The sequence below is a fragment of the Macaca mulatta genome, chromosome 4, assembly GCF_049350105.2.
Source record: "Macaca mulatta isolate MMU2019108-1 chromosome 4, T2T-MMU8v2.0, whole genome shotgun sequence".
Classification (NCBI taxonomy): Eukaryota; Metazoa; Chordata; class Mammalia; order Primates; family Cercopithecidae; genus Macaca; species Macaca mulatta.
The window spans coordinates 151,877,405-152,017,174 of NC_133409.1; the positions used below are offsets into that span (position 1 = coordinate 151,877,405).

At 49.0% G+C, this 139,770-nt stretch overlaps 6 protein-coding genes, 2 long non-coding RNA genes, 1 other non-coding gene and 2 pseudogenes across 66 annotated transcripts; 6 read left to right on the plus strand and 5 right to left on the minus strand.

Annotated features, from left to right (window-relative positions):
* The first annotated feature begins 2,006 nt into the window (after positions 1-2,006).
* LOC144340501 (uncharacterized) lies at positions 2,007-14,644 on the plus strand. Its single transcript, XR_013416684.1, has 2 exons — positions 2,007-2,659; positions 12,218-14,644. It is a non-coding gene; the product is annotated as an uncharacterized LOC144340501 (long non-coding RNA).
* Positions 14,645-17,712: 3,068 nt separating this feature from the next.
* Positions 17,713-23,878, plus strand: POU5F1 (POU class 5 homeobox 1). 2 transcript variants are annotated; one of them, NM_001114955.1, is given in 5 exon segments: positions 17,713-18,117; positions 22,226-22,346; positions 22,605-22,735; positions 23,018-23,176; positions 23,360-23,626. In NM_001114955.1, coding segments are annotated over 5 exon segments (1,083 nt in total).
* Positions 23,879-24,015: 137 nt separating this feature from the next.
* On the minus strand, positions 24,016-32,583 carry TCF19 (transcription factor 19). 13 transcript variants are annotated; one of them, XM_077998800.1, is made up of 5 exons: positions 29,843-30,054; positions 29,198-29,337; positions 28,524-29,091; positions 26,220-26,778; positions 24,016-25,410 (listed from the first exon to the last, which is right to left on the minus strand). In XM_077998800.1, the coding sequence occupies exons 3-5, from the start codon at positions 28,759-28,761 to the stop codon at positions 25,401-25,403; spliced, it is 807 nt and encodes a 268-aa protein (XP_077854926.1). In that variant the 5' UTR covers positions 28,762-29,091; positions 29,198-29,337; positions 29,843-30,054; the 3' UTR covers positions 24,016-25,400.
* CCHCR1 (coiled-coil alpha-helical rod protein 1) lies at positions 30,174-46,052 on the plus strand. 42 transcript variants are annotated; one of them, XM_077998757.1, is made up of 19 exons: positions 30,174-30,283; positions 31,485-31,551; positions 31,630-31,843; positions 33,476-33,779; positions 36,885-37,048; positions 37,147-37,282; positions 37,442-37,552; positions 37,795-37,944; positions 39,122-39,208; positions 39,327-39,437; positions 39,543-39,649; positions 42,206-42,318; positions 42,520-42,565; positions 42,709-42,845; positions 42,939-43,127; positions 43,224-43,325; positions 45,071-45,222; positions 45,355-45,526; positions 45,776-46,052. In XM_077998757.1, the coding sequence occupies exons 2-19, from the start codon at positions 31,536-31,538 to the stop codon at positions 45,898-45,900; spliced, it is 2,436 nt and encodes an 811-aa protein (XP_077854883.1). In that variant the 5' UTR covers positions 30,174-30,283; positions 31,485-31,535; the 3' UTR covers positions 45,901-46,052.
* Positions 46,053-46,863: 811 nt separating this feature from the next.
* LOC114677647 (DNA-directed RNA polymerases I, II, and III subunit RPABC5 pseudogene) lies at positions 46,864-48,082 on the minus strand (annotated as a pseudogene).
* A 1,112-nt stretch (positions 48,083-49,194) lies between these two features.
* PSORS1C2 (psoriasis susceptibility 1 candidate 2) lies at positions 49,195-50,257 on the plus strand. Its single transcript, NM_001114954.1, is given in 2 exon segments — positions 49,195-49,249; positions 49,902-50,257. Coding segments are annotated over 2 exon segments (411 nt in total).
* Positions 50,258-59,474: 9,217 nt separating this feature from the next.
* Positions 59,475-70,605, minus strand: LOC144340502 (uncharacterized). The gene is made up of 4 exons (XR_013416685.1): positions 70,483-70,605; positions 65,924-65,975; positions 61,401-61,632; positions 59,475-59,715 (listed from the first exon to the last, which is right to left on the minus strand). It is a non-coding gene; the product is annotated as an uncharacterized LOC144340502 (long non-coding RNA).
* Positions 59,620-70,289, plus strand: CDSN (corneodesmosin). Of its 3 annotated transcripts, none has more exons than XM_077998845.1 (3): positions 59,620-60,048; positions 63,212-63,262; positions 67,829-70,289. In XM_077998845.1, the coding sequence occupies exons 2-3, from the start codon at positions 63,220-63,222 to the stop codon at positions 69,367-69,369; spliced, it is 1,584 nt and encodes a 527-aa protein (XP_077854971.1). In that variant the 5' UTR covers positions 59,620-60,048; positions 63,212-63,219; the 3' UTR covers positions 69,370-70,289.
* Positions 70,606-72,778: 2,173 nt separating the features above from the next.
* Positions 72,779-74,093, plus strand: C4H6orf15 (chromosome 4 C6orf15 homolog). The gene is given in 2 exon segments (NM_001114961.1): positions 72,779-72,865; positions 73,061-74,093. Coding segments are annotated over 2 exon segments (945 nt in total). The 5' UTR covers positions 72,779-72,798; the 3' UTR covers positions 73,939-74,093.
* Positions 74,094-101,970: 27,877 nt separating this feature from the next.
* On the minus strand, positions 101,971-102,072 carry LOC114677844 (U6 spliceosomal RNA). The gene has a single exon (XR_003729276.2). It is a non-coding gene; the product is annotated as a U6 spliceosomal RNA (small nuclear RNA).
* A 21,323-nt stretch (positions 102,073-123,395) lies between these two features.
* LOC144340621 (uncharacterized) lies at positions 123,396-130,343 on the minus strand (annotated as a pseudogene). Its single transcript, XR_013416874.1, has 3 exons — positions 130,145-130,343; positions 127,720-128,109; positions 123,396-124,555 (listed from the first exon to the last, which is right to left on the minus strand). The product of XR_013416874.1 is annotated as an uncharacterized LOC144340621 (transcript).
* Between the last annotated feature and the right edge of the window lie 9,427 nt (positions 130,344-139,770).

The following is a 139,770-nucleotide window of genomic DNA, read 5'->3' on the forward strand; positions in this document are numbered from 1 at the left end:
GAGGTGGGGGGATCACCTGAGGTCTGAAATTTGAGATCAGCAGACTGGGAGCAGTGGCTCATGCCTGTAATCCCAGCACTTTGGAAGGCCAAGGCGGGTGGATCACGAGGTCAGGAGATTGAAACCATCCTGGCTAACACGGTGAAACCTCGTCTCTACTAAAAATACCAAAAAAAAAAAAAAAAAAATTAGCGGGGCGTTGTGGTGGGCGCCTGTAGTCCCAGCTACTCAGGAGGCTGAGGCAGGAGAATGGCATGAACCCGGGAGGCGGAGCTTGCAGTGAGCCAGTATCACACCACTGCACTCCAGCCTGGGCGACAGAGTGAGACTCCGTCTCAAACAAAAAAAAAATAAGAAAAAAGAAGTTTGAGATCAGCTGCGCCAACATGGTGAAATCCCCATCTCTACTAAAAATACAAAAAATTAGCCAGGCATGGTGGTGCCTGCCTGCAGTCCTAGCTACTTGTGAGGCTGAGGCAGGAGAATCACTTGAACCCGGGAGGCAGAGGTTGCAGTGAGCCGAGATCTCACTCCAGCCTAGGCGACACAGTGAGACTCTGTCTCAAAAAAAAAATAAATAAATAACATCAGTAAGCAGCTCACTCCCTAACCCAAAAACCCTCCTCAAATAATCACAATTGTCTACTCTCATCTACCCTGCACCCCATACTCTCCCTCTCCCCACAGTGCTGAAAGAATGGTGGGGAAGAGAGGAAGAGAAATTGCCTTAGGCCTTCTCCCTCTTCTAGAGTCTCTACCTTTCCACTATTTTCTTTTTAAAACTTTTTGCTTTTTTTTTTTTAGACATTGTCTTGCTCTGCCACCCAGGCTGGAGTGCAGTGGCGCAATCTTGGCTCACTGCAACCTCCCCCTCCCAGGTTCAAGTCATTCCCTTGCCTCAGCCTCCCAAGTAGCTGGGACTACAGATGCGTGCCACCATGCCCGGCTAATATTTGTATTTTTAGTAGAGTTGGGGTTTCACCATGTTGGCCAGGCTGGTCTCTAATTCCTGACCTCAGGTGATCCGCCCACCTCGGCCTCCCAAAGTGCTGGGATTACAGGTGTGAGCCACTGCCCCGGCCAAAAAGCTTTTAAGTGAGCAGGTTTGTTATAGAAGTAAATTACTGCGGGGCGCAGTGGCTCACGCTTGTAATCCCAGCACTTTGGGAGTCCGAGGAGGACGGATCACGAGGTCAGGAGATCGAGACCATCCTGGCTAACACGGTGAAACCCCGTCTCTACTAAAAATACAAAAATTAGCCGGGCGTGGTGGTGCGTGCCTGTAGTCCCAGCTACTCGGAGGCTGAGGCAGGAGAATGGCGTGAACCCAGGAGGCGGAGCTTGCAGTGAGCCGAGATGGTGCCACTGCACTCCAGCCTGGGTGACAAAGGGAGACTCCGTCTCAAAAAAAACAAAAAAACAAAAAAACAAAAAAAAGGCTGGGCGCGGTGGCTCACGCCTGTAATCCCAGCACTTTGGGAGGCCGAGACGGGCGGATCACGAGGTCAGGAGATCGAGACCATCCTGGCTAGCACAGTGAAACCCCGTCTCTACTAAAAAATACAAAAAAACTAGCCGGGCGAGGTGGCGGGCGCCTGTAGTCCCAGTTACTCGGGAGGCTGAGGCAGGAGAATGGCGTGAACCTGGGAGGCGGAGCTTGCAGTGAGCTGAGATCTGGCCACTGTACTCCAGCCTGGGCGACAGAGCGAGACTCCGTCTCAAAAAAAAAAAAAAAAAAACAAAAAACAAAAAAACAAAAAAAAACACATTAGCTGGACGTGGTGGCACCACCTGTAATACCAGTTACTTGGGAGGCTGAGGCAGGAGAATCGCTTGAACCCAGGAGGCGGAGGTTGCAGTGACCTGAGATCGCACCACTGCATTCCAGCCTGGCCGACAGAGAGAAATAAAATAAAATAAATAAAATAAAATAAAAATGAAAATAAATAAATAAATAAATTTTAAAAATGGGCAGGAAGATGTCTGAACATAAAAACACTTGACTCCACAGCGACCAAGGAGAGACAACTTAAATCTCAAATTCTCCTTTTTTTTTTTTTGAGACGGAGTCTCACTCTGTCGCCAGGCTGGAGTGCAGTGGCTCTAGCTATATCTGCTCTCTGCAAGCTCCGCCTCCCGGGTTCAAGAGATTCTCCTGCCTCAGCCTGCCGAGTAGCTGGGATTACAGGTGCGTGCCGGGGTTTCTCCTTGTTGGCCAGGCTGGTCTCCTACTCCTGACCTCAGGTGATCTGCCCGCTTCGGCCCCCACAAAGTGCTGGGATTACAGGCCTGAGCCACCGAGTCGGATCTCAAACCCCAAATTCTTAAGTATGGGTGAGCCCAATCACCCCTCCCACTGCTGAGGAGAGACGCTTGGTCGGACTGGATTTAACCCAATGGGATTCAAGAAAAAGGTAAAGTCCCGCCTCCATAGCAGCTCCGGTCCAATGGGAGCCTCCCGGTATGTTCGCTGGGAGCTGGGCCGGACTACGCTGGCTGGGAGCACTGGCTGGAAGCACCGCCTGTGATATCCACGGGACTAGTGGCAGGGGACCTGCACCTGAGCGAGAAGCACCAATCCCGGCCGCCCGCCCTCTTGCACCCCACCTCGTCCTACTGCTGTCCTTGCTGGTGACGGTTCGTTCCGGAAGTCAAGCCAGTGAGTGCGGGACTCTGCTCCGCCCTCCATACCTGCTAAGTGACCCCCTCCCCGATAACGTCTGACCCCTGCAGCCTGGCAGCGAGAGTCCAGCCCTCCGGGGAGACTGAGGCCGGGTGCCACCACCACCACCACTGGAGTCCTGACGATGCCTTACGCGGGTGCTGAGTCGTAGGGGGACTTAATTATGTAGCACCTCCCCCCTTCCCCTGAGCCATAACCTTCCCCAAACTGTGGCCTTTATGAGGCCCCTTGGGAGCGCTTTTTGGAGCCCAGGGAGGTCTGGGGCGATGGAGCTTGCACGATAAAGTCAGGCTTAGCGGGTAGGTAGGGCTTCCTCTGAAACTGGTTGTCTCTGGTAAGTAATTGTCCCATGTCTCACACTTGAAGATTAAACTTGGCTGTAGGAGGTCCTTATGCCCATAATCCTAGGACTTTGGGAGGCCGAGCTGGGCCAAGGATTGCTTGAGTGCAGGAGTTGGAGACCAGCCTGGGGAACATGACGAAAACCTGTCAATACAGAAAATACAAAAAAATAAGCCAGGCGTGGTGGTGCACGCCTGTAGTCCCAGTTAGTCTGGAGGCTGAGGTGGGAGGATCATTTGAGCCTGGGAGGCAGAGGTTGCAGTGGGCCTCATGATTGTGCCACTGCACTTCAAGGTGGGTGACAGAGTGAGACCCTGTCTCAAAAAAAAAAAAAGAGAAAAGAGAAAAGGAGCCAATGATAGCAGCTGTGTTTGTTAAAAATATACATATATACACATATACGTGTGTGTGTGTATATATATATATATATGTTTGGAGACGGAGTCTCATTCTGTCGCCAGGCTGGAGTTCTGTGGCACAATCTCGGCTCACTACAACCTCTGCCTCCCGGGTTCTAGCGATTCTCCTGTCTCAGCTTCCTGAGTGGCTGGGATTACAGGCATGCACCACCACGCCCAGCTAAGTTTTGTATTTTTTTAGTAGAGATGGGGTTTCGCCTCGTCGCGGTTTTTAACCTGGACTTAAAAATACATTTTAACGTGGCCGGTCGTGGTGGCTCACGCCTGTACTAGACTTTGGGAGGCCGAAGCTGGAGGATCATGAGGTTAGAAGATCGAGACCATCCTGGCTAACACGGTGAAACCCCGTCTCTACTAAAAATACAAAAAATTAGCCGGGCGCGGTGGCAGGCGCCTGTAGTCCCAGCTACTGGGGAGGCTGCGGTAGGAGAATGGTGTGAACCTGAAAGGCGGAGGTTGCAGTGAGCCAAGATCGCACCACTGCACTGTAGCCTGGGCAGCAGAGTGAGACTCCGTCTCAAAACAGACAAACAACAATATATATATATATATTTTAGCGTAACTACCAGGTGTGTTTTTTGGTATGACCTCTAATCCTCTGAGATTGGTAATTTTCTCATATATGAAGAACGTGAGGCCCAAAGAGTGAAAACCTTGTCCAAGGTAGTATGTCTTAAAAGAATCATCTGAGGTGCTTGTTAAAAGTAGATTATTGGCCAGGCACGGTCACTCACGCCTATAATCCCAACACTTTTAGGAGGCCGAGGAGGGCAGATTACCTGAGGTGGGGAATTCGAGACCAGCCTGACCAATGTGGAGAAACCCTGTCTCTACTAAAAATACAAAAAAATTAGCTGGGCGTGGTGGTGCATGCCTGTAATACCAGCTACTCAGGAGGCTGAGGCAGGAGAATCGCTTGAACCCAGGAGGCAGAGGTTGCGGTGAGCTGAGATCGTTCCATTGCACTACAGCCTGGGTAACAAGACCGAAACTCCCTCTCAAAAAAACCAAACCAAACCAAACAAACAAACAAAAAATCAGATTCTTGGCTGGGCCTGGTTGCTCACGCCTGTAATCCCAGCACTTTGGGAGGCTGAAGCAGGCGGATCACCCGAGGTCAGGAATTCCAGACCAGCCTGGCCAACATGATGAAACCCTGACTCTACTAAAAATACAAAAATCAGCCGGATGTGGTGGTGCGCACCTGGAATCCCAGCACTTTCAGGGGCCGAGGCGGGCAGATCACCAGGTCAGGAGATCCAGACCATCCTGGCTAACACTGTGAAACCCCGTCTGTACTAAAAATACAAAAAATTTGCCAGGCCGTAATGTCACGCGCCTCTAGTCCCAGCTACTCAGGAGGCTAAGGTAGGAGAATCGCTTGAACCCTGGAGGCAGAGGTTGCAGTGAGCCGAGATTGCACCACCGTACTCCAGCCTGGGTGACAGAGCGTGACTCTGTCTCAAAAAAAAAAAAAAAAAAATACAGATTCTTGAATGGACGAGGTGGCTCACGCCTGTAATCCTAGCACTTTGGGAGGCCGAGGCGGGCAGAACACTTGAAGTCAGGAGTTTGAAACCAGCGTGGCCAACATGATGAAACCCCATCTCCCATCTCTACGAAAAATCCAAAACAATTAGCCAGGTGCGGTGGCCGGTGCCTGTAATCTCAAGTACTTGGGAGGCTAAGGCATGAGAATGGCTTGAACCCAGGAGAAGGAAGTTGCAGTGAGCCGAGGTGGCACCACTGCACTCCAGCCTGGGCAATAGAGCAAGACGCCGTCTCAAAAAAAAAGACCGGTACAGTGGCTCACGCCTGTAATCCCAGCACTTTGGCAGGCCGAGGTGGGCGGATCATGAGCTCAAGAGATCAAAGGCATCCTGGCCAACATGGTGAAAGCCCATCTCTACCAAATATACAAATATTAGCTGGGGGTAGTGGTGCATGTCTGTAATCCTAGCTACTTGGGAGGCTGAGGCAGGGGAATCACTTGAACCTAGGAGGCAGAGGTTGCAGTGAGCCGAGATTGCCCCACTGCACTCCAGCCTGGTGACAGAGCCAGACTCCGTCTCTTGAGCTGGGTATGGTAGAACGTCCCTGCAGTTCCAGCTACTCAAGAGGCTGAGGTGGGAAGATCACTTGATCCCAGGAGTTCCAGGCTGCAGTGAGCTATGATTGTGCCTCTGCATTCCAGCATGGGCAACATAGCAAGCAAGACCCCATCTTTTGTTTTGTTCTGTTTTTGAAATGGAATTTCACTGTCTCCCAGGCTAGAGTCACAGCAACCTCTGCCTGCCAGTTTCAAGTGATTCTCCTGCCTCAGCCTCCCAAATAGCTGAGATTACAGGCACACACCACCACGCCCAGCTAATGTTTGTATTTTTTTTATTTATTTTTTTGAGACAGAGTTTCAGTCTTGTCACCCAGGTTGGAGTGCAATGGCGCAATCTCAGCTCACTACCACCTCGCCTCCCGGGTTCAATCCAGTTAATTTTTGTGTTTTTTTGTTTTTTTTCTTCAAGACGGAATCTCACTCTGTTGCCCAGGCTGGAGTTCAGTATCCTGATCTCGGCTCACTGCCACCTCCTCCTCCCAAGTTTAAGTGATTATCCTGCATCAGCCTCCTGAGTAGCTGGGATTAGAGGTGCGTGCCACCACGCCTGGCTAAATTTTGTATCCTTAGTAGAGACGAGATTTACTGTGTTGTCCAGACTGGTCTGGAACTCGACCTCGTGATCCACTTGCCTTGGCCTCCCAAAGTGCTGAGATTATAGGCGTGAGCCACTGTGCCCGGCCAAGACCCCATTTTTGAAAAACAAAATATAGGACTGGTCACGGTGGCTCATGCCTGTTAATTCCAGCACTTTGGGAGGCCGAGGAGGGTAGATCACCCGAGGTCAAGAGTTCAAGCCCAGCCTGGCCAACATTGCGAAACCCCATCTCTACTAAAAATACAACAAGTAGCCAGGTGTGGTGGCACGTGCCTGTAATCCCAGCTACTCGGGAAGCTGAGGCAGGAGAATCACTTGAACCCGGGAAGTGGAGGTTGCAGTGAGCTGAGATCACGCCATTGCACTCCAACCTGGCGACAGAACGAGACTCTGTCTCAAAAAAAAAAAAAAAAAATAGGCTGGGCACAGTGGCTCACACCTGTAATTCCAGCACTTTTGGGAGGCTGAAGTGGGTGGATTGCCTGAACCCAGGAGTTTGAGACCACCCTGGACAATATGGCAAAACCCCACTCTACAAAAAATATAAAAATTAATTGGGTGTGGTAGCACATGCCTACAGAGGTGGGTGGATCACCTGAGGTCAGGAGTTCAAGACAGTCTGACCAACATGGAGAAACCCCCTCTCTACTAAAAATACAAAATTAGCTGGGTGTGGTGGCGCATGCCTGTAATCCCAGCTACCTGGGAGGCTGAGGCAGGAGAATCGCTTGAACCAGGGGACAGAGGTTTTGGTGAGCCAAGATTGCACCATTGCACTCCAGCCTGGGCAACGAGAGCAAAACTCTGTCTCAAAAAAAGAAAAAAATTAGGCATGCGGATCACCTGAGGTCAGGAGTCAGGAGTTCGAGACCAGCCTGGCCAACATGGTGAAACCTGCCTCTACTAAAAATACAAAATTACTCCAGCCTGAGTGACAGACCAAGACTCTGTCTAAATACATACATACATACATACATACATACATACATACATACATACATATATACGTAAATAATTTTGGACCCAACCCTTCTGAGTCAGGCTCTTAAGGGAAAAGGCCTGAGAAACAATCCAGGTGATTCTCAGGCTCCTGGGAGCTTGGAGAGCATTGCACTGTACCCTTTTACCTCTGTCAGGAGCTGGTTTTCAGGACTTCCGTGCTGAATAGAGGGAATAACCAAGGGATCAAGGGAGTTGGAGGAATCGGCTCTGAACAGGAAAAGAGATGGCCCCCAAGAGGGAAGCACAGCCATAGACAAGTGGTAGGGTGAGTCTCAGGGTTAGCCCACCACCTCTGAGTGAAAGTCAGAGCCATCTCTGAAATAAAGGAGTAGAGCAGCGTGGTAGATGGTTTGAGGCCAGGGTAAGGGTTTAATGAAAGGGATTAAGTGGTGTTTGGAGAAGGGAAGGATGGGTCTTCCCTCCAGTGGACCATCTCAGGAAGGCACTGGGAGGTGGAACTGCAGGAGGAGTACAGAAGTGCTCCAACCTTCCTGTTCCAAGTGGGTCAGGTGAAGGCAGGGTGTGATGAGGGTGGAGACAGCAGCCTTCAAGCGTCCTTGTTTAGCTTACTAAGGAGCTTGGAAACTATCCTGAGGACAAAAGGGGAATCCTTAGAGGAGGAGCAGAGAGGTATGCGGTCTGATATGTATTTCTGGATAGATCATTCTGATTATATCAAGGAGGACAGATTTTAGATGCTTAAGACTGGAGGGAGAGAGACCAGTTAGAAAGACTCTGGCTATAATCCAAGCAAACTATACTATGGGCTGGTTTGGTGGAGGTAGAGGAATGTCCAGATTCAAGAAACAGGAAGTTAAAAATCAGCAGGGCTTGGTGACTGTTTGAAACTAGGGGGTGTGAAGGGAGACAGCAGTCTAGGATAAACACCAGATATGCCAACTGTTTGGGAATATCCAATTGTGTTGTAGAAGACAGGAAAACAAACAGGCTGGAGGGGACTCAAAAGAAGTGTTGCACATAGATAACTAAATTAGTCATCTGTAGATAGTACAACATATTCGTGTGTACAGAGATTGAAAGGGACAGAAGGACTGAGTAGGCACTAAATATTCACAGTACCCTAAATACGTGAGACGTGAGGCACTCAGGATTCATGAAGTCTCAATGTGATGGGTATGCACACTGCATGACCCACAGTTCAGCTGGTGTGATCATTCCACCCAACTTGCACCCTCTCCCGTGTGTCGACCCAACCCAGCACTTGGCTCCTGCTTCTCAGAATGTGTTTTACATTTATTTAATAAACCATGTTATTTGAGTATTTAAATTTGGTCCATGAGCCTTTTTGTTCCATGACCTCTCAGATTGCTTCATGATGTTGTACCAGGAGGCTACATTGAGGTAGTTGCCCACACCTCAACCCAGTTCTGGCTTGAGTAAGCAGGCGGGTGAGAGGATGATGCCACCCAGCAGGGGTATAGGATGAGAGGCAGGTTGTTCCATGGCCAGGGCCAAGAGGAAATACTCAGTTTTGGATGTGTCAGATTTGAGGCCATATGGAACCTTAGGTGCAGATGACCAACAGGTAGGTAGTTAGTTGGATATACCGATGTGAAGAGCAGGGATGTAGAGATTTGGGAGTCATTACTATTTAAAACAATGAGTCTAGATGAGGCCCTGCAGGGAGACAAGAGGTTCCCTTCCCATTGTTCAGTCCGCATTCCCCTTACCCACTCCTTTGGTGCCCTAAAAAATAGTCACACAGCCTCACCACATAGGCACCCTGTGCAGTGTCTCCCAGGCCAGACTCCTGTTGGAAAATAACCCTTTCCCATCATTCTCTTTTCCTCAGCAACCCACTCTGCACTACAGCTTCATTGCTCTTTCCCAGTCCTGCCCTGGGCAAGCCCCTTATGAAGTCTCAGGCCATCTGGATGACCACCGTTTCTTATGGTGCTGCAAGGAGGGCAGGGGGCAGAGCCCCGCACATCCTGGGCTCAGGCCAGGGACCTAAGAGCTTGGGAGAAGCTAGTTCTCAGACTGAAGGCCAGAGCCCAGCACCTTGTCACCATCCTGAGGAGTATCATGGCACACAACAACCAGAGCCAAGGTGATTAGGCTTGGGGACTCAGGAGGAGGCAGGAAAGAGAGAAGAGCTCAATATAGGTCTGAAGATGTGCAGCTGCATTCGTTATTGTTTAGCTAAGATGCATTAAGCTCTGCGTGGGGCACTGTGCTAGGCACTCAGATACCACCCTGCTTCACTGAGATCCTGATGCTATCTCCTCCTGCCTGGGGGAATTCATCCCTGACCCAGACCTTGTTTTATGTACCCAGTGGTGCCAAAAGGACTGGGTCTTAGGTATTAGCAAGAGTAGGACAGAAGTATAAGACCCTCACCCTTTCCCCCAGTCAAGGAATAAGTATCTAAGAAATAACCCACAGTCACTGGGCACGGTAGTTCACACCTGTAATCCCAGCACTTTGGGAGGCTGAGGCTGGCAGATCACAAGGTCAGGAGATCGAGAGCATCCTGGCTAACACAGTGGAACCCCATTCTACTAAAAATACAAAAAATTAGCTGGGTGTGGCGGTGTGCACCTATAGTCCCAGCTGTTGGGGAGGCTGAGACAGGATAATGGCATGAACCCAGAGGCAGAGCTTGCAGTGAGCCGAGATAGCACCACTGCACTCCAGGCTGAGCGACAGAGCAAGACTCCGTCTCAAATAAATAAATAAATAAATAAACCACTGTCTTTGAGCTCTCAAGCCTTCCCTTCAGGTGAAAATAGTCTTTTTTTTTTTTTTTTTTTTTTTGTCTTATTGCCCAGGCTGGAGTGCAATGGCACGATCTTGGCCCACTGCAAACTTCACCTCCCAGGTTCAAGCGATTCCCCTGCCTCAGCCTCCCAAGTAGCTGGGATTACAGGCGCACACCAACATGCCTGGCTAATTTTTGTATTTTTAGTAAAGATGGGGTTTCACCATGTTGGCCAGGTTGGTCTCAAACTCCTGACTTCGTGATCTGCCCGCCTGGGCCTCCCAAAGTGCTGGGATTACAGGTGTGAGCCACCGCACCCGGCCAGGTGAAAAATCTTATCCATCTTTCTCAAATCCAGGAAATGAGAAAAACTGGCCTTTTTCTGACATTCACCTCCTGCCACCACCAGTAGTTAATAAGAACCCTGGTGACCTGAGCAAAATATATTTCTTTTTTTTTTTTTTTTTTGAGACGGAGTTTCACTCTCGTTGCCCAAGCTGGAGTGCAATGGCACGATCTCGGCTCACCGCAACCTCTGCCTCCCAGGTTCAAGCAATTCTCCTGCCTCAGCCTCCATAGTAGCTGGGATTATAGGCATGTGCCACCACGCCCAGCTAATTTTATATCTTTAATAGAGACGGGGTTTCTCCATGTTGGTCAGGCTGGTCTCGAACTCCCGACCTCAGGTGATCCACCCACCTCGGCCTCCCAAAGTGCTGGGATTACAGGCGTGAGCCACCGCGCCCGGCGAGCAAAATATATTTCTAACCAATATCATTTTTTTTCATCGAGCAAACATTTAAGCCTAGTAAGTGCTGTTCATTTTGCTGTTACCAATAATACACCTTACAATAGCAGCTACTAGTTCTTGATTTCTTATTGTTAGGTCCTACATTAACACTGGCAAGGATTATCTCATGAAATCCTTACTTGTGTGGTAGAGACTATGCTTATGTCCAGTTGCCAGATGAAGAAAGCAAGGCCTGGAGAGATTCTGTTACATTTGCCATGGGCATATAGCCAGTAGCTGGCATGTAGATCGGGGATTTAAACACAGTGCTGTGCTGGGCCTTCAGGAGGGCGGGTGGGTATGTGTGGCTGAACAGGGCATGCTGGGTACATGGGAGGGAGCCGCTTGCTGCAGGGGAGGGAGGGTGGATGCAGCGTGACTTCAGTGGGGATGCGGATGACAGAGAAGCTATGTCTTGGGGAATGAGTGAGGGTTTATCAGAGAAGGGAATTTCAGGCATTTTGGGAGGAGGTAGGAGTGGAGGTGGAGAGAGCCACCGTTTTGCCCTCTTATAACTTTGGAGTTCTGGGGTTTTGAGTTTTCAGAGTCACACACCCTCCAGACCACAGTGGTCTGTGAGTTGTTGAGGAACCAGAGCAGCTGGGGACACTGGCACTACAACTATGACAGCCAGGACTTCCTTCTTAGCACACTCGAGTCTTTCAACTCCAGCAAAGGCCAGCCAGAACCAAGCAGAGCTGCAGAAGGGGAGAAGGGAGGGAAACAATCCTTCCTGACCTCGGGCTGCATCTACCCTCTCTGGAAATACCTGAAAGCTGGGGTGGGACCACGGCCCACCGTAGGTAGTTGATAGTTGCGGACTGGTCAGTGCGGGGAAGGTGGAGGAGCTGAGGGCACTGTGGGAGGGATGGAGTGCAGGCCCCTCAGCCAGCCCTCAAAACTCCAATACCCATGTCCTCAATGAACACAGCTCTGTTGCTGACCGTCCTAGCCACTCTGCTTGCCTTTCCTTTCCCGTGCTTGGTCAGCCCTTTTCCCACTTGGTGTTCAAGTTCTGACCCAGGGCTGAGCACCCAAGGGCTCTCAGGGTGGGGCATCACCTACAGTCACCATGGAACACAGTGGAATGGTGCCTGAAGTCCTGGTGTGGAGGATGTGTGGCAGCTTGATAAGACCAGAGGCAGCCAGTTTGTCTAGGAGGTCTTTGCCACCACTTTTCCCTGTCCCACTACTCCCCTTGGTGCATGGGACTCTCTGCAAAGCCCCTGGAGAGGAGCCATCCCAACATGCTAGGCCCTTGACCTCTATCCTCCAGTGTCCAGCTAACTTAGCTGAGGGATGGCCTGCCCCAGCCCCCGAGTCCCTGGAACCCTAAGCCACTTACCCCCTGGGGCATGGCACTGCTCAGAGTCAGCAGTCCGCTGCGATCCCTTTGACGTGAGCATAGGTTCTCCTGTCTGGTGACGCACCGGGCTGATGCTGAGTCTTTGTGTAACCTCAGATGAGCAACTGGGGTTTGGAGGCATGTAGCAAAGGTAGGGAGCCCGGCTGGTCTCACAGAGACCCACATACCCTCTTGCCTTTCAGAGCCTCCCCACATGAAGCACCCCCCAGTCTGGATCTTCTGTGGGCTTCTGGCTTCCGCAGTGGTTGTTGCGGGAGCTGCAGGTGCCTTCCTCTGGAAGAAGTGGAGAAAGGGCAGGACAGCAGGTATGCTCAGAATATCAGAGCTGGAAGCAACCTTAAGCATCACTGGACATCAGTCTCTCTGGGAGGCTGGGGCTTGAGAAAAGAAATTTCAAGAAGAGCAGCCTAGGGAATATGAAGAGAGGGGAGTGGGTTAGGGGTCCTGTTTCCTCTCTAGCTGACTTATGTTGCCTTCTCCCAATATACGTATACATTCTCTCCATCTCTCTCTGTCTTTGTCTCTCTCTCTCCCTCTCCTTCCTCCCCCATCTTACCCATGAGAAGTTTTACCTCCTGAAGTATGTTTCTTTCTTCTTTTTTTTTTTTGAGATGGAGTTTCGCTGTTGTTGCCCAGGCTGGAGTGCAATGATGCGATTTCGGCTCACTGCAACCTCCGCCTCCCGGTTCAAGCAATTCTTCTGCCTCAACCTTCCAAGTAGCTGGGATTACAGGTGCCCACCATCACACCTGGCTAATTTTTGTATTTTTAGTAGAGACGGGGTTTCAGCATGTTGGCCAGCCTGGTCTCGAACTCCTGACCTTGTGATCTGCCCGCCTCGGCCTCCCAAAGTGCTGGGATTACAGGCATGAGCCACCGTGCCCAGGTATGTTTCTTATAAACACCCAAGCAATGAAAACCAAATCAAAACTGGGCTCTCAAACTCCTCCTATCTCTCTCTCTTTTTTACTTTTTCTTTTTTTTTTTTTTTCTTTGAGACGGAGTCTGGCTCTGTCGCCCGGGCTGGAGTGCAGTGGCCGGATCTCAGCTCACTGCAAGCTCCGCTCCCCGGGTTTACGCCATTCTCCTGCCTCAGCCTCCCGAGTAGCTGGGACTACAGGCGCCCGCCGCCTCGCCCGGCTAGTTTTTTGTAGTTTTTAGTAGAGACGGGGTTTCACCGTGTTCGCCAGGATGGTCTCGATCTCCTGACCTAGCGATCCGCCCGTCTCGGCCTCCCAAAGTGCTGGGATTACAGGCTTGAGCCACCGCGCCCGGCCTTACTTTTTCTTTTTTTTTTTTGAGATAGAGTCTCATCCTATTGCCCAGGCAGTGCAGTTGCTGAGTGCAGTGGCTCGATCTCAGCTCACTATAACCTCTGCTGCCCAGGTTAAAGTGATTCTTGTATCTCAGCCTCCTGAGTAGCCGGGATTACAGTCATGCACCACCACATGCAAAACAAACAAACAAACAAACAAAAATCACCATTTTTTCTTGTATTTTTAGTAGAGACAGGGTTTCACCATGTTGGCTAGGCTGGTCTCGAACTGCTGACCTGAAGTGATCCGCCCACCTCAGCCTCCCAAAGTGCTGGGATTATAGGCATGAGCCACTGCTCCTGGCTTCCTCCTATATCTCTTGATCAAACTTCAGGGGAAAACCTGCCAGATTCCCCAGGAAGGCTGCTTGGAGGTAGGTGGCGGGGTACAGGGAGGCCTGTGCCAACTTCTCATTGAACACCACTTCCAGCTTTCCTACCCCCATTTCTCTTCACAGGTATGCTGAGAGAAGTCTACATTCCCATGTGAAGTAAGTGGGGTGGGTAGATGGGAGGGCATATGAGAGTGGGGCAGCAATTTTATGTCTGAGTTGGAAGGAAATTTAGAGTTCATTTAGTCCAAATCCTCTTTACTAGGTGAGGAAACTGAGGCACAGGAGGGGGAGGTGCCATTAGCCAGGGAGTCAGAGCCAGGACTTAGAACCTGGTCCACACCTCCTAGTTTGTTCCTAACCAATCCTCCCCACTCCTCTTTCTCTCACCTCTGACTCCCTATAGGCTACAACTAGAGTTGACTCCTCTATTTGAGGTAAGAGTGTCTGGATTTGGGATAAGGTGACCTCAGTTTGCAGGTCTCATGGTGGAGATCAGAGGTTCCATCGTTGAGAAGAGGGGACTTGGTCCACACTGAGCAAAGGAATCTGTCTAAATTACTATTAAGAGAGCTCATCTCCCACGGTGGGCCAAGCCTGAACCCTCAGCCCTCCATTTCTTCCCTTTCTTTTGCCTTCAGATTGACAGGCCTAAGAAGTCAAAATAAGTGGTTTCCTAGACCTGGTCGAGAGCAAGTCTCTATTGGTCCCAACTGAGTTTTTTCAGCTGTTTTTTCAACCAAACAGCACCCCATCTTCCAGTGAGGGGAAGGGAAGACTGGGCTGACAGCGGGAAGACTGGGCTGACAGCAGCAAGGCTGCTCATCTCACCTCTCCCCATCCAGCCATGCCAGCCGCCACACCTGGTGGGGAGAGGTGGGCCTCACCTGGGTCCCCTGGCAGTGCTCTGTGAAGAGTCTTGACATTGTACTGTCATAATAAAGGTGTATGTGAAGTATCTTTTTATGGTGACTTTCTAAGACCCAGGCAATCATGGGACCAGTTCTGATGACTCAGCCTGGTTTCCAGTCTCCTCCAGGCCCAACGGTGGTCCCCAGCACTGGTCCGGGCCTGGGAGAGCTGACCTTGGCTGAAGTGAAGCCACCTACCCTTCAGGCATAACAGGACAGTGAGACGGAAGGAAAGCATGCCTCAACCTCCCATCAACCCTGAGCACCCCAGGAGGGGGCCGGCTAGAACTCTAGGCATGCAGGAGGCTGACCCCTGACCTGGCTCATATCCAGCCACAAGGCAGCCAGGGACCCAGGCACCCACCCCTTGTCTGCATCCCTCTCGGGAATGGGCCTCTTGCCCAAGCCAGAAATACACCACCCACAGTACAAATTGTAATCTAAAAACAAGAGGGTGGTGTTGAGTGGGGAAATTGTGGAAGGTGTTTTAGGAACCACTAGGAAAATGGGCAGCAGGGACTCTCTGGACTGGCTTGGGGAGAGCGCTTTTGGGGAACCTGTAGGATGGCAAGCTGAGAAACACTGGTGTGGAGATTCCAGCCAAATCCCAGGCCTGCCCCTCCCCCTCCTCTGGGAGGCCGTCTTCTTGGCAGACAGCAGAGAGATGCATGACAAAGGTGCCGTGATGGTTCTGTCCTGGGGATTGAGATGGCTGGGGAGGGGCCTCCTCCTGTTCCAAAGCTTGTTCCTCCCACCCCCACCAGGCCCCGTAATCTACCTGCCTTTTGGGCAGTTAAAGGCTGAGAAGTGAACACAGCTCCAACCCCACTGCCTTGTAGACCTTTAGGCAGATCTGTGGCAGGTATTGAAATGCACGCATACAATTAGGCTCAGAAAGTCTACACAGACAGGAGATGGGCACATGAACAAAGGCAACATGACAGAGTGGGGGAAAAGGCTTAAAAGACTCACGGATGCTACCAAGATTAAGACAGCTGGCCACAGGACACCCAACCCCTCAGAAGGCAGAGCCAATGACCCCAGCAGACAAGCCCAGGCAGGGCTAAGCCTGGAGCCTGCAATGAGAAGCCTTACTTAAATCGACAGAGGGCAGCGTGCCCAGTCCAGACCTGGCCTTCTGGCCTTCGAAGCTGCGGGGATTCCTGGCCCAGAGCCCCCTCTGGAGCCCCCAGACTTACCCCAGGCCCTCCACTGCGATCAAGTTTTGGGAGCAGACAGACAAACATCATCTCTCACAGACAGGCATTCCGTTGGCTATTCTCTTGCAAACAGAATCAAGCACTAGGCCAGCAGCATGAGCCTCAGGATACTCAGGCCAGGCCCAGAAAAACAGACCCTGAGGGGGAGCTTAGGGCAGCCTTCCTGCACCCCTCCACAAATCACTCTCCACCTCCTCTCCATCTTTCTGCCAGCCAGCCCCACTAAACAAAGCACATCCCTCAATCTGGGGGCTGGGGGAGGGATGCACAATGAAGCTGGATGCCTGAGTCCCCCAGAGGAAGGAGGAACTAGATACCTAGGTCCCTGTGGGGGGCCCTTGGTGCCCGTCTGAGGCTCAGTCTTTGAGGGGATTGTAGAGGGGGGTTGCTGCAGCTCCTTTTAGCGTCTCTGAAGGGGATTCTGTGTGAGCGGATTGGGACTGGGGGTTGGGGAGCAGGAAGTAGTCCCCAGGGGAGCCATCCAGGCCCATTCAAGGGTTGAGCACTTGTTTAGGGTTAGAGCTGCCCCCTCTGGGGACCGGGATTGTCCAGCCAAGGCCATTGTCCTGCCCCCTTCCCCCAGTCCCTCCCAGGCTTCTTTGAACCTGAAGTCAGATATTTTTTTCTCCCTACTCCTTGGTTTTCCCCACCCAGGGCCTAGGGCTGGAGGCCTGGGCCAGGGAGGTGGGGGAGGGAGAACGGGGCCTGCTGTGGTATTAGATGTCTGAGTTTTGGTTGAGAGGGGAGCAAGGAACCTGATGTGCAGGTTCTATAGTGGAGGGGGCCCCAAGCGGGTGTCAGATCTCTCTGGGCAAAGGTTGGGAAACTGAGGCCCAGTCAGTCCAAAGCCTGGTCCCTTGAGGGGAAGTAGGGGCCAACTCCTCAGTCTGTTAGATGAGGAGACTTCAGAGTATGATTCTGGAAAAGGGGTGGAAGGGATACACACGGAGGCCCAGTCTGGCAGTCTACTCTTGAAGATGGGGTGAAACTTGGCAGGCTGGGCAGATGGTGCCAGGCAGATGGGGTGGCTGGATTTGGCCAGTATCTGGATGGGAATGCCTAGGGTTCTGGATGGGTCAGGGGGAGGGCATCAGGGAGCAGCTGGCCAGTGTGCTTATGGCTGTTGATGCATTGAGGGATAGCTCCACACACACATTCAATAAATTTGAGGAGCTGAGAGGGTGACTGGCTCCCCGTGAAGGCACAGTGCCAGAGGTCTTTGGAGAGGGGGTGAAGCACCTGGGTTCCTGAAGAACATGGTGGTGTAGGAGTGATTCCAGACAGCTGGGATGTGCAGAGCCCGAGAGAGTGCCAGGGCGCAGGCTGGGAGTTGAAAGTTGGGTGTGGTGGCTCACGCCTTTAATCCTGACACTGGGAGGCAGAGGCGGGAGGATCGCTTGAGGACAGGAATTCAAGACCAGCCTGGGTAACATAGCAAGACCCCATCTCTACTAAAAATAAAAAAATCAACAGGTCGAGGTTGTCCAAGCCTGTAGTCCCAGCCACTCAGGAGGCTGGGGCAGAAGGATTGCTTCGGCCCAGTAGATCGAGGCTGCAATGAGCCAGCATTGTACCCCACTGCACTCCAGTCTGGGCAACAAAATAAGACCCTGTCTTAAAAAAAAAAAAGGTTTCGGTGGGGGTCCTGTGCCGAGGTCCTGGAGGGGCGCCCAGTTGTGTCTCCGGTTGTCCCCTTCCACAGACACCACTGCCACCACCATTAGGCAAACATCCTTCGCCTCAGTTTCTCCCCCCCACCTCCCTCTCCTCCACCCATCCAGGGGGCGGGGCCAGAGGTCAAGGCTAGTGGGTGGGACTGGGGAGGGAGAGAGGGGTTGAGTAGTCCCTTAGCAAGCCCTCATTTCACCAGGCCCCCGGCTTGGGGTGCCTTCCTTCCCCATGGCGGGACACCTGGCTTCGGATTTCGCCTTCTCGCCCCCTCCAGGAGGTGGAGGTGATGGGCCAGGGGGGCCGGAGCCGGGCTGGGTTGATCCTCGGACCTGGCTAAGCTTCCAAGGCCCTCCTGGAGGGCCAGGAATCGGGCCGGGGGTTGGGCCAGGCTCCGAGGTGTGGGGGATTCCCCCGTGCCCCCCGCCATATGAGTTCTGTGGCGGGATGGCGTACTGTGGGCCTCAGGTTGGAGTGGGGCTAGTGCCCCAAGGTGGCTTGGAGACCTCTCAGCCTGAGGGCGAAGCAGGAGCCGGGGTGGAGAGCAACTCCGATGGGGCCTCCCCAGAGCCCTGCACCGTCCCCACTGGTGCCGTGAAGCTGGAGAAGGAGAAGCTGGAGCAAAACCCGGAGGAGGCAAGTGAGCTTCAATGGGGTTGGGGTGTGGGGAGGTGGTCATGACAGGGCAGCCTGATGGGGAAGTGGTCACCTGCAGCTGCCCAGACCTGGCACCCAGGAGAGGAGCAGGCAGGGGCAGCTGTCTTGGCCTGGGAGGGGTGTGTATCGACTGTAGGTGAGGGCAGAGAGGCCTGGGAGAGTCGGAAGTTGGCCCAGGCTGGCCTTTGCTCTGGCCCAGCCCTTGTCAGGTTCTCTCACATTTCATAGGCCTGCCCAGGGTCAGGTCATTCATTACCGGCCCAGCACCAGACTCAGCTTGGGGTTGGTTTGAGCTCCTTTTCCCACCCTTAGTCCTGCTTGACCCTTATCAGACCCAAGATCTTGGCCTTAGGGTTAAGCAGAGCCTGGGGATAAAAACAGTGCTTATCCCAGGATTATTGTTTCTGAAAGTCTAGGGTGTGGCTCGTTTCTGATAGGGGCTCCTGTTTGGGCTGTGTGTGTGCACGTGTGGAGCTGGGTTTACCTGCAGTCAAGTATAGGGCTTGTCTTCCCTTGACCTGTGCCTCAGGCCAGTGACTTGCCACTGTGTTAAGGTGCACACCCTGGCACCCCTTGTAGAGAGCTGGATTTTGATTGACTTCAGCCTCGGTTCCAAAGTTGTAAACAAGAAAAATGGTGAGAGATTTCTCCAGGCCATTCCCCAAATGTAAAGCTGCTGAGGGATTGAAGGCATCCAGCCCTGCTGAGGACTATTAAAGATGTATCTTCCAGTCCTTCAAGGCGACAAGTGTAAGCAATTAGAGATTAAGTACTAAGCCTTGAGACCTCACAAAAAGGTGTGACTGGTTTCTGGAGTGACCGAGAAGCCCCAGCCTCTTTGCAGGAGGTCACTGCTGAGCCTTGAATGATAATGGCTGGCAATTGTGGTCCACTTCCTAAGTGCCTGGCTGTGTGCTCCGTTTATACATCATTACCTCATTAACCAGCACAAAATCTCCTAGGGGGAGGTATTATTATCCTATTTAACGGGTTTTAACTGCTAAATGATGAAGCAAGGATTTGGACCGGTGTTTACTTTATTCCAAGTCCCCAAAATAGAATTTGGAAAATCTAAGATAGCAGAGGGCATTTACCAGTTTGAGTTATTGGCTGAGCAGAAGTTGGGAATGAAAACAGCCTATTTGAAATTGATATGATCAAGCACCCTTTGAGGCTTCAGGACTACAAAAAGGCCTTGTTTTTTTCCTCACTAGCTGTGCTCCTCTGTCCCCCGGCAGCCTCACTGGCATGCCCCAGGGCTCAGTCCTTCAACCTCTGCTCAATCTACCCTTCCTTCCTCTCACCCACCCTCGAGGCTTAAATGCCATTTAGACACTAGATGACTACCGCGTTTTCTGTCTCCTGTGATGGCTCCCTGAACTGCTCCACCCCGATCACCCAGTTGCTCAAGGCCAAGCCCAGTCATCCTCAGTTTCTTTCACATCCTACATCCTATCCTTAGGAAATATCCTGAATCAATCACAACCTAACCCCCTACCCTCAGCCACCATCATCTCTGCTGGGATTACCGTAGTAGCTTCTTGAATTCTACTGCTTCCTCCCTACTGTCTGTGGCCAACATGTCAACTAGAGGCTGGGCACAGTGGCTCACGCTTGTAATCCCAGCACTTTGGGAGGCGAGGCGGGCAAATAACGTAAGGTCAGGAGTTCGAGTCCAGTCTGACCAACATGGAGAAACCCCCTCTCTACTAAAAATACAAAATTAGCTGGGCGTGGTGGCGCATGCCTGTAATCCCAGTTACTTGGGAAGCTGGGGCAGGAGAATCACTTAAACCTGGGAGGTGGAGGTTGTGGTGAGCCGAGATCGTGCCATTGCACTCCAGCCTGGGCAACAAGAGCGAAACTCTCAAAAAAAAAAAAAAGAAAGAAAGAAAAGATGAGACCGGGTGCGGTGGTTCACCCTGTAATCCCAGCACTTTGGGAGTCCAAGGTGGGCAGATCACTTGAGGTCAGGAGTTTGAGACCAGTCTGGCCAACACAGTGAAACTCCATATCTACTAAAAATACAAAAATTAGCCGGGCATAGTGGTGGGTGCCTGTAGTCCCAGCTACTCAGGCAGCTGAGGCAGAATAGCTTGAACCCAGAAGGCAGAGATTGCAGTGAGCCAAGATCAGGCCACCGCACTCCAGCCTGGGTGACAGAATGAGATTCCATCTTCGGGGAAAAAAAAAAGTGAGAGATCATTTCACTCGGACTAAAACAAAGTCACTACGTCCGCAACAGGATCCACCTAGCCACCAGACCAGCTTTGGGCTCTGGCAGGCCCACTTCAGGGCCTTGCCATTCTTGTCCTTTGCTCAGATAATCACCTTCTCTGTCTTTAAAAGTGTCACCGTCCTCCATAATCTCTTTCCTTCCTTTACTCTACTCCTGTAGACTGCTTTATTTATTTATTGTTATTTTTTTTTGAGACGGAGTCTCACTCTGTTCCTCAGGCTGCAGTGCAGTGTTGCGATCTTGGCTCACTGCAACCTCCACCTCCTGGGTTCAAGCAATTCTCCTGCCGTAGCCTCCTGAGTAGCTGGGATTATAGAGGAGTGCCACGATGCCTGGCTAATTTTTGTATTTTTAGTAGAGATGGGGTTTCGCCACGTTGACCAGGCTAGTCTTGAACTTCTGACCTCAAGTGATCTATCCACCTTGGCCTCCCAAAGTAAAGGGATTACAGGCTTGAGCCACTGCTCCCAGACTGCTTTACTTTTTTCCATAACTTCTTTTTAAACAGAGGCAGCGGTGGTAGGAAAAGGGGCAGCACGGGTCTCACTATGTTACCCCGGCTGCTTTCCAACTCCTGGGCTCATGCAATCTGCCCGCCTCGGCCTCCCAAAGTGCTAGGATTACAGACATGAGCCACTGTGCCTGGCCATTTTTTATTTTATTTCCTTTTTTATTTTTCAGAGCAGGAGTGGAAGTTTATTATTAAAAAGTGATAGAGCAGGAAAAAAAGGAAAGTGCACTTGGAAGAGATCCAAGTGGGTGACTTGGAGAACAAGTGCCACACAGCACTTCTGTCACTCTGGGCGTCAGGGCCCTGTCCACTTTGTATAGCCGCTGGCTTATAGAAGGTGCTCGATAAATCTCTTGAATTCAAAAATCAATTAGGATGCCTCTGTAGTGAAAAAGATACAGTAAAGATGAGGGATAATCAATTTTTTAAATGAGCAGTAAGTACACACAAAGCACTTTATTCATTCTTATGACACCTGTTGCTTTTTTGCTGTGTTTGGGTACACGCATGGCATGTCATAGTTTGTGGGGCCCTCAAAGCAAGCTGGGGAGAGTATACCGAATTTAGCTTCTGAGACATGATGCTCTTCCTTTTTAATTAACCCAGAACTTAGCAGCTTACCTATTTCTCTAATGTCAAAACGTCCTTAGACTGGGGGTGATACTTGAGTGAAAGAGAATTTTGCAAGTATTAAATGAGCTAGCTTCTTTTTTTGTTTGTTTTTCTTTGAGACAGAGTCTTGCTCTGTCACACAGGCTGGAGTGCAGTGGTGCGATCTCAGTTCACTGCAACCTCTGCCTCCCGGGTTCAAGCGATTCTCCTGCCTCGGCCTCCTGAGTAGCTGGGATTACAGGTGTATGCCACCACACCCGGCTAATTTTTGTATTTTCAGTAGAGATAGGCTTTCACCATGTTGGCCATGCTGGTCTTGAACTCCTGACCTCGTGTCTGCCCACCTCAGCCTCCCAAAGTGCTGGAATTGTAGGCGTGAGCCACCACGCCCTGCAAAGAGCTTCTAACCTTCATAACCTGACAGGTGTTCTCCTCGAGTCCAGGGTCTCTCTGTCCTTTCATGGTGCTCTGCATCCCCTGGATGTGCCAGTTTCTGGGGGAAGACCAGTCCCTTGTTACATGCATGAGTCAGTGAACAGGGAGTGGGTGAATGACATTTGTGGAAAAGTTATTTCTAGAAGTTAGGTGGGCAGCTTGGAAGGTAGAGGCACTTCTACAGACTATTCCTTGGGGCCACACGTAGGTTCTTGAATCCTGAATGGAAAGGGGAGATTGATAACTGGTGTGTTTATGTTCTTACAAGTCTTCTGCCTTTTAAAATCCAGTCCCAGGACATCAAAGCTCTGCAGAAAGAACTCGAGCAATTTGCCAAGCTCCTGAAGCAGAAGAGGATCACCCTGGGATATACACAGGCCGATGTGGGGCTCACCCTGGGGGTTCTATTTGGTGGGTTCCCCTCAGCATGTTCTGACCACATCTCCCTTCTAAGGAACATTCCTGAATCTAGGCCTTTTCCTCCCCATCAAGGGAGTGCGGGAGGCACAGGGGCAGACTCCACCCTCACCCGTGAAGAGGAGTGGAGAGAGGGAGAAGATGCTTGGGCTTTGAGCTCCCTCTGGGAAGAGTTGGGAAGCTTGGATCTCAGGGTCACAAGGGCCCTGCATGCTCCCTCACTTTGCTTCTCCTTTGACTGGCCTCCCCCAGGGAAGGTGTTCAGCCAAACGACCATCTGCCGCTTTGAGGCTCTGCAGCTTAGCTTCAAGAACATGTGTAAGCTGCGGCCCTTGCTGCAGAAGTGGGTGGAGGAAGCTGACAACAATGAAAATCTTCAGGAGGTGAGGGTGGGAGGGGGGATACATGGGGACCTTCCCTTTCTTGGCCTAATTTCCATTGCTTCCATCCCTAGCTTGTAGCTCTCCGTCTTTGGTGCAGTGGTTCTCAGTGGGATGGAGTAAAATTCCTCAGTTCTGCTGGGATAAGGTCCAGAGCCAACCCTTCCAGGATCCTGCCTTTTCACACCACCTGGCTTTGCTGACACATCTAGTCACAGACCCCCGTGATGCTGTTACTCAGCAAGTCCAAAGCTTGCCCTTGTCACCCCCTTCCCACCTGCACAGATATGCAAAGCAGAAACCCTGGTGCAGGCCCGAAAGAGAAAGCGAACCAGTATCGAGAACCGAGTGAGAGGCAGCCTGGAGAATCTGTTCCTGCAGTGCCCGAAACCCACCCTGCAGCAGATCAGCCACATCGCCCAGCAGCTTGGGCTCGAGAAGGATGTGAGTGCCATGTCTCTCTGCGGGCTCCATCTCTCTCCCCTGTCACCACCTCGCTCTCCCTAGCTCTGGCTCCTCCTCCGACTGCTCTAGGGGCTGTTGGCTTTGGACAGAATGTCCAAGCAGAGTCAGGCCCGTCTCAGCTCATTGTCCAATGTCACTCTCCTTTCTGTCATCCACCTGCAGGTGGTCCGAGTGTGGTTCTGTAACCGGCGCCAGAAGGGCAAGCGATCGAGCAGTGACTATGCACAACGAGAGGATTTTGAGGCCGCTGGGTCTCCTTTCTCAGGGGGACCAGTGTCCTTTCCTCTGGCCCCAGGGCCCCATTTTGGTACCCCAGGCTATGGGAGCCCTCACTTCACTGCACTGTACTCCTCGGTCCCTTTCCCTGAGGGGGAAGCCTTTCCCCCTGTCCCGGTCACCACTCTGGGCTCTCCCATGCATTCAAACTGAGGCGCCTGCCCTTCTAGGAATGAGGGACAGGGGGAGGGGAGGAGCTAGGGAAAGAGAACCTAGAGTTTGTGCCAGGGCTTTTGGGATTAAGTTCTTCATTCACTAAGGAAGGAATTGGGAACACAAAGGGTGAGGGCAGGGGAGTTTGGGGCAACTGGTTGGAGGGAAGGTGAAGTTCAATGATGCTCTTGATTTTAATCCCACATCATGTATCACTTTTTTCTTAAATAAAGAAGCCTGGGACACAGTAGATAGACACACTTATCTTGGTTTGTCCTTCAGTTACGGAGGTGGGGATGGGAATATCCAATGCTCATTCATACCCAAGTGAACCTGAAACCAAGGTGCCATTGAAACTCCTTAAGGTCACGCAATGTCAGAGGGAGAGGTGGGATTGCAGCCAAGTTTATTTGTACAGGGCCCTCTCATAGGCTAGTTCCCAAAAACCTGTGACACGAGCTTTTGCCCATAGAATCAGTCACCATGTAGCTGTTACCTGTTCAGAGCTGGCTTTTTGCTTTCCCCACCCTACTCAGGAATTCTTAAATGGCTTTATGCTTAGAAACCGTCTTATTTCTGTTGTACCTAAATCACCCCAACCAGAAACTTCTATTAATACTTTGTGCTTTCTTAATAACTTTGGTTTCCACTTAAGGTTTTTGCATACTCCGCCCATAAGTAACTCATTAGATACTAAAGTTTTATTCCTGGCTCTGCCACTAGTTCATTAGGGGTCTTTGCCCCAGAGTCATTTCCTCCATGTAAAAAAACCTGGGCTCATTAAATCTAGGTAGGAAAGGGTGGATGTGGCAGGTTGTAATAGAACAGGTCAAGATAAGGCTTTATTTCTACTGAAATGATGCTTTGACAATAGCTTGGCTTGGTGTAAGGCTCACAAAAGAAAATCACATGTACCATGTGTGGGTTAAGCAGTTTGATTCACACTGGACCGGGCCAGCCCAGCTGCCCTCTGCTGTGTCCAACCGTGGAGCGGAGCTGTGTCGCAGCCATCACACCGGTAAACTGCTATAGCTGGTTTACCAGGATTTCTCTTCCCCTGATGGTACGGGTGAAGCCTGTAAATAAATCTTCTGCTATCTTTGTGAACTTAACCAAATCCTGGTTACCTTATTTAAGTGGAAATAGATCTGTTTTCCCTTAAACTAGGAACCTTAATTACCTGTATTCCTACCTCCAGCTCAACCCATATATTTGCAGCTTTCCAGTAAGCAGATAGTATTTCCATCTCTCCTCCCCTTTCCCTAAGATTCTGAATTAGTTCTCCAGACCTTGCCAAGTACATTCTCCCTGGAAAGCAAGGAATATATCACAGACCCACAAGAGTAAATACCCACGAGTGAAAGAAGCTGCTTGTCCTTGACTTAGAAATAAAAGCAAAGCTCTGAAAAGCCAGGTCACTACGATTTGGTCGGAAGCAGGACTAGCCACAGAGTAGGGAAGTTTTGGGGACAGGCCCTAGGTTTTCCCAGAATGCCTTGGGTAATGCCACCAAGAACCTTAAGAACTCCCTCTTACATTTTCCATCAGTTGCAGGCATGGCTTTTGCAACTGATAGGTGCTCTGACTACAGATATTCTGGTGTCCATGGCAACATGGCCTTATAGCTTGTAATAGTGGGAACTTCCAGCTCACTGGCAATTTCCTGGAGGTGGCAATATCTTTGGCAGGAAACCATCTCTTCTGTCAGCTTGGCCACCAGGGTCTGCTCCAGGCCCTGAATGAGTCCACATCAATCCACCCTTCTTCCCTGCAGTCATTCCCTCCTGGGGAGGGAAGGGAAGCGGGGGCATTTAGCAGACCCATTTGCTCGCTGCTGTGTCTACTCATGGGCAGGTGTGTCCGATGGTGCCTTGGTGGTGGACCTTAGGTCTGGATGCCAGCCCGGCACCCTGGGCATCGGAAGTCAGCCTCCCTGGCAGCCTGGATGCTGCAGCCAACACAGGCCACATGGAACCAGACGTCACAGCCATCACACTGAACCCAGGCCACTGTCTCTTCCTGGGGCAGGCAGCAACAAGGAGCTGCACAGGGCTCCCCGCCCCCAACTGCAGGGGGAGCCATGGGGGCGCTCACTGGGTACTTCCGAGGACGGCCACGTCGATTTCTGAAGGAAGTGACACAGACACAAGGGTCACTGGAAACCTGTAGGAGAAGGCCTAGACTTTGCCACCCTATGGCTGGTCATAGGGTGAGGCCACAGAGGCACAGTGGTCTGAGGACTACGGTGAGCCTGGACTCCGTCCTTAAAAACACATAGGGTGGGCCTAAAAACCTCTAGTGTGAGCCTGGAAGTTCCCCATCCTTAGGCACTGGAAGAATGGGGTTAAAGCCATATGAATGTAAAGTAGGACATGCCCACTCCGGTTGTTTTATAAGCACTACCCCATCCCACCTCTCATTTTCTCCTGCACATATTTTTCTTTTCCTATCAGAGCTAACCCAGGTCTTGCCATTCCATCTATTCCACCTCCCGTGCCCGTCCCCCAAGCAGGGGAACCTCCTCACAGCCTAGGGATACAAGGAATCAAAAGGCAGTAAAACACTGAGAGGGCCAAGTGAGTACTCTACTTACCCAGTGGGAGTCAGTGGGGCTTTGTCTACACGGAGTTTCTTCCTGGGCTCCATAAGGACCGGTGGTGGGCTCTCAGAAGGCTGACTATCATCATCCAGTTCCGCCAACACTCGGTGAACAGATTTCCTCCGATTGCGTGGGGGTGGAGCAGAAGGGGCGTTCCCCACTTCCCCAGGTGGGGCGGGAACAGGCAGGCTCCTTGGTCCACCCCAACTAGGGGAGAAGGTGAGGGGCTGGGGCCGGAGCTTGCTGAGGCTGCCGATGGAGTTCAGGATCAGTGTGGCCTTGGGGGCAGGGGAGAGGGTGCTGAGAGGCCGCTGTGGAGCCCCCTGGGAGGGCAGCATAGGCCGGAAACCAGCCCCAGCCCGGGTTTCTCCCCTAGATCGTGGGATGGTAATGGCAGCAAAGTCCTGAGGCTTGACTCGTACTTGTTGGAACATGAAGTAGAACTCCGAGGGGCTGGTTCCTGGCGGCCCTTCAGGGCCAAAGGTCAGGAGGTCTCCATCACTCAATTCCAGCCTGTGACCTCTTGGGAGTCGGACATTATTGACCAAAGTACCTGTTGATGGTGGGGCACCAGGCAAATACGGAGGACAAGAACAGAAATGACCAGAGTCAGGAGTGTAGAAATCTGGCTCTGTCTGGTTTCTGGGGAAGAACATGAAACTGCTATCAGATTCTCCCTCACATCCTAAGCCCCTCAGCAGGTGACAGGTACCAGGCAGTACGCTCCTTGTCAGCTGGGAACAAGTCTGTGTTTCTTGTGCTTTCCTACAAAGGATCCCTGCCCTCACTCTCCTAAGGTCCAATTTTCTTCCTTTTTTTTTTTTTTTGAGGTGGAGTCTTGCTCTATTGCCCACGCTGGAGTGCAGTAGCGCAATCTCAGCTCACTGCACTCCGCCTCCCAGGTTCAAGCGATTCTCCTGCCTCAGCCTCCTGAGTAGCTGGGATTACAGGCACGTGCCACCACATCTGGTTAATTTTTTTATTTTTAGCAGAGACATGGTTTTACCATGTTGGTTAGGCTGGTCTCATACTCCTGACCTCATGATCTGCCCACCTCAGCCTCCCAAAATGCTGGGATTACAGGCGTGAGCCACCATGCCCCGCCCTAAGGTCCAATTTTCAAACATGCTCACTCTTCCCCAGCTCCAGCTCGTTCAGATTCTAGCTCTACCACTTACCAGCTATGTGACCCTGAGCAAGCTTTTTGTTTGTTTTTTTTTGTTTTGTTTTGTTTTTTTGAGACGGAGTCTCACTCTGTTGCCAAGCTGGAGTGCCGTAGCACGATATCAGCTCACTGCAACCTCCGCCTCCCTGGTTCAAGTGATTCTCCTGCCTCAGCCTCCTGAGTAGCTGGGGTTACAGGCGCATTCCACCACACCTGGCTAATTTTTGTATTTTTTTTTTCAGTAGAGATGGGGTTTTACCATGTTGGTCAGGCTGGTCTCAAACTCCTGACCTTATGATCCTCCCACCTCGGGATCCCAAAGTGCTGGGATTACAGGCACGAGCCACCGCACCCGGCCTTTTTTTTAAAATTAATGAATTTTTTGGTAGAGACAGGTTTTCACCATGTTGCCCAGGCTGGTCTCGAACTCCTGAGCTCAAGTGATCCACCTGCTTTAGCCTCCCAAAGTGGTGGATTACCGGTGTGAGCCACCATGCCCAGCCCTGGACAAGTTCCTGAATCTCTTTGTGCCTCATTTTCCTTTACTGTAAATGAGGATAATATTAGTGCCACTTACATTCAATACACTTAAAATAGTGCCTGGTTCATAACGGGAAGCACTAGATGAATGTTGGCTACCATAGTCTAATAACCACAACACTCCTACAACTGACTTTACCAAGAGGAAGAGATTTTGCCAGGGGCCAGTGGCAGAACTCAAATGTGAATCTAGGCTTTCTGAGGCTAACTCCCTCAAGTCAGGGAGAAAGACATATACCCAGATTACTAAAAACATTATTCAACATAGAACTGCCCTAACCCAGGAACAGAGTGCCTCAGCAAAGCTGGAAACTGAATCAAGTCTAAACTTGGCCTCTAAACATCCCCTCTGTGACATCTTTCTGATGATACCCCAGGTCCTGTATGAGCTAAACGGGACCAACAAGGGTCGGTCTGGCAGAGAGCTTCTGACTGTGCATACTTCTAGTGGGAAGATGAAGGTCTGGACAATTACCATCCATCCAATCTGATGGGAGTATGGGAGGCAGGCAGCAGGGTCTTGTGGAGACCTTACTCATTCCAGCCTGGAACTTCAACCACCCACGGGCAAAGCTGCCCTGCTTACTGCTCACCTTGGAGGCTGTGGTCTTCCAGGCTGACCCTCCAATCATCACCCCAGGGCTCGGCGTGCAGTTCGGCGTGGATCCCAGAGATGAGGCCAGGCTCCTGCTGGGGCCGCAGAGCCACATCACACAGGTCGGCCCTGTGGCCCAAGCGATAGGTGCAGCCAGCCCCGGCGGGGGGGTGGAAGGTGTAGAGATCACCGCCCCTGCCGCCCCCTATGCGCAGCAGTTGGAAGCAGGGCAGCATGGGCGGTGCCCCCTTTGCACCACCTCTTCCACTTTAGGGATCCATTTCCTTTCCCACTCCTGGGCCACGCACCGCTGGCTTAAGTTCGCTTACCAGTCTGATGCAAACTTGAGTTGTGCTGTGTGCAGTTTCAACTTTGAGCACACTACCTGAATAGTCCAAATTCAGAGTGCAAGCAGCCTAGGACTCAATGCAGAATCGGTTGTTAAGCCGACTTGCAAATGAAAAATTCCAGGAAGGTCTCCGTGCAATGCAAACTCAGGACCACGTCCTGTGGCACCTCACTTGAGCTGGATCCTCAGGTCGCAAAATATCTGGGGAGCCTCCAATCTGCAAGGCAAGGATACTTTAGGCAGCTCCTGTGTGTGTCGGTGTGGCGGGGCGCCGGGGGGAGGTCCTGTTATACACACGTCTACGTGCAGTACGAACACATCACCTCTGTGTAATTCGGAGAAGAGCAGCTTCTTCCTGTCAAACCTGCTTATCCTAATAGAGCACTCCCGCTTGCCTGCGCCCCGATCTTCTGGCCAATCCCTCACTCATAACTAGTTTGAACCTCCGAGGGCAATGAATCTACTGTCATCCCCCAAAAGGAAGTGCAAACGAGTTCTTAAGTACTCCAACAAATTGGACCTAAACCCCTACTTCCCGGCTTCTCTAGGTGGGATAAAAACAGGAAGGGGTAGGCCGGGCGCGGTGGCTCAAGCCTGTAATCCCAGCACTTTGGGAGGCCGAGACGGGCGGATCACGAGGTCAGGAGATCGAGACCATCCTGGCTAACACGGTGAAACCCCGTCTCTACTAAAAAATACAAAAAACTAGCCGGGCGAGGTGGCGGGCGCCTGTAGTCCCAACTACTCGGGAGGCTGAGGCAGGAGAATGGCGTGAACCCGGGAGGCGGAGCTTGCAGTGAGCTGAGATCCGGCCACTGCACTCCAGCCTGGGCGGCAGAGCGAGACTCCGTCTCAAAAAAAAAAAAAAAAAAAAAAAAAAAAAAAAAAAAACAGGAAGGGGCTCCCCGCGATCATGCAAGGCATACCCGGCCTTTTCCCTCTCGGCCCCAGCCCCGTTTCGGATCTACCAGCGGGGTGCAGTCTCCGAGTAGCCTCCTCTTCAAGCAGTGCCAGCCTGTGCCGCGGGTCCCGGGACCCCCTGGGCTCCTCGGCTGGAGCCGATACTGCTGCAGCTGTTTGACAGCCAGGAAGCCGGGGCCAGGAGGGGCGCGGCCTCGGCGCGCGGGCAGCGCCTACCCCTCCTTCGGAATTCCCGGGCCCGAACTTCGCGCCGAGCGAGCCCGCCCCCGTGCCGTTTCTGATTGGCCAGCTCATTTGCTCTCTTCCGCGCCATTGGACGGCTCCCTAAGATCTCCCGCCTTCCGCTTTTTCTGATTAGTTCACAAGTTTTCCCGGGTTCCCGCAGTGGGGAGGAGCCGCCTGGGCGCGGAGATGCGTCGACACATTCTGTGGGCCCAGATTTAGACGCCACTGCGCCTGCGTACACCTTTCCTCCTCCCTACAGTGAGGTAGGACCTTAGGGCGCCCGCCTTGCGCAGGCGCGGTCAGAGGCCGAGGCAGAGGCGGGGCCCGGAGCGAGGCGTAGGGGGTGTGGTCAAGGCGCAGTAGGGGTTCTCGCGGTGGGTAAGGGACGTTCGGGAAGAGTCGGTTGTGGGCGGGAAGGGGCTGAGCGGGGGTGCTGGGAGGGTTCAAGGGGTCCAAAGGGGAAGGGGGAACAGGGGCCAGGTGAAGGGGTAGATGAGGAGATCAGAACAGCCTTAGAGCTCAGGGGCCAACTGGGTGAACAGCCTTGGGTATCTAGGGGAGCAGTGGGGGGAGAGCAGAGCCGGCTAGCGTACAGGGGGCGAGAGCAGACTATTGAGAGATGGGGGTGAGGGTGAGGACCAGAACAATTCCTTCAGAAAAAAGTAGATTAGGATGTAAAAAGGGACCGGAGTAGGGATCCCAGATTCGGGTAAAAAATAGATTAATGAGGGTGGGAGGGTGGGGGGAAGGTCTTAAAGTGCCCACTATGTGTTAGGACTCGAGAAAGAGGAGGCGGGCGGCAGGCATGGAAGCTGAGGGGATAGTAGAGAGAAGCTGAGAGGACAGCCGCAGGAAAGATTTGGATGAGATGTCAGGACGCTGGCTTTTCTGCCTGGGGATCTAGGCTGCTTGGATTCCCAAGGTCTTGGGAAGGGTCTAGCCCTGCATGTGGCCACATTCAGCTGGGGCCAGGCCTTGGGCCAGCACTTTAATAGGGAAGGACCCAAGAGTCATGGCCTGGTGGTGTCTGGATGGGATTCCCCCAGGCCTTGCTGAGCCATGGAGAGAACTCTGGAGATGGCGCTCAAGACCCCTGCACTGTGTACCTCCTTTCTCACCTCTGGCCAGGGGCAGCAGGGACCATAGAAACTTAAGGAGGAGGGTAAAGGCACTGCCCAGAATCCTGAAAGTATGAGTAAAGCCTCAGAGCCCCTCTCGGTCTGTCTTTTTCAGTAAATTCTCTCCACTTGATAGTTAGTTGCCTGGGTTCCCTGAGGAACCAGGTTGAGACAAGCAAGTGAATTTGGGGTATCTCCTACTTCTTTGGGGAAGTAGGAAAAGAGCTGAGCATCGGGTGGACCTGGCTGTAATTCAAGGATTATGACTTTGTTATTGTAGGGGCTTTCTCTTTGGAAGGTGGCCTGAAAATTGAATTGGAGTGTCTTTGTTTCTCCTATTGTCCAGGGGAACATAGATGGCTGGAGACAGAATCTAGAGCCTTCAAATAATGTGGAGATGTTTCCACCTTCAGGTCAGTGGGACCAGACAAGGGGAGTGGTGGTTGTCTCTGCCTGGGAAACTGACCATCTTTGATTTTGTAATTCTTCAGGTTCCACTGGGCTGATTCCTCCCTCCCATTTTCAAGCTCGGCCCCTTTCAACTCTGCCGAGAATGGCTCCCACCTGGCTCTCAGACATTCCCCTGGTCCAACCCCCAGGCCATCAAGATGTCTCAGAGAGGCGACTAGACACCCAGAGACCTCAAGTGACCATGTGGAAACAGGATGTTTCCAGTGACAGGCAGGAGCCAGGGCGGAGAGGCAGGTAGGGATCCATCCTCGCTGTTTTCTCAGGCTGGCTTGCTAGTGACCCTTCTTCACTGGAATAAACTCCTTACCCTATTTCGGCCCTAGTTTCCAGAACCTACTCATTTTTATGCAAGCAATTATTAGTTCCTGCAGTGCTTAGATAATAAAGCAGTGTGCTAGGTGCTAGGGATGAGGATAACAATAATGAATAAGACAAATCCTGACTTAAATTTGTAATTAATAAGGAATCTAAAATCTTAAGAGGGGAGATAGATTGACCATCAACTGATGGTAAAGCATAGTATGAGGCAAGATGAAGAAGTGCAAACTAGAAGTAGAGACCCAGCACTGTGGCAGTGTGGGTTCATTCTGATGGAAGAAAGCCTTTACAGAGGACATGCTATGGGAGCTGGCCATGCTGTCGTATTGTCTGTAAACATTCTTATTCTTGTTGTTTCATGTGTCTTCCCAGATGTACTGGGATAGCATTCTGCCATTTTGCTCTAGAGTAGGATTACATTAGAAGCAGCAGCACAATGAAGAAGAAGGAGCACTAGACTGGGTGTCAGGAGACAGAGACTCTATTTCTAGTTTGGCTACCAGCTAGAGGACATTTGGCAAGTCAATTTCCCTAGCCTACAGATCCCTGATACTTAAAGAAAGAAAGAAAATAAAGAAAAGGCCAGGTATGGTGGCTCACACCTATACTCCTAGCACTTTGGGAGCTGAGGCAGGAGAATCACTTGAGCCCAGGAGTTCAAGACCAGCCCGGGCAACAAAGCGAGACTTCGTCTCCACAGAAAATAATTAGCTAGCTGTGGTGACATGCATTTGTAGTCCCAGCTACTCGGGAGGCTAAGGTGGTAGGATCACTTGAGCTCAGGAGTTGAAGGCTGCAGTGACCTATGATCCAGCCACTGCATTGAGGCCTGGGTGACACAGTGATACCCTGTCTCTAAAAACAACAACAACAATCTCCTGTGGTCCTGGGTGTCAGAGAGACAGCTGCCTCAGGAGCCACGTTCCAAGCTAGATTAAACTTCACATGATATTGGTAGACAATGTCTCCAAAGGCTGGCACTATGTTATTTATGTACTGTTCTCTCAGACTCCTCATAAAGTATACCTAACACTCAATAAATGCATTTTAACTAGCACCTGGCCTCACCATATTGATACTGGAAGCTCAGCTCTCTCTATGCCCATTCCTCCCTCAAACTTCTTGCCCTTAAATCAGAATTGAGAAGTCTCTGTTCTTCCAACCTTTCCACTTAAAATGTGTGGCCTAAAAATAAAAAATAAATAAGACAAAAAAACACCAAAAAACAAAAAGAATGTGTGGCCTAATGATATACACATTTGATGTTGAATCTGTCTGTATGTAGCTCTCTCTAGGGAGATCATGTTCCATCATCTCAGCCAGACTTTAGGTCCTGTGAGTCCAGGCACTGGACTTAACATGCTCAATAGGGCTTTGATGAATGATGATGATGTCAATGCAGACATCCCCATACCCCAGCTTCAGCACCCCCTTCACCTCCTCACACGGGGGCAGAGAGGTCCTCTTTTCCTTCTGGCTATGTTTACACCCTCAACTATCCTTCCAGCACTGGAGACAAGTCTCACCTGCACTAACCTGTCTTTGAAGGTCCTGGGAGCTGGAGGGGTCACAGGCCCTGAGCCAGCAGGCTGAGGTGATCGCTCGGCAGTTGCAAGAACTGCGGCGGCTGGAGGAGGAGGTCCGGCTCCTGCGGGAGACCTCACTGCAGCAGAAGATGAGGCTAGAGGCCCAGGCCATGGAGCTGGAGGCCCTGGCACAGGCAGAGAAGGCCGGCCGAGCTGAGGCTGAGGGCCTGCGTGCTGCTTTGGCTGGGGCTGAGGTCGTCCGGAAGAACTTGGAAGAGGGGAGCCAGCGCGAGCTGGAAGAGGTTCAGAGGCTGCACCAAGAGCAGGTGAATGCAGGGGTGGGAAGGATTTAAATTCATAACGGAGAGCTGGGCAGTAGCTTCCAAGCAAAGAACAGGTATTGCAGAAGAGACTCTCCATGAGTAGTGAGTAGTGGAGTGATGAGACCTTTGGTGAAAAGAAACACACATGGCCTAGAAAGATGGAGAATTTGGTTATTTTGATCTTAATTCAGGTTGCACTTTTTCCCCAAGACTCAGGTGGCCTCCCACGACTTGAAGCCCTGCTTCCTTTTCTAGTAGGAAGTAGTTTGCCTCCCTGCTTTACTCTGGGTACCAATTCATCGGGGGTATTGTGGAGGGCAGTGAGGAAGGTGGATATAAGGGGGCTATGGTGGACTGGGAGAGAGAGATTATTCAGTCCGCAAACTCAGTGCTTACTCTTTGCCATCTCAGACTCAGTGACCAAATTAGCCTGAATCCTGCCTTCATGGATGGAACTGACAGCCTCATGGGGGATACACACATCCACTTTTAATTTAATCATAATTAATTGCAATCAGGAGGAGTGCCTTGAAGGCGAAGGACTAGAGAGCACTAACTTAGTCTGGGGTTCAGGGAAGGCCACTGTAACCAATTGGACATGTCAAGGAAAGAAACCATAAGGCCGGGTGCAGTGGCTCACGCCTGTAATCCCAGCATTTTGGGAGGCCGAAGCAGGTGGATCACAAGGTCAGGAGTTCAAGACCAGCCTGGCCAACATGGTGAAACCCCGTCTCTACTAAAAATACAAAAATTCACCAGGCATGGTGATGCACACCTGTAATCCCAGCTACTCAGGAGGCTGAGGCAGGAGAATCACTTGAGCCTGGGAGGTGGAGGTTGCAGTGAGCCGAAATTATGCCATTGCACTCCAGCCTGGGCAACAGAGCAAGACTCTGTCGCAAAAAATAAAATAAAAAAGGAACTGGGAGAAAACAAGGGAGAAATTCTTTGTAACCTTGTAGTGGGCAAGGCCTTTCTACCTGTGAGTCAAAATCCAAAATCTAGAAGCCGTAAAGGAAAAGATTGATCCATTGACTTTATAACATGAACATTAGGAATGGTGGGGAAAAAAAAAAAAAAGCTCTATTTATAGCTCAGATCACAAGAAAAGGGTAATATCCCTAATATAAAATGTGTGCCTAGAAATTGGTAAGGGAAAGACCAGCAATCCAGTCAGAAAGTGGACAAAGGAGATTCATGAAAGAAACTCAGAAACAAGAAGCTAGGCCGGGCACAGTGGCTCACACCTGTAATCCCAGCACTTTGGGAGGCTGAGGTGGGCAGGATCACTTGAGGCCAGGAGTTCAAGACCAGTCTGGCCAACATGAAGAAACCCAGTCTCTACAAAAAATACAGAAATTAGCCGGGTATGGCGATGGGCGCCTGTAATGCCCCAGCTTCTTGGGAGGCTGAGGCAGGAGAATTGCTTGAACCTGGGAGACAGAGGTTACAGTGAGCTGAGATCACCACACTCCAGCCTGGGCAGCAGAGCGAGACTGAAAAAAACCAGCAAGCCACCATTTGTGCTGAATAGGAGTTGGCCAGTGAATAGGTGTGTGAGGTCCAATGGTCTCTGGAGAACACTCGGCAGGACAACTGGTGGAGGCGGGGACAGGCGGAGGCCAGAAGGCTGGAGCATAGAGATCAGGGGCGCTGAGTGTGCTGCAGAGCATGGGACCCAGGGCACAAGGCCTTGGCCACTTCAGAACTTGCTACTTTCCCTTAAGAGCAATGAGCAGGCTGGGCACGGTGGCTCATACTTGTAATCCTAGCACTTTGGGAGGCTAAGGCAGAAGGATCACTTGAGCCCAGGAGTTTGAGACCAGCCTGGGCAACAAAGTGAGCCCCCATCTCTATTTTATTAAATAAACTAGGGCTGGGCATAGTTGCTCACATGTGTAATCCCAGCACTTTGGGAAGCTGAGGTGGGTGGATCACTTGAGGTCAGGAGTTCGAGACCAGCCCTGCCAACATGGTGAAACCTCATCTCTACTAAAAGTACAAAAATTAGCTGGGCGTGGTGGCTCATGCCTGTAATCTCAGCTACTCGGGAGGGTGAGGCAGGAGAATCGCTTGAACCTGGGAGGCAGCGTTTGCAGTGAGCTGAGATTGTGCCATTGCACTTAGTCTGAGCAACAAAGTGAAACTCCATCTCCAAAATAACAAAAAGAAAACAAAATTGTTTTTTTAAGTGATAAGCAACTGTTGAAAGGTTTTAGGCAGGGAAATGACATGATTAGATTTGTATTTTATGTCTAAAAAGTTTTGTCATTTATATCCCCCAAATTAACTTTATTGTTGTATGGAGACGGGGCTAGAGGAGGCAGACCAGGAAGCAGGGTGGCCACTTTGCCCTCCTTCCCAGTCCATCCCATGACTGTTGGTGGCTCTGACACCCCTGCAACCCTTTGAGGTGCCATGAGCAAAAGACACAAAATTCCTCCTTTCCTGGAGCTTTCCTTCCGATGTGGTCTGAAAGATAGTAACACATACACATAAGCAAGATATGGTCAGTGCTAAGTGCTCGGGAGGACGTGAGCAGTTGATGGGGCACAGGAGGGTGGTGAGAGTTATTAGAGGGCCCAGCGAAGCCACCCTGAGGAGGGGCTATCACCTGGGGTCTGTGGAGCAAGGAGGGGCCGCTGTCTGGTTCTCAGCGGACTCCCTGTGGCTGGAGGGGGGAGCATTAGGAGAGCCTCTAGGGTGAACTCAGGAGGCAGGCAGAGGCTGGGTCCCCCGGCCTGCAGGTGTGGAGAGATGCCTGGGTTTTGCTGTGAATGCTGTGAGAAGCCACCGAGGGTTTGTAAAGACTAGTTAGGAGATGGTCCCTGTTGCCCAGGCAAGAGATGAGGGTAGCTTACCTTGGGTTGGTGGCAGTGGAGACGGAGACGGAGAGAGGTGAAGATATGTTTTGGGGGAGATTGAACAAGAACTCCCGATGGGTTGTGGGGCAACTGCAGAGAGTGAGTTACCAGCTCTCCATTTGCTATGCGCAGTTGGGTGATTGGTTTGGTCATTGTCTAAGGTCACAGAAAGTGGGAGTGAAGGGAACAAGGAAGGCCTCCATGTGGGGTCGAGCTCCTGCTGAGCCTCCTCTTCTTTCCACAGCTGTCCTCTTTGACACAGGCTCACCAGGAGGCTCTTTCCAGTTTGACCAGCAAGGCCGAGGGCTTGGAGCAGTCTTTGAGTAGTCTGGAAACCAGGAGAGCAGGGGAAGCCAAGGAGCTGGCCGAGGCTCAGAGGGAGGCCGAGCTGCTTCGGAAGCAGCTGAGGTAGGTGGGTGGATGCCGACGGGGGCCCAGCAGTTGGTGATGTGGTGGGTCTGCAGGGTGCCCCACTGATGGCTGTCCCATTCCCACCCCAACCCTAGCAAGACCCAGGAAGACTTGGAGGCTCAGGTGACCCTGGTTGAGAATCTAAGAAAATATGTTGGGGAACAAGTCCCTCCTGAGGTCCACAGCCAGACATGGGAACTGGAGCGACAGAAGTTTCTGGAAAACATGCAGGTGAGTGTGCAGGAGTGCATCTGTGTGGGGACTTGGGGATCAGGTTGGGGGGCAAGTGTGGCCCTTGGAGGAGCGTGTAGAGCACAGCCCTCAGGAGAGAAGGTGGTACCCGAGGCGGCATGGAGGCCCTACAGGGGGGCTGCTTCTCTCCGCCCGCAGCACTTGCAGGAGGACCGGGATGGCCTGCACGCCACCGCGGAGCTGCTACAGGTGCGGGTGCAGAGCCTCACGCACATCCTCGCCCTGCAGGAGGAGGAGCTGACCAGGAAGGTATGGCCCGACCCCCAGATCCCTCACCCTCAGCCGCATCCTACACCTACTGTCCCCCACCCTCCTCCCTGTGGGTGGGAGGGTTCGATGTGCCCCAGAACCTGCTTGGATCTCTTTCTTCCTGTGAACTCCTCTTGCTGTAGCTCATGTTGTCCGGGCAAGACAGAGGAGAAACAAAGATGCCACCTCCTTCCTCTCCTCCCCCAGGAGCCCACACTTTCCTCCCGCTCCTTCTCCCTCAGGTTCAACCTTCAGATTCGCTGGAGCCTGAGTTTACCAGGAAGTGCCAGTCCCTGCTGAACCGCTGGCGGGAGAAGGTGTTTGCCCTCATGGTGCAGCTAAAGGCCCAGGAGCTGGAACACAGCGACTCTGTTAAGCAGCTGAAGGGACAGGTCACTGCACTCTCTGTTCTCCCAGTATTCCCTCCCAGCACCTTGCTCCTTCCATAAGAGTGGCATCCATTCAACCAGAGTTTATTGAGTGGTTGCCACATGCTGGGCACACAGCCCTGAACAAAACCGAAATGTGGAGCTTGCATTCTAGAGCAGAGACACAGAACACGCACGTAAACAGATAATGTTCAGTAATTATATGTGCTGTATAGAAAGATTCAAGCTGGGTGCAGTGGCTCACGCCTATAGTGCCAACACTGGTCTCAAACTCCTGACCTCAGATGATTCGCCTGCCTCAGCCTCCCAAAGTGATGAGATTACTGGTATGAGCCACCGTGCCCAGCCAAGTAAAATGCCAGCAGTCTGGGAGACTGATGCAAGTGGATCACTTGAGGTCAGGAGTTTGATACCAGCCTGGGCAACATGCGCAATCCCGTCTCTACTAAAAATACAAAAAATTAGCCAGGCATGGTGGCTCATTCCTGTCGTCCCAGCTACTCTGGAAGCTGAGGTGGGAGGATCACCTGAGCCTGGGAGGTCGAGGCCCCAGTGAGCTGTGATCGCACCACTGCACTCTAGCCTGGGTGACAAAGCGAGATCCTGTCTCAAAAAAAAAGAAAGTAGCAAGAAAGATTGAAAAGATAATGTGACAGAGAGACTGGGGGGTGGGTCAGCCTCAGGTAGGATGGTCAGGAACAGCCTCTCTGAGGAGGTGACAGCATCTGAGGAGGGTGGCATGGTCAGTTGGTGGGTCCTGTGGGGTGGGTCAAGGGCTATTCCCATGTTCAAGTGGGCACATGGAACGTGGAACATGGAAGGAACACTGAACTCAGATTCTATTCTCAGGAACCTAAGCTTCTGTCACCCTGCATGGCATTGGATCTTTTTCTTTCTCTTTTTGAGAAGGAGTCTTGCTCTGTCACCCAGGCTGGGGTGCAGTGGCGTGATCTCGGCTCACTGCAACCTCTGTCTCCCGGGTTCAAGTGATTCTCCTGCCTCAGCCTCCCAAGTAACTGGGATTACAGGCACATGCCACCATGCTTAGCTGATTTTTGCCTCCCAGGTAACTGGGATTACAGGCACATGCCACCATGCTTAGCTGATTTTTGCCTCCCAAGTAACTGGGATTACAGGCACATGCCACCATGCTTAGCTGATTTTTGTATTTTTAGTACAGACAGGGTTTCACCATGTTGGCCAGGCTGGTCTTGAGCTCCTGACTTCAAGCGATCTGCCTCGGCCTCCCAAAGTGTTGGGATTCCAGGTGTGAGCCACCACGCCTGGCCCCTGCATGACATTCTCTGCACCTGCCACTTTGCTTCTAATGCCTCCCTCAGCTTTTAGCTCTAGAGGCCCCCGCCCAGCTTCATCTCCTCCCCCAGGTGACCTCACTCCAGGAACAAGTAACAGCCCAGAGCCAGGAGCAGGCCATTCTGCAGCGATCCCTGCAGGACAAAGCCGCAGAGGTGGAGGTGGAGCGGATGGGTTCCAGGGTTGGTGTCAGCCTAGTAGAGACTCGGGGAGGGCAAGGGAGCCCTGGTCCAGGGCTGCAGCCAGGACTTAGGGAGGGACCCTGTCCTTTGCTGCATCCTCCCCAGGGCCTGCAGTTGGAGCTGAGCCGTGCTCAGGAGGCCAGGCGCCGGTGGCAGCAGCAGACAACCTCAGCCGAGGAGCAGCTGAGGCTTGTGGTCAATGCCGTCAGCAGGTATCAGGGATGGAGGGGCTGGTGGAGTAGTGTTTCTGCCACCTTAGCTTCCTGGGCACCTTGTTGCTGAGGAGCCTCGGGCAAGAGGGGCTGGAAAGCTGGCCACTGGAGGCTACAGGGCTGGGCAAATTTAGCCCTATCAATGTTCCTGTGTTCATTTCTCTTCTGCGGCAGCCTCCTCTGCATTCACACCTGATTGCTTGTCATGAACTCCCCACTGCATGTTGGGCTGGAGGTGAGGCCTTGCTTCCTCCTGCAGTTCAGTCTAGTAATGGCTTGAGCTAAATAGAGCACCGGGGAGGATCTTCACTTGCAGCATTGTTCAAGGATGGAGAGTGTAGACACTTCATCGTCCTTTCCTTGTCTAAAATTTTACAGGCATTCTCTGTTTCACTGGAGAAAAATTTAGTCTTTTTATTTATTTATTTATTTTGAGACAGAGTCTGTGTCACCCAGGCTGGAGTGCAGTGGCGCAGTCTTGGCTCACTGCAACCTCACTTCCCTGGTTCAAGTGATTCTCCTGCCTCAGCCTCCTGAGTAGCTGGGATTACAGGCATCCACCACCACGCCCAGCTAGTTTTTGTATTTTTAGTAGAGACAGGATTTCACCATGTTGGCCAGGCTAGTCTTGAACTCCTGACCTCAGGTGAGCCACCCACCTCACCCTCCCAAAGTGCTGGAATTACGGGTGTGAGCCACCGCGCCCGGCCTAGTCTATTTATTTAAAGCTATATACTTACTTGCTTACTATTCCATCTAAAATGTAAGCCAGTTAGTTTCCTTCTAAATCAGTTGCCAGCCTTTGTGTCTCATACCAACTTCCTTTTTTTTTTTTTTTTTTTTTGAGAAGGAGTCTGGCTCTGTCGCCCAGGCTGGAGTGCAGTGGCCGGATCTCAGCTCACTGCAAGCTCCGCCCCCCGGGTTTACGCCATTCTCCTGGCTCAGCCTCCCAAGTAGCTGGGACTACAAGCGCCCGCCGCCTCGCCCGGCTAGTTTTTTGTATTTTTTAGTAGAGACGGGGTTTCACCGTGTTCGCCAGGATGGTCTCGATCTCCTGACCTAGTGATCCGCCCGTCTCGGCCTCCCAAAGTGCTGGGATTACAGGCTTGAGCCACCGCGCCCGGCCCCAACTTCCTAGTTGTTTCATTACCAACAATTGTTCTACGACCTTCGGAAAAACTTCTAAGGAAACAGCAAAGCTTCTTTGTGCTGGTGATGACTTCCCCTCAGCCTTGGACATTGAGATACCCAAGGCAGGTAGTTCTTAGCACAGTGTCTGGCTTGTAAATGTTTATCATTATCATGAGGCTCTTCTTGATGGGTTAATTTAGATAAAGATAATTTTTGGTTTAGCGAAATTAAGATGCAGGATGAGTCCTTGCCCACCACTTCCTTCTCTTGGATTTGTACCTTGGGGACTAATTCAGCTTAAAAAATTATGAAACATTTCACACTTGCATGGAATTAAACTAGTTATGATGACCTACCACCCAGGTTCAATCCATTGCGTGTGCCCCCTACCTCCAGGAGAACAGAAAGATGTGCTGCGGACAGGGTTTGACTTTGGTACCAGGCAATCACAGAAATGGTCTGTGTAATGATGCATTGCCAAAAGTCCTCCAGGCTTAAAGCAGTCTGAACTCGGATTGTTGCTGGGTTTATTAGATTGTCTCTAGGTACTTGGAGACTTTACTACGAGCTGCGGTAGGTGTTGGAAGCATCTACTTGAACAGTTTCCAGATGAAAGTGAACTTTGCCGTGCTGCTGGCGATGCAGCTGCAAGCCTTCATCATCCTGTGTTTTTCTGTGGGTGCAGACCCGGACTCTCCTGAGGAAACCCCACGCGGGCCCTAGACACTCCTTGGCCTCCTCCAGGGGCCTGTTTAAGCTGCTCAGTTTTCATGAGCCAGGTCGGTCCTACTTTTGGCACAGCCAGCTGGTAAAGCATGTGGGTCTGCCCGTCATTGGTGCTAAATCAACACTCCTGGGCTTGGAGAGGATGACTTTGTTTTGGTTTGGTTTTTTGAGATGGAGTCTCACTTTGTTGCCCAGGCTTGAGGGCAGGGGCGCAATCTTGGCTCACTGCAACCTTCACCTCCTAGGTTCAAGTGATTCTCATACCTCAGCCTCCGGAGTAGCTGGGATTACAGGCATAAGCCACCATGCCCGGCTCATTTTTATGTTTTTAGTGGAGACAGAGTTTCACCATGTTGGCCAGGCTAGTCTCCAATTCCTGACTTCAGGTGATCCACCCGCCTCGGCCTCCCAAAGTGCTGGGATTACAGGCAGAAGCCTCTGGCCAGAGAGGATAACTTTACTCTTTGATGCACAATAGTGAGCGAAACACAGGTTGTGAGAAATAAGCTTAACAGGTTGCTTTAAAAGATAGTCATTTAATGCATTCTTGGGGCAAGGTCCCTTTAGATAATTGATGGAAGCTGTGCGTTCTTCACTTGTATAACAGGACAGGATTGAGGGAGTTGTCTCTACTAGGCACAGCAAGTCCTTTGGGAATGAGGGGAGGCATGGAGGGTCAATGACCTGTGCCCTCTCCAGCTCTCAGATCTGGCTCGAGAGCACCATGGCTAAGGTGGAAGAGGCTGCCGCCCGGCTTCCCAGCCTCAACAACCGACTCAGCTATGCTGTCCGCAAGGTCCACACCATTCGGGGTGCGTAGGGCAACTGGGAGCCATGTCCCGCCCCCGCCCCACCAGCTCGGACTTTCTTCTTCCTGACCCAGCTCTGTGATCCCACATCCATTCACCTTCCTCCTTTCACCAGCCCTCGCATCTCTTTTTCCCTTACTCCCTGTCCCCCACTTTCTCCCATGCAAACTTCATCTCTTTTTCTCCCTGCCTTTTCCCTCCCAGGCCTGACTGCTCGAAAGCTTGCCCTTGCTCAGCTGCGCCAGGAGAGGTGAAGTTTGGGCACTTTGAGGTGGATGGGGCTTTAGAGCATTGGCTACTGGGACCCCCAAAACCATGAGAACTGAGGCAGGATGGGTGCTTTGGGGTCAGGCAGCTGGGTGATTTCTCCTGACTCTCTCTTCCCTGTCCCAGCTGTCCCCTACCACCACCAGTCACAGACGTAAGCCTTGAGCTGCAGCAGCTGCGGGAAGAACGGAACCGCCTGGATGCAGAACTGCAGCTGAGTGCCCGCCTCATTCAGCAGGAGGTGGGCCGGGCTCGGGAACAAGGTACACCTGGTTGCCAGGGGGGTGGCAAGGATGAGGAAAGACCCGGTGTCTAGGGTGCTAGGAGAGGCCTGACCCAGCACCCCCTCCTTTTAGGGGAGGCAGAGCGGCAGCAGCTGAGCAAGGTGGCCCAGCAGCTGGAGCAGGAGCTGCAGCAGACCCAGGAGTCCCTGGCTAGCTTGGGGCTGCAGCTGGAGGTGGCACGCCAGGGCCAGCAGGAGAGCACAGAGGAGGCTGCCAGTCTGCGGCAGGAGCTGACCCAGCAGCAGGACCTCTACAGGCAAGGTGTCGAGAGGGAAAGGGGTGCTTCCCTTGGACGGTGGCGTGGGAATTGCAAATCAAAGCTCCTGCTGATACGCCCCGTCTGCACTTTCACCCCAGCCCTGCAAGAGAAGGTGGCTGAAGTGGAAACTCGGCTGCGGGAGCAACTGTCAGACACAGAGAGGAGGCTGAACGAGGCTCGGAGGGAGCATGCCAAGGCCGGTGAGCCTTGCCAGGGTGGATAGGGCCTTCCAGGAAGAAGGAAGTGTTAAGACATAGGTTATTATTTTCCCCTCCAAGTTTTTTCAAAGCTTCATTACAGGAAGTAATGGAGGTATCCATGAATAGCACAGAAGATTTCTCACTTCATGAACACACCCATGTAGCCAGCACCAGATTAAGAAACAGCATATGACCGGGCGCGGTGGCTCACGCCTGTAATCCCAGCACTTTGAGAGGCCGAGGCAGGTGTATCACTTGAGGTCAGAAGTTTGAGACCAGCCTGGCCAACATAGTGAAACCCCATCTCTACTAAAAATACAAAAATTAGCTGGGTGTGTTAGTGGGTGCCTGTAATCCCAGCTACTTGGGAGACTGAGGCAGGAAAATGGCTTGAACTCGGGCGGCGGAGGTGGCAGTGAGCTGAGATCACACCATTGCACTCCAGCCTGGAGAGCAAAACTCAGTCTCAAAAAATAAATAAATAAAGAGCATATGACCAGCTCAGGACCCCCCTGTACCCCTTCCAGTCATACCCCTTCACAGAGGCCACCACCTTCCAGATGTCTAACACCAGCAATTACCCCCTAGCAAAAATTTCACACACCTAAACAAGTTAAAAGAATTGTGGCCGGTGCAGTGGCTCACACATGTAATCCCAGCACTTTGGGAGACCAAGGCAGGAGGATTGCTGGAGCCCAGGAGTTCAAGATCAGCCTGGGCAACACAGACTCCCATCTCTTTAAAAAAAAAAAAAAAAAAAAATTACAAAAATTAGCCAGGCATGGTGGTGGGCACCTGTAGCCTGAGCTTACTTGGGAGGCTGGTGTGGGAAGATCACATGAACCTGGGAGGTGGAGGCTGCAGTGAGCCGAGATTGTGCCACTGCACTCCAGCCTGGGCAATAGAGAAAGACCGTGTGTCTAAAAAAGAATTGTGTAATGAATATATCTTCTCTAAATATAGCAGTTAACGTTTGCCACATTTGGTCTCTTATCTATATGCATGCATATTTGTGCATCTTTTGAATCACTTTAAGTTGTAATCATTTAATGTTTTGTTTTTTTTTTTTTTTTTTTTTGAGACAGTCTCCCTCTGTCACCAGGCTGGAGTGCAGTGTCATAATCTTGGCTCACTATAACCTCCACTTCCCGGGTTCAAGTCGTTCTCCTGGCTCAGCCTCCTGAGTAGCTGGGATTACAGGTGCCCACCACCATGCCCAGCTAATTTTTGTATTTTTAGTAGAGACAGGGTTTCACCATGTTGGCCAGGATGGTCTCAATCTCTTGACCTGTGATCTACCTGCCTCGGCCTCCCAAGGTGCTGGGATTATAGGCGTGAGCCACTGCACCTGACCATTTAATGTTTTAAGTAAGTTGCAAACATAAGTTGTTCAGCTGCATCTCCCAAAGCCAGTAAATTCTCCTATGTAGCTGCAATCATCACACTTTAAGACAAGGAACACTAATTGCACAAAATCTCACTCAGTTCATATTGAGATTTCCCCTGCGGAACTCCAGGATGGTTCAGGGATGAGGAAGATACTAGGTTCAGATTCCCAGGCTCCTAGAGCGTCAGCTCCCCCCTCCGTCCCCCCCGCAACTGTACAGAAGAGACAGATCCACAGAGCAGAACAGCCCCCACAAGCCACAGGGTTGGTGACCCGGCGTTTGTTCCTGTCTTCATGGTGCCTGGCTGCCTCTGGCCTGACCCACACCTGCCTCCCCTGTGCCTTGGCCGCTCTGTAGTGGTCTCCTTGCGCCAGATTCAGCGCAGAGCCGCCCAGGAAAAGGAGCGGAGCCAGGAACTCAGGCGTCTGCAGGAGGAGGCCCGGAAGGAGGAGGGGCAGCGACTGGCCCGGCGCTTGCAGGAGCTGGAGAGGGATAAGAACCTCATGCTGGTAGGAGACGGGACGGCAGACAGGCAGACACTAGGGCCCATCCTGGGCTGGTTCCTGGGCTAGAGGTGTGGAACGAGGATGGTGAGGGAGGTTCTACCCGGGCTAGGTGGCGTTTAACCCTCTCCTTCCCAGGCCACCTTGCAGCAGGAGGGTCTCCTCTCCCGTTACAAGCAGCAGCGACTGTTGGCAGTTCTTCCTTCCCTACTGGATAAGAAGAAATCTGTGGTGTCCAGCCCCAGGCCTCCAGAGTGTTCAGCATCCGTACCTGTAGCAGCAGCAGTACCCACCAGGGAATCCATAAAAGGTCTTGGGCCAAGCACAAAGGGACAAGGGACAAATGGGCGCACTTCAGCAATCTCCCCTCCAGACTCTTGCATGATGAGTGGTGTTCTCTGTGATCCTGCGAGGCCCTTAGCCTCTTTTAGCGATGCCCAGCTTGGACCAAAGAGCCTCCTCTCTCCCAGTCCTCATTTCCTGTGTCAGCCCTGTTTCCTCTGTAACCACGAGCACCTCCCCTTGTCTGGTGCTCATCTCCTGCTATCTTCCTTCCCAGGGTCCCTCTCTGTCCTGCTCGATGACCTGCAGGGCTTGAGTGAAGCCATTTCCAAAGAGGAAGCTGTTTGTCAAGGAGACAACCTTGACAGATGCTCCAGCTCCAATCCCCAGATGAGCAGCTAAGCAGCTGAGAGCCCAGGGAAAGCCAGCCTGGGGGCTGGGAGGATCCTGGAGAAGTGGGTGGGGACAGACGAGCCCTTCCCCCTCCCGGGGTCACCCTGGGGAACACCGGCTGAGTCTAAATTCTGCTCTAAATAAAGACGACTACAGTAGGAGCCATTGTTTGGAAATGTAATCTCTGGGAATCTGGGAATTCTCCCTGCAGCCATCTCTCTCGGAGATGTGAGAAGTGGTCCCACCCATAGCTCTCTCTGGGTGATACCTTTTCAAATCCTTTTTCTAGGCAGCTTTGGAAATATTTGGGAAGCTTCTGCTTTTCTTTATTCTCAACTTTTAAAACTCTTTTCTTCTGGAAGATGATAAATGCTAGGAGTAGGGAAGACGAAACATTCACTCATTCAACAAGAATGTCAGAGCCAGGCACTGTATTAGCCTGGGGGCCACCTGGGCCCTGAGAGCCTACATCCTAGTGGGAGAGAGAGGGCAGACGACCTAAACAGATGAACAAGATCATTTCAAACAAGTGCTTGAAGAGAAAGTATAGTACAATTATGTGATAGAAACTGACTCTGGGGAGAGGCCTCTGAGCAAGGGACCTTGTGCTGAGAGGCCTGCCTGAAGTGGGCTCCTGTGGAGGCCAGGAGGGCTCTGTAGAGAATGGTCAAGGACGCTGCTTCGAGGCCAAGATGTGGCCAAGTTTGGATTTTACTCTTAAGTCAATAGAAAGCCATTGGAGTACTTTAAAAATTGGGAAGAAGGCCAGGCGTGGTGGCTCACGCCTGTAATCCTAACACTTTGGGAGACTGAGGCAGGAGGATCACAAGGTCAGGATATCGAGACCATCCTGGCTAACACGGTGAAACCCAGCCTTCACTAAAAATACAAAAAATTAGCCAGGTGTGGTGGCAGGCGCCTGTAGTCCCAGCTACTCAGAAAGCTGAGGCAGAGAATTGCTTGAACTGGGAGGCGGAAGTTGCAGTGAGCTGAGATTGCGCCACTGCACTCTAGCCTGGGTGACAGAGGAGACTGTCTGAAAAAAAAAAAAAAAAAAAAAAAAAAAACCTTGGAGGGCATAGTGGCATGCACCCATGGTCCTAGTTACTCCAGAGGCTGAGTTGGGAGGATTGTTTGAGCCCAAGAGGTTAAGGCTGCAATGAGCTGTGATCGCACCACTGCACCCCAGCCTGAGAGCAAGAACCTGTCCTCACTCCCCAAAGGGAAGATGCAACATGATTTGGTGTACATTTTTTTTCCTGAAAGACTTACTGGATGGTCCCTTCCAGAGTGAGGTACACACATCCACGCACTATGGTCAGCAATTGCTCCCGGGACCCCGACATCTCAGTTTAGTGAACTCAGGGCAAGACAGCGACTGCCCATGGTCAGCACGGCAGGTGGGTGGGTCCAGCGAGGTCACTTCCCCAGGAGGGCATAATTGAGCAGCTTCTGGATCAGGTCCACGTGGGCCAGCAGCATGCAGCAGTGGCTGTAGTGCTTCAGGCGCAGGGCGTCCCTATCAGTGTACTTGGCCTGCAGCAGCCCCAGGTAGGCCTCCCACGTGTTGCCCACAGTCTTGCTGCAGGTGAAGCAGCGCACACAACTCCTGAGCTCAAGTAGTCCTTCTGTGTCAGCCTCCCAAAGTGCTGGCATGAGCCACCACGCCTGGCCTGATATAATACATTTTTTTTTTTTTTTGATACGGAGTTTCACTTTTGTTGCTCAGGCTAGAGTGCAATGGTGTGATCTCAGCTCACCGCAACCTCTGCCTCCTGGGTTCAGTTGATTCTCCTGCCTCAGCCTCTTGGGTAGCTGGGATTACAGGTATTTGCCACCATGCCTGGCTAATATTTTTGTATTTTTAGTAGAGACGGGGTTTCTCCATGTTGGTCAGGCTGGTCTTGAACTCCCAACCTCAGGTGATCCACCCGCCTCTGCCTCCCAAAGTGCTGGAATTACAGGCATGAGCCACCATGCCAGGCCCACCTGATGTATATTTTAAGACCTCCTTTGCTGGTGGAGGACAGATTTTGTGTGAAGGGGAGGAATAAAGAGTGGGAGCAAGGGGGCCACTGAGAATGGTGTTGGAGAGGCTTGGGGGAAATGGCGGCTCAGGATGATGGGCTGGGTTTGGACAGGGCATGGAGGGCCTTGCAGGTGGATGGGCTGTGGATGGTGGAGGAGAGTAACGAAGGTTTCTGTCCTTCATGAGCCCTGGAGGGAACAGATGAGATCACACCATTGCATAGTAAGGTATCCCTTACTGTGGGGTAGCGAACCAGGCAGGGAAAAACCTGGGAGGAATCAAATTTTATTTTGGACACGTTACTTCTGAAGGGCTAACAGACTTCCAGGCAGAAAGGCCCTTGAAGGAAACATTCTAGGGGTCTCTCTGGGAGGCTTAGATCAAGGAGCTGAGACCAAAAGGAGAATGGGAGGGACGAGATGATACAATAGAGGTGGAGCCGAGGCCCTTAGAGGCGGATAGGTGGATTCCTGAGGGAGGAGGAAGGGGCTGAGGTTGCTAGAGCCTGGAAGCTTCTTCCGGAGCCATTGGCAGGACTTATGCAAACAGCTCTGGGTGGGAAGAGGGAACCAGGATATCCTCCTGTGTCTTTCCTCTTCTGCAGTCATCCTGGATGACTCCCAGATGGAATTTCTTGGATGTCATTGCTTGGAGGTCCCCTGCATGCCTGAAGAAGGACATGCTGGAGAGCAGGATGCCTGGATCCCATGGGGGAAGGGAAGTGCCCAGGAAAGAACGAAGTCCCAGGGGGAGCTTTTAGTGTGTGGGTGAGTGGGGAGGCTGGGGTAGTAGCTGACACTGTCCCAGCTGCATCCCAAGTTTGAAAGGCACCTCCTCCCCCAGCGCAGGCATCCTGCCTCCCAACCCTGTAATTACGGCGCTTCCCAACGCGTGGTTTGCTCCCATTCTTTGGCTTCCAATAGTTGCAAGGGATGAAGGTGGACATCTCTGTGATTACGGAGATGCCAAGTGAGTATTGACTGCTCCAGGGTGTGGATGGAGGGTTGTGAAAACCAGGGTGGGGTGACGCAGGGTCAGGGTCATGATAGGGAGAGGGGCAGCTGGGTCCTGGACAGGGGGACTAAAATAAGGGACGCCACCTTCAGAGGTGACACATTAGCCCAGGCCTTCCCAACGGGTTTGACCAGTTCTGTTCTGATGGTATTCCTGTGCCACTGGGCTGGCCCCTCCTCCCCTCATCCCCTATAAAGCCTCTTGGGGTTCCCAGGCACCCAGACTCAGCCCACCCCAGCTTTGGGGGCCAGTACACAGCCATGATGCTCAACTGGAAGCTCCTTGGGATCCTGGTCCTTTGCCTGCACGCCAGAGGTGAGGTGGGAACAGAGGCAGCGAGTGCAGTTTGGGGACAGATGAGGGATGGTCAGGATGGGGGAGGTGAACTGGACGCATGGGGTTGCAGACAGGAATTCAGGGGATGCAGAAGATGCGTCTGGCTCACCAGAAACGGCTTTCTGTACACAGCGGGTGGGGGACAGGAGTTCAGGGGTGCAGAAGGTGCGTTTGGCTCTCACCAGAAATGGTTTGCTGGCTCCATGTGGCAAAGTCGGTCAGGATTAATGCGTGCGGGACGAGTTTCCTCGGAGCTGTGATTTGTGTTAAGGAGCTGGGGTCTGTGTGTCCGGGGGCCAAGGTGTAGCCCACTTTGGGTTGTAGATTAGCCTGAGGACAAAGCCCGTGGGGTACCCCAACCAGGGTGGATGGAGCTTATTTGGAGAAGTCTGGTCAGTTTAAAGTGGGACAAGTGAATGGTTCAGATCCATCGGGGGTGGGTTCATGACATTTCATCATCAGTTAAGTATTTACAAACGTACAGACAGCTCTTTGAGAGGGACTTTTTTGGTCTGTTTGTGGGTCGGTTCAGGCTGTGTCCAACTAGAGAGGCTCCTCCTTCTGGGGCTGGGGCTGGGGTGGCAGAGAGAAGCCCTCACCTCCTCTTACCTTTCTCCTTCCTCCTTTACAGGCATCTCAGGCAGCGAGGACCACCCTTCTCACCCACCCGCAGAGGACCGAGAGGAGGCAAGCTCCCCAACATTGCCTCAGGGCCCCCCAGTCCCCGGTGACCCTTGGCCAGGGGCACCCCCTCTCTTTGAAGACCCTCCGCCTCCCCGCCCCAGTCGTCCCTGGAGAGACCTGCCTGAAACTGGAGTCTGGCCCCCTGAACCGCCTAGAACGGATCCTCCTCAACCTCCCCGGCCTGATGACCCTTGGCCAGCAGGACCCCAGCCCCCAGAATACCCCTGGCCTCCTGCCCCTGAGGTGGACCACCGACCTCAGGAGGAGCCAGACCTGGACCCACCCCGGGAAGAGTACAGATAATGGGCTTCCCCCAGCCGTTCTGCTCCCAGGCATCTCCAGACACCCACGCCCTCTCCACTCTGATTCCCCGTGAACTCTTCCCAATTTAGCCCGTCTCCTTAAACCTCTTCCTCATTCCCTCGGTTTTATTCTGAACCCAGAAGGTGGTGTTCTCAATATTTCCTGTCCCCTCCTGAGATCCGTACTTAGCCCTCACATTGCCCGTTTTTTCCTCTGACAGCCTAAGCCTACTCTTCTACCTCACCTCCGGGCCTCGGCCCCCCCTACCTCCCTCCCCGTCTTCCTGCCCGCGCGATCGCTGGGGCAGGGCTGCGGTACTGTGTTCCCTTCTGCCACCTGGTGGCCGGCGGCAGGAATTATCAGTAGACAGCTGTTGCTTCCATGAAACGGAAAAATAAAAATCACGTTTTCTTAATTCTGAATCTAGGCTGCTGCTTTAACTAACATTTAGTGTTTGTTTGTTTGTTTGTTTGTTTGTTTGTTTTTTGAGATGGAGTCTCTATCTGTCGCCCAGGCTGGAGTACAGTGGCGCGATTTCGGTTGCAAGCTCCGCCTCCCGTGTTCACGCCATTCTCCTGCCTCAGCCTCCCGAGTAGCTGGGACTACAGGCGCCCGCCACCAAGCCCGGCTAATTTTTTGTGTTTTTAGTAGAGGCAGGGTTTCACTGTGTTAGCCAGGATGATCTCGATCTCCTGAGCTTGTGATCCGCCCGCCTCGGCCTTCCAAAGTGCTGGGATTACAGGCATGAGCCACAGTGCCTGGCCTTTTTTTTTTTTTTAAGACAGAGTCTCACTCTATTGCCCAGGTTGGAGTGCAATGGCGCGATCTTGGCTCACTGCAACCTCCGCCTCCCAGGTTCAAGCCATTCTCCTGCCTCAGCCTTCTGAGTAGCTGGGATTACAGGTATGCACCACCATGCCTGGCTAATTTTTGTATTTTAGTAGAGACGGGGTTTCACCATGTTGGCCAGGCTGGTCTCGAACTCCTGACATCATGATCTACCGGCCTCGGCCTCCCAAAGTGCTGGGATTGCAGGCATGAGCCACCGCACCCGGCCAACACTTACGTTTTTGACTATTTGGATGCCCTCTTCACAGTCCTAAATTTACAGAGACCTGGAACTAATCTGAGTTCCTATCCTGCCCATATCCAGTACCTAAGGCTATGGGGCTCAGCAGGAGGAGGGTTGGAAATATCACTATGCAAGTCACAGTCACATTCAGGCCCACATTTCTCCCTTTCTGGGAACACTATATTGAAGAATGGGAAGGCAAGTTTCATCTCTGTTTAATGGCCTGTGGCTTGGATACCCCTCGTGGCATATGCAAACCTTCCCAGGGGTGTGTCGGCAGGACCAGCTTTAAGGGAATCATTTTCCAGATGAATATGTGCCCCTCCCTAGAAAGAATCTCCTGCCTGTCCCGGGCCTGACCAGAGTGCCCTTCCCAGAGCTGCCAAAAGTCAGTGGGAAACAAATCAACCCTTCCCCCTTTCCCATCTCATTAAGGGATGCATTTTCTTTCTTTCTTTCTTTCTTTTTTTTTTTTTTTTTGAGACATATTCTCACTGTCACCCAGGTTTGAGTGCAGTGGCCCGATCTTGACTCACTGCAACCTCCGGCTCCTAGGTTCAAGCAATTCTCCTGTCTCAGCCTCCCGAGTAGCTGGGACTACAGGTGCCTGCCACCACGTCCAGCTAATTTTTTTATTTTTTATTTTTAGTAGAGACAGGGTTTCACCATGTTGGTCAGGCTGGTCTTGAACTCCTGACCTCAGATTCCACCCGCCTTGGCCTCCCAAAGTGCTGGGATTACAGGCGTGAACCACTGCGCCCTGCCTCATTCATTCATTCTCTTACTTCCTTAGTGTGTCCACGAATGCCAGGTGCCATGGGAGAATATAAGAACATAAAGAGTAAAAATATGTAGTTTCTACTTGGAAACTTAAAATTGAGAGAGGCAGGATTTACAGTTAAGTTTAAATAACATCAAAGACAGTAAAAATGCATATGTCCTAATAATGACACGAGTAAGTGCCAATGTAATAGCCTTGGCAGTAAACGCTGTGAGTTCAGAAGAGTTACAGTGAGCTGGATTAGTCAGGGAGGCTTCCGGGAGGAGGACCCGGAGCTGGACCTGAGAGAAGAGCAGGCGGTGTGTCTGGAGGATGGTCCAGGAAGGGTGGACCTGGAACCTCATACAGGGTGCAGGTGCAGAAGATGCCCCTGGATGATGTGCTCTCATGGCCAGACCCACCAGCTGTGGGGACCAGCCCTTGCGCCTATATGCATCAGCCTTCTTGTGTGCTGTTCCCTATGTCTGGAAGGTCCTTCCTCTCCCAAACCAGCTGTATTTCTCCTCGGGAACGCCTCTGCCTACACCACTCCCTCCGGCACCCCGCCCGACCCCCGACACCCTTCACCCCAGTCACACTATGGCAATGATTTATTCATGTCTGTCTTCCCTTCCCAGGTCATGAACTTTGTGGAGCAGGGACTGTGTTCTATGCATTTCTTCTTGAACCCCTTTACCATTTTTGTGCCTATGGACTCCCAGAGTGCTAAATCACCCCCGACAGCCAAATTACCCACAACAGCCCGGCCTATGCCTCCGCTGGGACCTTTTCCAGGGACAGAGAGCTGGAAGCACTTGGAAATTTTTCTCTCCCACATCCTCACATGCCACCACCCTCCCACTCCCCCAGGCCACTCCCAGGCCTTAACCAATGGTGCACAAATACGAAGGTGTCAATACCCCAGCCCTCCATGTGTCTTAGCTTGGTTCCACTCATGTGCTTGGGTCCACTTTCCCACTCCCTTTCCACTCCTCCCCACCCTCATTACTTTTTTTTTAGGACAGGGTCTCACTCTGTCACGCAGGCTAAAGTGCAGTGGCACGATCATAATACATTGCAGTGTCGACCTCCTGGGCTCAAGTGGTCCTCCTGCCTCAGCCTTCTCAGCCTTCTCAGTCTTCTGAGTAGCTGGTACTCCAGAGGCACTCCACTCACTGGGCTAATTGTTTAGTTTCTTGTAGAAATGATGTCTTGCGGCCAGGCGCGGTGGCTCAAGCCTGTAATCCCAGCACTTTGGGAGGCCGAGACGGGCGGATCATGAGGTCAGGAGATCGAGACCATCCTGGCTAACACAGTGAAACCCCGTCTCTACCAAAAAATACAAAAAAAAATTAGCCGGACGAGGTGGCGGGTGCCTGTAGTCCCAGCTACTCGGGAGACTGAGGCAGGTGAATGGCGTAAACCCGGGAGGCGGAGCTTGCAGTGAGCTGAGATTGGGCCACTGCACTCCAGCCTGGGCCACAGAGCGAGACTCCGTCTCAAAAAAAAAAAAAAAAAAAAGAAATGATGTCTTGCTATGTTGCCCAGACTGGTCTGGAACTCCTGCACTCAAGCAATCCTCCTGCCTTGGCCTCCCAAAGCGCTGGGATTACAGGTGTGAGCCATCATGCCCGGTCCCCTCATTACTTCTATTTATGTATTTATTTATTTATTCAATTTTTGAGACAGAGTCTCCTTCTCGTTGCCCAGACTGGAATGCAGTGGTGTGATCTCAGCTCACTGCGATCTCCACCTCCTGGGTTCAAGCGATTCTCCTGCCTCAGCCTTCTGAGTAGCTGGGATTATAAGCATGTACCACTACACTTGGCTAATTTTTGTATTTTCAGTAGAGACAGGGTTTCATCATGTTGGCCAGGCTGGTCACTTCACAGAAGACAGAAACAGGCCTAGAGAGGTACAGTGACCCATGCAAGGTCACACAGGGGACAAATGGCAGAATCAGGATTTGAATTCAGGTCTGTGCTATGCTAACAACACTGATATTAACCACTACATCATCCCAGCTCTTTTTTTTTTTTTTTTTGAGACGGAGTCTTGCTCTTGTCACCCAGGCTGGAGTGTAATGGCACCATCTTGGCTCACTGCAACCTCCATCTCCTGGGTTCAAGCAATTCTCCTGCCTCAGTCTCCCAAGTGGCTGGGATTACAGGTGCCCGCCACGATGCCCGGCTAATTTTTGTAGTTTTTTAGTAGAGACAGGGTTTCGCCATGTTGGCCAGACTGGTCTTGAGCTCCTGACCTCATGATCCACCAGCTTTGGCCTCTCAAAGTGCTGGGATTACAGGTGTGAGCCACCACGCCCGGCCCATCCCAGCTCTTTATTAATCTGTGTAACCCTGACACAGAATACAGTGCCTGGGCCGTCATGCACACTTAATGTGTGTTTTGTGAAAGGCTGAATTATTTAATGAAGGGCCCAGTTAACAAAGAGTAGATCAGAATGATTGGAGTAAAGTAACCCGGAGAAGAGAGAGACATGTTGGAGAGAAAAGTCGGGGGAAAATTAGGGAAGATCTCGGTGCTAGGTGTGGGAGCTCATATCTGAAAGTCTCTCTCCTCTATTAGAACTGTGCCTGGGCCCGGACAACATAGTGAGATCCTGTCTCTGAACAAACAAAATTAGTTAGCTGAACATGGTAGGGTGCACCTGTAATCCCAGCTATTCCAGAGGCTGAGGTGGAAGATTGCTTGAGCTCAGGAGGTCAAAACCAGCCTGGGAAACACAGCAAGACCCCATCTCTAAAAAAAAAATAAAAATTAAAAAAGGGCCAGGCACAGTGGCTCACACCTGTAATCCTAGCATTTTGGGAGGCCAAGGCAGGAGGATCACTTGAGCTCAGGAGTTTGATACCAGTGTGGGCAACATAGTGTGACTTCACCTCTACAAAAAGAAATGTTTAACAATTAGCCAGGTCATGGTAGTGCATGCATGGAGTCCCAGCTAATTTTTGTAGTTTTTTTAGTAGAGACAGGGTTTCGCCATGTTGGCCAGGAAGATCACCTGGCCATGAGAGGTCAAAGCTAGAGTAAGCCATGATTGTACCACTGCACTCCAGCTGGGATGACAGAGCGAGACCCTGTCTCAGGAAAAAAAAAATTGTGCCCAGGGTGGGGAGAAACACATATATCTCTGGGTATACTGTGTCAGGGAGCTATGGCTAGAAAGGAAGAAGGAAGTCTGGACCCCTCAAACTGACCCTCAAGCCAATAAGGTGGAGTTAGTTAGGAGGAAAAAATTAATTAATTAATTTTTAAATTTTTTGAGACAGGGTCTTGCTCTGTTGCCCAGGCTGGAGTGCAGTGGTGCAATTACGGCTCACTGCAACCTTGACCTCCTGGACTCAAGGGATCCTCCCGCCTCAGCATTCTGAGTAGCTGGGACCACAGGCATGTGCCACCACATCCATTTAAGAGAAATTCTTAAAGAAGAGAGAAAGTGAGGGAAAGGAACTGAGCCCCTGATGTTGCCTAGGGGAAAAGCTGGGGCTCTTTACAGCATGCTGCCTTCTTTAATTCCACAGCACTGTGTGGGTTTCCATGCCTTTATTTCCTTGGAAACTATGAGCTTCTTGAAGACAGCAATGGTGCCTTGCCTTTCTTTGTATCCCTTACTTCTCTCCTAGCACCTGGCCTAGAAGGCACTCAATAAAACAAATGATTAGCCCCATTTCACAGATGAGGAACCAACACTGAGAGAGGTAACTCAGCTATGCAAGTCATATCACAAGTGCCAAAGTCAAGACTGGATGCAGGACTGCCTGGCTGCAAACCAATTCTTCCCAGGCTGACGTGGCAGGTAGGTGAGTGGGAAAGAGAAGGGGGAGGCATGAGGCAACTGGAGATTTTAGTACCTATTAATAGGCAGTGGATCTTGGCACTCAGACAGGTTGTCTTCTTTAGCTGGGGAGGAGACTGAGTGGGCCTGGATGGTATGGAGGTATTTGCACAGGGAAACCCATTGTGCTGGCTTCTCCATTCAGATTAGACAATGCTGGTTCCTCTCTACCTGCCTTGGCTAAGCTCACCTAGGAGTAAATGCAGCAGGGACACCGTCACATCTATGTCAACACAGTCATGGAATTAAATAACAGAATAGGATCACAGATTTACAGAACAATAGCCCAGAACCTTGGACATGACAGATAGTTATTAAATGCTTGGCCAAGAGAAAAAGAAAGAACCTAGAACTAGTATCATAGTAAAATCTAATTATACAATCTGAGTTACATTGAGAAAGCACCAGGCACAGCCCTCAGCCTTTGGGCAGCGAATGATGTCTTTGGACTAGACAGAAGAGATGGTTGTCTGCTCTGCTTTGAAGCTCTCTGGCCAGGGAAACTCCAAACCATTCATTTGTTCATCCATTTGCCCACACAATCAACATTTATTGAGCATCTGCTGTGTGGGGTGCTAGGTGATGGTGACAGTCCCAGGAAGCAGTTTCAGTCCTCCCTGCCCTCAAGGGGCTCTGTGTTTAGGAAGGACAAACATATACATTATGGCAATAAAATTTGATGAAAAGTTAAATTAGAGAGGGGCACACCCTGACGTAGGAGCCCAGGAGGGACTCCTAACTTCTCTGCCAATTTCATGTTTCAAAATCGTTTGACCTGAGACTCGCTTTGGTATAAACTTAAGCTTTCTTACTGTACATTTTTTTTCTCCTGCTAATCTTTAATTAAGTGCCCAGCAGGTGCCTGGCACTGACTCAGAAAAACTTGCTGAATTAAACCAAATGCACCTCCTGTGGGTTTTCCCCCCTAATATCCTCAGAGGCATTAACCAACTCCCTCCGGGAAATCCCCAGTCCCCACCCCGTCCCCACCTTTCCTTTTGCAGCGTAATTCAACTCGTGCGATGGGGGCAGGCAGGATAGCATGGTAGTGAGATCAACAGACTGTGACTTGGGTTCTTGTCCCTACTTTGCCGTTCGTTCTCTGTGTGACCTTGGGATGGGACTTTAGGGGGATTTCTTTAATAACCTCTAAACTCGCATGCCAAGGTAGCGGCTCTCAGGTCTTGTTCCAAGAACTGCCACCAGAGGGCAGCCTAGAGACTCCTCTCAGGTGTTTTCCTCCAGAGCTCTTTCCCTCAGTAATGTCATCCACTCCCTGGGGCCATCATCAAGGCACACAGGTGTCCCCTTAGCTGCCAAGGCAACCATTCTAAAGTGAGCCAGGCATGTGAGATGAGGCTAGACAGGGTCTGGAGCCCTCAGGAAAATTCAGGCACAGGCTGCTTGTCCAAGTGGACCTCATGATCATCATTTACACATTCTCTCCGTGATTATTTCATGAGCCGGTGGTCTACAGGAGAGGATACCACAGCCAGTCAAAGGATCAGGGCCATGCCCTCAGGGAGCTGCTTTCCAGCGGGGAAGGAGAGAGATACACAGATGCTTACAAGGTATCTGTAGTAGGATGTCACCTAGTGATGAATGGTGTGATGCAGCTTAGGCATAGCAAGGAAATAGGGATGGTCCAAACATGTGTATACGTTTTTTGTTTTTTTTTTTTTTTGAAATGGAGTTTCACTCTTGTTGCCCAGGCTAGAGTGCAGTGGTGTGATCTCGGCTCACTGCAACCTTCACCTCCCAGGTTCAAGTGATTCTCCTGCCTCAGCCTCCCAGGTAGCTGGAATTACAGGTGTTCACCACCACGCCCGGCTAATTTTTATATTTTTAGCATAGATGGGGTTTCGTCATGTTGGTCAGGCTGGGCTACGAGCGAAACTCCATCTCAAAATACTAATACTGCTACTACTAATAATTCCTGTCTCCTAAGGTCATTGAGAGAATGGAGCTCAGTCCTGCACGGGCAGACGTCGGCACCGAGCTGAATGTTACAGACTGCCAAGGAGTCGGTGCTGGTCTCTGGTGAAGATGTTCTAGTCTCAGGGCCCAAGAGAACAGAGTGGGACACGAGATGCCTCTCCAACAGGAGTCTGTGTTTGCTGGTCACCTCTGTGTGCTGGGTGATGCCCAGGTGCCAGGGAGACACTGGGCAGTAGGAGAAGCTCCCTCCTGTGAGGAACTCTCACCCAGAGGCACTCAGACAGCCCAGAACACAGGAGGGAAGATGGGCCGCCACAGTCCCATTCCCAGGCGCTCCAAGGGCCAGCTCACCCTAGAAGTCGCTGCTGGTACAAGTCTTTCCGGCCCCTCCTCTCCTGAGAGCACGTTCAGACTGCACCTCGGCCCTCTCTTTCACCCTCCTGAGGGAGGTGGGACTCTAATTCTGGGTGACCAGTAACAATAAAAACCACTAATAGCCCTAGTGGAAAGAATGACTATTTAATAGGTGCACATGATGAGCAGACAAGGAGCGCTCTCTTCCCTCGCACTCACTCCGTAGAACAGGGAGGGGAACAGTCTTGTTACTGTGAGAGCTAGACACAGCCTCTGTGGTCTCCCTCCTCGCAAGACAAGAGGGGTGGCCTCAGGCTGTGACTGAAACAGCCATGAAGGCTTCGGCCCAGGGACCGACTGCCCTGCAGCTGACTCCCTGCTGCTTTTGGGAAGTGGGGGTGAGGGGAAAAGACTCGGGGGAAGATAGCTTGGTGGGCAGAACTCCACTTGCCGAATTCTTCCTTTTTCAGGATTCATTGCCCGAAGGTGCACCTGGCTCTGGCCCCAGTCCTTACTCCCATGTGCCGGCTGCAGTGCCCTGGGCCCCTCGGAGGCTGGCAGGGCTGCTGGGAGGGTGAGGACAGGCATGGGAAGAGTGGAAAGTGGGGCCTGACCCAGCCAAGCTCCAGGAGGCCATTCCATAGAGGAGAGAGCCATGGACCAGGAGCCACGCAGGGAAGAAGGAAGGAAGGGTAGAGCCGAGCACCGCCCATACCTGGAATAATCTCAGGGAGAGGATGGTGTGGACAGACCCCAGGAAAGGGCTTCTCAGCTAGGGGCAACTCGTTATGCTGCAGTGGGGGCACCGAACAGAACCCCCTAGGGATTTTTTAAAAGTATACAGCACAGTCCTGTCCAGGGGAAACCCCAGTGTGTCCTCATCACAGCCATGTGAACTCTGCTGTTTGTTCATAAAAATGTGTTACATCCCTGGGGGAAAAAAAGGAGCTAACCCAATAGAGAGAAGAGTGGCTCAGGGGAGACAGTCACCTGTGAGGAATGAGGGCAGGACACACGGGCCCAGGCCGAGATTGCACAGGGTGTCGCATGAGTGGCTGTGTCAGAGCCAAGTGCACGTGCCCACTGCCACCTCCGCCAAGGCCATCAGTGAATCCCTCCAGCACCTACCGGGGCTTTGTACACAGGAGCTGTGCTGGAGTCGGGGGCACAGGGCAGGAAGCCAGACAGGGGGGCACCATGTCCCTGAGTAAGGTAGAAAGGGGAATCACAGCCTGGACACATTCATCTATTCCTTTATTTCTAAATATCACCAAGTGCCTGCCACAGCTATGTGCTGGGAACTCAGTGAACACACCTGTGCTTTGCCCACTGGCATGGAGCCCACGGTCCAGGGGTGATGGTTTCTGTTGCATTTCAAAGCCATTGGGGCGCTGCATAGATGGCTGGCTGCAGAGTCTATTTGAGAGGAAGGCAAGAAGTCAGGGCCATGGACCGTGGATTCCACCCTTGATCGTCTACTACAGGAAAGAAGCCACAGAAGTGAGGGGGCATTCCCAAGAGGAAGGCAAAAAAGTAGAGACTAAAACTGAGTCAAGAAGTGTAGCCAGTCCCATGGGAGCACCTGGGCTAAGGAGGGTCTGTCCCCACAGAGATGTTCGGAACGCCCAGTTGAGGATGTGCCCTCTCCTTCCATGTTCTCGGTCACCAGAGGATCCAGGTGAAGAGTGTGGATGACTCAGTCCACCCCTCCCCGCACAGGAAAAACAACTCAGAGGACATCCCCTACTGGGAGTGGGCCAGGAGCGTCGGCTTCCGCCCAGGGAGAGGAGGGTGGTGTTGTGGCTGCAGAGGTGAGTCCACAGGGAAGCGTGGGTGTCATGGAGAAAGAGAGAGGAGGAGAGGAAATGGCCTCTCGCTGGAGCTAAGCAGAGAGAACAAAGGAGGGGAGGAGCCCACAGGCCCTGGAGCCCCAGAGCAGCTCCGGGTGGTCCCCTTCCTTGTCTCCCCAGCACAAAATAAGCTGCTCTTCAGGGCTTTTTCTCTTCCTTGTTCTCACTCCGTTTTCCTTCTTCCAAGCCTAAGCCCTGGTCTACCAAGGACCCCTATGGGAAACACTTGTTCTAGAACTTCTGTCCTGACTCTCAGGCCCCCAGAGGAGGAAAGCTGTGAAGGAGGGACCTCTTGATCCAGTAACCCTTACTTAGGAATTCTTTTTTTTTTTTTTTTTTTTTTGAGACAGAGTCTCGCTCTGTCACCCAGGCTGGAGCGCGGTGGCATGAAATCAGCTCACTGCAGCCTCTGCCTCCCCGGTTCAAGCGATTCTCGTGCCTCAGCCTCCCGAGTAGCTGGGATTACAGGTGCTCGCCACCACACCTGACTAATTCTTGTATTTTTAGTAGAGATGGTTTTGCCATGTTGGCCAGGCTGGTCTCAAACTCCTGAGCTCAAGTGATCCACCTGCCTCGGCCTCCCAGAGCACTGGGATTACAGGCGTGAGTCACCATAGCTGGCCAGCTTTGAGAGTGGAAATCTCTCTAGAAAGATTCATATACATAAGGAATTTTGCACACATCCTTACAGGGCTTAGGGAACCTCTGAAGCCTGTCCGGGAACCTCCGCCACCCGTTTATAGCGCGGTGTCAGCTGCAGAGTAACAGGATCTATGTGGCCTGGAAGTCCAACAGGCCTGGGTTTGAATCTTTTTCGAACATTTTTGCTTGTTAGCAGCTGGTTTGGACAAATAATTTGAACTTAGTTTTCTCATCTGTGAAACAGGGGGAAAAAGCACTTACCCTGTAGGGCTGTTGTGAAGATTGAACAAGACAACACATGTTAAATCCCCAGGCACCGTGTCCGCCTGCAGCAGGCAGTCAGTACACGGTGGAGCTCGTGCCCCAAGCCTCCTCTTTATGGAGTCCCTCATGTTGCCCCAGCTGGCCTCGGATTCCTCCCACCTCCACCTCCTGGGTAGCTGGGACTACACCACGCCATGCTTCAGCCCGCTTTGTGATCATTCAAAGCCCTTTGGTTCCCTGCACCCTCTCACATTTACTGCAATTCCTGTAGAATCCAAATCCTTTTAACCCGGTGTTGTAGGTCATCTACAATCCCGATCCAAGCAGCCTGTCCCTTCTCCCACACCACTGTTCCTCCACATGCATGTCCCACACCAACCCACGCCATCCGCTGGTTCTAAACACACCTGAAGCACCGCAAGGCCCTGTGTCTGGCTGCCTGCTCTGTGCTTCTCTCATCATTCCTCAAGGCCTAGGGAAAGTCCTGCCACCTCCCTGAAGCCAAGTGCCTCTCCGCTTCTCCACTCTAGGCTGTGTGTCCCCAGTTGGATGGCAGCTCCTCAGGGCAAGGAACAATTCCTCTTCCTTCTCAGTGCAACTTCCAAAGCACAGCAGAGGAGCGTGCACTGGGGGCCAAGCCTGGCACAGAAAACACAGTAGCACAGGGCTGCTGGAGGGATGGAGGGGAGAGTGACCTGCCTGCTTCACAATACATGACTGGGAGCCCCACCTTTTGCCTATGGAAGGCACGTGCTTTGAGTTTGATTTTCTCAGGTGCGGGGTGTCTACGCCACCCACACTTTCTCACCTGGTCCAACGCACGGGCAGGGGCAGGGGCAGACTCTGTCGCTGTAGAACACAGCAGAACTGCCTGCACTACTGTGGACATCACCAAACTGGCAGCTTCACTGAAGGTGACCCTGGCCTGTGCGGGCACTCAGCTGATGCCCTTCTCTACCCTCCTAAGCCCCCTTAGCTTTAGGTCTTCACCGCCTGCGCTGAGAGGAAGATTAATGGTGAGCAGCAGAGTAAAATCCAGCACTGAAGACAGGGTTTCAGTAAAAAATAAAAAGCGCAGCAGATTGGAGTTTGAGGGCCCAGAGGTGGGCAGGACAGTAGAGGAACTGGGCAGCCCAGGGTGGCAGGATGGAGTAGACAGGAGTGGACAGGAGACAGTAGCTAGGAGGAGGGATGTGGCTGCACCACCAACCCACGTGGGCGGCTGGAACCTGGCAGGAGGCCGGGAGAGACTGTGCCTCCTCCAGCCTGGCTGTCTTGGCCAAGTTCTGACGGCAGCTGGGAGGAATGTGAGAACGAAAACAAGAAAAACTTTGCTACCTCTGGCTGGTCAGGGGAAGTTTGTGTTGGAAAAGAAGCCACAGGTTCTGCTGTTCCGCTGTTCCGCTGCCTTCTCCCCTCCCAACCTGGGGAATGGCCCAGCACCTTCTAGTCCATTCCTCCCTGACCTCTGTCACTCCCCTTGCTGCCCCAGAGCCCCCTGCCTGCTTGCCCAGGTCCTCCAGGGAGCCAAGCCTGAGAGTCTGGGGAGGCCCACAGGAGGAAATGATGTTTGGAAAGAGCAGCATCACCTAATTTATTTTTTATTTTTTGAGACGGAGTTTCCCTTTTGTCACCCAGGCTGGAGTGCAATGGTGCGATCTTGGCTCACTGCAACCTCCGCCTCCTGGGTTCAAGTGATTTTCCTGCCTCAGCCTCCTGAGTAGCCGGGATTACAGGTGCCTACCACCAAGCCTGGCTAATTTTTTTTTTGTATTTTTGGTAGAGACAGGGTTTCGTCATGTTGGCCAGGCTGATCTCCAACTCCTGGCCTCAAGTGATCCGCCCGCCTCGGCCTCCCATAGTGCTGGGATTACAAGCGCCACCGCGCCCGCCGAGCAGCATCACTTTAAATGGTATCTGTGTCTCACATTTGTGCCTGCAGCTCTACACAAGGCAGGAAGGGAGCAGAAGAGACTCTGCTAGCATTGGCTGGGCTGGAGACTCAGGAAAGGGAGCCTGGGGCCGTGGGGGTGAACCTGGCCTATTTGTTTCCCCCAGTGGAAGGATGAAGACAGGAGCACCTGCAGGGCTCCATTTGCTGGGCTTCCTACAGGGGGACTGCACCCCTTGTCCCATTTAACCTTTCTGATAATTTCCCATTTGCCGTTCACAAAAACCTTGCAAGCTAAGTGTTGTTTAAAATATCCCCATTTTACAGATGAGGAAATGGAAGTTCAGAAAGGTTTGAAGAGTCGCCCAAAGCCAAGAGGTTAGCTGGGACCTGAACCCACATCATCTTCATTCTGAAGCCAGTGTTTTTTGTTTTTCCCAAGGCATTAACCCCCTTCAGGGGACCCTGTCCTATCCCTTCCTCTCTCCTCGGCTCCCTCAGCCCCTCTTTCCTCCCACTCCCATTCTGAGTGTCACCAGCAAGTCAAGAGCAAGACTAGATGGTAGCCACTAGCTGCACGTGGCCAACCACATCATTACAATTAATTAAAATTAAAGCTCCAAATCTTTGGTGGTTAGACTAGCCCCATGTGGCTAGTGGCTACTGTGTCAGACAGCACAGACAGGAACATTTCCATCCTGCCGGTCTGGACTTAAAGGCCGGTCAGGAGGTAGAGGGAATGGGAGAGACCAGCCCAAGGGCTCCAGGGATGGACCTGCCGTTGTGAGGAGATGAGGTTTTGGAAGTGAGTTTGGGTGAGGGGAGCAGGGGTGTCCGAGGCCTGGCGGGGGAGAGGGCAGCTTGCTGAACTCCTAGGCACCTCCCTCCGATACTGATACTCCGGCAATACTAGGGAGCAATTAATTGGCTGGGGCAGGGCCGGGGCCAGAGCAGGAGGGAGGCCAGTGCAATGGAGGAGAAGCCACCACCCTCTCAGCAGACGGCAGGGCTCTGGTTCTCCTGGCCTCCTTTCATCCTTTGAGGACCCGGGAGCCTGCCTGACCCTCCTTGACCTGCCCAGAGTTGGCTGCTGCTTCCTACTCGCTCATCCAGCCCAGGGCCAGCAGATGGGCTATGGGGCCACCACCTTCCCAATTAGCCTTCTTAGCTTCTTGCTCACCCTTGAGGTCTGAGTTTCCAGCCATGGGGAGGGGCTGTGAGTGGCCTGTGAGTAACCAAGGCCCAGCTATGACAGAGGTCATCAGCCCAGGTCCCTCCCCTGGCTGAGCCCTGGCTCCCAGCACCCCCCCTACCCCCATCACCATGCCGTCCCCAGAGGCCCCCAGAAGGAACAGGTCAGGGATTGGTTTTGGGAATGTGGTGCCCCATTTCTGGGAAGGAGAAGGTTCCCCAGGTGATGGAACATGTAATAGGTGTATGGCTGGCCTAGTACTTGGGGAGTGGTGGGAGGGAGAGCCTGGGGGATGGGGGCAGAACTCATATTTGAAGGAGGAAAGTGGAGGTGGAGTGATGGGGTCCCAAGGAAGGAGCAGATTGGGGGCTGTGAATGGGACCTCACTGGGGTTGGGCAGGTGGGGCTGGAACAGGCACCCAAGTGTGGAAAAAAAAGCTGAAACGCCCATGTCTGTGAGTGGAGGGCAGATGGGGAGACAGGCCAAGCCAGGGTAGGCAGGAGAGTTAAGGAGCCAGGCAGCTGGGTCCCGTGGCAAGAGTGGCCGCCCCAGAGTGGGTGGCCGTAGGGCAGAGCGCCTGGTTCCGGGTTAGGCAATGAGGAGCCGGGGCCAGGCCTGTCAGGTGGCAGGATCGTTAGGGCCCCGTGGCCATGGGTACCCCACACTGCAGCCACTGCTGCTGCTGAGTAGGCAGATGCACCGGGCTGATTACCACGCTCCTCCCGGCCACACCAACTTCCCCCAGGGCACCCACCCCCTCCACCTCTCCTCCCCTCCCCACAGTGACTCCTGCCCAGGGAATGTCCAGCTCTGGCATAAAGGACCCGGGTGTCCTCGAGCTGCCGTCAGTCAGGAGGCTGTGCAGTCCGAGATGGGCTTGTCTCGGGCACCCTGGATGGGGCGTGTGGGCGGGCACGGGATGATGGCACTGCTGCTGGCTGGTCTGCTTCTGCCAGGTAGGAGGCTGGGGGCCCTGGGAACAGCAGGAAGGTGGGAGGGAGAGTCGAGGAGAGGACCCAGTGAAGGGGACGGGCAGGGGCTCTGGAATCTGCCTTTTGAGTCTGGGGGTTGCTCCTCACTGCCTTGTCACCTCAGGTAAGTTTCTTAAACTTCCTGAGCCTCAGTTTCTGAAATTCTGAAGTGGGGTTAATGACACCTATCTCTAGTCTGTGTGTCTCAAATTAAATAATGTATGTGACACATGCTTTGGAAATTCTAGAGGTTTATATAAATGGTGGTGGTGGTAATTTTTATTATGGGAGAACTACACGATAATGATTGGACATTTAATAGTGATATCATTTTTAGAGCTTTTAATATGCTAGACTCTGTTTTAAGCACATTTGGATTATATATTAGAACCTTTTTTTTTTTTTTTGTGAGATGGAGTCCCACTGTGTCTCCCAGGCTGGAGTGCAGTAGCGTAATCTCGGCTCACTGCAACTTCCACCTCCCACGTTCAAGCAACTCTCATGCCTCAGCCTCCCGAGTAGCTGGGACTACAGGCGCCCATCACCACATCTGGATAATTTTTTTTGTATTTTTAGTAGAAACAGGGTTTCACCATGTTGGTCAAGCTGGTCTAGAACTCCTGACTCAAGTGATCCACTCGCCTCGGTCTCCCGAGGTGCATGAACCACCATACCCGGCCTACATTAGCACTTTTGATCATTACAAGGATGGTATGAAAGGAGATTTGCTATTTCCACTCTACAGATGAGGACACTGAGGCATGAAGAGGTTAGGAAACTAGCTCAGGATCATGCATTAGAAAGCAGCAAAGCCAAGATTTCAACCCCAGGCCAGGTGACCCCTGGACCTGTGTTGTTGACCACCGGGTACTTACAGCACTTAAGGAATTTCTGCGACCTTCCCATGGTCTGGTAGGTGGTTGGTGTCTGAGGGAATAGAGAAAGAGAAAGGCAATGCTTGGTGAATTTTGCAGAGTACTGAAGGGAATTGGCACAGAAGGGGTTTGGTGTGGAGGTGCATGCAGAGAATTTCTTTCTGAGGAGAGAACAGGGACATCACAGAGGATGGAAGTCTGGTTGTTAGTGGAGGGGTCAGGATGAGTGGCAGCAATAAATCATAATATATAATGCTTTACACTTTCTAAAACATCTTCTGGCCGGGCACGATGGCTTGCGCCTGTAATCCCAACACTTCAGGAGGCCAAGGCAGGTGAATCACCTGAGGTCAGGAGTTCGAGACCAGCCTGGCCTATATGGTGAAACTCCATCTCTACAAAAAATACAAAAAATTAGCTGGGTGTGGTGGCGGGTGCCTGTGGTCCCAGCTACTTGGGAGGCTGAGGCAGGAGAATTGCTTGCACCCAGGAGGCAGAGGTTACAGTGAGCTGAGACCATGTTATTGCACTCCAGCCCAGGCAACAAGAGCCAAACTCCATCTAAAAAAAAAAAAAAAAAGAAAAAAAATCTTCCAGATGGATGCTCTCATTTAGTCTTCTTCATAGTTATGCTGTGAGAAGGCAAGACAAATTTGGCCCCTCTGAATGTATAAACTAAAGCTCAGAGAGGTTCAGTAACTTGCTATGTGGCTCTGTTTGTGTCACGTGGGACCTGGAGGGACCAGGGAATGCAGAAGAAATGCAGGTAAAAGAGTCATGGAGGAACCACGGGGTAAGTTGGGCCTGGGGTTTTGAGCAAAGGAAAGGAAAGATAAGGAAAGATGTGTTCCCACATCCCAAAGGGAAGTCAAGGCAGCAGAAGTCAGATGAAGGGCTGGATGGAGGCAGGTGTGCTCACAGAGGGAAGCTAATCATGGCCAGGAGTCTTTGAGGCTCTCAGGGTTTCGTCCTGGGCTGGGCCGGCGAGAGCAGGGCTGGCTCAGGGTGCGGTGTCCTGCCACACTGGTACCAGCAGGTTCTGAAGCAACAGATAGTGACCCCACATCCTGGCCCCCACCCAGCCTTACTGGCATGGCCAGTGCTGGGATGGGAAATAGGGTTTCCATTCCTGACCACAGCCTGGGCTCTCACGAAGAAGCTGGTGACCAAATCTTAGTCCTCGAGTGCCCCTTCCTTTATTTCAGCCCCTCTGCCCCCGGCTTTGTCTTTTTCCGGTGTCTCCTTCTATGTTTTTCTCCGCTTCTCAGCCCTCCATTGTTTTGCCTTTTGTCTTCTCCTTCCCTTTGGTCCCACTGTCTGGCCCAGGATTTTTCTCCTTAAGAATTTATGCCTGGACTTCTCAGAGCCACAGTTTCCCCAGTTCTCTGTCTCTTTAGGGTCCTTTCTTTTAGACCTACTTGTTCCTGCCATTTTTCCATTCCCTTTTCCTTTAAAAAATTTTTTAAATTAAAAAACAAAATACAGATGGGGTCTCACTATGTTGTCCAGGCTGCTCTTAAACTCTGGGCCTCATGCAATCCTCCCACCTCGGCCTCCCAAAGTGCTGGGATTACCAGCGTGAGCCACTGTGCCCAGCCCCCCCTTATCTTCAATGTATTCCTTTGAGGCCCCTCACTTTGGCACCTAATTTTCTATTTTTCTGGTTGGTGTTTGCCCACCCTTCCCAAACAACGAAACTGCTTTTATTCTGCCACCTCGATATCCTTTAGAGACAACAGCCAGTTCTTCCTCCTTTCTCCATCCCTAAACTCTCCCTGGGCTCCGCTTGGGAGAAACCTGAGAGGCCGATGACTGAGATAGAGGCCGATGACTGAGATAGGGCTGAAAGGTGAGGGAGGAAGCCAAGCCTCCCTGGCCCTTACTAACCACTGCTTTCCTCCACAGGGACCTTGGCTAAGAGCATTGGCACCTTCTCAGACCCCTGTAAGGACCCCACGCGTATCACCTCTCCTAATGACCCCTGCCTCACTGGGAAGGGTGGCTCCAGTGGCTTCAGTAGCTACAGTGGCTCCAGCGGTTCTGGCAGCTCCATTTCCAGTGCCAGTGGCTCTGGCGGTGGCTCCAGTGGATCCAGCGTTGCCCAGGGTGGTTCTGCAGGATCTTTTAAGCCAGGAACAGGGTATTCCCAGGTCAGCTACTCCTCCGGATCTGGCTCTAGTCTACAAGGTGCATCCAGTTCCTCCCAGCTGGGCGGCAGCGGCTCCCAGCCCGGCAGCAGCGGCTCCCAGCCCGGCAGCAGCGGCTCTCACTCAGGAAGCAGCGGCTCTAATACAGGAAGCAGTAGCTCTCACTTGGGAAGCAGCAGCTCTCATTCCAGCAGCAGCAGCACCTTTCAGTTCAGCAGCAGCAGCTCCCAAGTAGGGAGTGGCTCTGCTCTGCCAACCAGTGACAACGCTTACCGCGGAATACTAAACCCTTCCCAGCTTGGACAAAGCTCTTCCTTTTCCCAGACCAGTGGCCAAAGGGTCAGCTCCAACCAGCGTCCCTGTAGTTCAGACATCCCCGACTCTCCCTGCAGTGGAGGGCCCATCATCTCTCACTCGGGCCCCTACATCCCCAGCTCCCACTCTGTGTCAGGGGGTCAGAGGCCTGTGGTGGTGGTGGTGGAGCAGCACGGTTCTGGTGGCCCTGGAGTGGTTCAAGGTCTCCCCTGTAGCAACGGTGGCCTTCCAGGCAAGCCCTGTCCCCCAATCACCTCTGTAGACAAATCCTATGGTGGCTACGAGGTGGTGGGTGGCTCCTCTGACAGTTATCTGGTTCCAGGCATGACCTACAGTAAAGGGAAAATCTACCCTGTGGGCTACTTCACCAAAGATAACCCTGTGAAAGGCTCTCCAGGGGTCCCTTCCTTTGCAGCTGGGCCCCCCATCTCTGAGGGCAAATACTTCTCCAGCAACCCCATCATCCCCAGCCAGTCGGGAGCTTCCTCAGTCATTGCGTTCCAGCCAGTGGGGACTGGTGGGGTCCAGCTCTGTGGAGGCGGCTCCACAGGCTCCAAGGGACCCTGCTCTCCCTTCAGTTCTCGAGTCCACAGCAGTTCTAGCATTTCCAGCAGCTCCGGTTCACCCTACCATCCCTGCGGCAGCACTTCCCAGAGCCCCTGCTCCCCGCCAGGCACCGGCTCCTTCAGCAGCAGCTCCAGTTCCCAATCCAGTGGCAAAATCATCCTTCAGCCTTGTGGCAGCAAGTCCAGCTCTTCTGGTCACCCTTGCATGTCTGTCTCCTCCTTGACACTGACTGGGGACCCCGATGGCTCTCCCCATCCCGATCCCTCCGCTGGTGCCAAGCCCTGTGGCTCCGGCAGTGCTGGAAAGATCCCCTGCCGCTCCATCCGGGATATCCTAGCGCAAGTGAAGCCTCTGGGGCCCCAGCTAGCTGACCCTGAGGTTTTCCTACCCCAGGGAGAGTTACTGGACAGTCCATAAGTCTACTTTTGTGTGTGTGCATGCCTTGGGCACAAACAAGCACATACACTATATCCCATATGGGAGAAGTCCAGTGCCCAGGCACAGGGTCAGCTCAGTTTCCCTCCTCCTTCCCAAAAGAGTGGCTCTGCTTTCTCCACTACCCCAAGGTTGCAGACTCTCTCTTATCACCCCTTCCTCCTTCCTCTTCCCAAAATGGTAGATTCAAAGCTCCTCTTGATTCTCTCCTACTGTTTAAATTCCCATTCCACCGCAGTGTCCCTCAGCCAGATCACCACCCCTTACAATTCCCTCTGCTGTGTCTTTGAAATGGTCCATTGAGTAACACCCCCATCAGCCTCTCAACTGGGAAACCCCTGAAATGCTCCCAGAGCACCTCTGACGCCTGGAAAAGTTATACCTTCCTCTTCCCCTTTACCAAATAAAGCAAAGTCAAACCATCATCTGGAAACAGTGGCCACTTTTCAGTGACCTCTGGTCAACCCACCCAATATGCCACTGGGCTCTGGCTCCCAATTCCAGCCCACCCTCCATTACAGAGCTCACCACGCCCTCCTAGATCACCCTCCCCAACACACCCATTGCCTCTCGAGGCCCTTATCTCAGCTCCTTCCTGCGGCCACTTCCCTCAGTGCTCAGATGCTTCCCTGGGTGAGGGAGACACTGGGGCACCCTCAGAGGTTGGAGCAGGCTCCCTGTTGTCTCTGGATCCTGGACAGATGCTCAGTAAACTGTGGGGACTAGGTGCAGACTTTTTGCCTTCTTGGAGTCCTGGGTCTCCTCTGAGAGCCTGGCTGGTGCTCTTCCTACGCCTCTATAGGTCTCTGTCTCTCTCATTTTCCTTCAAAAGCTGGCCTGTATTTCTCTTCTACCTTCCAGCTCCTCCCACAGAGGAGGAAGACAATAAATATTTGTTGAACTGAAAGCAGAGATTGCCTGGCCTCCCAGATCCTTCCACCATTTCCGTCCTCTCTCATTGCTCCAGGAAATCCATTCTCTTCCCATTCCTCATTCACCATGGGGTCCTCCTTCTCCTTATTTAGGGCTCTCAGTGTTTCCTCTCCCTCCCCTCCCCACCCAAACTCCTTTTCTTCCACCATTAGCATGCCTCACCTTCTAGACGCCATCCTCTCTGGGAGTCATGAGTCTCGATTTCCTGGGTTTCTGGGACACCTGGAAGCTTGGGAAGGCTGGGACACAACAACTCCAACCAGATTCCTGTCAGCTGAGTAGGAGCCCAGGTGGGCGTTGTTCCTGGAGCTGGGGGTGGAGAGAGTAAAGGACTGAGAGGATGGGAGTGGGGCAGGGAGTGCAGCCAAGCAGGGTGACTCACTGGCCTAGATCAAGAGGCAGAACAGAGCTGCCAGTGGTCTCTCCGTCTTCACACTCGCTGCTCTGCTGGGGTCCAGAGTGACAGTGTGAGCGACATGGATCTCAGTTGAGGGCTGAGAGGGCAGCGTGCCCCAGTGGGGAAGAGGAGTCACCTCCACTGGAGAAGAGAGAGAAAGTGGAGTGGCGGTGGGGTCCATGTGACTTAAGTCCTGAGACAGGCAGGGAGCGGCTGAGGCAGACGGAGTTCCCGCATCCCAAGGAGGGCAGAGGGGATCGTGCTTGTCCCTGTAGGAGCCCCACCCCCACCCCAGGCCACCTCTCGGAGCCTCTGCTGGCTGCAAAGGAATTCACCCCTACCCTAGCACTTAACCCATTCCTTCCTATCAGGATGGTGCTGTCTGGTCCTGAATTTAGAACTGTTGAAAGTCCAAGTCTGGAATCAGCAGAAATGTATTACATTGACCAGAAAGGGGCTGAATCACCCTTGGTCCAGCATCTGGCCCCTGATCTGCAGCCAATGGCAGGAATTGAGGTCCTCAGATGCTTCATGGATGGGAATTGCAGGGAGGGAAGCCCTCGGATGCGGTGATTCCTCGAGTCTTCTGCTGTGCTCCAAATTAAAAGCTTGTGTAAAACTCATGCATGTCATCCAAAAAGGCCTCTGGGCTCCTCCCACTGCCAGTTCTGGAGAGAAGCTCTTTGCTCCTCCAGTGGTTAAGCCAGCAGGGGCTGGGGAGGAGGACACAGCAGTAGAATCAGCCAACAGCTCATGTTTAGACCTTGGGCAGCCGGGGAAGCCTACTCCTGGGGCCTCCGGGAAGCCATAGAGAGAACAAAGGCATTGTATTTTTATAATAAAAATAAAACGTATTTAAAAGTCAACAAACAGTCAATGAGTCTCTACATTCCCCACCCAGCTTCAACAAGGATCAAGTCCTGGCCATTTGACAGCAGCATTTAAAGGCCTGCTCTACTGTTACTGGGAAATAGCCACTTTCTCCCAGTGTTTCTTACACTATGTGGCACATCTGACCACCTGTGGCAGGCAGAATGATGTCTCCAACCCCAACACCATCAAAGATGTCCACATCCTAATACCTGGAATGTGGGAATTAGGTTACATGGCAAAGGGAAATTAAGATTCCAGATGGGATTAAGGTTGCTAGTCAGCTGACCTTAAAGACATTACCATGGATTATCCAGGTGGGTCCAGTGTAGTCACCAGGTCCCTTAGTGTGGACATGGGAGGCAGAAGAGGAGGTCTGAGTGACACAGTGTAAGAACTGGCTGATTTTGGCTTTAGAGATGGAGGAAGGGGACCATGAGCCAAAGAACACAAGTAACCTCTAGAAGGTGAAAAGGGGGGGAAAGGGATTCTCCCCTAAAGCCCCCAGAAAGAATCACAGCCCTGCTGACACCTTTATTTTAATCCACTGAGACCTGTTTTGGACCTCTGGTCTCCAAAACTGTAAAGTCATAAATCCATGTTGTTGTAAGCCATTCGGTTCATGGTAATTTGTCGCTGCAGCAGCAGGAATTAGCCAGCTTCTCATAAGGATGGCATCCAGGCCCATTTCCCTAGCTAGATCCAGAGTCCCATCTAGGAGCAGCTCCTCAGATGGGGCCACTTCCGCACCCCAGAACCTCCTGCAGGTTGGGGCCAAGGTGAAGGAGATATGAGGATGCATGAGAAAGGGGTGCTGGGAGGGAACAATCCAGATCCCAAAGAGAAACCAGTGTTTCTGTTGCTGAGAGAGGCAATTAACAGAGTGGGACCCCAGGGTGGAGGTCCTTGTGTGTAGGGAAGCAGGGCTGGGGAGGTTGGCAACCAGGGATGAGCTGTGAGCCAGGACACCTGGGCCAAGAAGGGGCAGGGAGGTCAAGGAAAGGAGCCAGGGCGGGGGACACCCAGCTTCCTCTGGGACACTCATTCAAGTGGCACCTGTTGCCACAGACCGCATTAGAAATGAGGGTGGAATGTGGAGGTTTATTGTCTCCACAACCACTAGCCCAGCCTGTTTCTGCCGTCCCCCACCCCACTACCAGGATAAAGGGCTGGCTGTCTTGGGGCTGAGGGAGATTCGGGTGCTGAGCAGGATGCGGGGCCGCGTGGCAGGGAGCTGCGCTCCCCTGGGCCTGCTTCTGGTCTGTCTTCGTCTCCCAGGTACGGAGGCCGTGATGCCCTTGGGCAGGAGAGACTGGAGGTCCCCCAGGAAACAGGAATTAAGGAAAGGGGTAAAGGCAGGAGGGTACACATTTAGGTCCCTGAGGGAAAAGGAAGAATAGGCACAGGGGAAGCAAAGGGAACCGGAATCGGGGAAGGGAAACCATTGGCTGCTTTATCTTCCCTTTCCCTCAGGCCTCTTTGCCCGGAGCATTGGTGCTGTGGAGGAGAAAGTTTCCCAAAACCTGGGGACCAACTTGCCTCAGCTTGGACAACCTTCCCTGACTGGCCCCCCTAACTCTGAACATCCTCAGCCTGCTCTGGACCCGAGGTCTAACGATTTGGCAAGGGCTCCTCTGAAGCTCAGCATGCCCCCATCAGACGGCTTCCCACCCACAGGAGGCTCTGCAGTGCAGAGGTGGCCTCTGTCTGGGAGGCTGCCTGCCGTGTACTCCTGGCCCCCTGAGGATCCTTGGCTGATGATGGCTGCTGCGGCTGCGGACCGCCTGGGGGAAGCGCTGCCTGAAGAACTCTCTTACCTCTCCAGTGCTGCGGCCCTCGCTCCAGGCAGTGGCCCTTTGCCTGGAGAGTCTTCTCCTGACGCCACAGACCTCTCACCCGAGGCTTCACACCTCCACCAGGACTCGGAGTCCAGACGACTGCCCCGTTCTAATCCACTGGGACCCGGGGGAAAAATCCTTTCCCAACGCCCTCCCTGGTCTCTCATCCACAGGGTTCTGCCTGATCACCCCTGGGGGACCCTGAATCCCAGTGTGTCCTGGGGAGGTGGAGGCCCTGGGACTGGTTGGGGAACGAGGCCCATGTCACACCCTGGGGGAATCTGGGGTATCAATAATCAACCCCCAGGTACCAGCTGGGGAAATATTAATCGGTATCCAGGAGGCAGCTGGGGGAATATTAATCGGTATCCAGGAGGCAGCTGGGGGAATATTCATCTATACCCAGGTATCAATAACCCATTTCCTCCCGGAGTTCTCCGCCCTCCTGGCTCTTCTTGGAACATCCCAGCTGGCTTCCCTAATCCTCCAAGCCCTGGGTTGCAGTGGGGCTAGAGCACATAGAGGGAAACCCAACATTGGGAGTTAGAGTCCTGCTCCCGCCCCTTGCTGTGTGGGCTCAATCCAGGCCCTGTCAGCATGTTTCCAGCCCTATCCCCACTTTTCAATGCCTCCCTTGCTCATCTCCAATAAAATAAAAGCACTTATGGAATTTGCTTCTTCTTGGTGTCTTTGTTTCTGGGCATAAGCTGAAGTGAGTCTGTTCACTCCTGTTTTCTAGCCATCTCCACGGCCCTCTAGGGGCCCCTGCAGACGCTCTTTTGCTATACCCATCCTTTGCAAAGGATCAACGCCCAAGTGCTTGAGGGTGGAGCCTCACCCTGGCCAGGTGGGAGAGTCTCAGCCAGGTGGGAGAGCTGTTCCAGAATTGTGTTGGAATCTGAAAGGGGGAGGAGGGACAGCAGGACTAATTAAGACGGCACCTGCAGCAGGGGGATGGCGGCTCCAGGGCCAGGTGGACAGGATTCCTCACAATTCACAGACACAGGAAGCCAAACGTCACAAAGTCTATGCTTCACTTGTCTTTTCTTCCCCGGAAAGTCAAGCTTCTTAGAAGTGGAGGATACATTGATCTCCTCCCTTACATGCATCACTTGGCACATTGTGTCCCAGAGAACCACAGACTTTGAACATTTGCTGAGTAAATAGCAGACCTTGATAAAGGAAAAGAGAAAAGGGAGAAAGAAAAGGGAGAAAAAACCTTGGAGCCAACAGTTCCACCTGGGGTGGCATTTGATGCTTTCATGCCCAAGCTATGACACGCTCTCAGCCTTTGGTCACTGTATTGTCTCTCCTGCCCTCCCTTTGGTTTTCCCAGGAGCTCAGCATCCTCACACAGGAGTTGGAGTGAGGGCAGCCAAGGGTCAGTCTACAAAAGCACAGAAGAATTAGCAGGTGCGGTTGGAGGTGATTTGGTTCTGGATTCGCTCTCCCCTGTGCCGCGCCTGCAGTGGTCCAGGTGTATGTACTCTCCATTCAGCCAGGTCCCTGGGAATTGAGCAGCTTGTGGGAGGGGAGAAGGGAGTAGGAAAAACACCAGAACTCAAGGGATAGGGAGCTGCCTGCCTGCTTGAGTGGGAGAGGGGCGTTTCCAGAGAAGATGCCCAGTCCCAGCGTCTGCCATAAGGCTCCATCCTACACTGAGAAGTCCTCCCTGGAACACCTTCCGCAGAGGAAGTCCTTCCGCAGAGGAAGTCCTTCCGCAGAGCCCACCTTCCACAGAGCCCACCTTCCGCAGAGCCCACCTTCCGCAGAGCCCACCTTCCGCAGAGCCCACCTTCCGCAGAGCCCACCTTCCGCATCACCAAGCACACGCCCTTCTTCATCACCTCAACCTCTTCACCTGATTCTTTTCCCATCTCGGACTTTCTTGGTTTCTCCCTGCCCTAGGGTGAGGGGTTCCGTGCCTGTTTTCAGCACGTGCCTCTTCCACCAGCCCAAGGTCATTCTCTCAAGCCTGGAGTCTCATTTCTCTCTGTTCCTCCTCCTGGTTGCCTCTTCTCCATAGTCATTCCTATTCACACATTTAAATTTGGTGTCAACAGTCCCCTGGTCTGTTCCCCAGACTCACTAGAGCATAAGCACCATGAGGACAGGGGCTTTGTCTCTTTAACTCACTGCTGCACCCCCCAGCACCAAGAACAGGGTCTGGACCAGGGCAGGCACTCAGTAGGCACTGAGGAATGCTTGATCCTCTCTCTCTGTCCCTGCCCCTCTCTTATCCTCTCTCTACTTCCACTCAATTCCTGAGCCACACGGCTACACTCGGAGTCTAATCTACACTTGTGCTGTGGCCCTCCCAGAGCCTCACTGACATTTTTCACCAACCTCATGAAGTCCTTCTCAACATTAAAATGCTCTGTGCGTTTTATCGTTTGACCTTCATTACTCTCCGTGAGGAAGGTATTATAAGATTTTTGCGGCCGGGCACGGTGGCTCACGCCTGTAATCCCAGCACTTTGGGAGGTCGAGGCAGGTAGATCACCTGAGGAGTTTGAGACCAGCCTAGTCCAACACAGGGAACATGGTAAAACCTCATCTCTACTAAAAATACAAAAATTAGCCAGACGTGGTGCCAGGTGCCTGTAGTCCCAGCTATTTGGGAGGCTGAGGCAGGAGAATCGCTTGAACCCAGGAGTTGGAGGTTGTAGTGAGCCGAGATCGTGCCACTGCACTCCGGCCTGGGTGGCAGAGTGAGGCTGTCTCAAAAAAAAAAAAAAAAAAAAAAAAAGATTTTTGCAGATGGAGGAACTGAGATTTAGAGGGATTAAGCAACTCACACAGGGTTACAAGTGACAGAGGCGGTGACTCCAACCTCATTTTTTCTCATTATCTGTCCAGGGAGTATTCAAGTACAATATGCAATTAACAGAAATAACAACAAACTTTTATTATATTTACATATAGGCCAGGTCCCGGACAAGGCGCTTCCACACACACCCTTCCAGCAAATCCTCACAACCACCCCATTGGGTGGGCACTGCTAGGCCCACTGCTCAGGGAAGACACTGAGGTGCAGAGAGGATGGGGAGCCGAGGCTCACACACAGGCAGCACTGAACCAGGGCAGTGAAGTCCATCTGACGCTTGGTGCTGGTGGCTCAGGGAAGATGGGCTGCAACATGGAGAGTCCCGGAGGGATGTGGCCAGTCCCCTCAGGGTGGTCTTTGGCTTAAGGTTAGTTGTTGCTTAAAAAGTGGTGGAACTGGGCATGGTGGCTCACGTCTGTAATTTCAGTACTTTGGGAGGCTGAGGCAGGAGGATTCCTTGAGCCCAGGAGTTCTAGAGCAGCCTGGGCAACATAGGGAGACCTCATCTCTACAAATAGTAATTTAAAAATTAGCTTGTGTACTTAAAAAAACAAATTAAGAGTAGGCCAGGTATGGTGGCTCACACCTGTAATCCCAGTACTTTGGGAGGCCAAGGCAGGCGGAGACCTGCCTGGTCAATGCGGTGAAACCCCATCTCTACTAAAAATACAAAAATTAGCCAGGCATGGTGCTGCATGCCTGTAATTCCAGCTAGAGGAGAGGTTGAGGCATGAGAATTGCTTGAACCTGGGAGATGGAGGTTGCCGTGAGCCAAGATTGTGCCACTGCACTCCAGCCTGGGCAACAGGGTGAGACTCTGTCTCAAAAAAAAAAAAAAAATCATAAGAGCAAAAAAAAAAAAAAAAAAATGTTAGCTTGGCATGGTGTTGTGCCTGTGGTCCCAGCTACTCTTGGGAAGCTGAGGTGGGAGGATCACCTTGAGCCTGGGAGGTCGAGGCTGCAGTGAGCCATGATCATTCCACCGCACGCCAGCGTGGGTGACAGGGCAAGACTCTAAAAAAAAAAAAGAAAGAAAGGCGGCTCACACCTGTAATCCCAGCACTTTGGGAGGCTGAGGAGGGTGGACCACCTGAGGTTAGGAGTTCAAGACCAGCCTGGCCAACATGTTGCAACTCCATCTCTACTAAAAATAAAAAATTAGCCAGGTGTGGTGGTGGGCGCCTGTAATCCCAGCTACTCAGGAGGCTAAGGTAGGAGAATTGCTTGAACCCGGAAGACAGAGATTGCAGTGAGCTGAGATCGCGCCATTGCACTCCAGCCTGGGTGACAAGAGGGAAACTCCATCTCAGAACAACAACAACAAAAACCCAAAAACCAAACAACAACTACAACAAAAAGAGAGGGAATGTTTTCAGTAATCTGCGATACAAGAAAGGTCCTAATGTTTGCAACAGGGACTACTGCTGGCGTACTGATTTTTACATTTTTATTAGTGGTTAATTGGTGGAAGTGGTGGCTGGAGTAGCAGGAGTCGTTCATTTCTCCTATCTTAGAAGGGCACTTAACCAGAAGTTAGGAAACCGAGGTTCCCCTTCTGCCACACAACTTTCTGTGCCAGGTCACCTTAGGCAAGTCATTGACCTCTGTGGACCTGTGTTTTCTCATCTGTAACATGGGATGAAAGCAGACGTCCAGCCTTCCTCACAGGGTTGTTAGGAAGTTTAGGTAAGATAACGATAAGGTGCCTTAGAGACTGAAAACCCTGAGCCATCGTAAGGGATAGATCCTAATGCAGTGCATTGTCCCAGTGAGGTGGTTCACACAATAATTCTTAATCCCACAGAGGAGGGCTGGTCTGGTGCAGTGGCTGTCGTTGACATCACAGTCGATTGATAAGGTTGATGTGATGCTTTGCACTGGGAATTACACTCGAAAGAATGACTCCAAGTTCAAGAGGAAGAGTTGAGTGGCTTCTCATTTAAATATTTCATCCCGCAAACAAACTGCATTCACTCAGCCATGTGTCAGTAAAAAAAGACATTTTTCATGTACACACACACTGTTGGGTGATGATGATAATAATAATAACTTCCTTTATGTATTTACCATGAATTAAATGTTACAGGGTTACTTCAATTCTTAGGATTCTATGATGTGCTTACTCTTTTTTTTGTTTGTTTCTATAGGGATCTCGTTTGCTGCCCAGGTTGTCTTGAACTCTTGGCCTCAAGTGATCCTCCTGCCTTGGTCTTCCAAAGTGCTGGGATTACAGGTGTGAGCCACCATGACCAGCCTAAGTGAATTAATGTTTGATTCTAGATAATCTCCAGCTAGACAAGCCCCACTGTGGAAAGGTGGTAGCAACAAGTTGTGAAATAATTTTGAGACCATTTAGCTCTTCTTGGCCTCAGGATGGCAGTTGTGACTGATGGAGCAGGTTTTTTTTTTTTTCTTTCTTTCTGTTTTTTTTGTTTTGAGATGGAGTCTCGCTCTGTTGCCAGGCTGGAGTGCAGTGACGTGATTTCAGCTTACTGCAACCTCCGACTCCCTGGTTCAAGAGATTCCCCTGCCTCAGCCTCCCGAGTAGATGGGATTACAGGCGTGCGCTACCACGCCCAGCTAATTTTTGTATTTTTAGTAGAGACGGGGTTTCACCATGTTGGCCAGGATGGTCTGGATCTCCTGACCTGGTGATCCACCTGCCTCAGCCTCCCAGATCCCTCGGCCTGGGATTACAGGCGTGAGCCCCTGTGCCTGGACAGAGGGTGGTTTCTTTAGCACCTCTTCCTCTGTCCCTCCTTTCTCTGAATCCTGTGCTTAAATCACTCCCTGGCTACTCAGGACCATAATCCCTCTTGCCTCACGTAGTCAAAACCCACTTCTCTTGAGTCTCTGTGTCCACTGTGACATTGTCATATGATGAATTCAGGAGAACTAACTCTGTTAGTGATTACTAGGTGCAAAGATGATGAGTCTAGGAAGACAAAATCTATCTAATATGTTAGTGGCCCCTTAAACATCTGTCACCAGCCTTCAAGCTCAGGTGCCCCTCTGTTTTCCTGGGACACCGTCTCAGTATCTAAAGGATGTTAAGGCATTTCTACTTAATGTAATTTTGTTTCTCTTATGAATTTATTAAGCAAACAGCATTTAAGCATTAAATAATATTCTTCTATTTATATACTATGTACACAACTAATATGTATACATTTATGGATTTAATAATCCAAACTGATTTAAACATTAAATATTGATTTTAGATTTAAACTCATTTAAGCATTTAATTAAAATCTTGCATTTAGCTGGGCACAGTGGCTCATACCTGTAATCCCAGCACTTTAGGAGGCCGAGGAGGATAGATCACCTGAGGTCAGGAGTTCAAGACCAGCCTGACCAACATGGTGTAACCTTGTCTTTACTAAAAATACAAAAATTAGCTGGGCGTGGTGGCAAGTGCCTATAATCCCAGCTACTCAGGAGGCTGAGGCAGGAGAATCACTTGAACCCAGGAAGCGGAGGTTGCAGTGAGCCGAAATCATGCCATTGTACTCAAGCCTGGGCGACAAGAGCAAGACTCCGTCTTAAAAAAAAAAATTGCATTTAATGTATAGGATTCTCTTAAATGTCTGAAACCCCCTAAGAAGCAAACAAATGCATTTTTTTTTTTTTCAGATGGGGTTTCGCTCTTGTTGCCCGGGCTGGAGTGCAATGGCGCAATCTCAGCTCACTGCAACCTCTGCCTGCTGGGTTCAAGCAATTCTCCTGCCTCAGCCTCCCGAGTAGCTGAGATTACAGGTGTGCACTACCAGACCCAGCTAATTTTTTATTTTTAATAGAGACAGGGTTTCACCATGTTGGTCAGGCTGGTTTCGAACTCCTGACGTCAGTTGATCCATCCGCCTTGGCCTCCCAAACTGCTGGGATTACAGATGTGAGCCACTGAACCCGGCCTACAAATGCAATTATTATTATTATTATTTTATTTTTATTTTTTGGAGACACAGTTTTCCTCTATCACCCAGGCTGTAGTGGAGTGGCACTATCGGGGCTCACTGCAGCCTCAATCTCCTGAGCTCAAGGAGTCCTCCCTCCTCAGCCTTCCAAGTAACTGGGACAACAGGCCGTGCACTGCACCTGGCTAACTTTTTAATTTTTATAGAGATGGGGTCTCACTATGTTGCTCAGAGTGATCTCGAACTCCTGGCCTCAAATGATCCTCCTACCTCAGCCTCCCAAAGTGCTGGGATTATAGGCATGAGCCACTGTGCCCAGCCTGGAACACCAATTTTTTTTTTTTTTTGAGATGGAGTCTTACTCTGTCACCCAGGCTGGAGTGCAAGGGCATGATCTTGGCTCACTGCAACCTCCGCCTCCCAGGTTCAGGTGATTCTCCTGCCTCAGCCTTCCCAGTAGCTGAGACTACAGGCGTGCGCCACCGCACCTGGCTGATTTCTTTGGTATTTTTAGTAGAGACAGGGTTTCACCATATTGGCCAGGCTAGTCTTGAACTCCTGACCTCGTGATCCGCCCACCTCGGCCTTCCAAAGTACTGAGATTACAGGCGTGAGCCACCGCGCCCGACCTCGGAACACTAACTTTTAACAACTATCTGCACACAGAAAAGCATCATCACAAGAACCAAAAATCAGGTGAGCAATCACAGTAACTGGATTTAACTTCGCATCACTAAAAGAGACATGGAGGAGGGCAGGAGAGACAGTCTTGAATTGTGATGCCCCCTTCCGTCCTCCCTGGCAGTGTCCCTGCAGCATGGAAAGAGAATCTTTGCACTTTGGGGAGGGAGGGCACAGGAGTGGGGGTACTTGACATTGAAATCACTGCTGCCCTGTCATAGCAGAGAGCAAACCATGCTGGGCTCAGCCAGCACCTGCACATGGAGGAAGCATCTGGACCAGCCCTAGCCAGAGGGAAATCGCCTGTCCAGTGGTTGGAATTTGAGTTTCTCAGCAAGCCTCACCACCGTGGGCCAAAGTGCTCTAGTGTCCTAGGTAAACTTGAAAGGCAGTCTAGGCTGGACACGGTGACTTGGACCCGTAATCCCAGCACTTGGGGAAGCTGAGGCAGGAGGGACACTTGAGCCCAGGAGTCTGAGACCAGCCTGGGCAACATAAAGAGGCCATATCTCTACAAAAGACAAAAAAGGAAAGGCAGTCTAGGACACAAGGACTGGAGTTCCTAGACAACTCCCAGTGCTGGGCTGGACTTACAGCCAATGGACTAGGGTCGCACTTGACCTAGGGAGATACCAGCCGGTATGGCTAAGGGAGGGCTTGTGCCACCCCTTCTCCAATCCCAGGCAGTGCAGCTCCTAGCAACGAAAGTGACTCCTTCCTTCTGCTTAAGGGTTGGCGAGCAACGGGTAAAGAGGACTTGGTCTTGCATCTTGGATACCAGCACAGCCACAGTAGGACAGGGCACTGAGCAGAGTCATGAGGCCCCCATTCCAGGTCCTAACTCCCAGATGACATTTTTAGACACACCTGGGCCAAAAGGGAAGCTGCTGCCTTGAAGAGAAGGGCCCAGTACTTGCAGGATCCATCACCTGCTGACTAAAGAGCCCTTGGGCCCTGAATAACTAGCAGCAATAACCAGGTAGCACACTGTGGGCCTTGGGTGAGACTCTGAGATGTGCTGGCTTCAGGAGTGACCCAGCACATTCCCAGCTATGGTGGCTAAGGTGAAAGACTCCTGCGGTTCCAGAAAAGCAGAGGGAAAAGTAAAGGGGACTTTGTCTTGTACCTTAGGCACCAGCTCAGCCATGGTAGGGTAGAGAAACAAGCAGTCTCTTGAAGTCCCCTAGGTGTAGACTTTGTCCTGGACCTGCCCCTCTGGCTCAGGGCAGGTCCAGAGGGGAGCCTGCTGCCCTGAAAGGTAAGTCTTAGGCTTGGCAACATTCACCACAAGCTGATGGAAGAGCCTTTGGGCTTTAATTTTAATTTTTTTTTTTTTTTTTTTTTTGAGACGGAGTCTCGCTCTGCCGCCCAGGCTGGAGTGCAGTGGCCGGATCTCAGCTCACTGCAAGCTCCGCCTCCCGGGTTCACGCCATTCTCCTGCCTCAGCCTCCCGAGTAGTTGGGACTACAGGCGCCCGCCACCGCGCCCGGCTAGTTTTTTGTATTTTTTAGTAGAGACGGGGTTTCACCGTGTTAGCCAGGATGGTCTCGATCTCCTGACCTCGTGATCCGCCCGTCTCGGCCTCCCAAAGTGCTGGGATTACAGGCTTGAGCCACCGCGCCCGGCCTTAATTTTAATTTTTATTTTTTTTGAGACAGAGTCTTGCTGTCACCCACACTGGAGTGCAGTGGTGCCATCTAGGCTCACTGCAACCTCCATCTCCTGGGTTCAAGAGGTTCTCCTGCTTCAGCCTCCCAAGTAGCTGGGATTACAGGCACCCACTACCACACCCGGCTAATTTTTGTATTTTTAGTAGAGACGGGGTTTCACCATGTTGGTCAGGCTGGTCTCCACCTCCTGACCTCAAGTGATCCACCTGCCTCGGTCTCCCAAAGTGCTGGGATTACGGGCGTGAGCCACCACGGCCGGCCGCCTTTGAGCTTTAAGTGAGCATTGGTGGTGACCTGGCAGAATTGCTGTGGACTGGTGGTGGTGGTCGCCATAGGGAGAGGCTCCTCTGCCTGAGGAAAGGGGAGGGATGAGTAGCAGGGATTTTGTATTGTGGTGTGAGTGCCCGCTTAGCCACAGTAGAGTAGAACAGAACATCAGGTAAATTACCAAAGTTTTTGACTCCAATCCGTGGCTCCCAGACAGCATCTCTGGACAAGCTCTTGGCCTAGAGGAACTTGTTGCCCTGAAGGGAAGGCTCTTGGCCAAGACCCAGTGCTGTGCTGACTTCAAGTCTGACCCAGCGCAGTCCCAGTGCTGGCCACAGGGGTGCTTGTGTCACCACACCCCCAGCTCCAGGTGGCTCAGCACAGAGAGAGAGAGACTGTATGTTTGGGAGAAAGTAAGCAAAAAGAACAAGAGTCTATGCCTGATAATCCAGAAAATTCTTCCAGCTCTTATCCAAGACCACCAAGGCAGTACTTCTAAGAGTCTGCAAAATCACAGTATTATTGGGTTTCTCAGGAAGGACAGGCACAAACAAGCCCAGGTCTGTGAAGACTACAATAAATACCTAACTCTTCAATGCCCAGATACCAAAAACGTCTATAAGCATCAATACTATCATGACCTCATCAAATGAACGAGATAGACTATCAGGGACCAATTCTGGAGAAAAAGAGATATATGATCTTTCAGACAGAGAATTCAAAAGAGGTGTTTTGAGGGAACTAAAAGAAATTCAAGGGCCGGGTGCAGTGACTCACGCCTGAAATCCCAGTACTTTGGGAGGCTGAGAAAGGCAGATCACGAGATCAGGGGATCGAGACCATCCTGGCTAATACAGTGAAACCCCATTTCTACTAAAAATACAAAAAATTAGCTGGACATGGTGGCATGTGCCTGTAGTCCCAGCTACTCAGGAGGCTGAGGCAGGAGAATTGCTTGAACCCAGGAGGCAGAGGTTGCAGTGAGCCAAGATCGCGCCACTGCATTCCAGCCTGGGAGACAGAGTGTGACTCCATCTCAAAAAAAAAAAAAAATTCAAGATAGCACAGAGAAAGAATTCAGAATTCTATCAGATAAATTTAACGAGGAGATTGAAATAATTAAAAAGAATCAGGCAGAAATTCTATAGTTGAAAAATACAATTGACATGCTAAAGAATATACAACTGTTTTGAAATTTTTGAAATTTGTTTTCTTTTTTCTTTTTCCTTTTCTTTCTTTCTTTTTTTTTTTTTTCTTTTTTTTTGAGGGGGGGCACAGAGTCTTACTCTGTCACCCAGGCTGGAGTACAGTGGCACAATTTCAGTTCACTGCAACCTCCGTCTCCTGGGTTCAAGAAGTTCTCCTGCCTCAGCCTACCAAGTAGCTGGGATTACAAGTGCCTGCCACCACGCCTGGCTAATTTTTGTATTTTTAGTAGAGATGGAGTTTCGCCGTGTTGGCCAGGCTGGTTTCAAACTCCTGATCTCAGTTGATCCGCCTGCCTTGGCCTTTCAAAGTGCTAGGATTTCAGGTGTGAGCCACTGTGCCCAGCTTTTTAAAAATTTTATTTATTTTAATCTTTCAGAAAAGACAGAATCTCTGAATAGTAGAATTAATCAAGCAGAAGAATTAGTGAACCTGAAGACAGGCTACTTGAAAATACAGAGTCAGAGGAGACCAAAGAAAAAATAATGAAAAACAATGAAGCATGCCTATAAGATCTAGAAAACAGCCTCAAAAGGGCAAATCTAAGAGTTATTGGCTTTAAAGAGGAGGTAGAGAAGAGATAGAGGTAGAAAGTTTATTCAAAGAAATAACAGAATTTCCCAAACCTATTGAAAGATATCAACATTCAAATACAAGAAGGTAATAGAATGCCGGGCAGATTAAACTCAGACTACCTCAAGGCATTTAATAATCAAACTCCCAAAGCATCAGTAAGTCTGGCAGCAGATTTTTCAGTGAGCGCCTTACAGGTCAGGAGACAGTGGCATGACATATTTCAAGTGCTGAAGGAAAAAAACTTTTACCCTACAATAGTATATCCAGTGAAAATATCCTTCAAGTATAAAGGAGGAATAAAGACCTTTTCAGACAAACAAAAGCTGAGGGATTTCATCAACACCAGACCAGTCTTACAAGAAATGCTCAAGGGAGTTCTTTAATCTGAAAGAAAAGGATGTTAATGAATGAAAATAAATCTCATTACAAAACTCATTGGTAATAGCAAAGTATACAGAAAAACACAGAATAGTATAACACTGTAATGGTGGTAGGTAAACTACTCTTGTCTTAAAGTAGAAAGACTAAATGATGAACCAATAGAAAATAATAACTATAGTTTATTGCAGCACTGTTCACAATAGCCAAGATTTGGAAACAACTAAAGTGTCCATCAACAGATGAATGGATAAAGAAAATATCCATATACATAATGGAGTACTATTCAGCCATAAAAAAGAATGGTATCTTGTCATTTGCAACAATATGGTTGGAACTGGAGGTCTTTATGTTAGATGAAATAAGCCAGGCATAGAAAGACAAACATCACATGTTCTCACTTATTTGTGGGATCTAAAATCAAAACAATTGAACTCATGGACAGAGACAGTAGAAGGATGGTTACCAAAGTCTGGGAAGAGTAGAGGGGCTGTGGGGGACACGTGGGGATGGTTAATGGGACAAAAAGAAATAGTTAGAAAGCATGAATAAGACCTAGTATTTGATAGCACAACAGGAAGACTATAGTCAATAATAACCTTTTAAAATTTTTTTATTTTATTTTTTTTTAGATGGAATCTCCCTCTGTTGCCCAGGCTGGAGGGTAGTGGCACCTTCTCAGCTCACTGCAGCCTCCACTTCCTGGGCTTCAATGATTCTCCTGCCTCAGCCTCCCGGATAGCTGGGATTACAGGCGCCTGCCACCACGCCCAACTAATTTTTGTGTTTTTAGTAAAGATGGGATTTCACCACGTTGGCCAGGCTGGTCTCAAACTCCTGACCTCAGGTGATCCGCCCACTTCGGCCTCTCATAGTGTTAGGAGTATAGGCATGAGCCACTGCGCCCAGCTGATAATAACTTAATTGTACATTTAAAACTAACTACAAGAGTATAATTGCATTGTTTGTAACACAAAGGATTAATGCTTGAAAGGATGGATACCCAATTTTCCATGATGTAATTATGACACACTGCATGCCTGCACCAAAATATCTCATGTACCCCATAAACATATATACCTACAATGTACTCACAAAATTAAAAAAAAAATTAATAAAACAATAAAATGAGGCAGATGTGGTGGGTCACTCCTGTAATCCCAGCACTTTGGGAGGCCGAGGCAGGTGGATCACCTGAGGTTGGGAGTTTGAGACTAGCCTTACCAACATGGAGAAACTCTGTCTCTACTAAAAATACAAAATTAGCCAGGTGTGGTGGTGCATGCCTGTAATCCCAGCTACTCGGGAGGCTGAGGCAGGAGAATCGCTTGAACCCAGGAGGCGGAAGGTTGCGGTGAGGGGAGATTGCACCATTGCACTGCAGCCTGGGCAACAAGAGCGAAACTCTGTCTCAAAATAAATAAATGAATGAATGAATGAATAAATAAATAAATAAATAAAATGAAATAAAAATAAATAAATGTACAACACCAGGGAGTAGTTTTTAGTATACTCATGGAGTTACAAAACCAACACCATAATCAATTTCAGAACATTTTCATCAACCCCAAAAGAAAGCCCAAACCCAAGAGCAGTCACTCCCAATCTCCTGGCAACCCTCTCCTACTCCACCCCGGCCCTAAGCAGCCACTCATCTACTTTTTGTCTCTAAGGACTTACCTGTTCTGTACATTTCATATAAATGGAATAATACAACATATGGTCGTTGTGACTGGCTTCTTTCATTTAGCACAATGTTTTCAAGGTTCATCCATGTTGTAGCACATATCAGTACTTTATTTCTTTTTATTTTCAAATTCATTTTTATTCTAGTGTGTGGCTGTATATATCACATTTTATTTTCCATTCATCAGTTGATGGACATTTAGGCCATTTCCATTTTTGCTGTTGTTGTTGTTGTCATTGTTGTTGTTTGACTATTATGAATAATGCTGCTATGAACAGTTGTGAACAAGTTCTTTTTTTTTTTTTTTTTTGAGACAGAGTCTCGCTTAGTCGCCCAGGCTGGAGTGCAATGGCGCGATCTCGGCTCACTGCAAGCTCCGCCTCCCGGGTTCACGCCATTCTCCTGCCTCAGCCTCCCGAGTAGCTGGGACTACAGGCGCCCGCCGCCTCGCCCGGCTAATTTTTTGCATTTTTAGTAGAGACGGGGTTTCACCGTGTTAGCCAGGATGGTCTCGATCTCCTGACCTCGTGATCCGCCCACCTCGGCCTCCCAAAGTGCTGGGATTACAGGCGTGAGCCACCGCGCCCGGCAACAAGTTCTTGTGTAGACATAGATTTTGCTTTTTCTGGGCTATAAACCTAGAAGTAGGATTGCTGAGTCATACAGTACCTCCATGTTCAACCTTTGGAGGAACAGTCAGACTATTTTCCAAAGTGCTATACCATTTCACACTTCAACAGCTGTGTATGAGAGTTCCAATTTTTCCACACCTTTGCCAACACCAAAATGCTGATGGCCAATTTCAGGTTTTTTCTACCTTTTGGGAGGCTGCCTGTCCGTGGCGCCAGCTGTTACCAGTTATTATTTTAGAGAAACAGTTAATAACCGCCTGGCCATCACCTGATGCTCGCCTGACATTCCTGGTGGGTGTGTGTGTGGCAGGGAGCCCTCTCCTGCTCTGCTCATGCCTGACTAGCTGCCTACTACAACAGGGCTACTGGGCTTTCTCAGCATTCTCTGTGGGTTTTCTGCTTACACAGACGAAAGCAAGCACCTATATTTGCTTTAAAAACAGACACATAATTAATAGAAGAGACAAAATGAATAGTTCCCTTTTTTATTAAAATAAAATTTTAAAACTCATTTCTTCTCCATTACAGTCATCTTTTGTGCCCTTTCGGTGAATTTTTACCTGTTATTATCGTGATTTCATGGCCTGCCACAGATTCAATTTACTTCAATTAACCATAATTATCATTCCTCCCCCATCTTCTTTCTTTCATGCCCAATTGTCAACTTGAACAATGGGAGCTCTTTTAAGTTGGCTCCTTTGTCCTTTTTAGCACTGTCCTTGACTTTCTTTCTTTCTTTTGCTTTCTTTCCTTCTTTTCTTTTTTTTTTTTTTCTTTTTTTTGAGACAGAGTCTCACTGTTGTCCAGGTTGGACTGGCATAATCACAGCTCACTGCAGTCTTGACCTTCCCAGGCTCTGATGATCCTCCCATCTCAGCCTCCCAAGTAGCCGGGACTACAGGCACTCATCACCATGCCCAGCCACTTTTTGTATTTTTTGTAGAGATGGGGTTTCGCCATGTTGCCCAGGCTGATCTTGAACCCCTGTGCTCAAGTGATCCGTTCGTCTCGGCCTCCCAAAGTGCTGGGATTACAGGCATGAGCCACTGTGCCCAGCCTGTCCTTCACATTCTTAAAGTCATCCTTGCTCTCTGGCAACAACAGAACATTCAAGTCCTGTCCTGATTCTTTCCTTCTCTGAGACATGGAATCTGTTGTCATCTAAGCCTTGCATTCTAAGGGGTCCCAGTTTCTATAAATGAAGAACAGTATTTGAAACCAAAGGTTAGGTCCTGGGGGTCCACGTGACAGTTAGTGACAAAACTACTACCTTCTATGTTGGCCACTTTTTTGTTTGTTTGCTTGTTTGTTTGTTTGTTTGAGACAGAGTCTCGCTGTGTTGCCAGGCTGGAGTGTAGTGGTGCCATCTTGGCTTACTGCAACCTCAACCTCCCAGGCTCAAGCAATCCTCCCACCTCAGCCTCCCAAGTAGCTGGGCCTACAAGTGCACCACCATGCCTGGCTAATTTTTGTTTTTGTTTTTAATAGAGACAGGTTTTCTTCATGTTGCCCAGGCTGGTCTCAAACTCATGGACTGAAGCCATCTGCCCATCTCAACCTTCCAAAATGCTGGGATTACAAGTATGATCCACTGTGCCTGGCCGATAGTTGGCGACTTTTAAGATAGACGTTAATGTCAAATTTGCTAACTTAACATGCTATTTGTTGTATCCTACTTGTATTAGAGACAGTAGGGTAGCACTCATCATGAAAACTTTCCACATCACTGAGAGACAATGAGGGGACCATACTCAGGTTTATGCAGGAATGAAGTGAAGGAACATGTGGAAGTTACAGTCCGTGTGGGGAAGTCTGGAGAGTGTGAATTAGGCCACACTCCAGGTAAGGTGAGGTCAGCTGGGAAACCAGTCCACTGTAGAGATTTTGAAGTCATAGTTTGAGATAAGATGAAGTGCTCAGTGATTTTTCCACCTGTTATTTTCACCTAGCAAAGACCTATTTGAGCTACAGTCATTCAGGATGTGACCATGTTGGTCCCCCATCCCCAAAAGATATGCTGAAGTCTTAATCCCTGGCACCTCAGAATGTGATCTGATTTGGAAATAGGGTCTTTATAGAGGTAATCAAGTTAAAATGAGGTCATTAGGGTGAGCCTTAATCCAGTAGAATCTGTGTCTTTATTTAAAAAGCAACTAGCCGGGCATGGTGGTGCATGCCTGTAGTCCCAGCTACTCAAGAGGCTGAGATGGGAGAACTGCTTGAGCCCAGGAGTTCGAGGATGGAGTGAGCTATGATCATGCCACTGACTGCACTCCAGCCTGGGTAACAGAGCAAGATCTCACCTCTAGAAAGAAAAAAAAAAAAACAAAAAGGCAGGAGTGGTGTGAAACCCTGGAGGTGGAGCCTGGAGCATCTGCAGGACCCAAGAAAGTGGCCACAGAGAGGGGCCAAGGGGTAGGGGTGCTGGTGCTGACACTGCAGAGCCTTCTAGGCCTTCTTAGGGATTTGGCGTTTTATCTGTATCTGAAGAACCAGGGTTGCACTGATGGCAAGCCAAGATGCATTGTGTTTGCTAGGGGCTGCCAAGTCGCCAAGAGAGGAGATGACTCGGCAGATGGTTCTGCAGGGCCTGGCACAGGGCGAGTTTCCTGCATGAGGGAGGTGCTTTTATTTAATTGTTAAATTTGTTTCCTGTTTATGCCATTCTTTCTCACATGGGGATGTTCATGGCCTTCTGCCTGGGTGGTGACAGCAATCTCCTAATTGGCCTCATACCCACAGGCTCTGCCTCCTCCAGCCCATCCTATAAGTCAGCTCATCAGACCTCTCCGCTGCTCAGGTACTGGCTGGCTGCAGAGCCTGCAGCTTGCACAGAAGGTCGTTCCTGTGTGGCTGACTGCCCCTCCAGGCTCTGTCTGTGTCTTGTCCTCACCCTCACCCCTGTTCCTGCCCTCTGTCGGGCAGACACCACTGGTGGAACTCTTGAACATTTGCAGAACCAATGACTGAATGCACCAGGGCCCTGCCAGCCACCCCACCCTACGCGCGTCTGGAGCTCTTCACCACTCTGCACTTTGGTTCTGCGATTCGCCCACCTCCTCTTTCTCTTCCTGTTAAATGGAATATTCATTTGCTAGATTCCAGTTCCAGAAGCTCTTAACAAAACTTAAGGAATCCTAGAAGGGTACAGTAAGAGGAATGGAAGAAGGAAAGAAGTTAAAGTGTGTTTGGTGGCCGGGCACAGTGGCTCACGCCTATAATCCCAGCACTTTGGGAGGCCAAGGCGGGAGGATCACTTGAAGTCAGGAATTCAAGACCAGCCTGGTCAACATGGCAAAACCCCATCTCTACTAAAAATATAAAAATTAGCCAGGCGTAGTGGCGGGCAACTGTAAGCCCAGCTACTCGGAAAGCTGAGGCACGAGAATTGCTTGAACCCCAGAGGCAGAGGTTGCAGTGAGCTGAGACCGCGCTACTGCGCTCCAGCCTGGGTGACAGAGTGCGACTCCATCTCCAAAAATAAATAAATAAATAAGTGTGCTTGGTTCAGCGGAAAGACTAAAGCTACTGAATAACCTTTGACGTTAAATAAAATTATAACTTTAAATAGATGTAAGGGAAATCACTAATTAGACTAGAACTAAAGATCCACATTTTAAACTACTGGAAGGGCTGAAACAGCAACATAGACAGCAACCCTTTCAGTGAAAATCAGGAGAAAAATGATACTCAGAAAAAATAAAGTAATACAGACATAAAAGTTTATCTCTTTTTAAAATAGAGTATTCATGTTCCATGAAACTGCTGGTGATAATTTTTAAAAAGTGTATTCATGGAGAAAGGTCTGATAAGACGTTATTTCGGGGATTATTCCTTGGCGGTAGAAGCTTTTCAGGACTTTTCAACTTTTTACTTTGTACTTTTACAAAGACCTATATAGTACTGGGTTTACAATAAAAACAAAACACACACACACAAAAGCCCATTCATCTGCAAACAACTCATTGTTCAAGTCTTTCCTGACCCTCCCACTGAACTCCCAGGCCCATGGTGACTTTCTCATGACATTGAATAATTATAGTTATAACTACTGTAACTAATGGGCCAGGCACTAAGCTCTCTAAGCTTCATCTTCCTTATCTGTAAAGTGGGGATAGTCAGAGTTCCCATGTGATAGGGTCGTTGAGATGACTCAACCAAATATTTGTATATGAAATTCTTAGCATCGTGTCTGGCACAATAAGAACTCAATAACAATTTGCTGCTGTTACCATTATTATTATAATTTATTTTATTTTATTTTTTGATTGACAGAGTGTCACTCTGTCCCCCAGGCTGGAGTGCAGTGGCATGATCTTGGCTGACTGCAACCTCTACCTGCCGGGTTCAAAGGATTCTCCTGCCTTAGCCTCCTGAGTAGCTGGGACTATGCCCCTGGCTAATTTTTTTTTTTTTTTTTGAGACTCACTCTGTCGCTCCAAGCTAGAGTGCAGTGGCGCGATCTCGGCTCACTGCAATGTACGCCTCCCAAGTTCAAGCGATTCTCCTGCCTCAGCCTCCCGAGTAGCTGGGATTGCAGGCACCGGCCATCATGCCCGACTCATTTTTGTATTTTCAGTAGAGATGGGATTTCACTATGCTGGCCAGGCTGGTCTTGAACTCCTGACCTCAGGTGATCCACCCACCTCAGTCTCCCAAAGTGCTGGGGTTACAGGTGTGAGTCACTGTGCCTAGCCTAATCTTTGTATTTTTAGAAGAGAAGGGGGGGGTCTCACCATGTTGGCCAGGCTGGCCTAGAACTCCTGACCTCAGGTGATCTGCCCACCTTGGTCTCCAAAAGTGCTGGGATTACAGGTGTGAGCCACTGCACCCAGCCTCTAACTTACTTTAATTCCAAATATCCTTCCAAGGTAAGCATTATGAGCTTTATAAATGATGAAAATATGGCTCAGAGAGGTTAAGTAATTTGCCTAAAGTCACACAGCTAGTAAAGGATTTCCTGGAACATTACATGAAAGTTAATCAGCTACGAATGAAAGTTGTGGGGAATCTGTGCACAGTGAATGAGAGGCACTATCTGGGAAAGGCACTGTAGATGGTGCTAAGGAAATTGGGGAGTAAATAAATCCAATCAAAGGTAGCCCAGGGGAAGCATGCATGGATAAAGACTAGACCTAAGGAAGCAAAAATCAAATCCATGATACTAGGTTCCAACTGAAGAAAGAATGTGGTTGCAGAAGAGGGTGGCCTTTATGGAATCTAGGAAAGCGGAGCTCAAGGGACGAGAATCATGAGCTGTTTAGTCATTGTTCCCTGCAGGGGAACATGCAGACGGGTATGTTCTGGCCATGAGTATTCTGTTGTAACCTATTTTTATTTTATTTTCTTAATTTTCTTTAATAGAGACAGGGTCTGGCTATGTTACCCAGGCTGATCTCCTGGGCTCAAGCGATTCTCCCACCTCAGCCTCCCTAAGAGATTACAGGCGTGAGCCACCACGCCCGGCCATAACCTGCTTTTAATCAGCGGCTTCAAAATGGCTGTGACATCAAGTGTATAATAACAATGAACTCACAGTCATGCTTTACATATCAAAAGATGGGTGGAGAGAGGCTTCTTTTTTTTGTTTTTTTGTTTGTTTGTTTGTTTTTTGAGGCGGAGTCTCGCTCTGTCGCCCAGGCTGGAGTGCAGTGGCCGGATCTCGGCTCACTGCAAGCTCCGCCTCCCGGATTTACGCTATTCCCCTGCCTCAGCCTCCTGAGTAGCTGGGACTACAGGCGCCCGCCACCTCGCCCGGCTAGTTTTTTTGTATTTTTTAGTAGAGACGGGGTTTCACCGTGTTAGCCAGAATGGTCTCGATCTCCTGACCTCGTGATCCGCCCGTCTCGGCCTCCCAAAGTGCTGGGATTACAGGCTTGAGCCACCGCGCCCGGCTTGGAGAGAGACTTCTTACGTCAGTTTGATGGAACAATATCTGTGCCGTCTATTTCATGTACACTAGAATCAATCCCTGGATTAAGCCCCAGACCAGTGGCATGGGCACACAGCACGGGATTGCACTGATCTGACTGATTCTGCCGGAACATGGTGCCACCAGCTGTAACAGGAACACTGGAAGAAATGAATAAATCCAATGAAAACTTGTATTTATGGTAGGGGTGTGGCTGAGATGTTGTTCACTTTATCACCCCTTCTAGTCAAGGGAGACCAGTGGGACTTTTCCTTAGTTCAGCCAAAGACGGAATTCTTTGTCCCACAGCCATGAAAATTCAGGCTCACAGATAATTTGAATGGTGAGTGAGACAGGGTTTCATTGGCTGAAAAGAAAAGGGGGAAACAGGGACTCTCACTAGGCCAGAGTCCCTGCTAGAGCGCTTCCCACCCAACATTCAACCCCCAGGTTCCACACACGAAGAAGAGGGGCCAGGCTGCTCCCTGCTGCAAAGGGCGCAAACTTCCCGAGGCTCCACCTCAGTGGGCAGGCTGGTCGGGGTTTCTCCCAGGAGCCCCCTCCACCTGGCTGTCTCACTACTTCTGAGACTTTGGTCTCTGTACCTTCTGGACACCGGAAGCCATGTAATGGTTGTGTTTCCCTCTTTGAATTGGCTTCTAGAGAGCTCATTTCCAAATCTGTGACCCCCACCCACAACACAGCATGATGTTTATAGTAATCTTACTGGTTTTATCTGATTTTTCTAACTCTTCACTTGCCTTCGTATTTTTTTTCTTTCTTTCTTTTTTTTTTTTTTTTTTTTGGAGATTTTGGGGTCTCACTCATAGCTCACTGCAGTTTCAAATTCCTGGGCTCAAGTGATCTTCCAGCCTCAGCCTTCCGAGGAAGTAGCTGGGACTACAGGCATGTGCTCCAACAGCCTGGCTAATTCATTTTATTGTTTTTTAGAAATGAGATCTGGCTATGTTGACCAGGCTGGGCAGTCTCAAACTCCTGGCCTCAAGCAATCTTCCTGCCTTAGCCTCCAGAGTAGGTGGAATTACAGGCAGGCACCACCAGGCTCAGCCCTAGATGTAATTTTTCATTCTATTGTATTGTGTTTAAGCTATTTTAGATTTTGTTTAAAACAAGGCTGGTATAGATACATACAATGTTTTATTCCTGGACTGGGTTTTACTATGACCTGGATGAAATATTGCTAAAATACCTACCTCTCTTAACTTTGATTTATTGGTCACCCAGCAACAGATTTTGATTGTCAGTCAATTTTTCTTTTCAGGTATCTTGCTACTTGTTTATTTATTTTGTCATTTCACTGGTTCCATTCACTAGTTTCCATATTTCATTGCATCCTTTTTTGCTCTTGCATTTTGTTTTTTTATTTTTATGTCATTCTTTTAATTTTATATCATATTTATGTAATGTGGTTTTTCCTTAACTTTTTAAACTGTTTTGAAGTAAATTTCATTAAAAATTTCTTTTTTTAGCCAGGCGCAGTGGCTCACTCCTGTAATCCCAGCATTTTGGGAGGGTGAGGCGGGCGGATCACCTGAGGTCAGGAGTTTGAGACCAGCCTGACCAACATGGAGAAACCCCATCTCTACTAAAAATACAAAAATTAGCTAGGCCTGGTGATGCACGCCTGTAATCCTAGCTACTAGGGAGGCTGAGGCAGGACAATCACTTGAACCTGGGAGGTGGAGGTTGCAGTGAGCCGAGATCACACCATTGTACTCTAGCCTGGGCAACAAGAGCAAAACTGTGTCTCAAAAACAACAATAACAAAAACTATTTATTTATTTTCTGAGACAAGTTCTGGCTCTATCACTCAGGCTGGAGTGTAGTGGTACAATCACGGCTCACTGCAGCCTGGACCTCCTGGGCTCAAATGATCCTCCCACCTCAGCCTCCCAAGTAGCTGGACTAGAGGCGTATACCAACATGCCTGGCTAATTTTTGTATTTTTAGTACAGAGTTTCGCCGTGTTGCCCAGGTTGGTCTCAAACTCCTGAGTTCAAGTGATCTGCCTTCTTTGGCCTCCCAAAGTGCTGGGATTATAGGCATGAGCCACCACGCCCGGCCTAAAATTTCTTTTACTGTGGTAAAAAGAAATATATATATAATTCAGCTATAAACAAGGAATTACATTCTGATACATGCTACACCATGGATGAATATTGAAAAAAGTTATGCAAAATGAAATAAGCCAGACACAAAAGGACAAATATTGTATGGTTTCACTTACAGCAGACATTTAAAATGGGGAAATCTGGTTTGTCAGCACAGCAGGGAAAAAAATAAATAAAAATAAAATAGGAAAATCATAGAAGTGAAAAGTCAATTTGGCTAGGTGTACTGGCTCATACTTGTATGTGTATATATGTGTGTGTGTATATGTATGTATGTTATATATATGAAAATGTATATAACATAAAATTTGGCATTTTAACCATTTTATATTTTTATTTTTATTTTATTTTTTATTTATGTATTTTTTGAGATGGAGTCTCGCTGTTGTTGCCCAGATTGGAGCGTAGTGGCGCGATCTTGGCTCACTGTAGCCTCCGCCTCCCGGGTTCAAGCAATTCTCCTGCCTCAGCCTCCCCAGTGGCTGGGATTACAGGTGTCCACCACCATGCCCGGCTAATTTTTGTACTTGTAGTAGAGACGGGGTTTCACCATGTTAGCCAGGCTGGTCTTGTACTCCTGACCTCAGGTGATCCACCCACTTCAGCCTCCCAAAGTGCTGGAATTACAATCATGAGCCACCATACCTGGCCCATTTTATGTTACTTTATTTTCTCAAGACAGAGTCTCATTCTGTTGCCCAGGCTGGAGTGCAGTGGCACCATCTCAGTTCACTGCAAGCTCTGCCTCCCAGGTTCAACCAATTCTCCTACCTCAGCCCCCTGAGTAGCTGGGATTACAGGTGTCTGCCACCATACCTGGATAATTTTTGTATTTTTAGAGGGATGGGGTTTCACCATGTTGGCCAGTCTGGTCTCGAACTCCTGACCGCAGGTGATTCACCCGCCTTAGCCTCCCAAAGTGCTGGGATTACAGGCATGAGCTACTGTGCCTGGCCTAACCATTTTAAATGTATAATTCATTGGCATTAATTACATTTAACATTGTTGTGCAGTTGTCAACCACTATCTATTTCCAAACTTTTTCATTACTCCAAACAGAAACTCATTTACCCATTAAGCAGTAACTCCCCATTCACCTTTCCCTCCAGCCCCTGGTAACCTCTAATCGACATTTTTCTGTTTTTTTTTTTTTAGAGATGGTGGGGATGGATGTCTCACCATGCTGCCCAGGTTGGTCTCGAACTCCTGGCCTCAAGCAGTTGTCCTGCCTCAGCCTCTCAGAGTGCTAGGATTACAGGCATAAGCCACGGCACCTTATTGACTTTTCACCTCTATGATTTTCCTATTTTATTTTTATTTATTTTTTTCCCTGCTATGCTGGCAAACCAGATTTCTCCATTTAAAATATCTAATGTAAGTGAAATCATACAGTATTTGTCCTTTTGTGTCTGGCTTATTTCATTTTGCATAATTTTTTCCAATATTCATCTATGTTGTAGCACGTACCAAAATGTAATTTCTGCTGGGTGCGGTGGCTCATACGTCTAATCCCAGCACTGTGGGAGGGCGAAGCAGGCAGATCATCTGAGGTCAGGAGTTCGAGACCAGCCTGGCCAACATGGTGAAACCCCGTCTCTACTAAAAAAATACAAAAATTAGCTGGGTGTGGTGGCACGTGCCTGTAATCCCAGCTACTCAGGAGGCTGAGACAGGAGAATCGCTTGAACCTGGGAGGCGGAGGCTGCAGTGAGCCGAGATTGCGCCATTGCACTCCAGCCTGGATGACAGCGCAAGACTCTGTATCCAAATAAATAAATAAACAAATAAATGAAATGTAATTTCTTTCTTATGGTTGAATAATAGTACTTTGTAATATTTTCAGTATTGTGTACTTTTTAAAATTATTTTTAACTGCTTACTTTTTCTTTCTTTTCTTTTTTTTTTTTTTTGGTAGAGATGGGGACCTCACTATGTTGCCCAGGCGGGCCTCAAACTCCTGAGCTCAAGCGATCCTCCCCTTTCAGCCTCCCAAAATGCTGAGATTACAGGTGTGAGCCACCTCGTTCTGCCACCATTTTATTTTTTGAGTGATTTCTTATTGTCTTAATTTCTTGGGTGACTAACAATGAAGCTTGATAATATCGCCCTAGCATAATGATAGCATCATCCTTAGCAAGGAAGTTGGGTGCTGTTACCGGTAGATGGCGCTGTCGATCTTTTAAAGAGCGAGCTCTCCTGCTCTCCCACTTGGAACTCCCTGAGTCAAAACACAGCCTGAATGGTTTAGGAGCTCCAAAGCCCCGCATATCTCCATTTTCCGCATTTTCTGTCATTAAGATCAACACAAATTTTACCTTTATTATTAGTTACGTGACCTGCTAAGACAATTTATAACACTTTTTATTATTGAAATTTTCAAACTTACACAAAAATAAAGAAAATGTCTCTGTTTACGTACCATGCAACTTCAACAATTATCGGCATTTACAACTCTTGGAACAATGTTATTTTCTCACATTATGTTCTATCTCATCCCTCTGAAAGTGTTGTGGGATGGGATTCGAGACCAGCCTGACCAACATGGTGAAATCCCATCTCTCCTAAAATACAAAATTAGCCAGGCATGGTGGCGTGCCCCTGTAATCCTAGCTACTCAGGAGGCTGAGGCAGGAGAATAGCTTGAACCCGGGAGGCAGAGGTTGCAGTGAGCCAAGATCGTGCCATTGCACTCCAGCCTGGGCGACAGAGTGAGACTCCGTCTCAAAAAAAAAAAAAAAAACAGTTATGGAATGGGAAATCCATGCTCTAGGCTCAGTAAAATCACTCTACATTAGGAAAGTCTTGGAAACAGACTGCATTTCAGCAGGGAGAGGAGGGGAATTGATTTCATTCAAGAAAATAGCCTTAACTCACTGCCCTGACCAATAACCAGGTAATGTGGAATCTGCTCATAAGATTCCTCGTGGATAGCAAAAATAGACCACAACTGGGCTTTTGAATACCTCTTACATCTGCCTGCCTTTGTCATGTCTATTTCCAATCTGATTTCACCCCCTTCCTATCAGGATCTTAGGATCTCAGGGTGCAGCTGATCTCAGCTCCCTTCCTTATAGTGAGACCAAGATAAGTTGACTGGGCCTGGAAATATTATCAAGAGAGGTTTTCGAATGGAGTCTACTGAATTTCCACTGAGTCATGTCTGAAGATAAATCACAGGGCATCTATTCAGAAATCCGGGCTGGTGTCTATCTTACTTCCTGAATGTGGGTCTTGGGTATCCCTCAGAGCAGCTGTCTGATATCAAGAAGGGAAATGTGTGCTAGAGATGGTTTACTGTTATAAGTCAAACAAATAAATTATTGAGTAAACCATGTTCAGCTTTTGTCCTGATAAATATACCTTCATCCTGATCTTGAAGGCTAGTGTAGTAGATACTGTTGTGTGCCACTCAAATCCTGCCTTCACTATTGTCACTCATTCCCCAGCTGCCGGGAGTATTGGTTGTGACAGTGCCCTCTCTGCTGAAAAGAGCTGCCTTGCCCAAGGTTACGCCTCCCCTCCCTGGGGCAGCCACACCCAGTGACTGGCAGATAAGAACATACAAAGTCCTGGTTATCTTGCCTCTAGTTTGGCCAACTTTAAAGGACTAGCCCAATGCCAGAGGCCTCCGCAATCCATGAGATCAGCTCAGTCCTCTTTACGGTTTCATTACAGTTCAACTTCTCTCTTTCCCTGTCCCGTTTCTCTCAGCCTTTAAAGATGTTTATCCCAAGATTGTTACCCAATAAACCTTCTGCAGACAAATCTATCTTAGAATCTGTTTTCTGGGAATCCAAGCAAAGACAGCCAGGCTGGAATTTAGAATTCTGAGACTCCCCTAGGTCCCATGGCAGAATATGGCTGAGTGAAGAAAGCTAGCTCTGGGTCCTCCACCTGCATCTGCCCTACTTTCTTTTCCTGAAAATTCAAGTCCCCTGAAACCTCCAGACCCATATCCTTCTCTGAAAACAGCCACCCTTTGGGGCCTCAGAGTACGCACAACAGCAGCAGGGCATGCCCACGGGAGGATGGGCCCCAGGAGGAGGCCCATGCAAGCTTGGAAGCAGGCGTGGGGGCCATTTGTGCCAGGAATTCAGGGGTTCCCAGTACCTAGACTATAGTACTTGTAGAAGAGATGCAAGCTTCATGGGTAGGCCTATCCCTTTGGCTTCTCAGACTTTTTGTCCTGTAAGATGGGGGAATGATAGAGCAGGTCCCTCTAAATCATGGAGCCTAGGCAAGGTCCTCATGTGCTTGGATCCAAGGGTGGGAAAACTTTTTCTACCTAATTTAAGCCAGTGGCATTTGGGTCTCTGTTGCAAGCAGCCAAAAATTTATATTTTGACACATCTAGTTGACTTCCTGCACTTCTATGCCCATCTTCCTAAAAGAGACTAGTGTATCTCTCTAAAAGGGATTTCATTCTTTACTCTCAGGTCCTAGAATATACTGATGTTTCCTATATTTTAATGATGTTTTCAACAATCAAAATCTGATTTCATTAGGAAATCCATTCATGCAAGAGATGTCTCTAATTAAAAACTATCCAAATAACTTCTCCAATAACCAACCAGAATGGCCTTTTGGCTCTCCTCCCTGCTGAGGGCTTATGTCCCCAGATATCCTTTGACATCCATCAGCCCTGCTGTCTATAGTGACAATCTGCAGGAACATTTCCATTTATTACCTCTCCAGTGATTCTCAGCCCTTTGCAAACAAAATTCAATCCAGTTCCTTCAAAGGACAGTCCTTTGAAAACCATGAGCCTATATTGTTAGTCATGATATGCAGAAAGAGATTGTTGAGGGTCTCAAGTACCAAATCCACCTACTGCAATGCATTCAGAAAATATGCATTAGTTGCTTGTTCTGGTACAGTGTGTAAGAGCTTACCATTGGGGAGCTGCATGAAGAGTACACAGGACATCTCTGTACTAATTTTGCAACTTTCCATGCATCTTTAATTATTTGAAAACAAAAAGAGAAGAAGAAAAAAAAAAGAGAAGGAGGCAGGACATTAAAAAATATGTCCTTATGGACAGGCTTGGTGGCTCACGTCTTTAATCCCAGCGTTTTGGGAGGCCGAGGCAGGCGGATCACCTGAAGGCAGGAGTTCAAGACCAGCCTGACCATCATGGCGAAACCCCGTCTCTAGTAAAAGTACAAAAATTAGCCAGGCGTAGTGGCAGATGCCTGTAATCCCAGCTACTTTGGAGGCTGAGGCAAGAGAATCACTTGAACCTGGGAGGCAGAGGTTCAGTGAGCCAAGATCTCCCCACTTCACTCCAGCCTGGGCAATAAGAGAGAAACTCTGTCTCAAAAACAAACAAACAAAAAAACAACAAAACAAAACAACAAAAACAACAAAATCTCCTTATTCAAAAATTGAGGCCATTCCAGATAAAGGAACTCTCTTTATTCATACAGTTTTGGCTCCAAACTTTACTGTGGCTTCCTACGTTAGTGAACTAGATTAGTGAGCATGTGTGATTGCAGTGACTCTGCCTAGACAAGAGGCAGGGCAGCCTGCCCTGTCCCGTGAGTCCTTCCCCTTGGGCTTCCGTAAAAGGGGTGAGGTATCTTTCCTCATCAGCAGGAGGCGTTGAGTAATTCTCATGACACCAGCCTTAAAAAAGGACTTGGCCTGCAGTCTGCCACACACATCTCCCTCAGGGCCCCAGCAAGGCCACCGCAGCTGGTAGGTGCTTAATGGAGGATTTTTAGGATTTTGCATCTTGGTTATCTCATCGTTGAGGACTCGACCTGCATTTGGCATAGTCTAGGAGATGGAATTGAGGAAGGCCTATGCACAGAGTACTGGGAATTAGAGAGCTGAGTCACCGGAGAGTCTTGAACCTCAGAGCAGCTGCCTTTCTCTTGGACTCAGGCCAAGATTGAGAGAGACTGATGACATACTGCATCTCACAGGTTCCCAGGGGCACAAGGTTATTTGCAACCACAGCAACTCCATTGGCTAAGGAGGCCTTGGGTTTCTGCAGGGACAGGAAGAATCAGAGCAGAGAAGAGCAGATGGAATGGTGATCGACGCAGGGCCCTGAAGTTTACTTGGTTGTCTTCTAGAATTGTGAGGTGCTGTGTTTACAAAAAAAAGCATAACTTGCACTGTTCTCAGTCTCAGGATCCCAGGGAAAAGGGCTAAATAAAGACAATCTGCAATGCATTGGAAGGAAAAACTGAGAGGCTTATACATTTATGAGAGGTATCCCCACTATAGATTTGTACATTTTCCACAATGTAAGAATGTCCAGATGCCATTAAAAAAAAAACAGACTAAGTGTATTTATTCATTTATCTATTTTTATTGACATTGTAATTGTATATACTCAGATGCCTTTTTTTTTTTTTTTGAGATGGAGTTTTGCTCTTCTTGCCCAGGCTGGAGTGCAATGGCATGATCTAAGCTCGCTGCAACCTCCATCTCTTGAATTCAAGCAATTCTGCTGCCTCAGCCTCCGGAGTAACTGGGGCTGGGATTACAGGCATGCACCACCATGCCCAGCTAATTTTTCTGTGCTATGTAGAGACGGGGTTTTGCCATGTTGGCCAGGCTGGACTTGAACCCCTGACCTCAAGTGATCCTCCTGCCTCGGCCTCCCAAAGTGCTGGGATTACAGGACTGAGCCATCTCGCCCAGACTTTTTTTTTTTTTTATGGAACCCTTCACAAATGTATGTGTCATCCTTGAGCAGGGGCCATGCTAATATTCTGTGTGTCAGATGCCACTTTTTTTTTTAGACGGAGTCTCACTCTGTTGCCCAGGCACCTGCCACCATCCCCAGCTAATTTTTTTTTGTATTTTTAGTAGAGATGGGGTTTCACCATGTTGGTCAGGCTGGTCTGAAACTCCTGACCTCAGGTGATCTACTCGCCTCTGCCTCGCAAAATGCTGGGATTACAGGCATAAGCCACCGCACCTGGCCTCAGATGCCGCTTTTAAAGAGAAAAGGCAGTCTGCATGGATGGTGGAGTTCTTTGTTTTTTGTTTGTTTGTTTGTTTGTTTTTGTTGTTGTTGTTGTTTGTTTTTTGAGACAGAGTCTCACTCTGTCACCCAGGCTGGAGTGCAGTGGCACAATCTCTGCTCACTGCAACCTCCATCTCCCAGGTTCAAACAATTCTCCTGTCTCAGCCTCCCAAGTAGCTGGGACTACAGGTGCCCTCCACCACGCCCGGCTAATTTTTGTATTTTTAGTAGAGGTGGGATTTCACCATATTGACCAGGCTGGTCTCAAACTCCTGACCTTAGGTGATCTGCCTGCCTTGGCCTCCCAAAATGCTGGGATTACAGGTGTGAGCCACCACACCTGGCATCTTTGTTTTTTAAACTCAGTACACATCTTAGTATTCTAATATATTGTCTCCTAAATGAGTTTTTATTTAACTATTTAAAATTTTTATCAAATTTATGCAGATAAGTAATCTAAAAAGTCAAATAGTTCTAGAAGACATAACAAAAACTATAATCCGGTACCAACCCCTAATTCTCTGTTCCTAGAAGTAAAAGCATTTCGATGCTCAATTAGTTTTCTTCTTCCTGTTTCTTAATAGGAAGTTATATCAGTCAGGGTTCAGTGCAGGAACTAGAGATTATGCTAGGTAAATTAACAGGAAGACATTTTACAAAGGGTATTAAGAGCTTTTGAAATCTTTAGTAAGGCTGAGGGCGCAGGTTCTAAGCTGGGCTTTATGGAATGATATCCAGAACTATACAGATCTACTAGGTTTTCCTTTGACCATTTGTCTATGAATTTATCACAAATCTGTCAGCAAATTCTACAGAAGTCTATTTTTTTCTCTGCAGTCTAATGTATTACAATTAATCAATTCCCTCTTTTTCTTGGTAATATCTTTCTGTAACCAGGTAAAGGAATTTTCTTAATTCCTGAGGTTTTGGCCCCCCCCTTTTCTTTTTGAGATCCACTGTCACCCAGGCAGAAGTGCAACGGTGCAATCTTGGCTCACTGCAACCTCTGCCTTCTGGGTTCAAGCAATTCTCTGCCTCAGCCTCTTGAGTAGCTGGAATTACAGGCATGTGCCACCATGCCCAGCTAATTCTTTTATGTGTTTTTGGTACAGACGGGGTTTTACCATGTTAACTGGGCTGGTCTCAAACTCCTAGCCTCAAGTGACCAACTCACCTTGGCTTTGCAAAGTGCTGGGATTCAAGCATGAGCCACCGTGCCCGGCCTCCAAACCATTTTAATCTGGACCTGTGGATCCCCAGTTCTCCCACACAGCAACCTCCTAGGGTGTCTCTTCAGCATCCTCCTGGGATTTTCATTCTCTTCGCTCTTTGGAGGATCCCACATCTTTATCTCTCTTGGTCTAATCCCTTACTTTGATGGAACTTCCTAAGGTAAGGGGAAAGAGAGGGTAATTTTTGAAATTTCGTCTGAAAATGTCTTTTATATTATTATTACATCTGATTAACAGTTTTACTGAAAATAAAATTCCAAGTTGTAAAATTTACACCTAAATTAGGAAAGTACTGCTCCACTATCTTCCAGCTTCCAGAGCTGCTATTGCAAAGCCCTCAGCTAGGCGTTATGGTGCACACCTGTAATACCAGCACTTTGGGAAGCCAAAGTGGGAGGACTGCTTGAGCCCAGGAGTTCAAGATCAGCCTGGGCACCATAGTGAGATTTTGTCTCTACAAAACATAAAATAAAATTTAAAAATTAGCTGGGCATGGTGGTACATGTCTGTAGTTTTCAGGAGGCTGAGAGGGGATGATCCCTTGAGCCCAGGAGTTCAAGGCTGCAGTGAGCCATGATTGTATCACTACCCTCCAGCCCGAGTGACAGAGTGAGATCCTGTCTCACTGTTTATTTTTATAAAAATGAAAATAAAAAATAAAGAAAAAGAAAAATAGGAGAAACCTCTATACCATTTGAGTTTTGATCTTTTTTATGTGACCTGTTATTTTCTTTTTGTCCAATTTGTGATTTTCCTTTTTGTCCTCAGTATTTTTAAAATTATGATACTATGCCTTGGATTTCATTCCTTTTGTTAGACACTTCTGTTAGACACTTGATATCTATGTCTGTCTCACTTTGGAATCGTATCTCTCAGGTCTGAGAGAAGTTCTTGAATTATTTCTTTGAGAATTTCATCCCTTCTGTTCCCTCTGTCTATTCTTTCTAGAAATCCTCCTATTCATCCAGATTATCTAATTTTCATATATTTTCTATACCATCTACATTTCTTTTCCTTTTCTTTCTTTTGGGACAGTGTCACCCAGGTTGGAGTGTAGTGGCACTATCTCGGCTCACTCCAACCTCCACCTCTCCCGGGTTCAAGCGATTCTCCTGCCTTAGCCTCCCAAGTAGCTGGGATTATAGGCGCATGCCACCACTCCTGGCTAATTTTTGTATTTTTAGTAGAGATGGGGTTTCACCGTGTTGGCAAGGCTGGTCTCAAACTCCCTAATCTCAAGTGATCAACCCACTTCGGCATCCCAGAGTGCAGAGATTACAGGCCTGAGCTACTGTGCCCAGCTCCATCCACATTTCTTTATCCTTTGCTTCTTTTTGGAAGATTTCTTCAACTTAAAATTTTTTATTTAACAATGTGTTCTTTTACCATGGAGAAAATATCATCTCTTATGTTTACGAAAATATTAATTGCACCGGATTTTATTATTTGGCTCTTTGCATTCTCTAAATTTCCTCTTCCTTTTTTTTTTTTTTTTTTTTTTTTTGACAGAGTCTCTCTATTGTGATCGAGGGCAGTGGCTTAATCACAGCTCAATGAAGCCTCAACCTCCCGGACTCAAGTGATCCTCCTATCTCAGCCTCCTGAGCAGCGGAGACTACAGGTGCACGCCACCGTGCCCGGCTAATTTTTGTTATTTGTTTGTAGACACAGAATCTCGCCATGTTGCTCAGGTTATTCTTGAACTCTTGGACTCCAGCGATCCGCCCAGCTTGGCTTCCGAAAGCATTGAGATTACAGGCGTGAGCCACCGCACCTGGCTTTATATTCCTTAATTCTTGTGTTTTCAATACATGTCTTTCATGTCAGTGATTTTCATCCCATAATGACTAGGTTCTTATCAATGTATTGCCTCTCAACCGTAAACGCGTTCTCTTAACTGCTCTGTATTAATGAATTAGGCGGTTCTCCTTCGCAGCGAGCACAATATCAAGCTTTCTCAGTAGAGGGCGCCGGAGGGACACTGCCGGAGGAAAGCATTTCTTCTATCTCTGGTTCCGGGAGCTACGGTTTGTGATTCTTGTTGCTCCTGCGGCAGGGCCCATCAATGGCCAGGTGGCAACATCCGGTGGCCTCTGTCCCAGCTGCGTGCTGACAGCATGCGTTCCCCGGCGAGCTCGCCCTGACGTGGACACTGCCTGCCCCAGACCTTGCATGCAGTGAGTGGGCTCCCGGGGCGGCAACCCTCCAGTTTCCCGCTTGCTCACGACTGTGCATAGGCTTTGGCCTGGGCATCCCAGGGCAATAATCTGGCACCCGGTGGGCACATGCACACTTTCTGCCGCGAGTTCTGAATCCAGCTTTGGGGTGGGGATGCTTCCACGTGTGTCCTTCTTTGGGTACTCTCCCTCGGCCCTGTAGCTTTCTTTGGAGTTTTCTGTACGTCTTTTTAGCTACTCCCCGTTACAGTCAATAATTCTTTCTAATAATACACTTTCTCTGCTCAGATTGGGGCTTGGGCTTTGTGAATGATACAGTAATCCTTGGCTTACTTACATCTTAAGCTGTTTGGAAACTCCAGGTGTGTGTGGTGGGGGTGGGGGGAGGTTTCAGTGGGCTTCACCCTAGTGCAACTGGGCTGAACTGTTTGTCTGGAAGACCCTTGAATTAGGGTCCAGTCAGGTGAAATAAAAAAAATCCAAATATTTAAACAGAGGTAATTTTATTTTGTTTTATTTTATTTTATTTTATTTGAAAAGGAGTTTCACTCTGTTGCCCAGGCTGGAGTGCAGTGGGGCGATCTCGGCTCACTGCAATCTCGGTTTCCCAGGTTCAAATGATTCTCCTGCCTCAGCCTCCCAAGTAGCTGGGATTACAGGCACCTGCCACCACACCCAGCTAAGTTTTGTATTTTTAGTAGAGTCAGGGTTTCACCATGTTGGCCAGGCTGGTCTGAAACTCCTGACCTCAGGTGATCCACTTGCCTTGGCCTTCCAAAGTGCTGGGATTACAGGTGTGAGCCTCCGTGCCCAGACAGAGGTAATTTTGTATAAAGGATTGTTAACCACATATTGAGATCTAAAAAGACAAAAAGGGCACTGAGATACTGCAGAGGTAGAATGCGTGGAAATCAGGAATGGGGCAACTGCCTCTCCCTCAGGCTTGGGGAACTGAGGGAAGAGGTCAGGATCATTCAATGGGAGAGTCTGGGAGGATGGCCCCACGGAGTTAGAACTCAGTTCCCTAAGGAGGAGCCTGGCCAGTGAGCCGCTATCACTGAGGCTGTGGGAAGAGGCCCTTGCCGGGAGTAGGGAAGAACCGCAGTTTGGGACCTGCTACTGCTGCTGGACCAGCTGTTGCTGCAGGGCTGAAGATCCTTGGCTGTGGTGATGCCCGCAGGATTGGGAAGCCAACAAGGGAAGGGGGTCCCTTCTTCCTCCAGTGCCGAAACCTCCCTCTACATCTAAGAGGAAACCAGCTGGAAAGGAGAGAGTGGAAGAGGGTTTTGAAGTCAAGTGACAGTAGCTTAGTATCTGTCAGAACCCCTTACCCCTGTGGTCCTAGGTGTCTGGTCAGTCTCTCCAAAGAAGGTTACTCTATTCGTCGGCCTGGGGCAAGTCTGGCTGCTGGAGTTCTCAGAACCAGCTTTGTGGAGGGGACCAGGAAGCCTTACTGTTCCATATGCAGGCTTTTACATAACCTTAAATGACTTTTTCTTTCCTTTATTGCTTCTTTTATTTTGTTATTTCTTTTATTACTGCTTATTTTCTATTATTATTTCTTCATTATTTTGTTTCGTTTTCTTCTGGCCACATAAAGCCAGAAGACCATAGGCCATATATATGTGTGTAATTTTATTTTATTTTTTTCTGGTAGAGCTGGCATCTTGCTATGTTGCCTAGGCTGGTCTTGAATTCCTGGACTCAAGTGATCCTCCTGCCTTGGCCTCCCAAAGCGCTGGGATTATAAGCATGAGCTATCGTGCACAGTCTTAAATGATTTTCATTGTGGTTCCCAGGATGTGGCATGGTTCAACGCCTCCAGTGAGCGAACCATTCATTAGGGTGGAATACAGGGGGTCACTCTGCCATGTGCGTTGAATTAGGAGATCTAGGGTTCTAATGGCTTCTTACACAGACCATCAACCTCTGATTCCAGGCCCTCTTGCACACTCAGTTTTGGGATACTTGGTCTCTCCATTCTTTCCTGGGGTTCTGCTATGTGAAATCAGCCTGCTTCTGGGATTCTCCCACAGACATTTTACCTTTAAATTTTTTTTTTTTTTTTTTTTTTTTTTTTTTTTTGAGACAGAGTCTCGCTCTGTCGCCCAGGCTGGAGTGCTGTGGCCGGATCTCAGCTCACTGCAAGCTCCGCCTCCCGGGTTCCCGCCATTCTCCTGCCTCAGCCTCCCGAGTAGCTGGGACTACAGGCGCCCGCCACCTCGCCCGGCTAGTTTTTTGTATTTTTTAGTAGAGACGGGGTTTCACCGTGTTAGCCAGGATGGTCTCGATCTCCTGACCTCGTGATCCGCCCGTCTCGGCCTCCCAAAGTGCTGGGATTACAGGCTTGAGCCACTGCGCCCGGCCTACCTTTAAATTTCTCTTATTTGCTAAGACATTTGTCTATTTGTTACCCATATCTTGATTTATTCTCTATTTATTTAGATTGTGTAGTCAGTTTCTCTCTCTCCCCCTCTCTGTCTCTCTCCCTCTGTCCCTCTCTCTCCCTATCTCTCCCTCTCTTTTGTTCTTGTCAGTTCTTGCCTTTTAAAACCCCTTTATCACATTTTGGTGGGATTTCTGCTGGAAGCAGAGATGGTTGTGTTCAATCAGCCACATAAAGCCTGAAGGCCCGGCCAGGCGCGGTGGCTCACGCCTGTAATCCCAGCACTTTGGGAGGCCAAAGTGGGCGGATCACCTGAGGTCGGGAGTTTGAGACCAGCTTGACCAACATGGAGAAACCCTGTCTCTACTAAAACAAAACAAAACAAAACAAAACAAAAACAAAAAGTTAGCCAGGCGTGGTGGTACATGCCTGTAATCCCAGCTACTCAGGAAGGTTGAGGCAGGAGAATCACTTGAACCTGGGAGGCGGAGGTTGTGGTGAGCCGAGATTGTGCCACTGCACTCCAGCCTGGGCAACAAGAGGAAAACTTGGATTAAAAAAAAAGAAAAAAAGAAAAAAGCCTGAAGGCCCAGTTGAATTTGTGGTGTAGATGTGGTGGGCTCTAGGTACGCAGCGCAGCTTAGCTGGCAGTATGTAGAAGCGAATACCAGGAAGTCTTTCTTTTCATTTCCCTCTGTTTTCTCTGGCTTGCCTCTGCCCAGGTGGCACTGGGGCCTCTGCTTCAGTGTATGCCTCAATGTATTTCCAACAAGATCCTTTCTTATGGAGATGTAGATGAGACAGCCCAGAAATCTGACTGATGTGCCATGCTATGGAGAGATCTTCTGGGAACAACAAAAGGGAGTTTGCAGTTCTCATTCTATTCTTCTGGCCTCTAATGATCAGAAGCAAAGCAGAGCCAAAAAAAATAGGCTAATTTACATTCTCTGCTATTGATGTTCATAAAATGCTGCATTTTTATATTGCTGCTCAAAGCACAGACTGCAGAAAGAGTATTGAGGCGGTTCTGACAACAATCTTAAGAACTGTAGAGAGACTCTCTTGCTCAATAATTTTCTCCTTCTGTTAAAAATAAGGCTGAACATGGTGGCTCACATCTGTAATACCAGCACTTTGGGAGGCCAAGGTGGGAGGATAACTTGAGTCCAGGAGTTTAAGACCAGCCTGAGCAACATAGTAAGACTCCCGTCTCTACAAAAAATACAAAAATTAGCCAGGTGTGGTGGCTCACACCTGTAGTCCCAGCTGCTTGGGAGGCTAAGGTAGGAGGATTACCTCAACCCAGGGAAGTTGGGGCTGCAGTAAGCCATGATTGCACGACTGCACTCTAGTCGGCAACAGAATGAGACCCTGTCTCAAAAATAAATAAATAAATAAATAAATAAATAACATTGGCTGGACATGGTGGCTCAAGCCTGTAATCCCAGCATTTTGGGAGGTTGAGGTGGGAGGACTTGAGTCCAGGAGTTTGCAACCAGCGTGGACAACATAGTGAGACCCCCATCTCTACAAAAAGTGAACAAAATTAGCCAGGCATGGTGGTGTGTTCTTGTAGCCCAGCTACTCAGGGAGCTGAGGTGGGAGGATCGCTTGAGCCTGGGAAGTTGAGGCTGTAATGAGCCGAGATCGCACCACTTGAGCAACAGGGTGAGCTCCTGTCTCAAAAACGAAAAAAAAAAAATTATTGGGTCTGAAATAAAATATACATAATATAAGAAAACAAAAGTAATTTCTAACCCCAATAAATAAAGATGGAGACGTTGCTAACATTTTGGTATATTTTCTTCTTTTTTGTTGTTGTTGTTTTTGTCTTATTTTATTTAGAGATGGTCTCCCTCTGTTGCCCAGGCTGGGGTGCAGTGGTGCCATCAGCTGACTGTGACCTTGAACCCCTGGGCTCAAGTGACCCTCTGGCTCAGCCCCCCAAGTAGCCGGGCCTACAGGCATGTGCCATCACATCTAGCTTTTTTTTTTTTTTTTTCTGAAATAAAAATGAGTTATATTTTGCGGTAACATGAGTTTAGGGACCAGGCCTGCGTAGTTGTAGTCATGCTTTATGATATGGCCGGTGACTCAGTTAACTGCTGGTTCATGAGCTGGAGCAATCCCAAAATGGTTTTCTAAAGGATGCCTGGCTCTGGTGTTTTCACGCTGGCTTCTGTGGAGCATCTCTAAGCAGAGGCTGTGTGGTGACCTGTCCAGGTGGGAGCACAGGCTGAGTGACTCAGTTTTCATGAGACGATGTATACCTGTTGCCCGCTCAAATGAGTTCTTAAAAAATGGTAATGAGACTGGGCGCAGTGGTTCACAACTGTAATCCCAGCACTTTGGGAGGCTGAGGCTGGCGGATCACTTGAGGTCAGGAGTTCGAGATCAACCTGGCTGACATGGTGAAACCCCGTCTCTACTAAAAATACAAAAAATTAGCTGGGCGTGGCGGGTGCCTGTAGTCCCAGATACTTCAGAATCTGAGGCAGGAGAATCACTTGAACCTGGGAGCCAGAGGTTGCAGTGAGCCAAGATTGTGCCACTGCACTGGGCAACGGAATGAGACTCCATCTCAAAAAAAAAAAAAAGAACAAATAAATAAAGCAGATATATAGTAGTTCCTTGGTATACGAAGGGGATTGGTTCCAAGACGCCTGTGTATACCAAAACCCACACATATTCAAGTCCAGCAGTCAGCCCTTTGGATCCCAAATACATGTAAAATTGGGCCTTTGTATGCATGGGTTTCACATGTCACCATTACTGTGTTTTTGATCTGCATTTGATTGAAAATAACCCATGTGTAAGTGGACCTACGCAGTGCAAATCCATGTTGTTCAAGGGTCAACCACATGGACATTAAATTAAGCAAGACATAAACTGGGATGTTAAAGCATGTGCAATAAATGAAAACTCCAAGAAATGACAAAAACGATTAGAGAAAATCAAATGAAGTACTGCTAAAAAGTTTTAGGCAATTTTAACAAAACAGGAAAAACTTTATCAAGTTGATTTTTGCAAAGAAACTGGAACAGGAGCTCCCTCTGCTCAAGTGTCTGTGCCCCTTAGGAGGGCAGTCCTGAGGAGCCAGCATATAGCCCAGAACTGACGTTAATGCCCTCAGGCAGGCTCCCGCTGCCTCCGTGCCTTCCTTCTCTCACTGTCTAAAATCCCAGTCCTAAAACTCTGTTTGATGTTTAGCAGAGGAAGACACATTCAGACATGCATGATAATGGTAGAAGGCAGAGGTGAGGAGAGCGATGAAAGATGTTGAAGGAGCCATGGGGACTCTGGGGCTACCCCAAGGAGGCTGTGTTTTAAAATGTGTTTACACAGGCCTTTTCCATCATAAGTACATCTTTATTATTATATGTATTTTGGAAAACACAGGAAAGTATTTCAAAAGCAAATCCTAAAGTAGTAAGCCTTAGATCATTGTGAAAGTTAATTTTTAAAAATATTTATTAAATTTAATTAATTAATTTTTTGAGTCATGGTCTTGCTCTGTCACTCGGGCTGGAGTGCAGCGGCACAATCACGGCTCACTGCAGCCTCAACTTCTCAGGCTCAAGCGATCCTCCCACCTCAGCCTCCCAAGTAGCAGGGACTACAGGCACTCGCCATCATGCCTGGCTAATTTTTTCTCGTTGTTTTTTGTAGGGACAGAGTCTCACTGTGTTCTCCAGGCTGGTCTTGAACTCCTGGGCTCAAGCAATCCACCCATGTAAACCACCCAAAGTGCTGAGATTACAGGGATGAGCTACTGTGCCCAGCCAAAGGTTAATTTTATGTGTCAGTATGGTTAAGCTGTGATACCCGAATATTTGGTCAAACATTATTCTAGATATTTCTACTAAGGTATTTTGTAGATGAGATCAACATTTAAATGGATGGACTTTGAATGAAGCAGATTACCCTCCCATATGTGAGTGGGCCTGACGTCCTCCAAGGAAGAGGGAATTCTGCCTCCACGTTATCTTTAGGCCTGAACTGTGACATTAATTCTCGTCTCCAAACCTGCCGGTTTTCCCTGCAAATTTTGGACTTGCCAATCTCCACAATCGTGTGAGCCAATTCCTTTAAATCTCTCTCTCTCACCTATACGAGCTCCTTTGAGCGTGTCTTCTCATCTATGTGATAGAGAGACAGAGAGAGAGATGTTAGTTCTGTTTCTCTGGAGAACCCTAATACGGTTATGGTTTCATTTTAAAACGCTTTTTTTTTCTAGTCTTTTCTTTATATCTAGGTGGTGGTTGTTGTTTAGGGTTTTTTTTTTTTTTTTTTTGAGGAGTTGTATTTTATTGTCACCAATTGCATGTATAATTATGTGTTCCTTAATGTCTTTTATTTATTTATTTATTTATTTATTTATTTTTGAGACACTCTTGTTCTGTCACCCAAGATGGAGTAAAGTGGCGTGATCTCTGTTCATTGTAACCTCTGCCTCCCAGGTTCAAGAGATTCTCCTGCCCCAGCCTGCCAAGGAGCTGGAATTACAGGCGCCCGCCACACCTGGCTAATTTTTGTATTCTTAGTAGAGACAGAGTTTTGCCATGACCTCAAGTGATCCGCCAGCCTCGGCCACCCAAAGTGCTGGGATTATAGCATGAGCCACTGTGCCTGGCCTTTAATTCTTTTTAAATAAATTATTATGACACTATTGTCTTCTTTGTTAATATAAGTTTTAATAAAAGTCACTTAAGTGGCTCCCCAATGATGCACAAAGTACATAGTCTATAATTTATAGTTTTTCCTGTTAAATGTTTCTGCTGCTTCCAATATTTTGTTAAGATAGTAAATTGTAATGGACTTTTTTTGTTTATAAAGCATTTTATACAATTGAGAATTGGATAGATTCCCAGAAATGAGGTGACTGCTTCGAAGTCACAGTCTAAGAGACACAAAGAGAACAGCAGCGACCTGCAGCAAGCTGGGCCAGAGACTCCAGAGGCTGCTGTCGAGGCCTGCTGGGGAGGAAGCCATGGCCAGTGGGGCGGCCAAGAGTGGACACAGAATCCGCCCTCAGCTCCCCGCAGCTGCCCTCAGCCTCATGTTTAATCAGGCTCCACTAAAGACCTAGGGATAACAGAAGAGAAGTCCAGATACACTGAAAACTGGAAATGAGACATGGCGCTGTCAGATTTCAGAGGCCCACGCCCCTCCCCGTATGCACCTCCTATGGAAGGCCTCTCTGCCTCACCTTTAGCATGCTCTGAGTTTTGGGGGCCAGCATAACTCCCCAAGATGGGTGACTCCCTTGAGTGTGCCTTCACTATGCAAAATCCAAGCTCCCAACTCTGTCCTTGTTCTGGTTCAAAGACAGGAAGAAGTTTCCCCACTCAATCCAGCTTTTGGCCCACCTGCTTACCAGGATCTGTCTTCTTCAGGATGATTTAAAATGAGAATGAGCTACTCTCTGAAGGAGAAACGTCCCAACCTACGGCCTGTGACCTCAGTGTCTTATGACCTGTGAGGGAGACTACAGGTCCAGCAGAAACAGAAAGCGAGCTCGGTGTAATTTACAATGTTCTAGTAGTCACATCAAAAAGGTAAACAACGACAGGTGAAATTAATTCTAATAGTAAATTTTGTTTAACCCAGCATATCCAAAATATTATGATTTTGACAAGTAATATAAAAATTATTAGAGAGACATTTTACTGTTTTTGTACTAAGTCTTTGAAATCTCATGTGTGTCTTGCACTTAGGAGCACATTTGTATTTGGACTAGCCACATTTCACGTGCTCAGTTGCTACATGTGGCTAATGGCTACTACATAGGACAGTACAGACTTACTGCACAGTTTAACTGAGCTGATCCTAGCAACAAATACTCATCTTGCATCACATGTGTCTCAAGAATAAGTTATTATTATTATTATTATTATTATTTTTCTTGAGATGGAGTCTTGCTCTTATAGCCCAGGCTGGAGTGCAGCAGCATAATCTTGGCTCGCTGTAACCTCTGTCTCCTGGGTTCAAGTGATTCTCTTGCCTCAGCCCCCCAAGTAGCTGAGATTACAGGTGCACACCACCACGCCTGGCTAATTTTTGTTTTTTTAATAGAGATGGGGTTTCACCATTTTGGCCAGGCTGGTCTCAAACTCCTGCCCTCAGGTGATCTGCCCACCTTGGCCTCCCAAAGTGCTGGGATTATAGGCTTGAGTCACCGTACCCGGCCAATAACTTATTTAGTCTTGAATTACAGATTTCACTGAACATCTACAGATCAGTCTATGATGTCCTTAACTTGCTCAGTGGGGCCAGTTTTCCCCATTCCAAGATGAAAACATGGACAGTACTAAGACTGTTCCGATCTCTTTTAGGTCCTATAGTTATTTTATATTACCAAACACAATGTCAATTCAGAAACTCAATGTCTAGTTCCAAAGGTAAGTCTCCTTTCCTCCAGCAAGGACTTTGCAAGGATGGGAAAATGAGAAATGGGGAAACAGGTCCTCAACCTTATGCATCTGTCCCTCTTCTCCTGTCTTGTAATGGTTTCTAACCCTGCAAGGTTGAGTGGAGTGGGGAAGGGTTGGGGAAGGAGTGGTCTGGGGTGTGGAGCAGGCACAGTTTGCAAGAGGGCTTTGCATTCTCTGGGACTGGCAGGTGCTTACACGCGATTCCTCCTCCTTGGGTGCTTCTTCAGAGACTCCTCACCCCAATGCCATGCAGTTGCAAATGAGGCTTTCCTTCCACGATTTATTCCTCCCACAGCCCCTAGGAATGCAGTAATCACTTCAGCTTCTCTCTGCTGAGGCCTGTTGATGCCTGTAGGTGGCCACGTCAGACAGGATTGGCTCGCTCCACATTAGCTCTCTTCCTAGCCTGCCTCACACCTAGTCTGCTGGAAACACTTACACAGCCTTGCCCTGAAAACCTGGGATCCAGGTCTCCAGTGCATCCTCCTTTCTTACACTCCCACCCCCAGGGCAGAAAACCAGCCTGTCTCCTACCATTAGGTTTGCAGACAAATGTCAGATGCCAGCCCATTGCCGTCTGCCCACTGGGGAGGGGGAAGCTTCATGCTGGACAATAGGAAAAAAGAGTTGAAACTATTCTGAATTAGATGTTTATATACATAAAATGATATTGCTTGACACCTGAAGGGAACAAGAAAAACTCTGGAGCTTTCTTGATCTAGTGACATGAAAGAAAGATGGGGTCCATGTGCTGTGGCTCATGCCTGTAATCCCAGCACTTTGGGAGGCTGAGGCTGGAAGATACCTTGAGTCCAGGAGTTCAAGGCTAGCCTGAGCAATATGGCAAGACCTAATCTGTATTGAAAAAATAAAAATAAGACGTAGCAGGGCATGGTGGTGCATGCCTGTGATCCCAGCTATTCGGGAGGCTGAGGTGGGAAGATTACTTGAGCCAGGGAGATTGAGGCTTCCGTGAGCCATGATCATGTCACTGCATTCCAGCAAATTAAAACAGCTTAAAAAAATTTTTTTAGCCTTGACTTGAAACTCAGAGACCTTGAGAAAAAAGAAAGAAAGAAGGAAAGAAAGAAAGGAAGAAGGAAGGAAGGAAGGAAGGATGGAAGGAAGGAAGGAAGGAAGGAAGGAAGGAAGGAAGGAAGGAAGGAAAGAAAGAAAGAAAGAAAGAAAGAAAGAAAGAAAGAAAGAAAGAAAGAAAGAAAGAGAAAGAAAGGAAAAAAGAGAGAAAGAAGAAAAGATGGGACCACTGGTTGCCATGGACACTGTTTCCACAGCTACTTGGCTGTTTTGATTGCCATTGCATATTGTTTGAAGGACTCTGCTATGAGAAAAATATAACTATTTCTCAATTTAACCATGATAGACAATAAATAGATAAAATAAGCTTGAGACAGATTAAATAAACTATTAAGGGGAAGAACAAGACTAGAACCCAGGTTTTCTGGCTTCTTATCTGGTGTCTGTTTTCACTCTGAAACTCACTTAGGGTCACAGAATCACTGACTCACGGATGCAGTGTGACAAAGATAATCAGAAACCAAGTCACCGTAACAAAAGCCCCCTAAAGGCAGGACACCAGCTCCTGCTGTATCCTCAGTGTTGACGTCAGTGTGCTTGTCCAATAATCTGCACTTAATAAATGTGAGTAGAATGAGTGAATTAATTAATGATATAGTTGTTTATAAGTGAGGGAACAAGCATCTGGAAATGTTAAGTGAATCACTGAAAGTCATTTATGTATGTGTGTGTGTGTGTGTGTGTGTGTGTGTGTGTGTGTGTGTGTGTGTGTGTGTATAAATACAGACAGGGTCTCGCTATGTTACCCAGGCTGGTATCCAACTCCTGAGCTCAAGCAGTCCACTTGCCTCGGCCTCCCAAAGTGCTGGGATTACAGGCGTGAGCCACCTCACCCAGTAGAAAGTCATTTATATTTTATAGATTATAAGACATATATTTATTTTCACATTTATAATCTCTCGAACAGGGATGCATCTTACAATCAATGGCATGTCATAGTTTAATTCGCTGTGTTTTTCTCTTAGTGAGGCATGAAATAATGGTATGTTTTCCAGCAACGGAGCCTTAGATGCAATGAGGAACGGCAGTTGTTTGTGGATATATGTTGTGTCTCATGCCAGTGAGTGCAAGGAAAGGGGAGGAGGGGGTGACCCCATGGGATGCAACACAAGTCAACTTCTCCAGGCCCTCGGAAGTGGCACTCAATCTCCTGAGAGGCGCCCATCTCGCAGAGGGCCACTACCCAGTCATTGCCACTAGGGGGCTTACCAGACATTTCATCAGGAAGACACAGGCAGTCCTGGGGCCTCTCTTCCGACCAGGCCATTTGTTGCCATGGATATTGTTTCCATAGTTGCTTTGACTGTCACTGCATTTCCCCTCATTATCTGTTTTTGCATGCTGAATATATAATATAATCCAATCTTCATACTCATCAATTTAACAATTTTATCATATCTAGATTTTTCTAATGGCCAGTTTTCATCAATTGTGACATTCATGGCATTTGACTTTATTAGTGACTTCTGCTTTTTAAAAACATTTGCAGTCCCTGTGTTCCAGTATACAATACTGCATTATACCTCAGCTCACTTCACAAATTGGATATCCACTGCAAGCAACTAAGCACAAGGAGTGAATACTAATCCAAATGAAAGAATGGGTCTGTTGTGGTGTCAGCGCAAGAGAAAATTCCTCTGCTCCATGGTGCATTAATAGTAGCTCATTTTGCTTGCTGCCCCATTGGATTACATTGTTGGTGGTAAATATCACTGCTGAAAGCTCCATGAATTTCTTAAAGGTCTCCAAAGAAGGTGTGGAACATTGAAGCATTTCACGACGGTTGCATGTACATGACAGCAATATTCATTTGCTTCTGCCAGGCACTTTGAAGGCAAAAGCTATTTACATGGCTCACCACTGTGTCCTCAGAGCCATGCACAGGCTTATATGTCCTCGGCAAAGATGTGATGGATGATCAAAGGAATCATCCATGCCACCTCCTTTCATGGGTAGAAGGTAGAAGCTGAAAGAGTCTTCTGGGTATAGAAACTCACAAATACCTCGAAGCCAGCTTGGTTCAGGGCTGCTGCCTGAAAAACTCTGGGTGAGGTCCTGGGTTAAAAATAAAACATCTCTGCTTGTGTTCAATTTTCAAATTCTTTCGAGGGTGAGGCCTGAGAAGTTGCAAACATTTTAAAAAGCAGAACTCACTAGTGAAGGCAAATAAATGCCATAAATGTCAAAATTGATGACACGTTCCCTACCATCCATCGCACACACAAGAATGTTTTTTCTGTATATCTGCGACTTGTTTTCAGACTGGGGGCTCCTCAAGAATAGGGACCGTGTCTGGTTTTTCTTGCTTGGTTCAAAACCCAATACAGATTGAAGGAAAGATCCGAGAGCCTGCCATTGCAAGCCTAAAGAAGAGAAGACTGAAGGATAAAAGTTCACACCTATGAATGATTTTTATAAAGACAGTGCAGAGCAGTTCATCACTTGAGATTCAGCCCAAAAGAGATAAAAAGTGAGTGATCATGGAGTCAGGAAACCTGAGTTTACCCTCAGCGCCCCCACCCCTCCCTGCCACTTACCATTAAGGAGGTTTGGGGACAATTTATTTATCTTCTCTGAACTTCAGTCTTTGCATTTCTAAGACAGGACGGTTTTCCCACCTCACAGACGTGATGTGAAGATCAAAACAAACCACATATATGACAGCAGCGCAAAGTGCCCCACAAATACCTCATAAGTCTCAGGTCGGGTCCCCCATCCCTTGGTAAGCTCTTCCAGGATCTGCACAGGCTGAACGAGATCCCTTCTCTGGGCTCTGCCCCAAAGCGTTCCTTTATTATAGCACTTAGCATGTTGCACTGTAATTGCTAGTTTTCTCGTCCTTGAGGGCAAGAACTACATCATTCACTTCTGTTAGTCTGCTGTCTCTGTTCCCAAAAGAATTCCCAGCACATACTAGACAGTTACTAAAGGAATCCTAGGCCAGGTGTGGTGGCTCACACCTGTAATCCCAGCACTCTGGGAGGCTGAGGTGGGTGGATCACAAGGTCAGGAGTTCGAGACCAGCCTGGCCAACATAGTGAAACCCCGTCTCTACTAAAAATACAAAAATTAGCCAGGTGTGGTGGCACACGTATGTAGTCCCAGCTACTCAGGAGGCTGAGGCAGGAGAATTGCTTGAGCCCGGGAGGTGGAGGTTGCGGTGAGCTGAGACCACACCATTGCACTCCAGCCTGGGTGACAGAGTGAAACTCTGTCTCAAAAAAAAAAAAAAAAAAAAAAAAGAATCCTGATTTCTTTGTGCTTACCAAGAAGATCAAAACAGAATAAATAGCACCAAAAGAAAGCATACATTTATTCATTTATTCCAAAATGTGTATTTCATCCCATCTAAGATGACATTGAATGTAAGTGCACCATTACTTATGCCCCACTAAGGAAGAAAGAGTGCTACCGACTGGTGCATGATGTGCTATCAAGTGTAAGACACATTTCCATTTTTAAACATTTCTTGTTTTTTTTTTTTTTTTTTCAGACAGTGTCTCATGATGTTGCCCAGGCAGGTCTCTAACTCCTAGCTCTGGGCAATCCTCCTACCTTGTCCTCCAAAAGTGCTGGGATTACAGGCCTGAACCACTGCATCCAGTGGACATCTCCATTTTATTTTTATTTTTTTGAGACAGCATCTCACTCTGTCACCTAGGCTGGGGTGCAGTGGCGTGATCTTGGCTCACTGCAACCGCTGCCTCCCAGGTTCAAGTGATTCTCTTGCCTCAGCCTCCCAAGTAGCTGGGATTACAGGTGTGCACCAACACACCTGGCTAATTTTTAGTAAAGACGGGGTTTCACTGTGTTGGCCAGACTGGTCTCAAACTCCTGACCTCAAGTGATCCACCCGCCTCAGCCTCCCAAAATGCTGGGGTTACAGGCGTGAGCCACCGTGCCCAGCTGACATCTCCATTTTAGATTATGATCCAATGGGGGAGATGCGCATCGTAGACTCAATGAAGCACATGATCATTAAATACCTACTCTATCTCATATATTGTCCTCAAAACCCCTATTCTCAAGGAACTGACATTCTAGTGGAAGGAGACAGACATAAAACAAATAAGTTAATACGTAAATAAGCATAAGTTCAGCTTGTCATCAGCTCCATAAAGAAAATAAATATGGTAATCTCTAGAGACCGAAGTGAGGGGTTTGTTTTAGATAAATCACAAGAAAGGTCCTGAATAGACCTGAAAAATGGCTACGTGTTTTCTAAGGTATCAAACAATACCTCGCTAAGGGAGAGTGCTGAATCACTGTTGCTTCACCAAACATTCTTGTTTAGAAAGACAGGGGACTGGACCAGAATGTGCATTCACAGACATTTTCAATGAGAGGTGACACTCCCCAAAAGGCATAAATCCTGTTCAGGCACACTCTAGAGGGGTGTGCTTGCTTGCCTGGTGTCCTCAATCAGAACATATACAAGTTGGGTTCAGCTGGACCTGGTATGACTCCTTGATGACACTGAAGAGGTCCTTTAAACACCAGACTTTAGAAAGAGAAAAGGAGGATTAGCTGAGTGGGGCTGATGAACTGTATGCATTTACCAAAGGCGTGGAATGCACAGACACGTGTGACAACGTACAAGTGTCGTCTGAGTATGAACGTATTATGGTTTGGGAGTCAACTACCAAATCTTGTAGTTCAGGGTCCCAGGAATGGTTAGAAAGGTATTTCCCTTATTCGTTGAGGCTTCTTTTTTTTTTTTTTTTTTCCTTCTGGGTGTTTCTGCAGCATCTTCTTCTTGTCTTTTCCGTCTTCAATACTCTCCAGAGACCGGATCCTCATGTATATCTCTCTGGGCCCTCAAATGCCAAAACCATACTCTCCTTCCCGGTAGCACCCCGAGGGGGTGGCCTCGTTCTGGAGAAAGCTACATGGCAAGTTGAAGGAGACTGACTGGGTAAAGCCCCCGTGCCGCTGGCACAACTGCTGCCACAAAGGGACATGCGTGTCTTGGGAATAATTAGTAGAGGCCAGTTGCTACTGACTTTAAGGATGTTCCTTATGCCTTGATCCTATGTACAACTCTGGAATCTGGAGAGCAGCAAAAAAGACTGAGATTGAATTTCCCTCTAATCTGACAGGAGTAGAAATTAACGTTTTCTTTCTTTTTTCTTTTTGAGGCAGGGTCTCTCTCTGTTGCCCAAGCTGGAGGGCAATGACATGATCACAGCTCACTGCTGCCTCGACCTCCTGGGCTCAAGCAATCCTCTCACCTCAGCCTCCCAAGTAGCTGGGACTACAGACATACACTACCATGTCTGGCAAATTTTTAATTTTTTTTGTAGAGACTAGGTCTCACTGTGTTGCCCAGGCTGGTCTTGAACTCCAGGCCTCAAGCAATCATCCTGCCTCAGCCTCCCAAAGTGTTGGGATTACAGGCGTGAGCCACTGTGCCTAGCCTTTTATTCTTTTTTTTTTTTTTCCTTTTCTTTTCTTTTGTTTTTCTTTCTTTCTTTTTTTTTTTTTTTTTTTTTTTTGAGACAAGACCTTGCTCTGCCACCCAGACTGGAGTACAGTGGCACAGTCATGGCTCACTGCAGCCTCTACCTCCTGGGCTCAGGTGAGCCTCTTGCCTTAGCCTCCCAAGTATCTGAGCCTACAGGGATGCACTGCCACACTCAGATAATTTTTTTGATTTTTAATAGAGATAAGGTCTCACCATGTTGCCCAGGCTGGTATAGATCTTCTGAGCTCAAGTGATCTTCCCATCTCGGTCTGCCAAAGTGCTGGGATTACAGGTGTGTCATCCTGCCTGGCCAGAAATTAACTTGATTGAAAGAAAAGAAAAGCTTTTGGTATGCTAGCATTTTTGCATGCATGCTTTTGCATGCTAAAGTTTCTATGCCATTTACAGAGATTTCATGGTCTCTTCAGTTGCTCTAAGTTGTCTCTGAGGTTCAGAAACTCAAGTACACAGACTTCTCAGCTAGAATTTGTAGCTCTAGCAATTCCTTTGTTTATTGCACAAACCTAGCATGTACCGAGACCAAAAATTCTGCCCCCTTGAAGACCAAGGCAGACTCTGGAATTCCTTGTGCTTGCTAATGCCCTGTGACGGATGCCCAGCCCCAAACCCCAGCCTGAACTGCAGGAGGAGGATTTTATAGAGACACATTGGACTTTTCCTGCCTGTGTATTAACTAAGAGACTCTTCTGTCACTCTTTTTTCCTGCAATAAACTGATATTCATGCCGGTATCTCTAATCACAAAATTCTCCCTTGGCCACTTGCTGCCTCCATGGGGGCAGAAACGGGAGATCATTTTATTATTCTTCCACTCACCACTATGTGTAGCTCCCACATCCTTAAAACCGTGAGCACTGTGTCTTCCCAGATGTGTCTATGGAGGTATTCTCAGAAGTCTGCATGTTCCAGACAATGTTTATGTGTCATATCAGTTAGGATCCCATTCAGCTGGAATCACAAGCAGCTCACCTCACTGAGTTCCAGCACACTGCTCATCTCATACCCGAAATGTCCAGGAGAAGCAGCCCGGGGCTCAGTATTGCCATCAGGCACCCAAGTGATTTCTTCTCTCTGCTCCACTCTCAGCTTGAAGCCTTCACCCTGCTGTGAGTCTCCCCCTGGCCTCAGCATGGCTTGCTGCGCCCCAGGTCTCATATCTGCATTCCAGGCAGAAAGAGGAATGAAGGGGGAAGGGACACCATCCCTAGGAGCTTATGCCTATATTGCATTGGCCAGAGCTGTATGTCCTCAGCGCACCAGCTGCAAGGGGGACGGAGAACCTGGGTATTTGGGAAATTGGTTTTTTTCAGCTAAGCATATTACCATCACCCCCAAAACTCAGGTTCTCCAAGTATGAGGGAAGGGGAGACTGGAGCTGTTTCTGTCACGTTTGCCTTCAGGTGATAATCTTGAAAATCCCCATCATATAAGCATTTCCTGGACTCTATTGATGACCAATATAAAACCAACATAAAGCTAATAGAAATGATTAGTCTTTACAATTGTCACAGCCTAACAAGAGTAGAATGAGAACTGTCTTAAAATGCAAATGGTGCATTTGCATTAAGTAAGGGCCCAATAATCCCACAGCTAAATGAGAGACTGAACGTCTTGAGAGAGCTTGTACAGAGAAGATCCATGAAAGAAGGAAAACATCACGTGGCAAATGAGATTTGAGAAACTAGGCTGTAGCAATCGGTACCATATTAATGTTGGAGAGAAGAATTCTTCAGTAAAGAAATATCGTGCATTACTTTAAACTACTGCTGTTATTTCTAACGTTATTGGAACAGTAGAGCTATAAGCTCTACAAGAGTTTATACTTCATTTTCTGTTTCATATATATTTACTTTTAAGCCAACATGGCGAGTTCTCAAGAAATCTCTTTTCCAGCTGGGCATGGTGGCCCACGCCTATAATCCCAGCTCTTCGGGAGGCCAAGGCGGGTGGATCATCTGAGGTCAGGAGTTCAAGATCAGCCTGGGCAACATGGTGAAACTCCGTCTCTACTAAAAATACAAAAATTAGCCGGGCGTGGTGGTGCACGCCTGTAATCCCAGCTACTCAGAGGCTGAGGAAGCAGAATCACTTGAACCCAGGAGGTGGAGGTTGCAGTGAGCCGAGATTGCACCACCGGACTCCAGCCTGGGCGACAGAGTGAGAATCTGTCTCGAAAATATATATATGTCTTTTCCTTTAAAGGGGTTTATCACATAATTCTGAGAAACATCAGTTTAATATTTATTTAATCAATCCAATTTTTTCACTTTAATATTTTAATTTATTGTTCTGTGTTTCTGACTCTGTATCATAATAGTACAATTCCATTATTTAACACTGGCGGTGATACTGCTCATAGTTATCAGTAGTGAGCAAACAATAATCAACTGTCTTCAAATATCTTTGATTCTTTGGTTTTTGTGCTGAACTCCTCACAGAGCTGTTGTATCCAATGCCCCAGCCTTGTCTGTGCTCTTAGCCATCATTCATAGGTGCGTGAATATGGTGCATTTGCATTAAGTAAGGACAAATCTCTTCTTTCAGGCAGGACTTTTCTCTTAGTCAGAGGTTAGGTCTGGACTTTGTGTCCTCATTTCACACCGCAATTGATTAAGAAGACACTCGTTTATTTGCTACGGTGGCCAGTCCCAGAGAGGTGCTCATAGATATTTTCTGAATGACCAGTTGACTACAACCTGTAAATGTGACCCTTTGGCCTGCGCGGTAGGAGAATGCAGGTATAGTCCTCTTAAGAGATAAGTCGTATCCTTCAGCTTACAGGTAGACTGAAATAGACAGACTGGGAGACACAGAGTGTTGAGCTCATGCTAGGCACTTAATAAATATTTTGTTAAGGCCGAGCGCGATGGCTCACGCTTGTAATCCTAGCACTTTGGGAGGTCAAGGCGGGTGGATCACCTGAGGTCAAGAGTTCGAGACCAGCCTGGCCAACACGGTGAAACCCCTGTCTCTACTATAAATACAAAAATTAGCCAGGCGTGGTGGCATGTGCCTGTAATCCCAGCTACTCCCGAGGTTTTTTTTGTTATTGTTAAATGAATGAATGTAGAGATATGACCCAGACAAAAACAGATAAAATTTGCTTTATTGATTTGATCAGACTTAATGAATATCTCTTATATCTGAGCTGTGTGTAATTCCTCGAAACCTGGCAGATAGGTAAAGCCGATTGTCCGGAAGAAGTAAACAAGGCCAGGCAGAATTAGGAGACACTCAGAGCAGATGGGCATCCTTCTGGGTGTCCTCCACATGCTATTCCAGGGGCCAGCTGCCTTCCTCATGTGGTGGTCCCAGGGCTCCAGACTGGGGCGGAGAAGGGGAGGCCTGAGGACACATCGCACTGCATGGTCTTGCAGAGGCGGACAAAGGGTCTGCTTTTTCTAGAACCAACTGTAGTCACTGCTGGGGTCCTCTTTATGGTGTACTCTAGTCCATGACCTGGGGATGATAAATAACCCTAGTGGATGGATTTAATGGAGGCAGGAAACACTCTTTCTAGGGAGGAAGAAAATGGTTTGTTTTTAAGACTCTGTTCTTCTCTGAACCCTGGTGGTTTATAATTTATCACTGCTGCCCAGCCTGTTTCCCCGGCTCTGGGAGTCTGCTAGATATCACTGTTTTCTTCAGATCCTGACACTGATGACTAGAGATTAATACTTTCCAAAAATGTGGACATCATTTAGAGGGGAAGAAAAGCCTTTTTTTGTTTGTTTTTTAGATGGAGTCTCGCTCTGTTGCCCAGGCTGGAGTGCAATGGCACCATCTCAGCTCACTGCAACCTCTGCCTCCTGGGTTCAAGCAATTCTCTGCCTCAGCCTCCTGAGTAGCTGGGATTACAGGCACCTACCACCATGGCTGGCTAATTTTTTTGCAGTTTTAGTAGAGATGGAGTTTCACCATCTTGGCCAGGCTGGTCTTGAAGTCCCAACCCCGTGATGCACCCACCTCGGCCTCCCAAAGTGCTGGGATTACAGGCGTGAGCCATCGCACCCTGCCAAAAACAGCCTTAAAAAAAAAAAAAAAAAAAAAAAAAACTTAAACCATTGAAGTTTAAACAAAAACGCATTTTGATAAATGGAACTTGGGAGGAATAGTAATATAGTTCTTTTTTTTTTTTTTTTTTTTTTTTTTTTTTTTTTTTTTTTGAGACGGAGTCTCACTCTGTTGCCCAGGCGGGAGTGCAGTGGCCAGATCTCAGCTCACTGCAAGCTCCGCCTCCCGGGTTAACGCCATTCTCCTGCCTCAGCCTCCCGAGTAGCTGGGACTACAGGCGCCCGCCGCCTCGCCCAGCTAGTTTTTTGTATTTTTTAGTAGAGACGGAGTTTCACCGGGTTAGCCAGGATGGTCTCGATCTCCTGACCTCGTGATCCGCCCGTCTCGGCCTCCCAAAGTGCTGGGATTACAGGCTTGAGCCACCGCGCCCGGCCTATAGTTCTTATTTTTAAAACTTTTTGAGTTAAAGGTTTAAAAGTCAAAAATTTAGCATGTTTGGGAGCACAGACTTTCCTCTTACTTCCCACACCCTCAGCCTTTTGAGCCATCTCTTGTTTTCAGTCTCTACACGAAATTAAGAAGGTGCTAACGCTAGTGACCTCTCTGGGCCAATGCCTGGTTTGGAGGAAGGAAAGCATCTTTCGTTCTAGAGCAAGAGTGACCGACTTTTCATGGTGATCCACATGATCAGAAATCCAATTTTTTAGGACAACAGCGAAGTCCAGAAAGTCCTCCCTCTACTGGTGAATATGAACATGACTCATGCCTGAGTCAGGTACATGTGGACGCTTTCATTCCATTTTCCTCTTGTCAGCATCCTTCAGAATGCTCTAGTTTCATGGTGTCATTTTAGCAGAATTAATGTGAACACCTCAAATGTATCACGCGTTACTTTCGGCTTTACTCACACTTACAAACTGACCCAAAGCTGTGGATTTGCATCTTGGACTGGGGTCAGCGCACAATGGCATCAATGACCGGCAAGAATTAACGAGGCTTTAATGACCTGCCCACGTTGACTAATCCTGCAAGCCGCCACTTGTTAAAATTTCAATATGCACTTAATCCTTAGGTCAGGATGGCCAAAAAGGACCAGCCCTGCTCCCTCAAGCAGCAGGTCAGAAGCAGAAAGCTTGGGTTTTAGATCAAATGTCAGCGAGAAGAAGCCACAATGTGGGGTCCCCCAGATGACCTCCTTTTCTTTCTGATCAGACTGACCAAAAATCACAGATTGCCTTGACCATTCTGTGACCCAGCCAGCTGCAAGTTTTCCCCAGCAGGCTTGAACTCAAACCAGGGCCTTGAACACTCCCAGGCACTAGCAAAGATATCTAGGTTGTTGCCCAAAACATTGAAAGAAACTGGCTCCAGCCCTGAGTCAAATTCCCTAAACCCTCATATAACCTCCATCCCCTGACCCCCTTGCTACAGACATGCCGAGGCAGAACAGCCCTTTTCCCTCCCTGCCGGCAGGGAGGATTGCTGCAGCCCTCTGTAAGTTCCCCTAATAGATGCTTTCAACTGATCACCCTGACATCTGAGCTTCTTTCTTTGGAATCCCAATTGGCCCCATCTCTGGAGGGTTTGGGCCTCTCCCTGGGGGAATTCCCCTGCTGCTGCTTTTGTGATGATTCCAGCTGCGAGTTTGGTGAGATGAAACACGCAGGGCTGGCGTGGAATTCTTTTGTCTCCTCTCCTAGAAACAACAGGGACCCTCAGAGACAGAAAAATACCCAGAGCTCCTCTTTGAGAGCTGGTACAAACTGTCTCTTTGGTATAGAGTAGTGGCGGCTCATAAAAACCCACTCGATTTTGGTTTTAAAAAAATCTTCTGGCCGGGCGCGGTGGCTCAAGCCTGTAATCCCAGCACTTTGGGAGGCCGAGACGGGCGGATCACGAGGTCAGGAGATCGAGACCATCCTGGCTAACACAGTGAAACCCCGTCTCTACTAAAAATACAAAAAATTAGCCGGGCGTGGTGGCGGCGCCTGTAGTCCCAGCTACTTGGGAGGCTGAGGCAGGAGAATGGCGGGAACCCGGGAGGCGGAGCTTGCAGTGAGCCGAGATGGCGCCACTGCACTCCAGCCTGGGCGACAGAGCGAGACTCCGCCTCAAAAAAAAAAAAAAAAAAATCTTCTGCAGAACTTCAGAGTGGGTAGTAATTAACACAAGAATGTGCAATTTCCGATACGAGTGGACCACCCAGAAGGTTTCAAATTCATCCACTCCTGTGGTCCCCAGTTCCTTGTTTTCTTAGGAAAATTTCCTCTTTTACATCCATCTGTACCTAACGGTTCATGCTTTGCTCTGACTCCCACTGTGTCTTACCATGTTTGTGTTCTTATGTTTCTCACTCTCAGCCTCTCTTCCCTTTCTCTCCTTCCTGTCTCTCACAGCTTCCTCTGTCCCCGGTGCCTTCTGCATCTTTTGTGCCAGGTGCTCTTTTCCTTTCTCTCCACTTCTGAGCCTTTGCAGAGCTCTCTCTGTGTTGGCTTCCTCACACCTGACGATTTCTTGGGCCTCTGTACCTCAGCTCTCCGTGCCCGCCCCTCATCCTCAAATGGCTTTGTTCCTGTGATGCCCTGAATATTCCCAGAACAAATACTCACCACAATGAAGCCCAGTCCAACAGAGTGCAACAGTAACCGTGGTTGCAGTTAGGGATATGAGGATAATTCCTATGGGTGTCAGGAGCCTGGTAGGTTTCACTGCTGTGACTGAAGTAGTTCGCAGAAGGTGAATGTCACCAAGTTTAGTGATTTCATCTTCTGTGGTCCAAGAGCCTGCAGTGACGGAGTGCTCGGTGGTCCCTGGGTCTGCAGTGACGGAGTCCTCGGTGGTCCCTGGGTCTGCAGTGACGGAGTCCTCGGTGGTCCCTGGGTCTGCAGTGATGTGGTCCTCAGTGGTCCTTCCATCTGCAGTTACATCATTTTCTCTTATTCTTGAGTCTTTAGGGCTGGTCTCTGGGTGCTTAGTGGAAATGCTTTGACTTAGTCCTACTAAAAAGTAGTTCCATTGAATATGAATTGTTGATGGCCTATCCTCATCTGCTCTGCTCAGTATTTTCATAACTATCCTCACATCCAAATGACACATCTCCTCAGGTAATGTGGTGAGATTTATTCGAGTTAGGGATCATTTGGCATTTTTGGTTCAATTCCGGTAAAACATATTCCACAAAGAATCCTCCTGCACTACAATATGGATTATCTTTGCTGAGCCACGCCCTTCAAAGGCCTGCTCACCCAGCTTTGACTCTGTCTTTTCCAGGTCTGGTCTCTTTCCATGGGACACTAAACCTGACTCTTTCTCGAGCTCACTCCTCTCTGAGTTGGTGTTTCAGCAACTGGGGTATTCTGGCTCCATGTTCATAGGTGTCTCCTCTCATCCAGTTGTGCCTGGGGTTCTGGCAAACCAATGAGGCAGAAGTTGTGATTCATGTTAGAGATTACACTCCGGTCATGCTTGGTGTTTGATTAAAAATGAGACAGCTGGCCGGGCGCTCCATCTCAAAAAAGAAAAAAAAAAAAAAGAATGAGACAGCTTCTGGGTCAGATCTGGGGCTAACGTGGTAGGCTTGGAGGCAAGGAAGATTCAAGGTGGTATGGGGGGGGTTTAGGGGAGGAGTCATGAGGGGTGTGGGTGTGATCTAGTTGGACTGAGGGCAACACTGAGTCGGGTACAAGTACAAAGAAGAGATGAGTCCTCTTCATCTCCAGCCCTCACTGCCACAGGCAGTCTTCAGAACTTGGGAGTATTTATTCTTAGGAATACATGTAGCCTACATGGCATAAATTTTGAAATTTTGGGACTCTGCCCAAATCTAGTCATCTCTCCCTACTGCTGATGCTCCACATTTTTCTAACAGGGTTCAAGTCTTCCTTCCTTTCTTCCTTCCTTTGTTGCTTCCTTCCTTTCCCTCTCCCTCTCTTTCTTTTTTTCTCTTTTTTTTTTTTCTTGAGACGGAGTCTCCCTCTGTCTTCCAGGCTGGAGTGCAATAGTGTGATCTCCACTCACTGCAACCTCCACCTCCCGGGTTCAAGTGATTCTCCTGCCTCAGTTTCTCAAGTAGCTGGGATTACAGGTGCACGCCACCAGACCCCACTACGTTTTGTATTTTTAGTAGAAACTGGGTTTCATCATGCTGGCCAGGATGGCTTCAAACACCTGACCTCAGATGATCCACCCGCCTCAGCCTCCCAAAGTGCTGAGATTACAGGCATGAGACACTGCACCTGTTACTTTTTTTTTTTCTTTTTTTTGTTCTCTCTTTTTTTTTTTTTTTTTTTTTGAGACGAAGTCTTGCTCTGTGGCCCAGGCTGGAGTGCAGAGGCGTGATCTCACTCGCTGCAAGCTCCGCCTCCTGGGTTCACGCCATTCTCCTGCCTCTGTCTCCTGAGTAGCTGGGACTACAGGTGCTCACAACCACACCCGGCTAATTTTTTGTATTTTTAGTAGAGACAGGGTTTCACCGTGTTAGCCAGGATGGTCTTGATCTCCTGACCTTGTGATCCACCCGCCTCTGCCTTCCAAAGCGCTGGGACACAGGCGTGAGCAACCGCGCCTGGCCTTTTTTTTTTTTTTTTTTTGGATACAGGGTCTTGTTCTGGTTCAGGCTAGAGTTCAGTAGCGCAAACATGGCTCAATGCAGCCTTGACCTCCTGGCCTCAAGTGATCCTCCCACCTCAGCCTCCCGAGTAGACAAGACTATAGGCATGGACTACCATGCCTGGCTGATTTGTTTGGTTTTTGTAGAGATGGTGTCTCACCATGTTACCCAGGCTTGTCTCAAACTCCTGGACTCAAGGGATCCCACTCCTTCCCAGCCTCCCAAAGTGCTAAGTGCTGGCATTACAGGAGTGCCAAATCTTCTCAAGGAAAGTTGAAACAAAGAAACTGAAATAAAATGCACAAGATCAAAAGCAGAACATTTCCTTAAAAGGGGATCTGAGAAAGACGCTGGGGTCCCTGCTTCCCTGTGGCAGGTGATTGAAGGCAGATAGCAGGGTCCAGAGCTTCCCGAGGTTCACTCACCTATTCCTTACCTTAGCTCAGGACTGGCCCTGTCTGAGTCCCAAGAGGTTCCTTCTCCAGGAACCCTGACTCCATCTCTCCAGGCCCTGGAAACTTTTGCATCCTTCTTACCAAAATTAACTCCCCCACCCCGTTCTGAACACCTCAGGAGAAGCTGGAGCAGCAGAAGGAGGGATGTAGCTGGGCATTTTCTTCTCATCTCAAGAGAATCCACACAGCGCTAGCCAGGACAACTTTTCCTCCCTCCTTCTCTCAACCTTCTTCCACCCTGCCCTTCTCCTTCGGCGCACAGTGGCTGTGGGTTTATATGTGCTTTGCCGAGGGAAGCCAGGGCTCCAGGTCTTACTTCTTGGAGGGAGGAGCAGCTTCTCGATGACCCCCTGTCACTCAAAGGAGTGGTCGGGCCGGGCAGAAGAGGCTGTCACGAGGGGGACAGGGGCTCTCAGCTTTGGACCGGAGCCTGAAGTCGAGCAGTCACAGGGGATCAAGCCTGTCAGTGTGAGTGCGCTGCTTTCTGATGTGGAGCCTAGTTGAAAACAATCCTCCACCTGGTGTTTCAGTGCTCAGGGAGGGCCTCGGCCTTCCTTCCCACAGGTGGCCACAGTAAAGTCAGGATGACCAAGGAGGGCATAGGCCAGGCCTGCCTGGGGGATGATGCTTGGCAAGAGGAGAGCTGGGTGTCAGAAGGTAGAGGACATTTGGTAAGGACCAAGAGGAGGTCCCCCAACAGAAGGAGAGGAACACTCATAAGGGGGCTATAAACACCCAATCTCTCTCTCTCTTAAAGCCCCGCTCTTTGCTCAATCATCCACCCAAATCCTCTTCCTTGGCTTCTCTCCAGCCCACAGATCTCTCTCCTTGCTCCCCCTATTCGAGTGCCCTCACCCCAGGGAGCTTTCTCAATTACGGCATGTATTAGTCTGTTTTCACACTGCTAATAAAGACATACCCAAGACTCGGAAGAAAAGAGGTTTAATTGGACTTAACAGTTCCACATGGCTGGGGAGGCCTCAGAATCATGGAGGGAGGCAAAAGGCACTTCTTACGTGGTGGCGGCAACAGAAAATAAGAAGCAAAAGCGGAAACCCCTGATAAACCTATCAGATCTCATGAGACTTATTCACTATCATGAGAATAGCAAGGGAAAGACTGGCCCCCACGATTCAATTACCTCCCCCTGGGTCCCTCCCACAACACAAGAGGAATTCTGGGAGCTACAATTCAAGTTGAGATTTGGATGGGGACACAGACAAGCCATTTCACTGCACAAAATTAGTCCGTTTGTGGTGAGGTCAGGCCTGAATGAGAATACCCACATCTTTTCCTTCTTCTCTGACCCTCATCCCTGCCTCGCCCGCCCACTCTTTAGAAGATTATTGTTGGTTCCCATCTTCATTCAGAGGTGTCTCTCACCATTTGTGGGGGCCTCTCTCTTTCCCAGTGTCCTTCTAACTAAAAGAGGAGTGTGAAATTGCAGGTGGGCCAGGAACTGTCCCCCTCTTACAAGGCCGCTGATTTCCTGAAAATCAATTTAATGAGTAGCTAATTTACCAAATTTAATTGATTATGTTAACTACTAGTATTATTTGAATGTATTAAATATTTTCTTCCTCTCTTCCTACCTTCCTTCCTTCCTCTCTCTCTCTCTCTCTTTGTTTTTGACAGAGTCTTGCTGTATTGCCCATGTTGGAGTGCAGTGGTGCTATCATGGGTCACTGCAGCCTTGATCTCCCAGGCTCAAGTGATCCTTCCACCTCAGCCTCCTGAGTAGCTGGGACTATACGCGTGCACCGCCACGCCCAGCTGATTGTTTTTTCATTTTTAGTAAAGACAGGGTCTCACTATGTTGCCCAGGCTGGCCTCAAACTCCTGAGCTGAAGAGATCCTCCCTCGTCAGCCTCCCAAAGTGCTGGGATTACAGGTGTGAGCCACTTCGCCCAGCAACATTTTCAAACATAATATTTAAACACATTCAAAAGTATTTGTATATATTTAGTGTAACTCATGAATAGATTTCAAAAGAGTATAGTAAGGAAAATATGTGATTTTTTAAGTCAAGAGGTATAATTTGCATATGATAAAATTCACCCTTTTTCATGTACAAGTCAATAGAATTATTTTGGTTTGGTTTGGTTTTAGAATTTTTAAAACTTCATTTTGAGATAATTTTAGACTTACAGAGAATTACAAAAGTAGTTATAGAGTTCCCATATATTTTTCCCCTAGCTTTTCCTCATGTCAATATCTCATATAGTACAATTATATTTATAGAAACTGAGAAATTATATATACAATTGTAGAAGCTAAGAAGTTATTGTTGGTAAAATACTTTGTTGTTGTTGTTGTTGCTGCTGCTGCCCAGGCTGGAGTGCAATGGCATGACCTCAGCTCACAGCAACCTCCACCTCCCAGGTTTAAGTAATTCTACTACCTCAGCCTTCTGAGTAGCTGGGATTACAGGTGTGTAATCCTAATGGTGATAGATTAGATTCCTTCTACATTTATTAATTGAAATTCTTCTGTAAGAAAAAGTTGTGCCCTTTCCCCATTTTATTTATTCAACTATTTGTTTTTATCAGTATGGATTCATAAATGTTTATTTTGTTCTGTGAGTTATGATCCAATACTATCGCTATTTATTTTGTTGCTTAAACTTTGGCCACTGGGAGCTCTTTCAGATGGGCTCCAGTGCTGTTTTAATATCCTCCATCCTCTTTTTGTTTTGTTTCATTTTTGAGACAAGACTTCACTGTGCTTCCTAGGCTGAATTACGGTGGCACCATCATACAGCCTGAGACTCCTGGGTTCAAGGGATCCTCCTGCCTCAGCCTCCTACAAGTAGCTAGGACTACAGGCGTGCACCAGCCCACCCAGCTGATATCTCCATTGCTATTTTGTTTTGTTTTTTGAGACAGGGTCTCATCCTGTTGCCCATGCTATAGTTCAGTGGTACAATATTGGCTCACTGTAATCTCTGTATCCTGAACTCAACTAATCCTCCCATCACAGCCTTCCAAGTAGCTGGGACAACAGGTGTGTGCCACCACACCCAGCTAATTTTTTTTTTTTTTTTTTTTGTAGAGACAAAGTTTTGTCATATTGCTCAGGCTGGTCTTAAATTTCTGGGCTCAAGCAATCCACTTGCCTTGGCCTCCCAGAGTGCTAGTATTACAGGCTCAAGCCACTGTGCCCAGCCTTTCCATCCGTGTGTGTGTGTGTGTGTGAGATGGAGTTTCGCTCTTGTTGCCTAGGCTGGAGCGCAATGGTGCAATCTCAGCTCACTGCAACCTCTGCTTCCCGGGTGCAAGCCTCAGCCTCCCAAGTAGCTGGAATTACAGGCACGCGCTACCATGCCCAACTAATTTTGTATTATTTTAGTAGAGATAGGTTTCTCCATGTCGGTCAGGCTGGTCTCCAACTCACAAACCTCAGGTGATCCCCCTGCCTGGGTCTCCCAAAGTGTTGGGATTACAGGTGTGAGCCACTGCGCCCGGCCCTCTCCATCCCTTTTAAAAACACTTTCTTGCGTTCTGGTATTACAAGATGCTTCATGCTCATTTTGCATTTCCTCCATCCGGGCCTTGGAATCAACTATTTCTCCACAGAGCTCTGGCTCTTCTTTGTATTAGAGAATAATATTTAGAAACCAAGATTTGGGTACTAGGTGTGCTCATTCATAATGGGTGTCACTGCTTCTTGCCCCCACGGAAGTTAGAGCTAGGAAATGTATGTATGTATACTAACTCATGCATAAACACATGTCTATATTTATTTCTGTAATTATCTGTCTGCGTATATAGGTTGAATCCCTTATCTGAAATGCTTGAGACCATAAGTGTTTTGGATTTTCGATTTCTTGGATTTCAAAATATTTGTATATACACAATGAGATATCTTGGGGATGAGACCCAAGTCTAAACATGAAATTTATTTATGTTTTATGTATACCTTATACATGTAGCCTGAAGGTAGCTTTATGCAATGTTTTAAATAATTTTGTGCATGAAACAAAGTTCGTGTATGTTGACTTGTGGTGTCATGTTGGTGCTCAGAAAGGTTTGGACTTTGAAGCATTTTGGATTTCAGATGAGCGTTGCTCAACCTGTGTGTTAAACACAAGTGTGGGTGCATTTTGACACCTCCAGTTTTAATCCAGCAGTGTGGGGTTCATTCTAGTCTTTCCCTTTTCTTTATTTGTAACTCCTTTCTCTGACATGGCTATGAATACCTATAAAAATATTTTTTACTTATTTTTTCAACCTTAATAAACAAACTGGTTTCAGAACTGCTAATTCATACCCTTGCCAGAAACACATTTACCAACTACAGTACAGTACAGTTTTTCTGTATTATTATTATTCTTTTTGTCTTTAGCTTTATGGTCAAAACACAGTTTTTCTTTTTTAAATTTGAGACAGGGTCTTGCTCTCTTACCCTGTCTTGAGTGCAGTGGCACTGCAGCCTTGATCTCCTGGACTCAAGCTATCCTCCCATCTCGGCCTCCTGAGCAGCTAGGACTACAGGCACACCATCATGCCCAGTTAATTTTTAAATCTTTTGTAGAGGCGGGGGTCTTGCTGTGTTGCCCAGGCTGATCTCAAACTCCTGCATTCAAACAAGCCTCCTGCCTTGGCCTCCCAAAGTGCTAGGATTATAGGCATGAGCCACCATGCCTGACTCAAAACACAGTTTTTCAAAGTTACTTAGGCCAGCTCCTTCTTCTCCATCCCCTTCACTATGTTTACAAATGAGTCATTTGTAAGAGTCTGCATTCCATCTTTCCCTCCACATCCTGGTTGATTTGCTGAATTTCCATACCTTAAAAATCACTTTTTGTAGTGTACAGTTCTATGGATTTTGATAAATGATAGAGTCACATATTCGGCATACTGAATCCCTTCATCCTCCTCCATCTCCCACAGTGCTGTTCCTTTAGAACCAACCCTTTTCTCAACCCCCAAGCCCTGGCAACGTGGATCTTGTTTCTTTCCCTATAATTTTGTCATTTTCAGAATGTCATATGAAGGGAATCATATAGTCTGTAGCCTTATAGTTTTGGATATAATTTATATATTATTCATAAGAATACTATTTGCAATTATTCATCAGAGTCAAGAAAAATTTTTTTCTTGCACGTATTTTTGAATAAAGTCTTTCATGTGAAAATTATTATAAATAAATACGTTTATCTTGAGTATTTTCTTAACTAGAAAACATGCTATAAATGAAGAAGACATTCCCCAGTCTCCCTCTGTCCCCCAGCCTGCAGCCTCCAGCCGGAGGGAATCACATTGAATATGATTTAAAGAAAATTTAAAAATTCAAAGAATTAGTCATTTGATGAATTAGTTTTAAGAAAATTGCCCAGATAGAGCTTGTTAGATAAAGACCTCCCTGAAACAGGACTTTTAACAAAAGTCACCATAAATTCTGAGTTGGGGATTTTTAAAAAAGTGCTAGGCAGAAATCTCTTGAAATCCATATTTCTTCTCCTTTTTTTTTTTTTTTTTAAACAGGGTCTCACTCTGTTACCTAAGCTGGAGTGCAGTGGCACAATCACAACTCACTGAAGCCTTGACCCCAGGGGTTCAAGTTATCCTCTCACCTCAGCTGGGACTACAGGTGTGCACCACCACACCTGGCTAATCTTTTTAACTTTTTGTAGAGACAGGACCTCACTCTGTTGCCCAGGCTGGTCTCAAACTCCTGGGCTCCAGCAATTTTCCCACCTTGGCCTCCCAAAGTGTTAGGATTACAGGCATGGGCTACCGTGCCCAGCCTCCACTTCTTTTCTTCATTTCCATTTCCATGTTTTGTGGTCTTAGATTTGTCTATTTGCTTCTTTCTTTGCTGGGACATTACAACACCCTTGTTGGTTTCCAGCCTCTATTTTCTACTCACTCAGCTGATTGAAGTGTTCTTATTTGGGAAAAAATTGTGTCCCACTACACCTTAAAGTGATCTGTTGGCTTTGTGCTGTTAAAGGATGAAATCTGGCCTCCTTGGGGTGGCGTTCAAAGGCACGCATTAGCCCTCAGCCCCAGCTCCCTCTGCTGTGCTCTCCAGCCCCATGGGTCTTCTGACCTTCGCTGGCCGTGCCACGCCTGGTCTTGTACAAGCTGTTCGTTTGCCTGGCGTTTCCTCTTCTGCTCCTCGTAAATGCCTGCTAACTCCTCAAAATCCAAATGTCACCTTCTATGTGAGTCAGCCTCTCCTCCCCTCATCAAGTTAGGTGTTTCCTCCTGTGGTGCTTCCATTTGTACTACTTGACGCGTTGGCCTGTAATTTATGTGTCTCCCTCACCCGACTGTGACCTACAGGGTCATCCTTGTTGCCCCAGCTCCTTGAGACCTCATGCCAAGCAGGTGTCCAGTAAATATGGTGAATAAATGAATGAAAAAATGAGTGCAAAAATGGTAATTATTTTACGAAAAAGGTCTGGGGGCTCTTAAAGCTGAAGAGGAGACAATGGATACACGATAAAAACCTTCAAGATATTATTTTAAAACCCTAATGTAAAAATAAAAATTAAAAAACCCTAATGTATATTTTTTATTCCCATTGAGGTAAAATTTACAAAAAGTGAAATGCACAGATCTTAAGAATTCAGTTAGTGGAGTTTTCTCATTTTGTTTTGTTTTTTTGAGACAGGGTCTCACTCTGTTGCCCAGGTTGGAGTGCGGTGGCACCATCATGGCTCACTACAGCCTCAACCTCCTGGGCTCAAACTATCCTCCCGCCTCAGCCTCCCAAGTAGCTAGAACTACAGGTGCACACTACTACACCCCACTAATATGTGTATTTTTTGTAGAGATGAGGTCTTGCCAATTTGACCAGGCTGGCCTCAAACTCTTGGGCTGAAGCAATCCTTTCACCTCAGCCTCCCAAAGTGCTGGAATTACAAGCGTCAGCCACCACACCCAGCTGTTAGCTGAGTTTTGACAAATGTATTTACCTGTGTAACCAAGAGACCAGTTGTTACAGAAAACATTCCTATCACCCAGAAAGTGCCCCTTCCTAAAAATCCTCACCCTCATAGGAGATTTGATCTCCGCCACCACAGATTAGTTTTGCCTATTCTTGAATTTCATGCAAATAAATTGTACAGAAAATACTCTCTTGCATCTGTTAAAAACAGATTTTGTTGTTGTTGTTGTGTTTTTTGTTTGTTTTGTTTTGGAGACAGAGTCTTTCTCTGTCGCCCAGGCTGGAGTGCAGTAGCGCAGTCTCTGCTCACTGCAACCTCCGCTTCCCAGGTTCAAGCAATTATCCCACCTCAGCCTCCCGAGTAGCTGAAACTACAGGCATGTGCCACCACACCTGGCTAATTTTTGTATTTTTAATAGAGATGGGGTTTTGCCATGTTGGCAGGGCTTATCTTGAACTCCTGACCTCAGGTGATCCACCCACCTCAGCCTCCCAAAATGCTAAGATTACAGGCATCATGAGCCACCGCACCCAGCCCAAAAACAGTTTTGTTCATCATATTGTAAAATGTTCTTAGAGAAACAGTTTGGTCCTGTTAAGGCTCTCCCAAAGACCCAGGAGAATCCCAGAAGCTGAAGAGACTTAGCACAGGGTGAAGCTGATAAAGCAGAGGCGAGTGATTCACAAGGAGGAAGAATCAGTGGGGTGTGTGTGTGAGCAAGTTGCACCAGAAGCCTGGGCGGGACCAGGCCTAAGCATGGTGCTGACACTCGCATGTGTGCCATCTGAGGCCTGGTTTTGTGGGGGCTGCTGAGGATCTAGACTGTAGCAGGGCAAGCCAGTCCTGCCCTTGCAGAAACTGGGAGTACATTCTCCCTGCCCAGGACAGCTGCTGGGCTGGGAGCCCACAGGAGAGAAATGAAGGGGTGGCCTGCCCCTCCACACCTGTGGGCATTTCTCGTTAGGTGGAACGAGAGACTTGAGAAAAGAAATGAGACACAGAGACAAAGTATAGAGAAAGAAAAGGTGGGCCCGGGGACTGGCGCTCGGCATACAGAGGACCCACGCCACACCGGTCTCTGAGTTCCCTCAGGATTTATTTATTTATTTATTTATTTATTTATTTATTTATTTATTTATTTTTGAGACGGAGTCTCGCTCTGTAGCCCAGGCTGGAGTGCAGTGGCCGGACCTCAGCTCACTGCAAGCTCCGCCTCCCGGGTTCACGCCATTCTCCGGCCTCAGCCTCCCGAGTAGCTGGGACTACAGGCGCCCGCCACCTCGCCCGGCTAGTTTTTTGTATTTCTTAGTAGAGACGGGGTTTCACCGTGTTAGCCAGGATGGTCTCGATCTCCTGACCTCGTGATCCACCCGTCTCGGCCTCCCAAAGTGCTGGGATTACAGGCTTGAGCCACTGCGCCCGGCCCCTCAGGATTTATTGATCATTATCTTTACCATCTTAGAAAAAGGGAAGTGGCAGGATAATAGGATCATGGTAGGGAGAAGGTCAGCAGTAAGACATATGAATAAAGATCTCTGTGGCATAAGTTTAAGGAAAAGTGCTGTGCCTTGATATGCATATGCAAACATCTCCATAAACATTTTTAGTGCATAAAGAGCAGCATTGCGCTAGCAAGTCCCGCCTTTCGCCCTAAGGCGGTTTTCTCCTTTCTCAGTAAACAGAACATACAATTGGGTTTTACACCGAGATGTTCCATTGCCCAGGGACGGGCAGGAGACAGATGCTTTTCTCTATCTCAACTGCCAAGAGGCCTTCTTTCCTCTTGTACTGGTCCTCCTCAGCACAGACCCTTCACGGGTGTCAGGCTGGGGGACGATCAGGTCTTTCCCTTCCCACGAGGCCATATTTCAGACTATCACATGGGGAGAAACCTTGGACAACACCTAGCTTTCCTAGGCAGAGGTCCCTGTGACTTTTGGCAGTGTACTTGTCCCTGGGTACTTGAGATTAAGGGAATGGTGATGACTTTTAACCAGCAAGCTGCCTTCAGGCACTTGTTTAACAAAGCACACCCTGCACAGCCCAAAATCCTTTAAACCTTGAGTCACCACAGCACATGTCTCTTGCAAGGACAAGGTTGGGGGTAGGGTCACAGATTAACAGCATCTCAAACACAGAACAAAATGGAGTCTCTTATGTCTACTTCTTTCTATATAGACACAGTAACAGGCTGATCTTTCTTCTTTTCCCCACAAGAAAGGTGGCAACTCACACCTAAAGCCCAGAGCAGACATGAGTGGCCAGGAAAAGTGGTCATGTCTAGGGTGGCCCCAAAAGCAAGCTCTTTCCTACCTCACAACATGAAAACAGGATCACTTTCCTCCAGTTCATGTTCTAGGCTCACACACAGGCTGTTTTCCTGCCATGCAACACGCATCTGTAAAGACCAGCACCTGCCTTCCCCCATGTCTCCTGACTCCATTCTTCCATCAGCCCAGAGGCCTCAGGGAGTAGGGAAGGAGTGGGGAAGAAAATGGGACAGATGTGAGGTCTCTGGATTTCATGCTAGGGATTTGACAACTGGGAGTATAAATGAAAGAGTGTCTTCATGAAAAAGGAAACCTGTCGTCACAGCAATATACAAGCACACACCCACAGTCTGGCTGTCACATAGAGCAGGTGCACTCATTTAAACATTCAGCCCCAGCGATAGCCTCCTGTTTCAGGTCTGGGAGAA

Excerpts from the sequence above, each read along its gene's own strand:
- POU5F1 (XM_077998848.1), top strand. The coding sequence starts at position 22,667 with ATGTGTAAGCTGCGGCCCTTGCTGCAGAAGTGGGTGGAGGAAGCTGAC. Across the intron at positions 22,736-23,017 it reads ACAATGAAAATCTTCAGGAG|ATATGCAAAGCAGAAACCCT; the intron begins GTGAGGGTGGGA and ends CCACCTGCACAG. Across the intron at positions 23,177-23,359 it reads AGCTTGGGCTCGAGAAGGAT|GTGGTCCGAGTGTGGTTCTG; the intron begins GTGAGTGCCATG and ends ATCCACCTGCAG.
- CDSN (XM_077998844.1), top strand. The coding sequence starts at position 64,673 with ATGAGGAGCCGGGGCCAGGCCTGTCAGGTGGCAGGATCGTTAGGGCCC. Across the intron at positions 65,034-67,828 it reads GGCTGGTCTGCTTCTGCCAG|GGACCTTGGCTAAGAGCATT; the intron begins GTAGGAGGCTGG and ends TTTCCTCCACAG. Across the intron at positions 68,135-68,197 it reads ATCCAGTTCCTCCCAGCTGG|GAAGCAGCGGCTCTAATACA; the intron begins GCGGCAGCGGCT and ends GCTCTCACTCAG.
- CCHCR1 (XM_077998748.1), top strand. The coding sequence starts at position 30,967 with ATGTGGCCACATTCAGCTGGGGCCAGGCCTTGGGCCAGCACTTTAATA. Across the intron at positions 37,945-39,121 it reads TTAAGCAGCTGAAGGGACAG|ACAGGGTTTCACCATGTTGG; the intron begins GTCACTGCACTC and ends TTTTTAGTACAG. Across the intron at positions 42,846-42,938 it reads GGGCCGGGCTCGGGAACAAG|GGGAGGCAGAGCGGCAGCAG; the intron begins GTACACCTGGTT and ends CCCTCCTTTTAG.
- TCF19 (XM_077998791.1), bottom strand. The coding sequence starts at position 28,761 with ATGCTGCCCTGCTTCCAACTGCTGCGCATAGGGGGCGGCAGGGGCGGT. Across the intron at positions 26,779-28,523 it reads GGAAGACCACAGCCTCCAAG|GTACTTTGGTCAATAATGTC; the intron begins GTGAGCAGTAAG and ends CACCATCAACAG. Across the intron at positions 25,752-26,219 it reads GCCCCACTGACTCCCACTGG|AAATCGACGTGGCCGTCCTC; the intron begins GTAAGTAGAGTA and ends CACTTCCTTCAG.